This window comes from Notamacropus eugenii, chromosome 5, assembly GCF_028372415.1.
Source record: "Notamacropus eugenii isolate mMacEug1 chromosome 5, mMacEug1.pri_v2, whole genome shotgun sequence".
NCBI classification, from domain to species: Eukaryota; Metazoa; Chordata; class Mammalia; order Diprotodontia; family Macropodidae; genus Notamacropus; species Notamacropus eugenii.
The window spans coordinates 272735424-272872724 of record NC_092876.1 but is presented as its reverse complement, the minus strand read 5'-3'; the positions used below and the strand labels follow the sequence as shown (position 1 = coordinate 272872724).

General features: G+C 40.0%; 4 protein-coding genes, 1 long non-coding RNA gene and 1 pseudogene across 15 annotated transcripts; 3 read left to right on the top strand and 3 right to left on the bottom strand.

Annotated features, from left to right (window-relative positions):
* Positions 1–13964: 13964 nt before the first annotated feature.
* On the bottom strand, positions 13965–14845 carry LOC140509157 (olfactory receptor 10D3-like; annotated as a pseudogene).
* Positions 14846–34075: 19230 nt separating this feature from the next.
* Positions 34076–35017, bottom strand: LOC140506088 (olfactory receptor 10N1-like). The gene has a single exon (XM_072612866.1). The coding sequence runs from the start codon at positions 35006–35008 to the stop codon at positions 34076–34078; it is 933 nt and encodes a 310-aa protein (XP_072468967.1). The 5' UTR covers positions 35009–35017.
* Positions 35018–41466: 6449 nt separating this feature from the next.
* On the top strand, positions 41467–44146 carry LOC140506089 (von Willebrand factor A domain-containing protein 5A-like). The gene is made up of 2 exons (XM_072612867.1): positions 41467–42101; positions 42510–44146. The coding sequence occupies exons 1-2, from the start codon at positions 42018–42020 to the stop codon at positions 42756–42758; spliced, it is 333 nt and encodes a 110-aa protein (XP_072468968.1). The 5' UTR covers positions 41467–42017; the 3' UTR covers positions 42759–44146.
* Positions 44147–52113: 7967 nt separating this feature from the next.
* On the top strand, positions 52114–105805 carry LOC140506086 (von Willebrand factor A domain-containing protein 5A-like). 8 transcript variants are annotated; one of them, XM_072612855.1, is made up of 21 exons: positions 52114–52167; positions 52502–52660; positions 70603–70654; positions 70770–70972; positions 71372–71594; positions 71746–71921; positions 72230–72344; positions 73157–73323; positions 73589–73677; positions 73886–74030; positions 75046–75125; positions 75419–75533; positions 76168–76332; positions 76814–76914; positions 77131–77366; positions 84886–84966; positions 85088–85225; positions 99457–99624; positions 101816–101952; positions 102316–102442; positions 103361–105805. In XM_072612855.1, exons 1-21 carry the CDS (start codon positions 52129–52131, stop codon positions 103438–103440), a joined length of 2796 nt encoding a protein of 931 aa, XP_072468956.1. In that variant the 5' UTR covers positions 52114–52128; the 3' UTR covers positions 103441–105805. The 8 variants fall into 8 exon arrangements, with proteins under 8 accessions (XP_072468956.1, XP_072468958.1, XP_072468957.1 ...); XM_072612857.1 differs by lacking the exon at positions 99457–99624; XM_072612856.1 differs by lacking the exon at positions 85088–85225 and having other exon boundaries at positions 84886–85035.
* A 4450-nt stretch (positions 105806–110255) lies between these two features.
* LOC140506087 (von Willebrand factor A domain-containing protein 5A-like) lies at positions 110256–136993 on the top strand. 4 transcript variants are annotated; one of them, XR_011967768.1, is made up of 20 exons: positions 110256–110355; positions 113930–114010; positions 115451–115502; positions 115618–115820; positions 116217–116439; positions 116591–116766; positions 117074–117188; positions 118001–118164; positions 118422–118510; positions 118721–118865; positions 119899–119978; positions 120258–120372; positions 121008–121172; positions 121649–121749; positions 121965–122200; positions 122798–122919; positions 123521–123607; positions 134127–134263; positions 134636–134762; positions 135694–136993. XR_011967768.1 is itself a non-coding variant. In XM_072612865.1 (20 exons), the coding sequence occupies exons 3-20, from the start codon at positions 115460–115462 to the stop codon at positions 135771–135773; spliced, it is 2364 nt and encodes a 787-aa protein (XP_072468966.1). In that variant the 5' UTR covers positions 110256–110355; positions 113930–114010; positions 115451–115459; the 3' UTR covers positions 135774–136993. The 4 variants fall into 4 exon arrangements, 3 of the variants coding, with proteins under 3 accessions (XP_072468966.1, XP_072468964.1, XP_072468965.1); XM_072612865.1 differs by having other exon boundaries at positions 122798–122875; XM_072612863.1 differs by lacking the exon at positions 135694–136993 and adding an exon at positions 134914–135670 and having other exon boundaries at positions 122798–122875.
* Positions 113013–129003, bottom strand: LOC140506091 (uncharacterized). The gene is made up of 3 exons (XR_011967769.1): positions 126034–129003; positions 125281–125477; positions 113013–113500 (listed from the first exon to the last, which is right to left on the bottom strand). It is a non-coding gene; the product is annotated as an uncharacterized lncRNA (long non-coding RNA).
* Positions 136994–137301: the final 308 nt, after the last annotated feature.

Genomic DNA, 137301 nt, shown 5'->3' with positions numbered 1-137301 from the left:
TTCTAATGAGGCACTGGTTCTCAAAAGCTGTGATGTCCTCTGGTTCTAAAAAGTGTGTAAAGATTCTGAGATGAAGTTTTACTTTGGGGCTTACTCTTTGGAAGTGTTTGTTTGGCCAGATGAGACTCTGAAAAGCTACTAAGGATGCCCCTCACCCCCCACCAACCTTGAAAACCCAGATATTGGTGTTTCCTTCTCTGCTAACTATGTATGTATGCAATGGTCAGACAGTTGGATCTGTCAGTTGGTTTAAGATGTATGTATTGCTTATGTCAGACAGTTGGAAGACATGCCTGTTGTTCTGTATTTTTCTGTATTTTCTTTGAAGTTCAGGGTGTTGACTTTTTCCCCTGAATCAAGTGAATGATAGATGTGCTTTATTAAAGTGATTGTTGACCCCTCAAAAGTTACTTTCCTTTTAGAAAAGCAGATCTAAGAAGCTGTGATAGTAAACCCCCTTGTGTATGGCAGGATGCTTACTGATACAAACACCCAATCAAGAAATCTGACCCAAATCTCTACTGCTACAGTAGAACAAGTTCAGAAACTTGATTTTATTCCGTAATTCCTCACTCCCCGCTTTTAAAAACTATAACCATGTATTTGTCTCTTTTAAACTTGAGGGAAAGGAATCAAGAGAAATACCTAGCTAGCTCCAAATTGAAATTAGTGGGGAAAAAAATGGCTGTTGTTTGGCTGATCAGACGGAATACTCTCTGCATTGTGCAGTTGACCATAATCCCAAACAAATGATGATCACTGCTGAGTATAGAGATGGCTCCTGGGAGTAGAGATATGCTATTGGTGGGAAGAGGAGCCTGGGATATAGTAAGCAGGGACTTTGTGGAAACTTAGAGGCTTTGAGCCTGGGTGGTCTCCATCAGCTGTTTGAATCTTATAGGAATTCCCATAAGCATTTTTGTACCTGGGACCTCTTCTTAAAGTCTCTCTTACCAGAATCTGTTGCTTCTCCACTTAATTCCCACTTAATCACTGAGCAGAAAAGACAACAGAGAACTAACTTTTCCTACTCACTGCAGGGATTCTCTCCCAGAGTTCAGTAGCCCCAGGAATTGGAGTGGGAATTCCAGACCTGTATGGTGGTTGTAAACCATGAGACCTTCTCACTTAACAAATATTCACATGGTCAATAACACCTTCCCCTCAGCAATAGCATTGTAGATCCATGATGCAATTATTTAAGTAATGACAAAGGTGAGAATGAACATTTATTTCTTCTGGTTGAGAAAGTCTTTATGGCAGAGCTGTTTTGCCATGGCAAATCACAGCATAAAGAATGCATTATTATACTTTAAGTAGAAGAGTATTTCTGAACTCTCATAATTTGCAGGCCCCATACTGTCACTTTTAGCTTTTCTGGACATTGAACTCTGATTTCCACCCAAGGAATTCAGGAAGGCTGGAATACCTAGTCCACTTCAACTCTTAGTTTTAATCTTCCTTCCCAAAAGTTATGAGATTCTGGATATTTCTGTCCCCCTGATTTCTTCTCTGACTGATTCTACCAAATGGTCCTTCATTCTGCTTCAAGGAACTAGGAATCACCAAGTAATGTATTTTTGATAATGTGGAAAACCATCACCCCTTGCCATTTGTATAGCTAAGCGTTTCCATCTACTGTTTCTGATTTCCTTACCCTAGCACCCCAAATATGTAACATTTAGGATTAACAAAGCTTTAATAACAGATTCTAACAGTCCTTGAAGGAGGAGATTTGGGAATTATTTTCCTCCCCTCCCCCAGATACTACCAAGATTTTCCCTTCTTCCCTCCCCACCTCTCTGTCATCTCTCCTCTTCCTAATTAATCTTCAAATGTCTGTTATTTCCATTGTTTCACTATTCCCTATGGATGGGAGTTTGGAATGCATACCCCTCTCTAACCTTTAAGCCTATTCTCCTCCCTCCCCCCTCCAAAGATTGTTGGACTTTGGAGAATCTACTTTTCTCCAAATGGTCACTCATACAGCTTTGATGAGTTAGAATTTGCCAACAACAATCCTTCTGGTAATGCAGAGGACTGCTGGACCTTGGATATATGCTCAAAACCACTCAATATTTCAAACTTCCCTCCTGGTGAACCCTAAGGACCTGTGGGTTTTATCATCTACAGCTGACCCTTACTATATGTGTTTTCTAATAAAAAGGAGAAATCCTAGGGCACAGAGAAAATCTAAGATTTCTATTTCTAACTCCAGTATATGACACAGTTCTTGGCTCACAGTAAAGCTTAATAAATGCTTTTTTTATTCATTCATTCATTTGGTATATGGAGATTGCAATATTAAATACTGCTCTTTAAACTTGTGTATAAACTCATAATTGCCAAATATAATGGCTTTTTCTCAATTCTCATCCTAGACTTTTCTGCAAATTTTGATATTGTTGATGAGTATTTTTTCTAGATACTCTCTTCTCTCTACTCTATTGTTAAACCACTTTTTCTCATCCTAGAAGACTGACTACTTGTCAGTCTCCTCTGTAACATTTATATTCAAGTTATACTTACTAACAAACAGTAGGTATTTCTGAAGATTGTGACCTGGCCCTTTTTTTCTCCATGGATGATAAAACTTCATGGTTGTACCTTCTCATCAAACATTGGCATCTAATAGACTATGTGATTGTAAGGAGAAGAGACACACATGATATGAGAGTGACAAAGGCAATATATGGTGCAGAGTGCTGGACTGATCATAAACTTATCCTTTCCAAGCTAAATATTTGCATTTATCAAAAATGCTACCTCCAAGGCAAAATGACTACAAGAAGAATTAATGTCAATAAATTAGAGCTCTTCTCTGAGTGTGAACAGTTTGTTGCTAATTTGGAAGGAAAGTTAAGCCAACACACAGTTGGCAACAGTGGATCAGAAAAGGAGTGGGCAGCTCTCATAGCTTTGCTTTTGCAAAGCACAGTGCATAGCACTGCATTTGCTTATCTGGATCAGAATACTCATAAACACCAAGACTGGCTTCATGAAAATGATGAGGAAAATCAGAAGCTGCTAAATGAAAAATGAGAACTCTACAGGATTTACCAGTAGGAGAGTTCATTCCCCTTTAAGAAGGCAGCATTTGATTCCATCAAAAGCAAAGTACAAGCAAAGCTTAGAGAGATGCAGGTTTCCAGGCTCAGTAAGAAGACAGATGAGATTCAATTTTATGCTGATAGTAACAATCCAAAGTGCTTTTATGGTTCTCTGAAAACTATTTATGGACCAAAAACCTATGGTGCATCACAATGACTCAGTGCTGTTGGAGTCACATTGATTAGTGATAAGGCCATGACCCTAGAGAGGGGCTGAAATCTTCCACAGTGTTCTCAAGAGATTATCATCAATCAATGTAAAGGCCATTGACCATTTACCTTAGGTTGAAGTCAGCCCCTTCTTAGCAGAACTTCTTCCTGAAGAAGAGGTTTTGAAGGTCGTTAGGTTCCTTTCATGTGGCAAAGCACCTGGTGCTGATTATATTCCAGCTGAGATTTACAAAGTAGGGGAAACCACTGGTCTTAGAAAAGCTGACTGAAATTTTCCAGGTTATATGGCAAGAGGAGGTTATCCCCCAAGAGTTAAAGGAATGCCACCATTGTCTATCTCTTTAAAGGTAAAGGGAATAGATTGTCTTGAGACAATCACAGGAGGGTCTCTCTCTTAGTCATTGCTGGTAAGATTCTTGGTAGAGTCCTCCTTCATAGTCTGATCCTTCACATGGAAGATGATGATGTACCTGAAAGTAAGTATGGCTTCAGAAAGGGCTGAGGAATAGTCCATGTGGTGTTTGCTGCCTGACAACTCCAGGAGAAATGCCAGGAGCAGAACAGAGATCCATATACAACATTTGCAGATCTGACCAAGGCCTTTGACACTTAGTCATGAGAGCTTATGAAAAATGATGTCAAAATTTGATTGCCCAGAGAAGTTGATCAGCATTGTATTTCAATTTCATGATGGCAGGGCCCAGGTTCTCGATGGTGGACAATGCTCTCATGCCTTCCCAGTCACCAATGGAGTGAAATAGGGCTATGTGTTTGCTCCTATGCTTTTTAGCATGATGTTTTCAGCCATGCTGTCAAATGCTTTCAATGAGGATGAACATGGCATCAAGATCAATTGCTGTACTAAGGGAAAGTTCTTTAATTTCAAAAGACTGCAAGCCAATCCCAAAGTGGAAGAAGTGTTGGTGCATGATTTTCTGTTTTCAGATGATTGTACACTCAATGCAACCTCTGAAGTTGAGATGCAACAAAGTATGGATCAATTCTCTGCTGCCTGTGCTAATTTTGACCTAATAACTAACACCAAGAAAACACAGGTGCTCCAACAGTCACCATCACACCATCCATATGTGGAACCATAGGCTACAACAAATGGAGAAGTTTTGACTGCTGTGGATAAATTCACTTACCTTGGTAGTGTAGTTTTCAGGGATGTATTGACAATGAGGGTGACTCATGCATTGCCAAAGCTAACTTAGTGTCTGTGAGGCTCCTAAGAAAAGTTTGAGAGAGAGGAGGTATTAAACTGACTACCAAACTGAGGATTTATAGAGCTGTTGTGCTCCCCTCATTGTTGTATGCCTATAAAACATAGACAGTCTACCAGAGCCATGCCAAGAAACTGAATCTCTTCCATTTGAACTGTGTTAGTAAGATCCTGAGGATCATTTTGTAGGATAAGGTACAGACACTGAAGTCCTTGCTCAAGCTGAACTGCCAAGTATTCAAACTGTGCTTCAGAGAGCACAGCTTCAAGGGGCTGGTCATATTGTTTGAATGCAAAATATATGCTTGCCAAAAAGACTATTTTATGAAGAACTTGCATGGGGCAGGCAATCACGTGGTGGTCAGAAGAAGCAATACAAGGACACTCTCAAGGTCTCTTTCAAGAACTTTGTATTTGATTGTGGCCCATGACAGACACTGGCACAGGACTGCTCAGCATGGCGTGCCCACATCAGAAAGGGTGCTGTGCTCTATGAGCAAAGCAGAATTGAGGCAGTACAAAGGAAACCTAGGATGTGCAAATTTGGAGTATCCACCCCAAATGTTCACATGGACTATTTGTGCCCAATCTATGGCAGAGCATTCCAACCTTGTATTGATCTGATCAGCCACAGTCAGACACACTGAAACTTGAGTGTATGATGGTGATGTCATTTTGATCCTCTTCAAGGACAACAACCAACCAACCAACCTCTGACCAGCCCAGCCCTTCATTGTCTGTTACCTCTGGACTACCACAGGCTATTTCCCACCCGAAATCCCATCTAGTCCTCTTCACTGTTATCTCTGGGTCAGCCCAGACTATTGGCCTGTCTTTGATCCCAACCAAATCTTCCCATAATCTTTTTCTCTATAAAACAGTCAGCCTTTTCCCCAGCAAATGCACAGATTCTTAAAATGTCACCAGCTACTAATAAACACAACAAACCTTGTCTCTGCCTGAAAAAAGGCTTGAGTGGTTAACTTCTTTCAAGGCAGACTCTCACCCTTTGCCCTACCATTTCAGGGTTCTTAGCACCCCTAGACTGCAACAGAGACAATCTTTTTTGCTTTTGTATTCTCAGTACTTAGCAGGTAACTGTCATGCGTTAAGAATTTAATACTTGTTAACAAAAATTATGAGAATAAATATGTTATGGTATTTTTGAAGTTTTTCTAAATGCTTAAGTATAATTACAAATATCATGTGTTTCTGTAACTACTGGAAACAAAAGGTCCATCTAGGTGAAAGGGATAGCTAGTGGAACAGTTAATAATAGAGTGCTAGGCCTGAAGTCAAAAAGAGTCATCTTCCTGAGTTCAAATCTGGCCTCAGACACTTAGGAGCTATGTGACCCTGGGTAAGTCAATTAATCTTTTTTGCCTCAGTTTCATCTTCTCTACAATGGGCTGAAGAAGGAAATGGAAAATCATTTCAGTATCCAAATGGGATCACAAAGAATAAACATGACTAAAATGACTCAACAACATCAAGTTGAAAACCTATTTGATTTCATAATTGCAAATAGTGTGAAAATAAAAGTCATTAATAGAAATGAGCACTGCATTAAACTTTGCTACCACTGATCTATTTGGCAGAAAGAGAGGGGCAGAGAGAGAGTAAGAGAGAACCTTAAATGCCAACATAAGAAGTTTTGGACTTTACTCAATAGTTAGTAATAAGAAGTTGTAGAAATGACTAATATATATTTGTCATAAATTAAGAATTCCAGTTAGTATAATATCCCTCTTGGTTCTGAGTCAGCTAGTCAGTAATAATTATAGGGTTTTTATAGTCTTAAAGTTCCCAACTGTCACAAAATGCTAAAGGGATATGATTGCTAACAAATTTGCCACAACAACCTTCTCTCATTTAAGAGACTTCAGGTGAAAAGTATCATCCAACATAGAGAATACCATTCACAAGGGAAAGAAGAAAGCAGCTACAAGTAGGGACAGTCTCAGTGTGCTGCCTCCATACCAAAGAGCAGGGTCGAGGGAATTACATTGCACATGAAGATTCAGAAACCTTCATATACGACTATATATACATAGACAGATTTTATCTGTATGTACCTGTATCTGTCTACAAATACATATACACACACATGGAGAGAGACACAGAGAGAGAAACCAAGAAGCTGAGAAACCAAGAAACCAAGAGACCAAGCCTCTCTGATATCTCTGGGAATTGCCTAATTATCTGAAGGGGTCATGATTGGAAAAAGTTTAAGAAGTCCTAGCTATAGGACCAATGAAGGTATTTTCTAAATTACCTAATGGGGAGGTTGCAACGTGGAACAGAGAAGCACGAATATTAATTCTAATGTTACCATTCAGACAAGATAGTGAAAATGAGGATCTGGGGCTATCTTCAAGCTGTGTTTCACTGACTCACATCTTTCTAAAATAGGGGTCTCACCACATCATTGATGATTCAGTATATTCCAGTGTGTCTCTACTGTCTCCAGGGTCAAAGATGAAATCCTTTTTTTGACTTTCAAAACTTTTCATCTGTCCCCTTCCTACTTCCTAAATTTTAACACATTCCCTCTGAGATTATTTCCAATGTATCAAATACGTACCTTGGTTATACATTGTTGTTTGCATGTTGTCCCCCACCACCATCACCACCATTTCCCCTCTAAACGGTAAGCTCTTTGAGATCAGGGCCTGTCTTTTATCTTTATATCTCCCGTCCTTAGCATAGTGGCTGGCACATAGTTGGCACTTAATAAATGCTAGGTGACTGATTAACACTGTCAACGGTTTTTGAAAGAATCTGGAGAGAGTCAATGCAGGATTGTAGAAAGAAAAGTATTCATTTTTTTTTAATGATAAGAATGAAGTCTGCCAACTTAGTCCAGTGAACATGACTTTGATTCTTGGTTTACCATCTGAGAGATTATTCCCCAGAAAATCTGCCCCAATTTCAGGGTGATTTTGTATCCATTTTGTCCATAGTTTAAAAGTCCCCACCAATGTATTTACTTTCACTCTACATCAAGAAGAATAAATTCATTCAAAGAAATGATATTTAATGAACTAGTATAAGAAAACAGCAATACCCAGGTCCCACCAGTCCTGGCTTCTTCACCTTCAGGAGCACAGCAGTTTGGGAAGGGGTGGATGTATTTCCCCCTCTCTCCCCTTTGAGAGAATTTAATGGCAACTTAGGATGGAAGTATGTTGCAAAATGCTTGCATTTACTCAGGTGACCTGAGAAGAGAGTTTCTGAACTTAGACTTCCAACCATTCTTCCTTTTTATTTCAATTTGTGAGCACAGGTCAGAGAAAAGAAGTCTGATTATGTACTTTCCTACACCAAGAAATGACAAGAACAGAAACGATGATTGAATTCTTGAAGAAACAAACATATGGTGGAAGAAGAAATGTACTTTCCTACTTGGCCTAAAATGAAATTTCTTGGAATACATGAGTTTTGTGTTTTCCCTTCCAGGGAGTTTCAATTTCAGATTTGGAGTTGGAACCATCTATAGAGGGGATTTCTTGAGCAACATAACAATCAGGGAAAGCAAAAGAATGTCCATGTGGTCTCTGCAATGGAAAAGTAGAACTATGACACTTAGGAGGTGGGAGGAAGGGATGAAAGAGCTTAACTTTACCCCACCCCCCACAGTTACAGAGCTACTGTGAGTTATTTGGATAGTATAGGTCCCACGGAAAGGCAGTTTCCTATACAACAGCCACATAGCCTTTTGGGAAAATTGAGGAGACTAAACCACAAAGGGCAATGTAAATCTGGACAGTACTGCGTAGGAACTTGTCAGAAAGCTAGGAATTCATCACAATGATGAAGTGTTGTTCTGCTGGAAATCATGAGTTCAGATTTTTCTGAGATGATTTGTCATTAGTGTGTTACATATTTTCCATATCTGTTTATGAATTCCTTATGAGTCCTTTGCATTTTCTGTAGGTTGAAATAAATTTGTTAACTACTATGTGCATTTTTTACTTTGAATACTTATATGGGACTTGAGAATCCTATGATAATAGTTGTGGAAATCTAGACAAAAATTATACCAAACCTTTATTTTAGAGATTTTTCCAGAGTAAAATCTGAGTGGAAGCAATGAGTGATAGAAGCATTGATGAAACCCTAATAAAGCTGCCCCCAGCCCCAGTCATCCACCTTCTTTATAGGCCTCACTGAACAGCAGGCTCACTGCCCCTAGCTAACCAGTACCCTGGGATCCCATTCACATGTTTGAACAGGTGAGTTCTTGTACTCAACCACAATCACATCATCCATTTAGCCCAAGACAGCACCACAATACCTAAGTATCTATCTTGACCAGACAGGACCAGGAGAGCTAGCCAACTGCAGGGCAACATGGCCAGAATGTTTAACTACTGAACCATAGACCTCTACCCTATTACATAATCCTTTGACAAACCCTTCTTGCCTTTTTAATATTCATAATTTCTGTGATGTAATTGCATGTTGACCTTATAAAATCCACCTTGCTTTCTCTGAAGTTTCTGATTCTTCTTGGAACTTAGCCAGCTTCATGAGAGGTGTGAATCTCAATAAATGCCTATACGTGGATTAGAGGTAGTCTGATTGAATTCTTTGAGATGGTTCCACCACAAACACAATATGAAATTGCCACAGTTTTGGGGCATCCCTAGGATGGGCTCTAGCCTAAACCCCAACAGTTTTGGCATCCCTAGGTGGGCAGGGTTTAGACAGCAGCTTGACCCATTTGGGATCTATCTGCAAGACTGGGTCCAATCCATGTGAGACCACAATCTTGAGAGTCCATTCCCCTTGGGAGGGAGGCACTTAGGGGCCATGAGTTATACATTTCCCGTTATCATCCTATACTCCCCTCCTCCTTAGAAATAAACAGGTTCTTATTATATAGGATTCACATTAGATGTATGTATTCCCATTCTCAGTATGGAAAATACAGGAGACATACAAAGCTTTCTTCAAGGCTTCATAAAAGGCCTCTTCCTACATGAGTCCTATACTGATCTTCCTAGTAGAAAGTGCCATCCAAACCCTGATGTTAATTTGTATTTTCTTTTATAGATATTGCATTTGTTTCTCATCTGTATATAGATGATAGATGGATGGATGGATGGATAGTTAGATAGATAGATAGATAGATAGATAGATAGATAGATAGATAGATAGATAGATAGAATATAGGGTTCTTGAAGGCAAGTTTTTGGATTTTCAGGACCTAATACAATACCTGGCAAATAGTAGATTCTTTTTTTCCCCTTGGCAAGGCAATCAGGATTGTGTGACTTACCCAGGGTCATATAGCTAGTAAAGTGTCAAGTATCTAGAGGAGATTTGAACTCAGGTCCTCCTGACTCCAGGGAGGGTTCTCTATTCACTTTACCACTTAGATGCCCCAAAATAGTAGATTCTAAATAAGAACGAATAAGGTATTTAAACAAGCAATGGGAAAAGTGGGCATGCATTAAGTAGCATGCCTTGGAAATGCATATGTAGTCAACAAATGTAGTCAAAACATACGCATGAAAGGGAATAACAAAAAACACACATGACCAGACATGAGTATGTATGAGACTAAGAGTAAAGAATGAGACATACTTTTTTAGATATGACCAATGAAGTAAATTCTTTTGCTTGACTATGCATATTTGTTAAAAGGGGTTTTCGTTTTCCTTCTTTCTTTCAAGGTTAGGTGTGATCGAGAGGGAGAAAAGGTTTGAGTTTTGTAAATTTTTAAAAACTAGGACCAGTGAGTTGACATACATACACACACATACATACATATATATGCATGTATACATGCATGTTTACATACCCATATATATGTATACACACATATATACACACAAATATATACATACATATACAAATATATACACTAACATACACATACATGTACTTAGATATCTATGATCATATTCATATATAGACATATACATTCATATGCATCTATGCTAGACTGTACTGTACTTGTTTGTCCTCTGTTTGTCTGAGGGCAGATTAACATCTTCTTTCATGAGTTGAAATCTCTCCGTATTTTTCTAAGTCCACCAACTCATTATTTCCTACACCACAACACTATTCCAACCTTATACTGCCTAGTTATTTTAAATAGTCTAAAACAATATTGATTAATATGGCTGATATATAGTGTCATTACCCTCTTTTTCTCTTTAGATTGAATCTATTTTAGCTTTAACTTTGTCTGAGCTCTCAATTACTACTCCTGCTTTTCTTCCTAATAAATTCTACTCCTGATCTTTATTTTATGTTTCTATGTATCTCTTATTTCCTATCCCTCTTGACTCTTCTATTTTACTTCTACTTGCTACCTTGTCCTCCATTACTTGACCTACCCCCATAAGGTCCTTCCCTTGTCCTCTCCCTCCCACCCTTTCCCCTTATCTTCTTGTTTCTATCTGAATTTAGAAGACTTTTATAGCTATTCCAGATATATATTTTTCCCTCTTTATCCCATTCCCATTAATCTAGACACCCTTCTATATTCCCTCCCCCTTGTCCTATTCCCTCACGCTCTTATTTCTTTATGAATTTAGGTGACTTTTATTCCCTTCTCAATGTATATGTTGTTCTCTCTTTCACCCAGACCTGATGTGAGTAGGGTTCCTCCCTTATCCTCTTCCCCTTCCTATTCCTTTAGTCTTTTGTTTCTTTCTGAATTTAGAAGATTTTTACACTTTTCTAGATATATATGTATTGTTCCCTCTTTAGCCCATTCTTGAGGAAGATTCCAGAACTACCAGCCCTCCTCTGCCACCTAATTCCTCTGTGTCAGTTCTTCCTCCCACACCTCATTTGTGTAAGATAATTACTCTTTTTACCTTTGTCCTAAACAATTGTATTTTTTAGAATTATATCATACTCAGATCTATTTCAATCTTACTTTTGAACAACCCAATTACAGAAAAGAATCTAGATATACCTTTCACATTTCCTCATGTAAGAAGTAAAGTCTGTCCTTATTGAGTCCCTTTGTACTTTGTCTTTGATGTGTACCTGATATTTCTCTTGGATCTCATATGCCAATTTTCTATTAAGCTCAGGTGTTTTTGCAACAAAATCCTTAAAGTCTGGTAATTCATTGAATATACATTTTATTTTTCATTCAGAGTTATGCTTAACTTTGCTTGGTATGACATTTTTGTCCACAACCGCAGATCAGTTGTTCTTTGATATATAGTATTCCAGGACCTGTGTGTGGTCTTTTGGTATCATCACTGATAGGTTGGTCTTATGTGATTTTAATTGTGGCCCCACCATATCTGAACTGGTTTTTTCTTGTTGCTCATATTTTCTCCTTGAACTGGGTGTTTCAGAATTTGACTATGACATTCCTATAATTTTTCTTCATAAGATCTCTTTCAGGTGGTGATCAGTGGATTTTTTTTCTATTGTTTTTTCCTCTTCTTGTTCTAATGCTTCAGGATAACTTTATTTATATATTTCTTGTATTATATCAAAATTCTTCAAAATCTGAGCTTTCATAATCTGAAGAGAAGGATGGTGGTACTGGTGGTAGTGAACAAAACTTTGAATATAATATCAGAAAATGAGTTTAAATTCCTTGCTTGTTATCATAGCTAGGACATTAAACCTGTCAGGACTTCGGTTTTTTCATCTATGAAAAGATAATAATAATACTTGTACTACTTACGATAAATGGTTGTTGGATTAAAAGTACATTGTAAAGAACTCTGTAAACAACAATTATTCCCTGGCTGTTCAGTTGTTTCAGACTCTTTGTGACACCATTTGAGGTTTTCCTGTCAAAAATACTGGAGTGCTTTGCCATTTCCTTTTCCAGATCATTTTATAGATGAAAAAACCAAAGCAAAGAGGATTAAGTGACTTGCCCAGCTAGTAAGCATCTGTAATGTCAATGTGATACCCACAGCAGCTGCTATGATATTCATATCTCTATGGTTGGTTTGCAAAATATAACAAACTTTCCTCTTCCAAGACAAAATCAAAATATTTATTTGAAATATCCCTATTGAGATATCAGAAAGCAAGATTTAGTAAAGTACTTGTCACCAATCCAGGCAGCACTTGCATTTTTCTCCTTCATGCCTCCCCATGATCAAGTTCCCCCAGGCAAGTTCTTCCCTCAGCCTCTTCTTTCCCCAGTTTTCCCTCTCCTCATCTTTCCCTCTCTCTACTCAACTTTCTCTCTTTCTCCTCAACTTTCTCTCTCTGCCTGCTTCCCTCTCCACCCACACCTTTCCCTCCAAGCAATACAATATATACAGTTTCTAATCAAAGACTCAGCACTTGATTAGCTGAGAGCCCAGAAGTCTGGAAATCAGCACTTAATTGGGAAGGTGTAGGAATCTCTGTGGCCCAGAGCCTTATTGACTCTGCACCAGGGCTCCATGTGAGACCTATTAAGTGGGTGGGGAAGATCTTATATTCCATTAACATTTCAGTGTCTGAGACCAGAATTGAACTCAGGAAGATGAGCCTTCTTGACTCTAGGCCTGGTACTCTATCCACTGTGCCATCTAGCTGCTCATTGTCTGGTTAATACTGCTTTATTAAAAGGGATTTCATTAGTTTGTTATCCAGATTCAGAGCCAGAAGCAAAATTTTATATATGGCTTGACATTGTTCTATGAATGATCCAACTCCATTAGAAAAGAAATGTGTCTTTTATGAAATCAAGAAACATCTTGTACTAAACATCAGCCATAAATAACCTCATTTTCTGAAAGTAAACTATGTCTGACATCATCTGCTTCTCATGATGCACACAGACCTGAAGCAAGAATGTACTCACATGTCTCAAAAACTCCTTGTAGCTGAGCACTTGGTATTGACTCTCACCCCTATAATGGCAAGGTGAAAGGAAAACCACAGTACTGCTCAGTTATCCCTTAATGGACCATAATCAGAATATTTTTTGGTTACAGTAGGTATCCTAGCTTGGAGTCAGGAAGACATGGGTTTAAGTCCTGTCTGTAACTTAAGAAAAATACAGAATGTGTAATCTTGCAGGACTACCTTAACCTCTCTAGCACAAGCAACTTGCTAAGAATATGTTACATTTTAAGTTGCTGATCTACAATGTTGGAAGACATTTCCATATAGAAAGTTCTTCACACCAATGAAATAATGGAACTAAGCTTTCCTAAAGAAATATTCACATTTCAAAGAGAGAATATTTCCCTTAAGATGGTCATTTCTATGAGATTACAGTCTCTGCTGCCTTAATCACAGAGTCTTCCTAAGTTCCAAAAAGAATGTAAATCCTAAAATGGGATGGTTCTTCAGGAACTTCTTCATCCTACTACTTTTTCTCCCATGGGTCTCATTTCTGGCACACATACCATCCAAAAATCAAAAAATTGTGACAGAGAGAGAGCACAGACATGCCTAACATTTGCAGACAGGTTGCATAAAAAGATGGCAAAAGGGACTGACCAGGGAGACTGAGGCCTCCTTATTTAGACCTCTGCAATTAGTCCTGCCTCATGCAAAACTTTTTTCAAGGCTCTTTTCACTTCTTTGTTTCTCAGAGAATAGATTAAAGAGTTCAGCACAAGTGAGAAAATGTTATTCAAAATTTGAACCACAGCACCAAGCAAAAGTTTGGGTGTGAATGGAAAATAGATAATAATTGGTCCATAGCCACACATGATGGCAATGAGGTGAGCACTGCAGGTAGAGAAAACTTTGTTCCTATCTTCAACTGAATGGATTCTCAAAGTGGCCATCCAATGAAGGTACTGTAGAAAATCATAGTGAAAAAAACAATATTAAAGTCAGAATGCCACCCTCTGGACTACTGAGTTTTCAGCACAGGCCAGAGATATGACAGAGGAATGTCAGAAAAGTAATAGTCTACTTCATTGGGACCACAGTGAAGAAAGGTGAGTGATGCCAGTGTAGTGGCCTAGATACAACATACCAATGAGGTACATGTGGCTAGGACCACACAAAATCTGAGGTTCATAATTACTGTGTAATGCAGTAGATGACAGATGGAAACAAAACAGTCATAGGACATCACAAAGTATAGAGTGTCCTCAGTGAACCCTAAAACCTGATGGAATAAGGACTGGGAGGCATATTCCCTGTAAGAGATGGCTTGGCTATTTCCAGAGAGAAAGACCAGCAATTTGTGCTCAGTGCAGGAAAAAATATGTCAAAAATAGATGAGTCCCAAGAAGAAATACATAGGTGTGTGAAGGAGAGAGGAGAAGATGATTGTCAAGAGGAAGGAAGTTCCCAGGCAAAGTCTGAAGGTAGTTGATTAAGATAACAAAGAGCAAGGACTCCATCTACTCTGTGTGTGGATTCCCAGAAGAATAAACTCAGTCACCTGTGTGTGTTTTTTTTAATTGTCACAAGAGAGTCGGCCCTAGGGGAAGACAGAACAACAAAGAGTGATATAGATTATAGGGACAGACGTTTAATTTGGTTGGCACAATATATATTCATCTTTGCTTTATGTTGAAAAAGTCTTTTTTAAATATTAGAATTAGGAATACTGTTAAGCTCTTGAAGCAAACACTCCTTTCCCATCAGAGATTGTCATCTTCAACTAGCAGATATCAGGGTTGGAAAGCAAAATGGATATCTTACTTGGATAAAATAAACGCTGCTCAAAAGAAAAAGTTGAAAAGGAATGGAGTAACTGCCATTAGGAATATGAATACTAATCAATATACATCTAAAATTATTGAATAAAAATTGCCCACAATTAAAAAAGAAAAAGGCCCCAAATAAGCAGCTATCAGACATGAACTTATAAGCCTTGGATCTTTGCTACCAGAGTCAGCTAGTACTCTGAATTCACAGGCAAATCATCCCCAGCACTATGTGACAGGGGAGGTCATCCAGGGCCAGGTCTAGACATCTGCTAGGAGATTAAAAGGTTATATGGTATGAACACCTCTGTTAATACAATCCTGGCCAAGGGCCAGGGTTTAGTGTGTCTAGGGAATGCATATGTAGAGGAACATGCTTATACTAATTTGAAATTGAAGGCCACATCTTGAAATATAAAGAAGTGCCTTTCTTTGGAATGCAAAGCCATTCCATCTACCTCAAATAGCCCTCCTGGAGTACCTGAAAGGTAACTCCCAACTTCAAAATATCAAGCATTTCTAATAGATCTTTTGTCTGCTATTGATTCCAAGCATGATCTTTGTGATCACTACTTATAATTTTATATTCTATTAAGATTTACAAAACTCTTTTGCAAATTGATCTCACATAATTCTCAAAACACTGTGAAATACGTGCTACAAATTTTATCTCTGTTTTACATTTAAGAAAACTGAGTTTGAAAGAATTTAAATGACATACCCATAGTCACAGAGCTAAGTTTCAGATTCTAGATTTGAATCAAGGTCTAACTAATTGTAAGTTCATAAGTCTATCCACTGTATCACATAGCTTCAGAATCAGCCAACCTTTGTCACAGAAAAAAAAATAAAACTGAGTTGACTATTTCAGAGAAGGTGATTCAGGACTTGAATCTTGGTTTTTATGTGTGATCAGGTATTTGTTTCTTTATATGTCAGTGTTTTTGTCTGCATCCAGATAAAAACTCATGATTTCCCTGGGTCAGAGGGGCTCTGTTACACCTCTACAGATCCTAATAACCCAATACCTTTGTTTCCATTTAGTTCTTTCTCTGGAGATCCTTGTAGGAAGATGATGCTTAACTTTAGAGTCATTTAAAAGTGCCCCTCAATGATGGCTCCCCATTCTGTTCTCCATGGAATTATGGAGGTTTGGGGTGCTGGAGACCCCAAAATACCAAAATGCCCAGTACTGCTCAAATGAATTTGACACAAGCCTTCTTAAGGTCAAAGAAAAACAAAGTTTATTAAAGATTTGCCATACTGGGTTGACTCTTAAGGAGCCTAACCCTTTGTAACGCTTAGATTTACAAGCAGGCTAGACACAAACTCAACTAGACAGAGTTTAAGCTGGATTGAATCTGAGTGTCATCATGGAGGCGAGATGGAACTTATACAGAAAAAGATTGAGGGAAGAATCCACGTGTCACCAAGTAGTCTGGGGGCCCCAGGGATGGTCTTGATAGGGGAAGTCAGGCTGGAATGTAGATCAAGTCCAAGGAGGATTCTGATGGGAGTGGCCAGTGTCCAGACAATAGTACCCTGATAAGATGAAGGATCAAAGGCAGGGAGTACCTGGGCTGGGGGAACTGGATTTCAAGAGAATGCTGAATCAAATTAGGGGAATCCAAGGAGCCCCCCAAGGCCAGGCTCTTCAGAAAAATGGTACCCAAACCCTCTCAGTCCAAGGGACAAAGGTCTCTGCTTGGGCTCATACCCCATCAGAATCAGAAAGAGAGATCAAAATTGGGTGAATTTACATATCCAAGGGAAAATATGCTTGACTGGGACTGAGAAATATCTTTCTTCTTTTTATCAAGTTTCTCATAAAGGGAAGAGGGAGCTGTTTCCTTCCACAGCTCCTTCAGTTTTAGGTGCTGTATGGGACAAAAAGATCCTTACTCAAAATTTTAAATAAATGAAGAGGCTTCTCAATAAGAACAGAAAGAAAAGGATTTATTACAATTCTCGAGAAAGGGATGTCCTTCCACCAAGTCGGGGAATCTGATGGAAGGAGACAACTTACAGAAATTGAAGCACAATTTTATACCCTAATGCAGAGATTCCCACTTCCCCACTATCCCACCTCTGCATTGACTGGGAGACAGGCTCACAATCTAAGTGCAAAAAACTAGACAAAGCCCTGGAAATCTTGACCTATCCCAACACAATTTCCTCATCTGATATCTACCTTTACTGCTGATGTGGCTTTAGAAAGGAGGAGAGGAGAAGAAGTGGGAGCTGGTAGCATTGATATGGCAACAGTACAACAAACAAAGGGAAGATTTGAGTAACTTCCAAGTTCCAGCACTTTCACAAAGAAAGCTGGTAAGGGGGGTTGGAGAACCAAGTGACCATCCATAAGCCCTGGATACCTCAAACTCAGGTATCCAGGGAGAGAGACCTTATGGAAGAGAAATTTTATTTAGAAAATTCAACATTTCCCATATTTTTATTATGAAAAGTCTTCACAATCTCCTCATCTCTCTCAGTTCTGTGGAGCAAGAGGGTTCTGTAGCTGGCAACCTTGGCTTCTCCTCATCAGGCCAAGTCACCCACATTGAACCTCACAGAACTCTTTCCCTACCCATTGCAGTGACTTTTTCCTAGACTTTAGAGGACTGCAACTCATACAGGAATGGTGGTGGGGTTATAACTGGCCTTAATCTTCCTTTGTAATTTCATATTCAGATATATCACCAACTCAAGGAATCTGTAGAGCATGAGGAGCAAGTAGAAAAGAGACAACACAATGGTAGAGGTAAATCTCATGATATTTCTCTTGTAAATCAGGTTAAGGGATGACATAAGTTCATTAATTCTTTCTCTGAATGTGTTGATTCCCCCAGGGTCTTCTCCTCAGCACTATATGAATTGTAGATAGAATGATGAAATGAAAGGTCTCCAATATCTCCAAGGTAGAAAAGAGGTGAATATGAAAAGGGAATAACCTTGGGCTCAACTAGCCAATTCCAGATCAGTACTGCATTTTTAAAGCCACACAACCTTCTCCCTTAAGCAAATTAACTTGTTAATTACAATACCTTCCTCTCAACAACTCTGTAAAGTACCTAGCTTAAGTATTAGAGTAACCACAAGGGTGAACCTAAGACTGTCTTTCTTCATAATGAATAATTACTAGGTGGCAGAGCTGTGTTCTAGTGGCCAATACAAACTCCATCAGGAATGTCATCTTCAATAAAAGGAATAGAACTTCTAAAGTGTCAGAAATTGTGGCTTCTCTCTGCTCCTCCACTCCAAAACCCCAATTATTTTTAAAAATGCAAGTACAAAAAAAAAAAAAGGTTTTTAATCATTAGATGTAAGAGAGAGCTTTTCCCTCCACCCAAACCACCACTTGTCTAGATCTTTATTAAGATCTCTCCTTCCTTCCCCTTACTTTTTGCCATCAGAACTTTTAGCTTCTGCCTTGCAGGCTAAATGACAACCTCCCTATTCCCATCTACACAGGAGGGAGAACATAATGCTTGTCTTTCTCTAATTCTTAATCCTATTTTCCTTCTTTTCAAAGTCCCTGAGCCCTTGACCCTTTCACCATCCCTCCTAGTTCCTGACCACAGGTGGAAATGACCACTCACAATACTGTGTGTATGTTCATCCTTCATTGCTGAAGAAGACCATGCCATCAGAGAAATGATGACATGACTTGCACTTTTCTTTGTTTTGAGTGAGTGAGGGCTGTGCAGGTCACCAGCCTCACTTTTCCACCACAGCCATCTGAGTCCAGTGACAGATATTCATCAGGATGACTGGAGATGACCCAGGATGAGGCAATTGGGGTTAAGGGACTCGCCCAAGGTCACACAGCTAGTGAGTGTCAAGTGTCTGAGGTGAGATTTGAACTCATGTCCTCCTGACTCCTGCACTGGTGCTCTATCCACCTAGCTGCCTGGCACTCACAATACTAAGAGGGAGGTGTTAACCATATAATGCTGCCCTTAAATGACACTATCTGTCTCACAGAGCCTTACAATCTCTCCTGTCCTCTTCCAGACCCCACCCAAACCCCATGCATTACTATTCATTCTGCAAATTCATCCTATGGATCCCTGAGCTTTTCTATCTGTCCTGTTACCAATTCTTATCAACCTGTATGTCTTACTTTTCTAATTTGAATCCTTAATGCCTACCATAGGATATGTACTATTTCCTTCATTTGTTCATTTATTTATTCATTCACTATAAAACTAAGATCTTTAAGGGCAAACATCATGAGAATAAATGCAATACATAATTTTAAAAATGTCTTTCCTCAGTTTTTATGAATGGTCACAAATGCCATTTAACTACATTGAGATTTGAAACAAAGGTCTATCTAGTGGAAAATTTATCTAATTCTATAATAAAAGTGAATAGAAAAATATGAGTCATTGAACCAAAATGTGCATTATACCAAAATGTCTCTCAATTCATCTATTTGTCTAAAAATGCCAACCTCAAATGCCAGTCCAAGAAGTTTAGAGTTTATCTAATGGGCATTATTTAAAATTGTTCATATGACTAATATAAACTATATCTCTTAAAAAGTTAGGAGATTCTGATTGTGGGAAGTAAAGTCTGTTGTCCACATTCCTAGGTGATAGGGGTTGTGACCTAGCATGGACAGGTCAGAAATTAATGCCCAGGCCCAAGGAGTTGTGTGAGGTAGGGCCTATCAGAGAAGAGAACATGGAGTCATATGGCCAGGGGATGGTGGGAGATCCACAGTTCAGAAAACAGCATAAGAAACCCCATCTTCCTACACATGTTGTAACCTTGTAACCTTACTGGGGAGGCTACCTGTCCATTCAAGGGGAATGGACATAAAGCTTAATAAAAGACTTCCTGATCTCACAACAGGCATTATTCTGTATTTAAGGTGAGCATGTTTCTTCTCACTGTTGGGGGCTTCTTAAATGGGTTCACTTCTAACATGATGATAGAAGGGCATTCCCAGTTCTAGCTGAATTAGTGATGTTGACTAGAGTTTTATAGTCTTAAAGTTGCCAGTCTGGGTGAAAAGAAATTAAGGAAATATGATTGCTGACTGTCAATGCCCTTTGAAAGATTTTGGAGAATCAGAGAAATGGCAAAGCATTGGAGAAGAGCAAATGTTCATCTCTTTTTCTAGACTTGGAAGAGATGAAAATGGAACCTACAAATTATAGTTTACTGAATCTGACTCTGATTCCAGATGTAATAGTTTGAGGAGATGTTGATATTTAAGGAGAAATTCAGACACTAAGCATTAGGTAAAATGAACTGGAGAAGGAAATGGCAAATCATTGCAGTATCTTTGCCAAGAAAACCCCAAATGGGGTCATGGAGAGTCAGACATGACTGACAGGCCTCAACAACAACAACAATAAAGAATCAGAAGACTCTTATTCATGCTATTGAAGGGATGTGCACAGTTTAGTGACTTTGGGGGCAGAGTTCCAAATTGCTTTTAAGAATAACTAGACCACTATACAATTCCACAAAGCTTAACTTTGACCATCTTTCCATTCTCTTTCAATTTTTTTTCTTTTTGTCAACTCTGCCAACATCATGGGTCTGATGTCGATCCTGAGGGTTGATTTAATTTGTATTTCTTTAATTATTAGTGATTTGGAGCACTTTTTCATATGGTTGTTGATAACTTGTATGTCTTCCCTTGAATACTATCTATTCATATCCATTGTCCATTCTTCTTCTCTCCACCCACCACTCAAATTCAACTTGAATTTGTTCCTTATGTATCTTAGATATTGATCTTCATTGAGTAACTTGTTGCAAATATTATTTCTCTCCCCCTCCCTCCATAACTTATTTTCCTTCTAATTTTTATTGCATTTGGTTTTACATTAAAACCTTTCAAAATTTATTTGTAATCTAAATTGTCAACTTTTATGTTTTGGGATCCTTTCTATTGTCTGGTCTGTTCCCTGATCCATAGATTCAAAACTTAATTTCTTCCTTTCTATTTTGTTTATAATGTCACCTTTTATGCCTAAGGCATATACCCATTTGAAACTTATCTTAGCATGTGGTGTAGGGTGTTGGTTCATACCTAATTTCTGCCAGTCCCACATTCCCAAGATTTTTTGTCAAACAGTGAATCCTTACACCAGTAGCTAGGGTCTTTGGGTTTATTGAACACTATGCTATAGCATTCAGTTTGTTCTATATTGTATACTGGATCTGTTCCATTGATTGACCTCTTTTTCTAAAACAAATATTTCTAATAAACACTACTTCAGATAGTGACTCAAGGCATGGATTTTTACCAATCCCTATATCATGTAGAAAAATACTGACTTTGTATATCACTTTAAAATTTGCCAAGCACTCTGTATACAGCATCCCATTTGAACCTCCTGACAGTAGTGTAAAGTAAAGGTTCTTGTGGCTGTGTAGTCATTTCGGTGGTATCTGACACTTGGGGACCCCGTTTGGACTTTTCTTTGCAAAGATACTGGAGTAGTTTGTCATTTCCTCCTTCAGATTATTTTATAGGTGAGGAAACTGAGGTAAAGAAGGTTAAGTGACTTGCCTAGGGTCACACAGTTAGTATGTGTCTGAGGCCATATTTGAAGTAAGGTCTTCCTGACTCTATACCCAGTGTTCTTTCTACCCATTGTGCTACCTAGCTAAAGTAAGTGTTACAGGTTTTATTAACTCCATTTTACAGATAAAGACACTGAGGCTCAAAAATGTTAAGTAAGTATTGCATGATCACAGAGTTAGTAAGGACCAGAGGCCAAATGGGACCTAAGTCTTCCTAACTATAAGTCTAATCATCTATCCTCTAAGTTATTCTGCTTCTCCAGAAACAGCAAAACTCTTGTCACAGCAAAAGTTGAGCTAAACGTTTCATACAATGTTGTCCAAACTTTTTAGCCTTTCCTTTTTGCTCCTGTATGGCCAGGTAAAACCTGCTGAATTCTCTGGGTCCAAGAGTTGCAGTCAGCCATCTCCAGGCTCATAAATTTGCTTCATACCTGCTAATCTGAATTTTCTTATAGGAAGGTGGTCCCTAATCATTTGACAGCCCTATTCCACTGTATTTTCACTCTGCAAAGCAAATAGATGGCCAGAAAATTAGGAATTCCATAGTCAAGGGGAAGTTCATTTGAATGGGAATTAGGTTATCTTTCTTCCTTTTCTCTAATTTCGTGTAAAGGAAAGATGGGGGTGTTTCTATCCATGCCTCCTTCTGCTTTAGGTGCCATGAAGCAGGGCTAGTGCTTTGTAGCTAGAGTTCCTAAGTGCTATCCTGAGCAGGCAAAATCACTCAGATTTTGAACAATTGACTTTCCTTATGCATTACAGTGATTCTTTCCTTGATATCAGAAACCCCAGCACTCACACAAGAGTAATGGTAGAATTAAAACTGTTCTTAGTTTCCTTTTGGGTTCTCATATCCAAAAACATCACACACTGAGGGAATCTGTAGAGCAGGGGGAGCAATTAGACCTTGGGTATCTTGAGATTTTAGAAAAGAGAACACTTTGGTAGAGATGTCACACACACATACACATACATATACAGACATATATACATACACACACATACATATATATATATATATACTTATGTTTGTGTGTGTATATATTTATATTTCTTGACAAAACAGTCTCCAGAGTCTCACAGATTCACAAAATGCTTCTCTGAATGTGTTGGTTTCTCCACTCCAACCTCAGCAGTGGTATACACCATAGATACCATGAGAGAAAATCAAAAGTCCTTAACATCTTCAAGTTAAAACAGGTCAACAGGAAAAGAGTGTGACCTCAGACTTCACTGGGGAATTTCAGCTGTCTATTCTCTTTGTAAACCACAAGATTTTCTCATTAAAATACAATCCACCATGCTAATAATAATGATGGTGATGCTTTTCTTACAACAACTTTATAATATGCAAAATGCAAGTGTTCCAGTAATGCCTAAGGTAGGCCTGAGCTTGGTTTTCCTCCAGGCAAATTTTAATTCCATAAGGAATGCACTATTATACTTTCAATCAAAGGAATGGATACAATGAAATCTCATTTCATAGTTTCTATATTCCCACCTTCCTAAAATGAGTAATACTTTTTTGCCTCCCCCACAATCACCCTATAACCTTAACATGGAAAATTAACTGGCTTTCACTGCATAGGGATACAGCCATAAAGAGCCAGTATTATGGTAATAAATACAAGTGATTTTCAAAATGTTTCCTGAAGTCTTAAGTATAATTAAGTGTGACAAGTGATTTTATTACTTCTAAGGACAAACATCTTTCTGTTGGAACACTTATTTAATTTCATAGTGACAATGAATGGAAAAACATGAATAATTCTGAGTCATCACTTCTGGTAAGAATCTAAAAGAAGCTTTAACTGACAGGAAAAGGAGTTTATCTTTATTTAACACACAACCTGCTTCTACTAGATATGTGGTTGTGATAAATTTAAATAGCTTGTCATTAAGGTATGCAATTCAGATATCATCCAGCTCCTCATTGTTCTGAGTTATCAAGCCAATGGTGTTTACTAGCATTTTATAGACATAAGTTTTCCAGTTCTGGTCACCAAGAGTTAAGGAGACATGATTTTTGAGCTATGAACTTTGAAAGACTGCAGAGGATCTTCAGTGAATAAATAGTATAGGGATGTTAACTGGATTACCAGAAGAATATAAGCAAATAACCAAATGAAAAATTGCTCCAGAATCCTAATAATGCAAAATGAAAAGAGAAATGCAAATGAAAATAATTCCCATTTCTACCTCACACATCACATTGACAAAACAAAAAAAAATAAAATTGATAATTGTTGAAAGCAATATGGGAGGATGAGTAGTATATTGCTGGTAATTCTCTGAAGTAGTCCAACCCTTCTGGAAAGTAATTTGACATTCTACCCCAAATTCTCTACATTGAGAATAACCTTTGATTCAAAAATACTACTACTAGGCATTTATTCAGAAAAGACCAAAGACAGAGGGAAAGAACCTATATATATATGAAAAATATTTATTTCAGCCCTTTTCATTAAAGAGCTAGAAAAAAATTAGATACCAACTGAGGAATGGTTGAACAAATTGTGATATCTGAATGTAATAGAATATTATCACATTATAAGAAACAATGAAAGATGAATTTAGAGAGATCTGAGAAGGCTTGCATGAATTGGTCCAGGAGAATTAAGTATAATCAGGAGAACAATTTATACATTAGCTATATTTTAAAGGAAAAAAAAAGAATGACATAAAAATTTTGGTTAACCTGTCCTGACTCCGAAAGGCTTATGATTAAGAATACCTCTTGACTCTTGGCAAAGAGTGACAGACCATTAATGTAAAATAAGGCACACATTCCAGACATGATCAATATGTGAATTTGTTTTGCTTGATTGTAATTGCTCATTATAAGGGAAGAGTTTGTGTTTTATTGTTGGAAAATTGTGGGGGAACACCATAGGGTAGAAATGGCAATTCAGGGGAAAAAAGGACAAGAGCACAGACAAGTTGTTTTTAAAATACATAGAAGATAGAAGGTAGTTCAGAATGGGTTGCAGGCAAACAAGGCAGCATTGGTTCTACAATGATAAATTTAATATAGACTTTTTAAAAACTGCATTGATACATGTACAATTTCACATTCTTCTTTACTCCCTTCTCTCCCAACTCCTCCCCCACAGCTTCCTTGCCAGCACTCTTGGTGCCTGCATACACATTCCTCCCTGCTCCCTTCTTCCCCCACTTCTGGAACCATGAACTATGATCCAATGAACTCTGTCATTCTTTATCAGTGGAGTGCTTCTATTCTACCTACTCCTTTATTATTCCACTCAACATTCCTGCAATTTTCCAGACCAAAATACCTTTTTCTAGCTACTACTCCACTATGTACATGGTCTCCCCCATTAGAATTAAAGGGTCTCAGTGTGCGAGGATTTTTCCTGGTAGACTTAGAACTTCATTGCAATGCAAGGACTTTAAAAAATTCCTAATGGTCTTTTAAGGCAAAATGCCTTCCACATCCAGAGAAAGAACTATACAATTCAGTTGCGGATTGAACCAGATCATTTTCTTTTATAATAAGTTTTGGTTTGTTATGTGATTTCTCCCATTCATTTTAATTCTTCTATACAACATGACTATGGTGAAAATATATTTAATAGGAATGTATGTGTAGAACCTATATATAATTGTATGCCATCTCAGGGAGGGAGGAGGGAAGTGGGGGGGGGAAGAAAAAAATCTAGGTTGTATGGTAGTGATTGTGGAACACTGAAAATAAATTAAAAAAGAATTTAAGATTCTGTCATTGTTTTCAAATTTATATTCCCAGTGTTTGGCACATAATAAGGATTTAAGAATTTGATTCATTCATTCACTCATTCATTCATCTACAAGCAATTCTAATTTTCTATTCTTCATTGCAGATAAAAATGTTTGTGCTTGTTGATGTTTGTGAAATTCACAACCAAAAAAAGTATATATTTTTAATATAGACCCTCTTTGATTGGCTGCCTCCATCTTTAAAACTGGTGAAACCCACCTAGTCTCTCTTCTTACACTATTTTTTCAACTGCTATCCTTTTGGCTACACTCTTTCAAGACTCCTAACTGCTGCATTCAGCATGAATGCCATGAACTGAACTGGTGAGAGAGGAGGATCTTGCCTTCCCCTACTTGCCTCTCTTTTATCCCAAATCAGAGAAATGGGCCTAGGCATGTTTGTTTCTGTTCTGTGTTGTTAGTTCTCCTTAGTTGCAGGAACTAGAGAAGATTCTCATGAAACCCATAGGACCAGGAGTTTGAGCTACAGGAGCCAGGAAGACAGGTGGGGTAGTACTGCCCAGAGTGCCAGTGTGATTGAGAAGGCAGGGTACTTTTGGACTTGAGCCCCATAGAGGCTGTAATAGGAATCAAGGTATGAATTTAGTCCCCTTCCCCTCTCCTGAGACAGAAGTGGTACAAAGCATGGAGGGATTTGTGATGGGGTGTTTGCGAATTTGTGATTATATCTTTTGAAGTCAATGGTCCCTTTGTAAAAGATTCAGAGTTGCATTGAAAAGGAAGATTGTGGAGAATTAGAGAAGTACCACAGAACTGGAGAAGCACAAATGCTGATCCAATATTCAGGAAAGGGAGGATGATGAAGTCCACAAACTATACTACAATGAACTAGACTGATTCCCAGTTTGGTGTTTGGGGCCCTTCTTAAGTTCTGGCCCACCAGAATCAAGATACTTTGTGGGTGTACATGAGCTCAAACTATGTACTTCCAAGTTCTTACTGAGGTGTTAACTTTTACTAGTGAAAGGACACAATAAGTTCAGAGGAAAATCATATAATGAAAAATAAAACAAAAAACAGTAATAGCACGTTACTCCCAAATCTCTACGTTTTAACCTTTCCTTTACATTTTTTTCTGGAGTCCAGGGCGACCAAGGGACAGACTTTTTCTTTCCCCACATTCCCTTTCTACCTCCCTCTCCAAGCAGGGAGTGGCAATTTGTGGAAAATGACCAGGTGCATGTGTTTCCCTAGGTGACCTGCAAAGGAGTTTTTCAGCATCAACTCCCCAGTCTTCTTCAATGATACTAAGCTATCCCTTTCTGATTACCTTTCTAAACACAGATCAGAGACTAGCAACCTGATAGTTGATTTTTCCACCACAGGAGAGGCTTTCATTACTTCTTACCTGGACTTTCAATGGCTCCAAACTAGTGTAACTACATCTTGTCTCTCCTGTTCCAAACTGTCTGACACTACTTGGTTAATTTTCCTAGTGCAATGTACTGCTCTAATCATATTGCCTATTCCACTGCCTTCCTTCACAATACTTATATGTTTGTTGCTTGTTGAAAAAAGTCCACAATCCTTACCTTGCCCAGCTTGCCCACACCCCATCTATCCAAATTACACCTTAGTCATAGGACCATAGTATCATACAATGTAGAGCTAGCAGGAAATGGAGGTATTATCTAGACCAACTCACTTATTCTACAAATGAAGAAACCAAGGCCAGTAGAGAGTAAGTGACTTCCTGAGGTTATATGTAGAGGTTGTGTGTAACAGAGTCAGAATGTGACTTATTTCTCTTACCCCAAATTATTTAACTATTTTCCTCTTGAACATAACCAATGAACATAGATTGGAATACAAATTATGCCAATGAGGTTCATTTATACCAGTTACTGACATAATGACGAAGTGATAGGAAGCATCATAGGAGTACTAAGCTGAGGAAAATGGATTTGGGGGCGTCAGGAAATGGTGGTGAGGGGATATTTTCTTGTACTTTTAGACTTTGGGGTCTTCTTTCCCATCACAATGGAAGTTCCTTAAGTGTTAGTTCCCCCCAATTTTTTTCCCCATCCATTATGATAAACACCTGGATCCAAGCAGAACTCAATGAGTTGCTTCATTTGAGCAGCTGGCTCTACCTTCCAGACCTGCCTTCAATGAAGTGAACTTTCTATCCTATCTCCTAAAGCAGAGAGTAGTCCAAAGCTGCTGCTATCAGCTTTCCTATAGCCACATCAAGAAACTGAAACTAGTGGGATGGAGGAGGAGGAATGAGCTTTGAGAGGTTGAGAAGTACCTTTTCAACCTTTTATTATACAGTTGTTCCTTTTCTTGTATCTTACATTCTTACCAAACTAGACTAGTCACCATTTCCCAAACACAGCTATTTACATTTACTCACAGTATTCATTAATATAGAACATTTTTTACTTATTAAAGTTCTACCTATCTTTGAAAGGCCAGGTCTGTTTGTGCCCTCCAGTGAAATATGGAGGTCAGTGAGGAAAGGGTGCTGAATCAGCTTAAAGGATTAGCCTTCCTTAGTGTTAATTCATTACATCATTTCTTGGTTGGGCCTCTTGTTCTCTTGTCTTCTTGTTCTCTTGTCTTGTGTCTAGTCCTCTATCTCATTGGTCACATGACTTAGAAGTCCCTTTACACCAGAGGTTTTTAACATTTTTGTGCTATGGACCCTTTTGTTGAAGGCTGTGGAGACCTTCTTAGAATGTTTGTAAGCATATAAAATAAAATACATACTATCAAAAAGAAAACCAATTATATTGAAATATAGGCATCTATATCTATGTCTATATAGCTAGCTAGCTAGATACATTTTTTTTTACAAAGAACAAGTTCATAGATCCCAGGTTAAGAACTCATGCTTACACTGACTTGTAAATGTAACTGATTATTCTTTAAACATAGGTACACCACAAACTTTAATTGAATAATGACAATTTGTCCTCTTGAGTATGAGCTCAAGCAAGTTATACTGGTATATATCCATAATCCTGATTTCTAAGGAGGCTGGGACTGGTAAATTGCTTGAGTTTGGGAGTTCTGAACTATAGTAGGACTAAAACTTATCAGGTATCCTCACTAAGTTTGACACCAATGTGGTGAGCCCTCTAAGAGCGAGTTGAACAAACCCAGATTGCAAAAATGAAGCAGGTCAGTGCTTTCATATTAATCAGGAGTAGGATTGGGCCTATGAGCAGCCACTTGACTTCCAGGCTTGGTAAGATAGGGAGGCACAATTTCTTTCCTACTCTGCACAAAAAAATATGGAACTTGTGATGAAATGTATCTCTGGTAGAGAACTACTCTAGCTAAGTTCAAAGAGATTATCATTAGGCTGATCAAGAGTGACTGAAAATCATTTCAAACTGTAGAGAAGTTCTGATTACACCGATGGAGAGAATTCCAAAGCCAACAAAATCACAGATCCTAGAAATATTGAAGTTTAACAGTATTCTTAATATAGGAAGATTATGATATAAACCCACTGTCAGTGTATTTTCTTTGATCATGTTGTAGTGTTATTGGATGTGGGATAAGAAAACTTGGGTTCAGTAAGTAGGAGTAACTCTTCCATTTACTAGTGTAGCAGCAGTGAATTATTCACAGAGCCTATGGCTATGACTATGCTGGCATAATTCTTTATAGCCAAATATAACAGACTCTCCACATGGAAGAGAGAACCAAAATATTTATTTAAACACCAGAAAACTGAATCCCAACACCAGAAAGTCAAATCCATCACAGCAACAAAGAAATCTATTCACAATAACAATGCAGTAGGCACCACTATCCCCAAGCCTTCCCCCTGTTAGGGCCTTCCCACAAATGAACACTCATAGCTTGCTGCCTTGCTTCCTTTCCCTCTCTCAGCTCTAACTGCTGTGACCAAGTTCCTCTCAGCTCTGCTCCACACTTTCTTCTCCACCATTTCCTGCTTTACCTGTTCATCAAGCTCCTCCCACCATAAGCTTCATGTGATTCAGGCTTCCATGTGACTTAAGCATATTAATGGATGGGAAAGACATTCCCATCAAGCAAAAATACATTAACAATACAATTAGCTATGTGATCTGAGGTGACTCACTTCTCTGTAGACTGGTTTCTTCCCTTCCATCTCAAATAGCCTTTGAGTTACTTTTTCACTCAGGTTGACTAATTTAATTAATCCCCTTCCTTGTTCTTTTCTAGTATCCTTTGTGACTCATAGTGTACTTTAGTTACACAGCACGTTAGGGTTTAGGGGGCAAGTTTTACTACTTATTGGAGATCTCATAGGCATCTTGAATTCAACATATCTAAAACCAGAATTCACCATCTTCTCCCCCTGGCTAAAACTACCCATCTTTATTCCAAAGTCCCCCTTTCCTGTTGAGGTCACCACCATCCTTCCCATCACCCAAACTGACATTCTTAGAGTCATTCTCAGATCTTCACTCACCCTCACCCATATATTCATTCAATTGCTACATCTTGTTTATTGTACCTCCCTGGCATCTCTTGTAGATGTGCTCTTCTATTCACTCGTATAGTAACCATAGATGACTATAGAATATCATATAGGTATTACATTTTGCATGGACTATTGCACAAGTCTCCTATTTGGACTTTTGTTTTCTAGTCTTTCCCCTCTCTAATGTATCATTCACTTAGCTGTTGAAATTACCTTCCTAAAACCTAATCACCTAGCTTGCAGGGTTGTTGTGAGGATAATCAATTAAATTAAATAATATTTGTTTAAAAAATAAGGTGCTTAATACAGTGCCTGTGTAGTAGGTGCTATATAAATGATTATTACCCACTGTGTCCTGGGCAATCACCAGTCATCTTGACTTGTGTCTTGCCACTGGACTCACACGACTCTAGAGGAGAGAGGGAGGTTGAAAAGTCTAAAGGACTGCAGTAAATATTTATAGGTATCATTTACAGAAACAATTATCTCGGGGGTCCTCAATCCATTAATGAATGTTTGCTAGAGCTAGAAATGGTTGGAGAAGGGCAGAATAAGAATAGGGGTAGTTGGGTAGTACAGTAGATTGAGCCTTGGCCATGGAGTCAGGAGGACCTGAGTTCAAATTTGGCCTCAGAAACTTACTAGCTTTGTGACCCTGGCAAAGTTACTTAACTCCAATTGCCCTTGAAAAAAATGGTATTAAAACAGCTGACCTGGAAAATAGATCCAAGAGAGATAATATCAGAGTCACACAACTACCTGATAGCCATAATCCAAAGGAGGATCTGGACAGCGTCTTTCAAGAAGTTATCAAGGAAAGCTGCTGTAATGTCCTGGAATCAGAGGGCAAAATAGGCATTGAAAAAATCCACTGATCACCTCAGGAAAGAGATCCAAAAATAAAAACTCCAAGGAACATTATAGCCAAATTTCAGAACTATCAAGTCTAGGTAAAAGTAATACAAGTGGTCAGAAAGAAACAATTCAAATATTGGGAAACCACAATCACAATTACACAGAACTTGGCACCTGCAACATTAAATAGTGAAGATCATGGAATCTAATATTTTGGAAAGCAAAGGACCTAGGAATATAATCAAGAATCAGTTACCCAGGAAAATTAAGCATAATACATCAAGGCAAATAAAAAATAGTCAATCAATGAAATAGAAGGATTTCAAGATTTCATAAGAAGACCAAACTAAACCAAAAATTTGACTTTCAATATCAAGATTCAAGAGAAGCATAAACAGGTAAAAAGTTAAAAGAAAGCATAAGGGATTCAATGGAGCTAAACAATTTACATCCCAACACAGGAAGATGAGACTTGTAATTTGTAAAAATTGTACCACTAAGAGTATACCTAGAAGGAATATATATAGCCAGAGTATATGGTAAATAAGGTGAATTTGAGGGAATGACATATAAAAATTAAGGGATGAGAAAGAGGAGTACAATGGGTGAAGAAACAAGAGAGAGATAGAATAGGGTAAATTAATTTTCATGAAAAGGTCCAAAGGACCTATTACAGTGGAAGGGAAGATGGGAGGGTGGGGATCTCTTGAACCTTACTCTCATCTATATTGTCTCAAAGAGGGAATCATATACACAGTCAGTTGATTATTGACATTTATATTACCTGACAGGGAAGTAGAAGGGGAGGAGATCAAGTAAAGGGGCTGGGGAGGGGGAGAGAGAGACTGACAGAAGGGAGAGAAAATCAGAGGAGGCGGTAGACAGAGGCAAAGCACTGGTGAGCAGGTAAAGGATTAAAGGAGAGAGAGGACAGAACAGGAGGAAGGATAGGATGGAGGGAAATACACAGGTAGAAATCATAACTTTAATGTGAATGGGATGAACTCTCCAATAAAACTAAAGCAAATGATGAAGTGGATCAAAAACCAGAATCCTGCAACATATTGTTTCCAACAAATACACTTGAAGCAGAGAAACACAGATTAAAGATACAGGAGGACATAAAGGACTATTATGCTTCAGCTGAAATAAAAAAGCAGATCTCAAACAAAAAAAAGCAAAAATAGACCTAATTGAAAGAGATAAAGAAAGCATCATGGACAATGAAGAAATATCAATATTAATCAATATTAAATCAGTATCAATATTAAAAAATGCATATACTAAGTGGTATAGCATGCAAATTCTTAAAGAAGTCAGTGAGTCACAGGAAGAAATAGACAGCAACACTAAGCTAGTGGGGGACCTCAGCTGTCCCATCTCAAAACTGGCTAAGTCCAACCAAAAAAACAAAACAAGGAACTAAGGAGGTAAATAGATTTGTTAGAAAAGTTAGATATGACAGATCTTTGGTATGATTTAGACATAAAAGGTGACACCATAAAGAAAATTAGGAGATCAAGGATTAGTCTACCTGTCAGATATATGGGGAGGGGAAGAATTCATGAGCAAACAAGAGATAGAGAGCATTACAAAAGGTAAAATAGATAGCTTTTATTATATTAAATTAAAACACTTGTACAAATGAAACCAATGCAACCACGATGATAAGGAAACGAGAAAGACAGGAAATAAACTTTATAGTGCTTCTGATAAAGGCCTCATTTCTCGAATATGAAGGGAACTGAGTCAAATTTATAAGAATTCAAGACATTCCCAAATTGATTTTTATCAAAGGATATGAATAGCAGTTTTCAGATAAAGAAATCAAAGCTATTTATACACATGTGAAGAAGTGCTCTAAATCACTTTTGATTTGAGAAATGCAAATTAAAACATCTCTAACGTACCATCTCACACCTATCAGATTGGTTAATATGACAGAAAAGGTAAATGGTAAATGCTAAAGAAGATGTGGGAAAATTGGGACATTTTTGTCCTGTTGGTAGTTATAAACTGACTCAACCATTCCAAAGAGCAGTTTGGAAGTATGCCAAAAGAGCAACAAAACTATAGGTCATTTCCAGTTGTCCTGATCTATATCTGGCCAGATGTCTGTGGAGGAGAAAGTGAGGCATCCAATTCATTTGCAAGTCATGCCATTATCTTCCTGATGTCATGGTCCTCCTCAAGAACAAAGGACAAAGACAACAGCCCTTCAATTCACTGCTAGTTCTATACCCCAAAGAGATCGTAAAAAAGAGAAAAGGATCCACATGTGCAAATATATCTATAGCAACCTATTTTGTGGTGGCAAAATATTGGAAATTCAGGGGATGCCCACCAACTGAGAATGACTGAACAAGGTATGGTATATGAATATAACGGAATACTATTCTGCAATAAGAAATTATGAACAAGTAGATTTCAGGAAAACCTGGAAAGTGTTGTATGAATTGATGCAAAAAGAAATTGGCAAAACCAGGAATACATTTTACACAGTATCAGCTATGCATGGATCAGCTCCTCTCAGAAAGGCAATGATCCAAGGGAAGTATAAAAGACTCATGGAGGAAAAATACCATCCATATCCTGATAAAGAACTGATGTACTCTGAATGCAGATCAAAGCATATTTTTTTCACTTATTTTATTCTCTTGTGTTTTTTTTTCTTTTGATCTTCTTCCTTCACAATTGTAATATGGACATACTTTTTCCATGACAGTACACGTATAAGCTATATCAAACTGCCTAACATTTTCAGAAGAATGGAAGTAAAGAAGAGAGGAGAGAGTTAGGATGGAGGGAGAAACTTTGGAATTTGAAATCTTATAAAAATTGATAAAAAAATATTTTGACATTTAACTGGGGGAAAGGTTCCATTTAAAAACAATAAGAAATCTATATCTCCCTGTATTTTGAGTCTAGCCTTAAGCTAAGGAAGGGTCTTTGTCCTGGTGTATTGGGCAATGGAAGTATTGTTAAATAAATTGATATGCTTAGAAGATCAAATCTTTCTTTCCTAGGCATTTCATCACAATACTGATACACCGATGAAAGATATAAAACAAAACTAGTGTGTCTTTTGAGTTTTCAGACCTTCTCCAGCTTTTACCCCCCACCCCCATACCACAGTTTCCACATTCAAAGAGTATTATTTTTATCTAAGGTTCATCACAGGACAAAGAGGTCATGAAAGTATCCACACCTCAGATTTTAGAGGCAGAAAAATGTAGAAATGACAGAAAAATATATTCCTTTTATCATTTGATTTCTAAGATGGAACCCAAAAAGAAACCAAAAGATCAAACAAGATTTGAAGAGATAATTGTGAGAAGCAGACCTGGCCCATTAGCTACACCTCTCCAATGATTCCTGACCTGTATAACACATTTTTTAGGGCTCTCTTTACTTCCTTATTCCTCAAAGAATAGATTAAAGAGTTCAGCATAGGAGATACCAGGTTATTCAATATTTGAACCACAGCACCAAGCAAGGGGTTGGGTGTAGACTGTAGATAGATAATGATGACTGGTCCATAGGCACACAGGATTGCAGTGAGGTGGGCACTACAAGTGGAGAAGGCCTTGCGCCTTCCTTCAGTTGAACGAATTCTCAAAATGGCTATCCCAATGCGTGTATAGGAGACAAGAATAGTGAAAAATAATGTTAAAGCCAGAAGACCAACATTAGTGAAACCTACCCTCTGGGCCAGGGAACTGTCAGTACAGGCAAGGGGTAAGACAGCAGGAATGTCACAAAAGTAATAGCTCACTTCATTTGGGCCACAATAGGATAATGAAAAAGTGAATGTAGTCAAGATGGTGGCATCAGTGCAGCCCACCAACCAGGCACCCATAACCAGGACCACACAAAGTCTGGGGCTCATAATGACTGTATATCTCAGTGGGTGACAAATGGCAACAAAACGATCATAAGCCATTATAGAATAGAGAACACCCTCAGTACACCCCAAGAAATGGTAGAAGAAGAGCTGGGAGGCACAGCCCCTATAAGAGATAGCTTGGCTTTGCCCTGAGAGGTACCATAGCATTTTTGGAGAGGTCACTGAAGGGAAAAATATGTCAAAAATCGACAGAAGTCCCAAGAAGAAATACATGGGGGTGTGAAGGCGAGAGGAGGATAAGATGGCCAGCAGAATGAGTGAGTTCCCTACCAGGGTAAAGAGGTAGATGAAAAAGAAGATGATGAAGAGCACAGTCTCCAGACCCTCTGTGTGAGGGATTCCCAGCAGGATAAACTCAGTGAGCTCTGTGTGGTTCTGCATCTTCCCAGAAAAGTCAGTCCTGGAAGAAGACACCAAAGCCCAAAGTGTGAGTCAGAAACAAGAGAACTTTGATGATACAAATGCATGTGAGGCCAATAATCTATTGTTTTGGTCAATCCCATAATTTATGATTTTGTCAAAAGACACCAATAGACTAGGAAAGCAAACCTGCCCTCTCCAATTGAGAAAGAACACCCTCAGCTGTTTCATCAGCTCACTTTTATCTAGGACATTAGAGTTTATAAAACACTTTTCTCATAAACGATAATTGGAGATAAATAGTGCATATTACTCTCCTTGTTTTACAGATGAGGACATTAAGGCTCAGAGAGTTAGCATCACTTTGTTGAGTTCACCCAGATGGTTAGAGGCAGAGTTGGCACAAATTCAGGGCTTTTCCTGATAAGTCTAGGAATTTTTTTCTTTATCCCCTTCCCTCAGTGAATGTAAAGGGAAACATTAAATTGGAAACATTTTGGAAAGATGACAATATATTTAAAAAGAAACAAGTAGATACCTACAATTGATGTGAGAACAATAATTTTCTCTCAACAGTAACAGGGTGACCTACATTGACAAATGGGCAAACCCAAGGCAGCTTTCTTAAAGCTCTCTGAATAAAAACAAAAAGAATTTACAACATCAGCTATAAATACAAGCTTATTATATTAGGAACTACTTTACGTATAGTTATTCAATTGACTAGCATTTATCAAACACCTCGAGGGTACCAGACATTGTACAAGGTACTGGATATAAAATTTAGATGTCACAGACCCTCCTCTGAAGGTGTTTGCAGGGAGACAAGACACTAACCCAGATATCTATGAAACACAATAATGCATGAAAGGGGCATTGTATATCTGGGAAATATTTGTGAAGCTTGAGAATTGAAGGACTGAGAATAAATGCAATTGTTAAGGGAAAGAAAGTAAAAGATGAAGAAAAAAGGATTATGCATCTACTATGTACCTGGTACTGTCCTTAGCTCTTTGCATGAGATTAGAGTTCAAGGTATAATGAGACAGTCCAAGACAGATGGGAATCAACTTTGCTGGATGTTGGACAGCAAAGTCACTCTCTGAGAGTTATGTCCTTTGCCTCAAATGCAGTCTAAAAGAAACCAACAAATATCCACCCCTGTTGAAGGCATGTCCTGTCACCACCACCACAAAAAATTATTTATTTTTTTAACAGTTTTCAAGTAACTTAAGCAAGAAATTTAAAGAAGCAGGGATATTGCAGGAGTTAAATCATCAAAGATGGTGATTCAACAGGAATTAAATGACCTGAAAACTACTTGTCTTAGGCACTGATTGGAACAACCAAACTTAGAAAGGGGACTTGCATCACACATAAGTAGGTATAGATTTATTATTTTGACATGGTAAGATTTTGTTTAAATCGTTTTGAGTTTTGAGCAGTTGCGTATTTGAGACTCCATGGAGAGCAATGCAGAGGACTAAATGCTTACTTCTTGAAATGCAGCAGGAACAGCACCAGCTTTAATAAAGGCAGACTTTGCAGAAATGCTTTAAACAGGACTTCCTGAACTATGGGTATTTCTTACCTAAGCAGAGTCAACTTGTAAGACAAAGATTCTCTGTAGCCTAGGAGGATTTAAGTATAGTTTATTTCTCCCTCTACATTCCTTCATGTGGTGATCTCATCAGCTTCCATGGATTTAGTTGCCATCTCTATGCTGATGGTTCTCAGTTCTACCTAGCCTTTTCTCAGACCTCTTCAATGACCTCCAATCTCACATCTCCAACTTGCCTTGCAGACATCTTGAACTCTATATCCAATAGACATCATAAACTCAACAGGTGCAAAACCAAACTCATAATCTTTCTTCTCCCTACCCCCATTCCATATTACTGGAGAGGGCAACGCCATCCTCCTATTACCTCAGGCTCAAAACCTAGGAATCATCCTCAACTCCTCACTATCTCTCATTCCCCATATCAAAGCTGTGGCCAAGGCTTATCAATTTTACGTTTGCAGGATCTCCAAGATATGCTTTCTGTTCTCTTGACACTGCATCTTCAATGATGCAGGTCCTCTTCATCTTATACCTAGAGTCTAGATATCCTTCTAGGTCCTTGAGTGCAATCTCTTGACTGAGTCCAAGTTTTACAGAACCAATCCTTTTATTAAGGGGATTTGTTCTATCAAGTTTGAATTCAAAGGGCCACACTTGAACACTTAGATAGCCACATGTGACCTGTGGGTAGCAGATTCCCCACCCCAGAAGATGATTGCAATAACCTGCTGGTGAGTCTGACCACCTGAATTCTCTTCCCAATCCACTTACTTCAGCCACTAAAATTATTTTCTTAAAGTTCAAGACTGACTAAGTCATACTCCCCACTCAATAAATTCCAGTGACTCCCTATTGACTCCAGGACTAAATAGCAAATGCTTTATTTGTTGTTTCATATATATATATATATATATATATATATATATATATATATATACATATATATATGTAGATAGATAGATAGATAGATAGATATAGATATATAAATCTAGATAGATAGATAAATATAGATATAGATAGAAAAATAGATATAGATATATAGATATGTATGTATGTATGTACGTATATCTCGTAACCCCTGTCTTACTTGCTTAGTTTTCTATATAGCCTCTAGGATTAGATACAAATTGCTATCTTTGGCATTCAAAAGTCTTCACAATCCAGCTTCTTCCTACCTTTCCAGTCTTCCTACACCTTGCTCCTAAACATGGACTCTTCTATTCAGTGATACTGGTCTCCTAGCTATTGAAGGAAAAAGAAGTTCTCATCTCTCAGATCTGGGCATTTTCTCTGGCTGTCTGCCATGCCTGGAATGCTCTTCTGCCTCTGTTCCAACTACTGATATCCTTAGCCTCTAAATTCAACTACAATTCTTCTTTTACTGGAAGTCTCCCTCATCCACACTTTATTACAGTGCTTTCCCTCTGTTAATTATTTCCCATTCATCCTGCATGTATGTTGCTTTGTATATATTTCTTTGCATTTTATCTCCCCCATTACACTGTAAGATCATTGAGGGCAGGAATTCTCTTTTTGTTAAGCAAGAAAACTTTATAAAAGCTCATTGAAAGGAACTGCTAGCATTGGGGAGCTAAGACACGTTTTTGGAGGAGATGGCTTCTGATCTGAGACTTGAAGGATTTGTAGAATTTTCACAGAGGTAAGAAAAGACTTGCAGGTGGAAAAGATCATGAAAACAAGAATGGAATTTCTTCACTTATATAATGAGAGGTATAAGATCTCTTTCAACATTACTTTGTTCACTCTGTTTAGGGAATATGGAGTAATCTCTTTTGGCTGAAATGTAGGGTATGTGAAGGGAAACAGTAGATAGTGCAGGATAAAGAGAATAGGGCTAGACTACAAAAAGACTTTTAGATCAAACTGAGTTTTTGTACCATTCAGAGAAATTAAAATCCTTTGAAAATCATTTGATCAGAGCTATCCCTCAGGAAGGGCAACTAAGTGGGTGAGTGGACTGAATACTGGGCTTAGAATATGGAAAATTAATCTTCCTGAATTCAAAACCAGCCTCAGACATTCACTAGCTGTGCAAGTGAATGGACAAGGCCCTTAATTCCATTTTCCTCATTTAATCACCTGTAAAATGAGCTGGAGAAGAAAATGGCAAGCCACTCTAGTACAGCCAGGGAAACCTTAAATAGGATTGGGAAGAGTTGGACAGGACTTAACAATACCTAGGACAACAAACTACTTCAGAAAGGTTAATCTGTGTAGGATGGGGGTAGGGCTGGGTGTGAGGAACTGAAGGTAGGGATATCTTTAAGGAGATCATTCCTGGAAAGAAGGAAAAATGTTTGCAGAGGAAATGGGAAAGCAGAGACTGAGCTAAGAAAGCAGAGCAAAGCATTTGTAGGTTATTCAAACTTTAAGTTAACCTGCAGGATCAAGCTATTGAAAGCCCTGGATCTAAGAGGTTGAGCTACCATAGGTAGCTCCTACTGTACTCCTCTCTTGTCTTTGGCATTTCAGGAATGACCTTAGGGTGATCTCAAGGTGCACTCTCTTCTCCTAGGTCATCTGAACACATTTTCTTCTTCCCTGATGAGCCTAAGAAGGGTGGACCAAAAGGATTAAGAGAAGTCCAGGGCACTTACTCAGCCAAAAAGGATGACTGACCAGTCTGAAAAATAATGTTTCTCTTCAAGGGTAGATGCACCCCTTCAGCTTAGTCCTTGAGCTCATTTAGTTTCCGTGATGCAAGGCCTGGGCCCTAGTCAGGGACTCCAAATGTTCCTTTTTTCCATCATCATTCAAGGATAGGGTGACAATAACACTGAGGTTTGTTTCCCCATCCACAGCAGCCAATTCCTACCAAGCAGGAGGAGCTGCAATGTTTTCCATATTGCTGAAGGCTTAAATGGTGTTGGTCTCCCTCTGGGTTCCCATCCCCTGATATGTCCCCAGACACAGGGAGCCCTCACAAGAGAGGGACCAATTAATTAGATTTCAACTGTGTTGGGAATTTAGAAATGAGAAAACAATAGTAAGAAAACAGTAATCAAGGCAAACATCTCAGGAAAAGGAAGGGTCCTAAGGTTCCTAAACTTCATCCTAAATACAAAATTGTTGCTACTTATTAACCCTGTGATCCAGCACTTAGGCTTAGGATCTGGCACATAGTAGGATCATAATAAGTGTTTACTGCCTGGCTGCCGGATCTAAAAGGGCTGTATTGAAGGCAGCAGAGGTAGATCCCTATACTGCCTGAGCTATCTGCATATTAAGGAAACCCCAGACCAGAAATCCTCTGAGTCGTGAGACTATGTGCAAAGCATTGTACAGAACTGGGCCTGAACCAGGAAATACTTGAAGCAGCATGCAAAAGGATTTTGGGAGACCCATGAAAAATGTAGAGGATGTAAAGAGAGTAAAGATGTAATGAGTCCTTTGTCCAGGCCCTTCTACTAGCCACTTTGTGTTGTCATGTAACTTGACTGGTGGGTTGCACTGCACACTCCCTACTGCAGCAAACAAACCCCAGCCAATGTAACCAAGATTTGGATAGAAGAAGAAACTTAACAAAGAATGTTTTACCACGAGTATCTCTGTTAAAGGCCTCATTTCTAAAATATATAGAGAACTGAGTCTAATATAAAATAGGTAGTTTTCAGATGAAGAAATTCATGCTATCTATAATCATGAGAAAATGTTCCAAATCAGTATTGATTTGAGAAATGCAAATCAAAACAACTCTAAGATGCCGCATTACACTTATCAGATTGGCTAATATGGCAAAACAAGAAAATGATAAATGCTGGAGAAGATGTGGGTAAATTGGAATACTAATGCATTGTTGGTAGAGTTGTGAAGTGATCCAATCATTCTAGAAAGAAATTTGAAACTATACCCAAAGAACTTTAAAATTCTGCATACTTTTTGACCCAGCAATACCACTTCCAGGTTTGTATCCCAAAGAGATCATAAAAAGGGAAAAGGACCCACATGTATAAAAATATGTGTAGCAGCTCTTTTTGTGGTAGCCAAGAAATGGAAAATGAGGGGATGCCCATCAGTTGAGAAGTGGCTGAAAAAGTTGTGGCAAATGAATGTAATGGAAGATTGCCGTGAAGAGTTCAGAAAAACCTGGAAAGACGTATATGAACTGATGCTGAGTGAAGGGAGGAGAACTAGGAGAACATTGTACACAGTCACAATGTCCAGTGACTACCCTTGCTAGACTTATCTCTTCTTAGCAAGCAAGGATCTAAGACACCTCCAACAGACTCATGATGAAAAATGCTGACCACATCCAAAAAAAGAACTATGGAGTCTGAATGCAGATCATAGCATATGATTTGCTCTCTCTTCTTTTTTTGTTTCTTCTTTACCATAGTTTCTCCCATTGGTTCTAATTCTACTTTACAACATGACTAATGTGAAAATAGGTTCAATGTGAATGTATATGTGGAGCCTGTAACAAATTGCACACCATCTTGGGGTGGAGGAAGGGGAGAAATGGGGAGAAAGTTTGGAAATCAAAAAAATGTGGAAGTTAATGTTCAAAATTGAAAATATGTTTTTAAAAAAATTGTTACTAACTGCAAATATGGATGAATAAATAAAGGAAAAAGTATTTAGTTGTTTTTTTTTTTTTTAAAGAACATTCAAGAGTGCTGAAACATGGATTGAGCTGAAACTGGTAAGGAAAGTTAAGGATGACCAAAAAAAAAAAGGTGAATTTGGCTTCCTTCAGGATTTAGGTCACAGTTTATTAACTCTCCTTGGAAACAATGACAGCTGCTACCAATAAAAACAAACCCTTTTGTTGACTTGAGAGTTCACTGAATAAAGGTGGGACTGCCCACTTATGTCATCAATCATCCTCTTTCCCCTTCATGTACCTGTTCCAGGGCTAACGTCACCACTTCTCCTCTAGCCTTTGTGGGTCTCCCATGTGTAACAACTAGTACAGTTCTGTCAGTAAGTAAGGCTCACTGAGGTTAAGTAAATGGGTCACTGACTGAAGCTAGGGAAACTTGACTCTTGGCTTCTCAGATTGAATAGGGATATGTCTATTCTTTGATCGCAACTTTGGGCGCTTTCCAACTGGTGGATTGTTGCTGACAGACAATTTTGCGTCCAACAAAAACTCAAGTTGACAATGGTTTTGGAACATCTATGGATTACTTAAGATTTCATATTTCTTTGTTTTTATTTTAAAGAAGATTCCACCATGGAAAACACTTCTCACCCACTCCAAGCAGCCAAGTAAGTCTACCATGAGTACCAGCAAGGAAAAGAAAAAGGAGAGAGAACTCTACAGCCCTTCTGTGGAGTCTTTGGTGCTGAGAATTGAGGGCTGATGTGCATTTCCTTCCTCCAGTGCCCCTTAAGAGCATCTCAGTGGCTGTGTCTATCCGTGAGTTTGTGGCAGATGTGTCTGCAACCCTGGACTACAAGAATGAGGAAGCAGATCCTGTGGAAGCATTCTTTGTGTTCCCCATGGATGAAGACTCTGCTGTTTATAGCTTCCAGGCTTTGGTGGATGGGAAGAGTATAGTGGCAGAAATACAAGAGAAGCAGCAGGTAGTAGGGATGGCACCCCAGGTCTCTCCATTCCATTCTTCGTGTTCAGTCAGTATGTTTTCTTGTAGTCTCAGCTGGAAACACTGAATTGCTTTTGTCCTCAAAATAGTTGCTCAAGCAACTATTTTGCTCATAGTATTCTCTTTTGACAAATGAGGTGATTGACCCAGATGGTCTCCCAGGGGCTTTCTGATCCTAAATCTCTGTTTCTTGACTGACACCATTTGGAGAGAAGTCAGCCTGAGTGGCTCTTGCTTCTTCCCTTAACCTTGCTGTCTTTTTCTTTCAGACTGCCTCCCCTAAGCCCTTTCCTTATCTCCCCCTTCTGCCTCTCTCCCCCAAGACTTCTTTTCCTCTTCTCCTTGTTCCTAAGACAACCTCATTCCTGCTGTTCTTCTTGCCCCTCAGGCCCAGGAGAATTATGAAAATGCCATCTCCCAAGGCCAGCAAGCCTTCCTTCTGGAGCAGGATAGCAGCTCTGGTGACATCTTCAGCTGCAGTCTAGGAAATTTGCCCCTTGACCAGAAGGCTTCTGTCACTTTGAGCTATGTTCAGGAACTGTCCTTGAAGGAAGATGAGGCTGTTTGTTTTATCTTGCCAGACATCTTGAATCCACATTATTTCCTGCAAGGTGAGGAGGTTGACTTCCTCCAGTAACAAGGGGAAGGAAGAGTGTGGATGGAAGAACAATGGGGTTATCTGGTTCTGTCTAGATGCTATGGCCTAGGTGAGAAAAGGAAACTTAAGTCCTCCTGGGATTCTCACCGTGTGGCTCATTGCAGAGTCAACTGAGGCAAACAACATCATGTCTCAAATCCCTCAAGTTCCTGGCAAGAAGCTGCCCTGAATATTTACTGTTAGTGTCAATGTCTGCTCTCCAAATGGCATCAAGAAGGTTCAGTCCAGCTGTTCTCTGAGTCCCCTGAAGTATTTGAAAGATGACACATCGGTGGCCCAGGTTACTAAATAGGCAGGGAGCACATTTGCCTTGGTGGCCCACCTCCATAGCTCAGACCTCTCCTTTTTGTTTCCAGTTACTGTCCAATGTCCTGAACTCACCCATAAGATGATGATATTGTACCCATTCCCCTTTCTTCTAGACCTAGACATTTCTCCTTTCACACCAACTCCATCCCACCAGAGCATCACTGAATAATGGGAAGTTAACTCTCCAGCCCATTGTTCTCATCTGGGAATTCAGAAGAACCTCCTGGAATTTCCTTCTTGTTCTCCCATTGCTTCTGCTCTGCCTCATCCTCATTCAGATCTCCTTGGCTGAAGGGCATCAGTTTGATCTAGATGTTGAGATTCTAGTTTACTAGAAGTTGGTCAACAAATCCACTGTCTCTGTGGAGCTGACTCAGGCTGGTGCCAAACCAGGTGAGCCAATCTCAGGAGTTTGTTCACCTTGCTGAAGATCTACCTTCCAGGCGTGCTGACACTTGACAGAGAGGTGCTGGTATAATTGTGGGATGGTTTTAACTATGGAATGCAGTAGTGGTCTCAGGGATCCAAAGAGGGAAATTTACTGCTTTACTGAAAAAGAACAAGTAAGATTTCATTATTATATCAAATGTAGAAATGCTAAGGCTTAAAGAAAGAACAAAGGTATTATTCTGACTGTTGAATATTATACTGTGGTACTTTGACCTAATTTAAAATCAAAATTCAGTGTAGTTTCAGACCCAGAATCCCAGAATTGCAAGAGATAGCAAAGACCCTACTGTCTAATGCAGGATGTCTTTGTAGAAGCCGTTGTCTAACTATGGCTTACCTGTGTGTGCTTGCGTAGTTCATTTTGTTGGTAGGACCTTATATTTTATCCAACTTCAACTTAAGTTGATTAGATTAGGCACATGGTTCTAGATGGATGAAATCTTTTCAAAGTCTGTGATACAATGTATGTGTAGCCCAGTTGTGTACTCCAATATATTTCTTTAACATATTTCACATAATGTCAAGGGATTTAGAGGTACGATCGATGCTTGATGGTTTCTTGTCCTGCTTAGGCTTTCATTGGCAATTTTTTAAGTTGTCTTAAGTCCTTTTGCAACTACCTCAAAAATGCCAACCAAAATAAAAGCACAAGGGATAAAAATTAAGCCCTCTTCCCCCTCTCAGTGCCTTTTCCACATGATTTTGTTTTCTGGTGCCTCCAGTACTTACATACATACTCATACATACTCATACATATATATACACACACAAGCATACATACATACACACACACACACACACACACACACACACACACATATATATTTATTTATTTATTTTTTAAATTTATATATTTACCTCTCGGTATGTTCCCTAATGGGAGATCCAGCTATGATGGTGACCTTCTACCCTGAGATCCCTGAGTCTCCAGGAGGGAGCACTGGTGAATGTATCTTCCTCATGGACTGCTCAGGGAGCATGTCATCTGGAATGAATAGCAAAGAAAGTGAGTACCCAATTGCACATTAATAGTGCCAAGGTACGAATATTTGTTCCCTTTCACATATCCTTTTTTTTCAGGAATAAAAATGGAATTTAGGGGATTAAGTTAATCTTATAATGCAGTCACTATTTTCTTATGGTGCACTGAATTTGACTGCAACCATTTTAACGGTAATTCATTGGGACTGAAATCATGGAGGGGAGAACTGGTTGAGGCCTATATATCAGAAGGGTGGAAAATGGCAGTTTTAATTTTTTTAATGTCTTCTCTACCTTTCTTCTCACTCAGAAATCTCTGGTGCTGTTGTTCGAGTTTGTCCCTTGGCTATTTTTTCAATATCTATGGATTTGGATCATCCTTTGAGTCATTCTTTCCATGAGTCTCTGGCTGGAATCACAGAGCTGGGAAGGAGGATAGAGGGCAAAGGGGAAAATATTAAGAGAGATATTACAAATTGTGTAGTTACAGAATTTGTAGAATAAGACCTGTCTTTGGAGCTGAGGCTTATGAGAGGGGAAGGAGGCTTAAGTTCCTGACACTGCTGGAAAAGTCTCTCATAGAATTCTCTTGTATATATGTGTCTCAGAGAGAGTGTGGAGTACACACAGCAGTCCATGGAGGAGACTGTGAAGTGTAAAGGCTTTAGAAGCTAACCTAGGAGGGACTGAAATCTTAGAGCCACAGAAGAACGTTTATAGCAAATCATGCAGGCCAGGCTACCCTCCATATGTAAGCAACTGGGACTGGGACAAAGGGAGACAATAGTCTTGTTTAGTTGATGGATCCTCAGCATTAATCCTCTCTGAAGTCAGCAGTGATCAGATTTGTTTGGAGGCAGTTGGGATAAAGTGACTTGCCCAAAGTCACCCAGCTAGTAAGTGTCTGATGCTGGATTGGAACTCAGGTCCTGCTGACTCCAGAGCTGGAGCTCTATCCCTTGGGCCACCTAGCTGCCTCATGCTAAATCACTACAGACTGGGGAAATCTATAGAGTCTCCCCTTCCATAAGAAGAGTCTCATCCCTTGCACTAGGAATGAGATTTCTTGGCAATATAATAACAACTGAAAATTCAAATAGCAATTTATGATGCAAATGACACAAAGAAAAAATTATATTAATGATAGTGATACAATTTATGCTGTTTGATTGTTACAACAACATGGTGAGGTTGTTTGTACAGATATTACTGTCTCCACTTTACAGCTGGGCCAACTAAGGTTTTGGTTTGAGTGACTTGTTCATGGCCACAGTACTATTTAAGTGATAGAGATGGCCTCCAAGCCAAGTCTTTACTGATGGACAGTGAGTCCATCATTCTTTCTATTACACCCATTACCTCTCCAAATCTCTGCAGGGTTCCAGTGAAAGGTCCCACTCACAGAAGACCCAGACTATGCTTCTGGAGGCTCTGAATCCTCAGAGGTGCCCTGAATGAAGCACCTGTGTCACAGATCTTGAGATATTTTTAAAGTGCTTAGCACAGTGTCTGGCACATAGTAGGTTCTTCATAAATGTTTATTACCTTCTTCTTGCCACAACTCCATATCCCAGTTGTAACCACTTCTACAAATCTTTTTTCTTTTCTTTTCTTTTTTTTTAGTTTGTGGAATTTATTAATGGCAAAATCCCAAGAATGAAAAGGATTATAGAAAAGACCATGTAGGTGTCCTCAACTAACATATATCTGAAACATAAATCCCTTCCAGTATCTCTTTTTTAAAAATTGTATTTATTTACTGATTTTTAGATTTTGACATTCATTTCCACAAAATTTTGAGTCCAATTTTTCACCCCATCTCTCCCTTCCCCCCACCCCATAACACCTTGCATTCTGATTACCCCTTCTCTATGTGCCCTCCCTTCTCTCACACCCCACCCTTCTCTTACCTCATCTTATCTCTTTTCTTATACAGCAAGATAAATTTCTATACCCCATTACCTGTGTTTCTTGTTTCCAAGTTGTATCCAATAATAATTCTCAACGTTCGTTTCTAATAATTTGAATTCCAACTTCTCTCCTTCCCTCCCTCCCTCCCCATCCCCACTGAGAAAGTAAGCAATTCAATATAGGCCATATATGTGTCATTTTGCAAAAGACTTCCACAATAATCATGTTGTGTAATACTAACTACGTTGCCCTCTCATTGCCTATTCTAATTTCTTCTTCTTCTCTTATTCCTATAGCTAACATTTGTAGTAGACTGTTTCATAATAATGGGGATGATGTACATCCATGTGTCAACTCTGATTATTCTGGGAAGATTTCTAGCTTTTATCCCCATAACAGATAATTTTTGCTGATGGTTTTAGATGAACATTACTTATCATTATAGGAAAGCATTTCTATGCTTTCTAGTGTTTTTAATAGGAATTGTTATTGCATTTTGTCAAAAGCTTTTCCTTCATGTATTGAGATCATATAATTTCTCTTGATCTTGTGATTGATGCAGTCAATTATGCTGATAGTTTTCTTTATTGAACCAGCCCTGAGATATTCCTAGTATAAATCCCACCTGTCCATAGTGTATGATCCTTTGATACATTTTTGTAATCTCTTTGCTCATATTTTATTTCAGTTTGGTATTTATTAAATTTTTTGCACCAATATTCATTGGGGAAATCAATCTATAGTTTTCTTTTCTGTTTTCAGCCTTCCTTATTTAGGTTATCAGCACTATAATTTGGTAGGTCTCATTCTCTGCCTCTATTTCCAAATAGCTTATAGTTATTGGTATTAATTGTTCTTTTAAATGTTTGGTAGAATTCACTTATGAATAAATCTAATCCTGGGGTTTTTTTTTTCCTTAGGAAGTTCATTGATGACTTGTTTAATTTCTTTTTCTCCAATGGAGTTTTTTAAATATTCCATTTCCTCTTCTATTAATCTGGGCAACTTCTGTTTCTATAAATATTCATCCATTTCATTTACATTGTTAGATTAACTGGCAGAAAATTGGGCAAAATAGCACCTACTAATTATTTTAATTTCTGTTTCATTGGTGTTAAATTTGCCCCTTTCATTTTTGATATTGGTAGTTGTTTCTTCTTTCCTTTTTAAAGTAAAATTAACTTATAGTTTATCCATTATATTGTGTTCCCTCCCCACCCCATCCCCATAAAACCTGCTTTTAATCTTATTGTTACTTCAATGGTGTTCTTACTTTCAATTTTATTGATCTCTCAGTTTTCAGGATTTCCAATTTGGGGTTTAGTTGAGGATTTTTAATTTAATTTTAATTTTTAACCTAGTACAGGGTTTTTTTTTAAGTTTGCATGCCAAATTCATTGATGACTTCTTTCTCTATTTTATTGATGTAAGCAATTAGAGATATAAAATTTCTCCTAACTACTGCTTTGTCCTGCATCCTATAAATTTTGGCATGTTATCTCATTGCTATTCTCTTTAATGAAATTATTGATTGTTTCTATGTTTTCTTTGACCCACTTATTCTTCATGATTAGATTATTTAGTTTCCAATTAAGTTTTAATCTATTTTATTGAATGTAAATTTTATTGCATTATCATCTGAAAAGGATGCATTTAATATTTCTGACTTTCTGCATTTGGTTATGAGTTTTTTATGCCCTAATATGAGGTCAGTTTTTGTGTTGGTGTCATGTACTACTGACAAAAAGGTATATTTATTTCTATTCAATTTTCCCCAGAGATCTTTCATATCTAACATTTCCAGATTTCTGTTCAACTCCTTGACTTCTTTCTTGTGTTTTTTGCAGTTAGATTTATCTAGTTCTGAGAGAGGGAGGTTGAGGTCCCCCACTAGTATAGTTTTACTGTCTCTTTCCTCATGTAACTCATTGAATTTCTTAAGAAATTTAAATGCTATACCATTTGGTCCATATTTGTTTAGTACTGATACTACTTCATTGTTTTTCGTACCTTTGAGCATGCTTTAGTTTCCTTCCTTATCTCTTTTAATTAGATCTATTTTTGGTTCTGCTTTGTGTGAAATCATAATCACTATCCTTGCATTGTGTTGTTTTTTTACTTTAGCAGAATCATAATACGTTGTTTACAGCCCCTTACCTTTACTCTGTATATTTCTATTTCAAATGTTTTTCTCATAAACAACATATTGTAGGATGCTGGTTTTTAACCCATTCTGCTACCCATTTCTGTTCTATAAGTGAGTTCGTCTCATTCATATTTATAATGAGGATAACTAATTGTAAATTTCCCTCTATCCTGTTTCCCCTTGTTTATCCTTCTTCCTCTCTTCTCTTTTACCTTGTCCCTCCTCACAAGTGTTTTACTTCTAATCAATGCCTCCTCTAAACCATCTTCTCTTCTATCAACCCCTCTCCCTCATTATTTATGTTCATCATTTTTTTATTTCCCTAAAGGGTGAGACAGACTTCTATGTCCAACTGAATATGTTATTCCCTCTTTGAACCAAGTCTAATGAGAATAAGATTAAACTTTAACTGCCAGCCCCCATCTACCCCTTTATTCTAATAGCTCTTTCATGCCTCTTTTATATGAGATGATCTACCTCATCTGTCTCCCCCTGCCTTCTTATCCCAGTACAATCTTCTTTCTCCTCCCTCAATTTTGGGGTTTGTTTTGGATATCATCCCATCACAGTCATCTCAAATTCACATCCTTTCATCTATGTTTTCCTAATTGCCTTTATAGTGATAAAGTTCTAAGAATTAAAAATATCACCTTCTCATGTAGAAATATAAACAGTTTATCCTCATTGAATCTCTTATGTTTTCTCTTTCTTGTTTCTGTTTTACCTTTTAATGTTTTTCTTGAGTCCTGTATTTGAGGATCAGTTTTTTTATTAAGCTCTGGTCTTTTAATTAGAATTGCTTGAAACTCCTCTATTTCATTAAATAACCATTATTTCCCCTGGTGGAGTATATTCAGTTTTTCTGGATAGGTAATTCTTGTTTGTAATCATAACTACTTTGCCTTGAAATAGATCTTATTCCAAGCTTTCTGGTTCTTCTATGTTGAAACAGCTAAATCCTGTGTGATCCTAATTGTGCCTCTGTAATGGTAATTATGAGAGTTAAAGTTCTTCACCACGCATTGACGGGCCTGCCCATTAAAGGAAGCTTTATTAGGGGGGCCCACACCTTTTGTTAATTGTCTAATGAGGCACTGGTTCTCAAGGGTTATGATGCCTTCTGGCTCTGAAAAGTGTGTAAATACTCTGAGTTGAGGCTTTACTTTGAGGCTTAGTCATTGGAAGTGTTTGTTTGGCCAGACTAGACTGTGGGCAGCCACTAAGCAACATCCACCCACCCCCACCCCTAACCCCCTCACTTTGAAAAACCAAGTGTAGGTACTTCTCTCTCTGGTAGCTATGTACATATGGTCAGACAGTTGGATCTGTCTCTGTACCCTCAAGCACCCCAAGATGCATGGAAGGGGAGGCAGGGAGGGAGGGAGAGGGCTGCTATCACAGGCCAACACACAGAGCTTCCAAACTGTCTGATAGTAAGCAATATATACCTCCCAAATCAACAGACAGATGCAACTGCCTGACCACATATACAAAGTTACCAGAGATGGAAGCACCAGCATCTGGGTTTTCAAAGCCAGGGTCTCCTTAGCAGCTTCCCAAAGTCTCCTCTAGCCAAACAAAACACTTTCAGTTAGTAAAACCCAAAGGAAAACCTCACCCAAGGGCATCACAACCCTTGAGAACCAGTGCCTTATTAGAAAATTAACAAAAGGTGTGGATTTTCCTACAAATCTTCCAGGCCCATTAATGGGTGAGGAAGATCTTCTGTACTCACATTATTGAATCAGAGGCACTTGATTATACTGAAACAAAAAAAAAAATGCATTATTAATACAGTCTGTTGATCTGTGATGTATGTATTGCTTGCAGATAGACAGTTGGAAGCCCTGTCTGTTGATTATTATTTCTTTCTATTTTCTCTGAAGTTCAGGGTGCTGACTTTTTTCCCTGAACTAAGTGAATGATATACGTGTTCGATTAAAATGATTGTTGACCCCTCAAAAGTTGCTTTCCTTTTAGAAAAACAGATTTCAGAACCTGTAATAGCAAGCCATCATGGATGTGTCAGAGTGATTGCTTTTACAGCTTCCAGAATATTTGAATTGTTTCTTTTTGTCTGCTTACAGTATTTTCTCTTTGACCAGGGAGTTCTGGAATTTGGCCATGAAATTCCATGATATTGTATTTGGGAATCTCTGTCAGGTGGGGATCAGTGGTTTCTTGCCATTTCTCTTTTATCCACTGGTTCCAACATATCAGGGCAGTTTTCCTGGATAATTTCTGAAAATATGATATCCAGGCACTTTTTTTGAAATTGGCTTTGTCTGGCAATCCTACAATTCTTAAATTATCTCACCTGGATTTCCAGGTTAATTTTTTTTCTTCCAATGAGAAAGTTCACATTTTCTATGTTTTTATTCTTTTGTTTTATCATATTTTGATGTCTCATGGAGTCATCAGTTTCCTCAGGTACATTTCACATTTATATGGAATTATTTTTCTTAGGGAGATATTATCTTTTTTTTTTTAATTTGGCCAATATTTTTTTTTAAGGAGTTTTATTCTTTGGTAAATTTTTGTGTCACTTTTCCCACTTTTTGTGTTTCTTTTAACAAGGTGTTAACTCTGGTTTTGATGATTCTCTTGCAAGACTCATTTCTTTTCCCCATTTTCCTTCTTCTTTTCTAATTTGCTTTGAAAAATCCATTTTAATTTTGTAAAAATGTCTTGACATATAATTGGTGAAAATGCTATCCTAAAAATATCATTAAGGGAAAAATGAATAAAAATAAATTTTAATCTTTTTCATGAGTTCAATTTTGGGCTTTGGACCAATTTACATTTTTCTTTCAGGCTTTACCTATAAACATTTTTATATTGTTGTTCTTATCTGATCTGCCCTGATACCATAATAACTTTATATAGTCAAGTTCTATTTTTTTGGTCATTTTTCTACCTATTTTCTGACTTTCTACTTTTATGTGAGTGTTGAGCTCTACTATTATATTGTCCCATATCCCTTGTAGTGGGGCTCTGGGGCCTTGCTGCTTACTTTGTCTGGGCTTCAAGGCCTATCAGAAGATTTGCATGATATTTGGGGTACTGCTGGCAGTGTCTTGCTGCTGGTTGGTTCTTTGGGGAGGGCATCACTGTTGCTCAGCAGTAAGGGTGGGGCCTAACTGGTGTCCTGCACTGGGGGCAGGTACCTTCTTCTCTTGTTGGTCTGTGATTCCAGACTTGCGCTGGGGTCCCACCTACCTGAGGGATTGCTCTGGGGCTCAGCAAGGCCTTAAGGGAATTGTTTCAGGTGGTGGTTGCTGTCTGAGGCCCCTTTGATATGAAACCTCAGGGCTCTCAAAGTAAGGTTACTGTAAGGAGCACCTCCATTTTGCCTTGTTGATTTATCCTGATTTGTGTCTAATAGAACTTTACATTTTCCTTCAGCTGCCATAGGGGTGTGAGTGATGCTGAAGTTTGCTGTTTATTCTCCCAGACAAATCCCCTCCAGATTCTCCACTTCTGCACCTGATTTCCCTCCAAAAGGCAGATGGTTCCTGGGAACTGGATGAATCTGTGGCCTCAGTCCTGGGTATGAGTGTTCAGAGTGCATTGGCTGCATTGCCTGATCAGGTAAGATTCCAGAGAGAGCAGGGCTTAGGTTGCGTATTAGGGGGTAAAGCAAGAGAAAGGGAGCAAGGGAGTATGATGTACCTTTAGATGGAGTGATGGGAGCCATTGCCTATTAGATGTGATCTGTGACTGAGAGAGGTTGATGGAAATACTTTGTAGGCCTTAAAGGTAGATAGTTCCTCATGCTCAGTATACAGTTGTTCACTGAGGAGAGCAATAAGAGCAGAGAACTGGAAGGAGAAGTAGATAATCTATCTGGGATCAGTTCTTTCTATGGCCTTGGATGGGACAGGAACAATCCAAATGTTTGTCTGCCCTTTTCTGGGGTCCCCAGACCCTGGGGCCTTTGTTCTGTATATTCTCTAGAGTAAAGATGTCCCAAGGTGGGCCACTATCTTGGCTGTTGTGTGGATGCACAGCTGCAGTTTGGACCAGAGAGAAGAATGGGAACTCCTGGAAAGGAAGGCTGTGGCATGGATCAGGGCTCGATCTGGTAAGGATTCTACCTTGAGAACATTTCTCCTTGTAAATCAGGAGACTTACTGTTCCCTCAGGATACTGCCTCATTAACCTGACTGCAGTGGGAGATGAAAGAACTGATGGCTTGATTCCTTTGTGTTCCACTTTTTTGGTCTTTCAACCTAGAGAAAGGGCTCACAGGTATTGAGGGAGATAGAGAAGTTATGACAATAAGATTGGAAATGGCAATGGGAAAGGGTGGTGGAATATCAAGAATCTTGACTGAGTAGTCTTGGCTGTCTTCACATTCCTTCTGCTGCTAACCTCCTACTTTAGTCCCATTGATGCCCCCAGGATGAGCCTGAGTCTGATCTAACAGCTATTCACTCCTCTGGTTTCAAGAATATTGTGCCTCAGAAGTACTTGTGGGGTCAGGAAAAGTGAAAGCAGAATTTAAGTGATGAGAAAAGAGAAAGAGCATGACTTTTTGTGGGAATACAGTAGTGCCTTCAGTTAAATATAATAAATGCTTAGTGCATGTTTGCTGTAGCTAGAAATGGTTGGAGAGGGCAGAATGGGAGTAGAAGTAGCTAGGTGGATAGAATGCTGATGCTGGAGTGAGGAGGATCTGAATTCCAATCTGACCTCAGACACTTACTATCTGTGTGATCCTCAGCAAGTCTCTTAACTCTCTTTGCTTTAGTTCCTCATTTGTAAAGTGATCTGGAAAAGAAAATGGCAAATCACTCCAGTATTTTTGCCAAGAAAACCCTAAATGGGGTCATAGAGAATCTTATGGTACTGAAATAATATACATAGAACACGAAGAGGAGAAAGAATGAAGAAAGGAAGGAAGGATGAAAGAAAATAGGATACAGACTGGTGAAGTGAATTTACTTCTCTGCTTTTCCTGGTATTTGTTGTATCATCCATCTTCTTGTGTTTCCAGACTCTTCCCTGGGTGAATGCATCAAAGCTGCCAATGCTCTCCTGAAATCATCTGTGGATCCTGCGGTCTTTGGCCTTTGAGAACAGAAACCGAAGTGTTTATCTTTGGCTGCTGTTCTTTACCCTCTGTCCTGCTAAAACCTGTTCATGTGCATTCCTTTCTGATTATGCTCATTCCCCACAAGGATTGGTCCATCAGATTCCTCTTGATTCAACTCAAATATTTTTTAAGGGCCCTACTATGTGTTGTGCGTATGGGAAGATCTAACACTATGATGACAAAAATGGTAAGACTTCTCACAAGCAGTTTGCATTCTGTTATGGAAAGCAGCAAGTAAACAAATTAGCAAATTTGAAAATATATGCAAAATAAATAAAAATAATTTTATAGGAGGAGGGAAGAAAGGAGAATGAATCAAGAAAGAACTCTTTCAGTTCCACACACTTTTAAACTATATCATTCTTTGTGAGTTACCAGAACATCTGTCACTGCATCAAACCCTGCATCAAAAATCAAAGTTCAGGGCTGGGGAAGGCAGATGTTACTCTAGCTTTTCTCTTTACCCCCTTTACACTCTCAAGGCACATTAAAGAAAGAATGGTTTCCCCTGTTTTATAAATGAGTAAGTAGAGGAAAGGAGGTGCCTAGTTTGAAATGTCTTTTTGTCTATGTGCAGGTAGGGATTTGAGGAGAGAGTGAAAATTTAGATGGAGGAAGGACATGCATGTACCATAACATGTTACTGTATGAAAAAACTAGAATTATTTGCATTAGATGACTTCAAAAAATTCTTATAACACTTTATCTTGTACATTACCTAGACAAAGCTGGGAAGCAGGTAAGAACCCAACACAAAGGCAGCTAGAGGTGGAAGACAGGCATTAGGGTTAGCCGAACTCTGTGTGGGCTTTACATCCTCTACTTCTACAAGCACTGATGAGCTCCCAACTTCATCTATGGCAGCTCTTAGAGACGAACCTGTGCTCATGAAAGTAGAATTCTGTGACTATGAGCTGTGGGCCCTTGGCTTTTATGCCCTCTTCTCTGCTCAGCAACAATAGTGATAGAGAGATCTGGGATAGAAACAAGCATCTCCCTCTCTCTGAGATGAAGGAAAAGGCCTTCTCTGCAGGTTGCAATCTTATATCCTCACTTGCTTTGTCATAGGTGTGTAAGCCTTTCAGAAATCCTGTTATTTGCTGCAAATAATCTACTCCCCAGGATAAAATGACTTCCTTATTAGTACTATTTGTTTTATCTGGTATTTTCTTCTGCCTAGTCACAGTATTTGGTCCTTACACCCCTAAGCTGCTGTCCTGATTGCCTGCTTTTCCCAGTGGGCAAACTCCATCCCTCCTGCTCTTTTTCTCCATATGCATCCCACTTTCCCAACCTATAAGTAGGATTCCATCATTCAGACTCTAGCTCCAGTTCCCTTGGGATGGGGATGCCTGTGGCAGGACTTCCCAAGAATGTCTTGATAACCCTGTAATTCATAGCTTTGGTGGAAGAGAAAGCAATGGAATGATCTAAGATCCTTAAAAATCTGCCTAGTTATCTGGTATTGGTAGAACATCCTCAGCATGTTTAGTGGGAGATATACAATCCTGCCTTCATCTGTTCTAATCTTTCTCATTTTCTTATCATTTTTTTATGGAGACCAGGATGTCTTAAGAAATTAGATCTATGACCTTCCTCTAGGCCATAGACCTTGATGCTCAGGGACTGAGGGATTTTATAGATCCTTATGGAGTCCTTGGGAGGTTCCCTCAGAAGTGTGGAGACTTCTAATAACAGGTTAATCTTCAGAATTGTGTATGTTTGTAGAGGGAATTTCTCTTAACTTGCTAAGGTCAATGTTCAAGTCAACCACAACCACTTTTGTCAGGAGCCCTTTTACAGGTCATCAGCTACAGGCTGTCTCAGAAGGAGCTTTCCACAGGCCATCAAATATTAGTGATTGTTCAGTGATATCTTAGGGGATCAAACTAGCTGTGGTTTTAAAGCAAAGATCACTTACAAGAGGCAGTAGAGATTTCTAGTGGTGAGGAGATATTGCAAGTACAAGTCTTTAACACATGTTTTTAGAACAGACCCAGTTAATACAGCATAGAAAGATCTTATAAATCAAGTGCAATTAATATCATCAATATGTGTTTTATGACAACTCATCTTAAGAGCTTTAACATAACTAATTCAAATTTCATCCCATTCTGCTTAATTACCTAACAATTGTTCATACCCATTAAATCACAATGAGCTGAGTAAATACTGATTAAATCAAGAGGGATATCAAAATTATCTTTACGCTAATAACTTTCATAAGACTAAGTAATTTAATGTCAGTAGGGAAGCCCATTGTGTTCTGCTCAGGCTTGGGTAGTGACATGTTACTGTCTAGATAGCCCGAATCCAGGGAATGGTGTGATAAAAGAGGTATTTCCTTGGTCCAAAGGTAAAATGATGTTGGGGTGATGAAAGGATATGTAAATGGTGCATCCTAAGGCTAAGATGTGCTCAGTTCCAAACTGCAGCTTCCATAAATAGACTCATGCATACTGCCTGTTTTGAGAGAAATAAACATGGGTTCAGCATAATCCTGTTTGTTTTTCTTACACTGAACTCTGAAGTCTTACAGTCCTCACTATGCCCTGAGAAATGGCAGAAGAAAAGCTTGGGGGCACAACCACTATCAGAGATAGCTTGGCTTTGCCCTGAGAGATACCATAGCATTTTTGGCAAGGTCACCGAAGGGGAAAATATGTCAAAAACATAAAAAAAAGTCCCAAGAAGAAATAGATGAGGATGTGAAGGCATGAGAAGGCTAAGATGGCCACCAGAAGGAATGAGTTCCCTATCAGGGTAAAGAGGTAGATGAAGAAGATGACAAAGAGCTCAGTCTCCAGACCCAACATTCCCAGCAAGGTAAACTCAGCTCTCTGTGGTTCTTCATCTTCACAGGAAAGTCAGTCCTGGAAGAAGACACCAAATCCCAAAGTGTGAGTAAAGACATCATAGACAGAGGGGGAGTTGGATGAGCAGGACACATATACATGTGAGGTCAATAATCTGTGGTTTTGGTTAAAGAAAACAGCTTAAACCCATAATTTATGATTCTGTCAAAAGATGTCAATAGCCTAGGAAAGCAAACCTGTCCTCTTCCATTAAGAAAGACCACCCTCAGCTGTTTCATCAGCTCACATTTATGTGGCATGTTAGAGTTTACAGAACACTTTTCTCATAACGATATTTAGAGACAAATTGTGTGTATTACTCTCCTTGTTTTAAGGCTCAGAGAGTTGACATCACTTTGCTGAGTTCACTCAGCTGATTAGAGGCAGAGCTGGAACAAAGTCAGGGCCTTTGCTGACAAGTCTAGGGTGCTTTTTCTTTATTCCCTTCCCCCCACATTGAATACAAAGGGAAATATTAACTTGGAAAAATTTTGGACAAGTGTCAAAATATGTAAGAGGAAAAAAATGGACAAATGAATACTTACAAGTGATGTGGCGACAATAATTTTCTGTCAACTGTAATAGGGAGACCTATGGTTGGCAGATGGGCAAATCCAAGGCATGCCTCTTAAAGCTCTCTGAACAGAAACAATATGAAACAATAAAAATTCATTTAGTAGCCTCAGCCTCAGGAACTGCTGGACATATAGTTAATCATTCAATTGAGAAGCATTTATCAAACATCTAATATGCTAGGTACTAGATACAACATTTAGATAAGTCTTCTGAAGGCATTTACAGTTTGGTAGGGAGATAAGACAATAACGCAAACATCTATAAAACACAACAGTGCCTGAAAGGAGCACTGTACATCTTGGAGATATTTGAGAAGTTTGACAGTTGAAGGATTGGGAATGAATGAGATTGCTAAGGGAATGTTTATAAGGGAGAAGAAAAATGGGCTAAGGACAGAGAAAAGGACTAAAGACTGTGTCAATCATTTATCAAAGGTTTAGTTTGATGTCCAAAGAACAAATGAAATTGGTCTCTGCATTATGAGAGCCTTGTTCATGGGCAAATAGAAAGGGGTTCACCTTACCAAAGGTTTGGCCAAGGAACAAACAGAATCAAGCTATACATGGGTTATAATGCACGTATTTATTCTCATTTAGCCAGAGAATCATGCATTATATGGGATCAGAAAATAATTCTGAATTCAGAGGTAAACAAGCTGAAGGAGACCCTTTCTACACTTAGAGCAATTCCAACTTGGGATGCCTGTGTCAACCAAAATTTTAGCCTCATATGTTGTAATGGTAAGGGAATTTGATGATCTTTCCTACTCCATAATAGGCCCATGTGACCTGCTTTGAGCTTTGGCTTAACCCACAGCTTGAATCACATGGAACTGATGGTGGGAGGAGTTTGTTGTATGGGTGGAGCAGGAAGGGTAGTGCAGAAAGAGAGAGTGAGGCAGAGCTGAGAGAGAGCAGGCAGAACAGAGTAGCTAGCATAAGTGAGAGAGTGAATGATTTTGCCTAAGGGAGCTTGTTTGTGGGGAGGCCTGACAGAGGGAAGAGATGGCTGTGCTCCCTCCACTGATAATATATATAGATTTCTTTGTCACTATGATGAATTTGAATTTCTGGTATTTGAATAAATGTCTTGGTTTCATCTTTGAGGAAGAGAGTTTATATTTTGCGAATTTACCCTGGAAACACACTTGAATATCATAGTGGCTACTGTTGGTATCATATTTGCACTACATATGTGTTAACCATAACATGAGAAAGAAATTTCTTAATAGGATAGATTGTAAATACAATAAGATACGTGTCAATGTGTCAATTGAAATTGTAAATTCAGAATGTCTGTGTTTTCTCTATCATTAACATGACATAACATAAGAAAACATAAGAAAAGTCCCATTATTTAAGAAGTTGTCTAGCTCAAGGTACCTTATACTTGGTAGTGATAAACAGAAGGATGCTCCTGGTCAGCTTCATCTGGCCTTGTAGTTGCTGACACAGGAAGGGGCAAATTAGGTTAATTCAGAGAGCAAAGCCAAGCATGTCCAGTTATTCCAGAGCAGGTAAAGCATTATGGTAGGTTAATTTGAGCTCAGAGTAGGCCAACAATGTCTTTCTCCTGATTGGCCAATCCAGGTTTTAGACTTTTCATTTAGGTGATGGGGGCCTTAAAATAGTTCACAACTTCATTATCAGCTCTGCAGGTAAAGAAGAATGACCTCAAATGTCACAGGAATGAAAAATCCATTGAGTTCAATCATGGATAGTTCATATGAAGATTGAAGAGATCCATAATTAAGGAGGACTCCAATTATGGGTAAGAGAAGGAATAAGTATTTATTATGTACCTATTATGTGCCTGATACTTGGCACTTTGTATGAGATCAAAGTTCAGGGCACATTGAGAAAGTCTAAGATAGGTGGGAACAAACTATGCTGAATGTTGGACAGCAACAATGGATGTAGGACAGCAAAGTCACTCTGAGAGTGATATCCTTACCTGAAATGACATCTAAAAGAAACCAACAAATATATACCCCTGTTGTGGGCATGTCCTGGCACCACCACCACCAACAACAACAAAATGAATTAATTGGACAAGTTTTCAAGTTATTCAAGCAAGAAATTTAAAGAAGCAGGGATATTTCAGGAGATAAAATCATCAAAGATGTTGATTCAACAGGAATTAAATGATCTGGAAGGTACAAGTCTTAGGCACTTATTAGAAAAAGCAGACTTAGAAGAGGGACTTACAGCTGGGGTCTGAGATCACACAGAAATAAGTATAGCCTTATTACCTTGACATAGGAAGATTTTTTAAAATGGTTTTGAGTTTTGAGACTCCATAGAGAGCAATACAAAAGACTAAATTCTCAACTCTTGAAATGCAGCAGCAGCAGCAGCAGCTTTAATAAAGGCAGACTTTGTAGATATGCTTTAAATAGGACTTCCTCATCTACGGGTCTTTCTTACCTAAGCAGAGTCAACTTGTTAGATAAAAGATTCTCTGTAGCCTAGGAGGGTTTAAGTATAGTCTTTTTTCCTCTCCCTCTATATTCCTTCTCATGGTGATCTCATCAGCTGCCATCGATTTAATTGCTATCTCTGTGGTGATGATACTCAAATCCAGCTAGCCTTTCTTCAGACTTCTTTGCTTACCTCCACTCTCACATCTCCAATTTGCCTTTCAGACATTTTGAACTCTATGTTTCATACACATCTTAAATACATGAGTAAATCCAAACTCATCATCCTTCCTCTCCCCTGTCCCTTACCTTCCATATTACTATAGAGGGTAACACAAACCTCCTGTCCTCTCAGGTTCAAATCCTGTGAGTCTTCCTTCAAATCCTCATTCTCTTTCACTCTCCACATAGAAGCTGTGGCCAAGGCTTATCAATTTTACCTTTGCAACATCTCAAAAATATGCCTCCTATTCTCTGATACTCTGACCACTCTGATGGACGTCCTCATCACCTTATACCTAGACTATTGCAATAGCCTGCTAGTGAGTATACCTACCTGAATTCTCTCCCCATTCTACTCCTTCCTCCATTCAGTCACTACAGGGATTTTCTTAAAGCTCAGGTTAGACCATGTCACGTTCCTTACTCAATAAATTCCAGTATAAATAAATCAAACAATAAATAAATAAGGTCCCAGTTGGACCACAACCAAGATAGTGGCCCACCTTGGGACATCTTTAGACAACATACAGAACTGAAGGCCCTAGGGACCCCAGATGGGAGCAGAAAAATTTTGGGGTGGTTCCTGCCCCATACGAGACCGTAGAAAGGACTGATCCCCAATAGATTATCTATTTGCTATTCCAGTTCCTTGCACTTATTGCTCTCTAAGAAAACTCAAGATGCCCATTCCTGTGCCAGCAACTACAAGGACAGACGAAGCTGACCAGGAGTACTCTTCTATTTATGACTGCTGAGGACAAGACTCCTTGAACAGCAAACTGTCTTGCATAATGGCATTTTTCTTACCTTGGTATTTAAGGACACATATTATGTTATTTTATGTTATATTATGTCATGTTAATGATAGAAGAAATACAGGCATCTTGGAAATATAATTTCAATTGATACTTTGATACTTCTCTTGTGTCATGTATTTCCAAACTATCCTATTAAGAAACTTCCTTTCTTGTATTATAGTTCACACATATGGAGACTGAGTTTGGCTGACACAGGTATCCTGAGTCAGGAAGGAAGGGGGAATTGCTCTGACAATATAAGGTACCCTTTGTCTATTCTCCTTGTGCTCATATTCACAATGAACTGCCATGCATATCTCTCCATGCACGATCTGCCTGCTTTCAGAGACATAAACGTGCATGTGCATTGGAATTTTGTTTGTCCTTCTTACAGCAAACTCCATAATGCTTGATGGTATACATATACATATATATGGGTATGTATATGTATATGTATATATATGTGTGTTTATGTATATGTGTATGTATGCATATGTGTGTATATATATATATATAATACACCTATATATAAATAAGAGAGGTACCTAGTACCTCTCTTACTTTTCCACATTTTCTTTTTACATCTCATAGCCTCTAGCATCAAATACAAAATGCTATATTTGGCATTCAAAACTCTTCATAAACCAGCATCTTCCTACCTTTCTAGTCTTCTCACACTTTATCCTGAACATGGATTCTTCTATTCAGTGGTATTGTTCTCCTAGCTATTAAAGGAACAAGAAGCGCTCATATCTCACCTCTGGGCATTTTCTCTGGCTGTCCTCCGTGTCTGAAATGCTCTCCCTCCTCTGTTTCACCTATGGACCTCCCTAGCATTCTTCAAGTCTCAATTACAATCCTTCTTTTTACTGGAAGACTTCCTCATCTTCACTTTATTCCAGTGTTTTCCCTCTGTTAATTATTTCCCATTCATCCTACATACAGCTTGCTACATATATCTATATATGTAAATATTTGCATGTTATCTCCCCCATTAGAGTGTTAAAATCCTTGAGGGCAGATAGTCTCTTTTTGCCTCTTTTTGTATGTCTCGCACATAGCTCAGTGCCTGACACACAGTATTCACTTAATAAAAGTTTATTAATTACTTTTTGTAATGAACAATTATTGTTAATTGACAGTGAGAGATTTTTTAAAAAATTAAACAAAAGGCATCATACCTGACAGAAAGGTGCTTATCATCCAATGGGGGACACAGAATATATGCATAGAGAACCACCATACAAAACAGAGTGAGATAAAGGTATGAGATAGCAGCAAGAACTCTGTGTCTGGAGCCAGAGGATCTTGGTTCAAATCCTATTCCTAATCTATGGGATAAAAGACCCTTACTCAAAATTTTAAATAAACGAAGAGGCTTCTTGATAAGAACAGAAAATGATTTATTACAATTCTTGCGAGAAAGGGGCGTCCCTCTACCAGGATGGGGCAATCTGATGGAAGGAGGCAACTTACAGAAATTGAAGCACAATTTTATACCCTAACACAGAGAATTCCACTTCCCCACTATCCCATCTCTCCATTGGCTGGGAGGCAGGCTTACAATCTAAGCATGAAAAACTACACAAAGTCTGGGAAATCTTACCCTATCCCAACACAATTACCTCATTTAATACCTAACTGAACTGCTGATGTGGCTTTACAAAGGAGGGGAGGGAGAGCAGGGGGAGCTGGGAGTGTTGACGTGGCAACAGTATAACAGACAAAGGGGAGATTTGAGTAACTTCCAAGTTTCGACTACAATCCACAGCACTTTCACAAAGAAAGCTGGGAGCTGGTGGAGGGGGGCCAACTGACTTCTCACAAGCCTTGACTTCCTGAAACTCAGGTATTGAAGGAGAGAGGCCTTATAGAAAAGAAATTTTATTTAGAAACTATATTTTTATTTTGAAAAGTCTTCACAATGTAGTTATCTCACTCACTAATACTTACTAATATTTTACCTTGGGCAACTCTTTGAACCTTCTGGGTCTCAATTTTCCCATGTGTAAAATGAAAGTGCCTTAACAAAAGAACTGAGATCACTTACAACTCTGGATTTGTAATCCTTTTAAAGAAAGAAAGTTTTATAGGAACTCCTACAAAGTAACTTCTAGTACCAGGAAGCAAAGAAGGCTTCTGGGAGGAGATGGTTTCTGATCTGAGACTTGAAGGATGCATAGAATTTCCCTAGAGGTAAGAAAGTACTTTGAGGTGGAAAAAATTGTGAAAACAAGTCCTGGGAGTTTCTTCATTTGGATGATGAAAGGTATAAGATCTCTCTTAGCATTATCTTCTTGACTATGTTTAGGGAATGGGGAGTCATTACTTTTGGTTGGAATGTAGGCTTTGTGAAGGGAAATGGTAGATAAGGTTAGATAAAGAGCAGGGCGAGGCTACAAAAGGGCCTTTAGGCTAAACTGTGTTTTTGCAACATTCAGAGAAAGCAAAATATTTTGAAACTCATTTGATCAGAACTATATTTCAGGAAGGGCAACTAGGTGGGTGAGTGGATTGAGCACTGGCTTTAGAATTAGGAAGATGGATCTTCTAGAGCTTAAATCCAGCCTCAGACACTTAATAGCTGTGTGACCCTGGGGGAGTCTCTAAATTCCATTTGCCTTAGTTTCTCATCTGTAAAATGAGCTGAAGAAGCAAATGACCAACCACTCCTTTACTTCCAAGAAAACCCCAAATAGGGTTGAGAAGAGTCAGACTGGACTAAACAACAGCCAGGACAACAAACTACTTCAGAACGATTAATCTGTGTAGAATGGGGTAGGGTTGTGTGGGAGGAACTGGAGGCTGGGAAATTTTTAAGGAGATCATTTCTTGTAAGAAGAAAAGGTGTTTGCAGTGGAAATGGGAAAATAAGGACTGATTTGAGAAAGCAAATAGACTTGTAGTCTATTCAAACTTTAAGAAGTTTGGCCAGCAGGATGAAGATATTGAAAGCCTTGGATTCAAGAGGATGAGCTACCAGCAGCTCACAGTCCCTACTATGTTCCTCTCTTGTCTTTGGTATTTCAGTAATGACCTTGGGGTGATCTCCAAGGTATACTCTTCTCCTAGGTCATCAATTTTTTCTTCCCTGATGAGTCTAAGAAGTGAGGACCAAAAAGATAAAGGAAAGTCCATGGCACTTACTTGGCCAAAAAGGATGATTCATCAGGCTGAAAAATAATATTTCTCTTCAAGGGTGGATGTATTCCTTCAACTCAGTCTTCAAACTCACTTAGGTTCCATGGGACAAGGCCTGAGCCTTAGCCAGGGACTCCAAGTATTCCTTTTTTCTCATCATCATTCAGAGATAGAGTGACAATAATGTTGAGGTTTGTTCCCTCATCTACAGCAGTAAATTCCTACCAAGCAGGAGGAGCTGCAATGTCTTCCATACTGCTGAAGGCTTAAATGGTCTTGGTCTCCCTCTGGGCTCCTAATCTAATAGGGGCAACAACATGCAAAAACAACATATAAAAAGCAAGCTGTATGCAGTCTGGCCTCAAAGCCCTTTTGTAATCTAGCCCTGCTCTCTTTATCTAACCTTATAACCCCAGATGTAGGGAGCCCATTGAGTTGAAGGATTAATTAGATTTCAATTATGCAGTGCACTTAGAAATGAGAAAACAATAGTACAGTAAATAGCAATCAAGACAAACATCTATGGAAAGGAGGGGTCCTAAGGGTCCTGATCCTGATCCTAAATGTGAAATTGTTGCTACACGTTAACCCTGTGATCCAGCACCTGGCCTAACGTCTGGCACATAGTTAAGAAGAAATATGGGACCTGGACTCCAAAGAAGCAACCCAGCTCCTGAACCTTCCCACACATCCTCCCCTCTATACTCAATAATCCTTTCAAATGTCCTTTCCTTGTGGCCCTGACTCAGCCCAAGATTCAATTCTCTGTTACCTCTGACCCAGCCCAGCCTTCAAGTTTCTTTTTTGCTCTCAGACTCAGCCCAGCTTTCAATTCTCTGTTAACTCTGACCCAGCCCAGCCTTCTATTCTGTTACGGTAAAGGCCTGCTGGCAAGTATACATGTTGCATTTGAACAATGTGGCCCACCTATCTGAGTGGCACTCTCTAAAGCATAGTTTGAATACTTGGCAGTTCAGTTCAAGTAAGGACCTCATGTCTGGTACTTTATCCTGCCAGGAAATCTTCAGAATCTTCCTAAGACAGTTCAAATGGAAGCCATTCAGTTTCCTGGCATGGCGCTGATAGACTGTCCATGTTTCATAAGGCATAGAACAATGAGGTCAACACCACAGCTCTGTAGACCTTCAGTTTGGGAGTCAATACTTCTTCTCTCCTATACTTTTCTTTGGAGCCTCTCAAACACTGACCTAGGTCTGGCAATGTGTGTGTCAACCTCATTATCAATGTGTATCTCCCTGGAAAGTACACTACAAAGGTAAGTGGACAGACCCACAGCATTCAGAACTTCTCCATTTGTTGTAACCGATGGTTCCACGTAAGGATGGTGTGGTGGTGACTGATGGAGCACTTGTGTTTTCTTGGTGTTAGTTGTTAAGTCAAAATTAGCACAAGCAGCAGAGAATTGATCCATACTGTGTTGCATTTCAGCTTCAGTGGCTGCACTGAGGGCACAATCATCTGCAAACAGAAAATCATATACCAACACTCCCTCTTGGGTGTTGGCTTGTGGCTTTTTCAAATTGAAGAACTTACCATCTGTGTGGTAGTTGACCTTGATGCCCTATTCATCCTCACTGAAAGCATTTGAAAACATAGCTGAAAACACTGTTCTTTGTTTAAGGTGAACATATTTCTCACAGTTGGGGGCTCCTTTCTCACAAGGACAAGTAGTGCCCTTTGATGTGGGGTTTGCCAAGGCATCCTGTAGAAGGTGGGATTTTAGTTTGGACTTAATGTTTGAAAAATATATTAATTCATAAAAAATAGTGATTAGTAAGCTCACTTAATTTATCAAATTACATAATTTTATGGAAATAACTAATTTCAGAACAAAAACAGTGAGAAAGTGTCATTGTTTCACTTCACACACAGAGTCTAACATCTGGCTTAATAGAAGACATCTGGATTCTCATATATTAGCTTCTTCATTCAATCAATGATCATTTTTTGGTTGAAGTTTATGAAGAAAACCTGGCTTCACATAGTTTGGACAAGGGAATATTTTAATAGGCAAATAGCGTCATAGTATCATGAAATAGCAACCCTGGGGACCCTCTGAAAAGAATTTAGAGAACCCCAGGGGTACGCGGACCAAACTTTGAGAATCCCTGACTGAAGAGCTTTTGGTGAAGCCTTAAGAGCCATATGGTGAACGTTTGAATGTGGAATCATGAACTTGCAGACAATCCCTTGAATTCCTAGGACTTAGTTTGTAGTCAGTGCCTAGGGGAAGGCGGGGCTTTCTCGGAAACCTAAACAGATGCTTCTTTCACTTTTCGGGGAACCCAGCAAGTTGCCAGTACTGAGCAGGTAGGTATGGGCGCCCCCTCCCCAGAAGCTTGGGTCTTACCCCCTTTTCTCCCAGGTTATAGTACCTTAGCTAATGGTGTGCGGTTTCCCTCCAGCCCTCCCAGCCCCATCCCCTCCCTCTTTCACCCTCATAGCACCCCCAGCCTCATCCCCAGCCGCACCCGAACCCTCCCAGCAAGGGCGGCTGTTCTGGGTCAGACTCTGGGGCTCAGATGTCTCTGTCCCTCCAGGCGGTCCGGGCACGGGGCAGCTTATTTCCTTGTCTTCCTGATGGCTCGCTGCCTTCCCTATCCCATGCCCTCCACGCCTATGCAGCGGTGGGACATCCCCTCCTGCTCAGAGTTTCTTGCCACTTTGAAGTCTGGTCTTCCTGGGGGCTGCCCTGCAGGAGACATGTAAATAGTATGTGGCGGGTCCTGCTCCTGAATGCGAGGTCCCCTCTTCACTGGGTTTCCTCCTGCCTCCATGGCTGTGGGTCTCCCATAAAGAAGTGGTGTCTGCCCTACTGGGCACCGGCAGATCCAGGCCCTCAGGGATTTCTTATGTCAAGTAGGGAGGGTGTGGCACCAAGAGAAAAGAAGAAAGTCTCCAAATCTGGGCTTCGGTTTGGGAGCTTCGACTAGTCGGATGTTGACTACCTTGAAAACCCACTTTCTCCCCCTCGTCCCCTATTAAATGCCCTGCTTTCCACCTAAACTTGGGAGGAAGTCTTGTGCATTGGAAAGGACTCCGGACTTGGAAGCAAGATTCAGAAGGCCTAACTTTGAATTCTGTTTCTGAACCTTGGACAAATCACTTCCCATGTCTGTACCTCAGTTTCCTCTTTTAAATGAGAAGAGAGTACTTCTCATGGAAACTTCCCTCTCTGACATTCTGCCATTATGAAAATTTAAACCTTCTTGACCAGACCTCCTGTGGTTCACCCATTTTGTACAATCTTTTTTACCCCTCATTGCCTTCCTACTCTTTGCTTTGTTGCAGGGACAGAGTTTTTGTTCCAGCCAGATCTGTTAACACTGCAGGTTGTATTATCAAGAACTTCCCTCAGGGCAGCAGCCTGTTCTGACTGCTTTTTGCAGGCCCCACCCAACTTTAGCTGGGATTTTACCTGATTGTTCTTGATCACATTCTTGCAGAAACTTGGGGCTAGTTGTTTAGAGTTGACTTGGAAGGCTCATGTGTAGTAAATGTGGACTTCACACTGAGTTCTCAGGGTGAACCTATGTTCACTACTTTAAGGTGATAATTAGCAAACATTTATTAAATGCTTATTATGTGCCAAGACATCTAGGTGGCACAGTGGATAGAGTGCGAAGCCTGGAGTCAGGAAGACTCCTTAGTGAGTTCAAACTCATTCTCAGACACTTACTAGCTGTGTGATCCTGGGCAACGCACTTAACCCTGTCTGCCTTTCAGTTTCTCCTCTGTAAAAGGAGTTGGAAAAGGAAATGTCAAAGCACTTCAGTATCTTTGCTAAGAAAACCCCAAATGGAGTCAGGAACAATCAGATAGGAATGAATCTGAAGACCAACACAAAAAAGTCATGCTAGGCCTATGCAAATGCTGAGGTTACAAGGAAAAGCAAAAACAGCTTCTGCTCTCTAAGAGCTTATAGTCTGTGGGAAAAGAAAACATGAAAATAACTAGAAGCTATTTTTCAAAATATTATTAAATCCTAAGGAAAAAGTATGTTAAATATTAAAATATTTTAAAAATAGAAGTTAGGGCTGTGCATGAAGAACCAAAGAATTGTGCCCCAGGTTTTCAGAAGGGTAGGAACCCTTTCCATCAATTTTCACTTTCTTGGTTTCCTGGGAAAGTTTAACCAAGGTTAGCAGTGACTTCTTGGGACTGTTTTGACCTTATTGTGTTCACTGTATGTTCAGAGTTGTTTCTTAGCTATCTTTTTAGAATTTTTTTTTAAGTAAGCAAGGGCAACATTATTTCTTTCCATAAGATATTAGGATGCCAGTGGGAAGTCTTCCCTGTGGAGTGATACAGGTCAGGGATTGACCTGGCTCATCGTAGAGAAGCTGGGAGACTTCACTAAACATGACAACCCTCACTATACCCAATGGGATTGCTTATTTAGAATTATCAAGTCCTGAGATAAATCAAAGCTCTGAGTTGAGGAATAAAGCATTTTTAATTGAGAAACCAGGTTAGATTCCAAGGTAGGAAACCAGCCACTCTGGGAAGTGACCCAGCAGCCAACTCACTGGGAAAGGTTCTGTCAGCAGGGTGATGCCCATCCCTCAGAATACAGAGGAGACCAAGCTGGGTTGAAAGCAGAAACTTTTTCTTAGGAGGAAAATCAGACTGTAGGGCAATGGTTCCTGGCACAAAGGAGCTGATAGCCTAGAAGAGGCAGATTTATGCTTGAAAAGCACAAAAAAGAGGTTCATGGAAGGGCTGAGATAAAGAATAGTTTACCCCAAACTGGTGGACGTAGAAGCAGGATGCTTTGAAGGAAAAGTTGACCACAAGGCTGATTTGGTCCAGTTTTGGGGGAGGGATTTCAGCTCAGCAAGGTTAGCCAGTGAACACCAGTAAAGGAGTCTGGGAGGGAGCAAGGCTTTGACTCACTGCAGGCTCCTGATTAGCTTCTTTCAGCAAACAGGCTATTATCTGTGTCCAGTACATCTGCCTAGTGAGGTAACTCATAGAAAACAGACAGTAATCTCAGGGGCACTTCCACAGTTCTTATCCTTTGAGATGAGGGGGAAGAAGGTAGTATGAGGTTGGAAGGCCTTGTTAAGAGTCTCCAGTGGCCCTTGGCAAGGAAACCCTTTTCATTCTGGCTGTTTTACCCTTCATGCCATGAATCCCACTGGCAGGGTCAAGGATATTAGAAGCTGAACTCTAGTTTAGGCTAAGTTTCTATCCCAGATAAAATCTCTGGGTGGGGAGTTAGGGTGCAGTTTAGCCCAACCTAAACATGAGTAAATATCTTAAGAGTAGGAATGTAAAACCATTCTTGAAATTCTGACATTACTAGGATCATTAAGGGAGTGGCAGGTTACATTTGATATTAATAATTTTCTGTCATTATATTAACAAGTTTCTGTCAGAAGTTACTCTGATGAGAAAATCGAAGCTGGAGGTAGAAAGCAAAGTGGACAGAAGAGTTGGATTAAGACCCAGTGATAGTAGAAAAAGGTATGGTAAATACTGTCATCAAAGTATATTACAGAACACTGAAAGAGGACATCAGTGAGAACACTGAGACACATCACAAATGAGACTCAGATATTTCACTTCTCTAAACATCTACTAGAACCCTTTCCTTCTCCTTTGCCTTCCCCAACCAGAACAGCTAGTACCTTTTTTGACTTTCTTTAAAGATCATTTAATCTGTCAAAAAATAGAAAGACAAACATGGGAAGTCCATTTTGAACCTGATGCTCACCAACAAGGAACAACAGATTGTAGGGAGAGGGCATAGAAACTTCGATGGGGAAATAATCACTCGAACTTAGAATTTGTGATAGAGAAGTGGAGAGCCAGGCAGTTTGACCCAGATTCTAGATTTTGAAAGAAGAGTCCAAGGGGTGCAGAGACAGAAAAAGTTGAATTTCATGGCCCAGATTTCTACAGGTTTTCCAACGCAGTAGCAAACCTCTTAAATCTATTGAAGATTCCTTTTAGATTGTGAGGTCCCTAAAAGGAGGAACCATCTTTTTAAACTTGTATCACAATGATTTGTGCATAGTAAATGCTTAATAGATGCTTTGTCATATATTCAACCAACCATTGTTGATGACCTCCCAAGACTGTTCTCAAAAATCAAATTATTTAATGAATCCCATCAGGAAGATAAAGGGAAATAGCCTAAAGAAAATCCCCAATGACCACTTGGAGAAATTTACAAACAGCTTAGAATTTTTAAAAAATATTTGTAAAGGAGGTGAAAGCAAGATCAGGTAATGAAGAATGAATGCAAAAACATGCCTTTGTCATGTCAGAAAAACATAGTAGAGTGCTGAAACATGGATTGAGCTAAGACTGCTAAGGAAATCTAAGGCTGACCAAAAAAGAAGAAGAATCTGTCTTCCTTTAGGATTTGGGTCACAGCTTGGTAAGACTCAGAGGGGGAGTTCATCAATAACACACTCTCCTTGGAAACAACTACAGCCCCTGCAACAGAAACAAGCCCTTTTGTTGACTATATAGTTCCTCCCTGAATAAAAGTAGGGACTGCCCACTTTGGGCATCAGTCCTCCTCTGTCCCCTTACTTTACCTGTTCTGAGACTGAAGCCACCACTTCTCCTCTAGCCTTTGTGGATCTCCTACGTGTTCAGCTATTGCAATTCTATCAGTGGGTAAGGTTCACTGTGCCTAAGTGAGTGAGTCAGTGAGTGAGCCTAGGGGAACTTCACTCTTAGCCTCACAGATTGAATGGAGACATGTCTGTTCTCTCTGACCTCTTCTTTCCCTGTTTCCTGCCACCTTTGCCTACCTTCCAAATGGTGGATTGTTTCTTGCAGAGAATTCTGATTCAGTAAAAAGTTGAGTCAACAATGGTGTTGGAACAACATCTATGGATTACTTAAGAGTTCACTTTTCTTTGTTCTTATTTTAAATAGAGTTTCACCATGGAATACCCTTGTGGTCTTCTCACCCGCTCCAAGCAGCCAGGTAAGTCTACCATGAGTACCAGCAAGGAAAAGAAAAAGGAGAGAGAACTCTATAGCCCTTCTGTGGAGTCTTTGGTGCTGAGAATTGAGGGCTGATGTGCATTTCCTTCCTCCAGTGCCCCTTAAGAGCATCTCAGTGGCTGTGTCTATCCGTGAGTTTGTGGCAGATGTGTCTGCAACCCTGGACTACAAGAATGAGGAAGCAGATCCTGTGGAAGCATTCTTTGTGTTCCCCATGGATGAAGACTCTGCTGTTTATAGCTTCCAGGCTCTGGTGGATGGGAAGAATATAGTGGCAGAAATACAAGAGAAGCAGCAGGTAGTAGGGATGGCACCCCAGGTCTCTCCATTGCATTCTTTGTGTTCAGTCAGTATGTTTTATTGTAGTCTCAGCTGGAAACACTGAATTGCTTTTGTCCTCACTTGAGCAGCTGTTTTGCTCATAGTATTCTCTTCTGATAAATGAGGGGATTGACCTAGATGGTCCTCCAGGGGCTTTCTGATCCTAAATCTCTGTTTCTTGACTGACACCATTTGGAGAGAAGTCAGCCTGAGTGGCTCTTGCTTCTTCCCTTAACCTTGCTGTCTTTTTCTTTCAGACTGCCTCCCCTAAGCCCTTTCCTTATCTCCCCCTTCTGCCTCTCTCCCCCAAGACTTCTTTTCCTCTTCTCCTTCTTCCTAAGACAACCTCATTCCTGCTGTTCTTCTTGCCCCTCAGGCCCAGGAGAATTATGAAAATGCCATCTCCCAAGGCCAACAAGCCTTCCTTCTGGAGCAGGATAGCAGCTCTGGTGACATCTTCAGCTGCAGTGTAGGGAATTTGCCCCCTGGCCAGAAGGCTTCTGTCACTCTGAGCTATGTTCAGGAACTGTCCCTGGAGGCAGATGGGGCTGTTCGCTTTGTCTTGCCAGCCATCTTGAATCCCCGGTATCTCCTGCAAGGTGAGGAGTCTGACTTCCTCCAGTAACAAGGGGATGGCAGATTGTGGATGGACAAACAATGAGGACATCTGATTCTGCCTAGATCCTATGGCCTAGGTGAGAAAAGCAAACTTGATTCCTCCTGGGATCCTCACTGTGTGGCTCATTTCAGAGTCAGCTGAGGCAAACAACATCACCTCTCAAATTCCTCGGGTTCCTGGCAAGGAGCTGCCCTACACATTTAGTGTCAGTGCCAATGTCTGCTCTTCAAATGGCATTGAGAAGGTCGAGTCCAACTGTGCTCTGAGTCCCCTGCAGTATTTGGAAGATGACAAAACTGTTGCCCAGGTAACTAATAGGGTAGGGAGCACTTTTTCCTTGGCGCTCCTGCCCACTTCCATACCTCAAAGCCCCCTTTTTGTTTCCAGTTACTCTCCAATGTCCTGAACTCACATTTAGCATGGTGATATTGTACCCTCTCCACCTCCTTCTAGACCTAGACTTTTCTCCTTTCATAACAACTGCATCCCAGAGTATCACTGACCATCGGGGAGTTAACTGTCCAGCCCCTTGTTCTCATCTGGGAATGCAGAAGAAGCTCCTGGAATTTTCCTTGTTTTCTTAGCATTGCTGTGCTCTACCCCATCCTCATTCAGGTTGCTTTGGCTGAAGGACATCAGTTTGATCGAGATGTTGAGATTCTGGTTTACTACAGGGAGGTGAACACACCCAGTGTCTCTGTGGAGATGGCCCAGGCTGATGCCAAACCAGGTGAGCCAGTCTTCGGAGCTTGTTCATCATGCTGAGGATCTACCTCCCAGGCATGGTGACGCTTGGCAGAGAGGTGCTGATATAGTTGTGGGTTGGTTGTACCAATGATACTCAGTGGTGGTCTCAGGAATCCAAAGAGGCTGATTCATTAACTTACTACAAGAGAACAAGGAAGGATTTAATTATTATTCCAAATGTAAAAATTCTAAGGCTTAAAGAAAGAACAAAGGTATTGTTTTGACTGTGGAATATTATACTATGATACTTTGACCTAATTTAAAATCATAATGTAGTATATAGTCACAGTCTCAGAATCCCAGAATTGAAAGAGATAGCAAAGGTCCTACTGCCTAATGCACGTTCTTTCTGTAGAAGCTGTTGTCTAGCTGTGGCTTTCCTGCCATGTCCTTGCACAATCCTTTTTGTTGGAAGGACCTTATATTTTATCCATCTTCAATTAAAGGTGACTAGATTAGGTACATGGTTCCACCTGGATGAGATTTTTTGAATTCTCTGTTGTGATGTGTGACCAACCCCATTGTTTAGTATATAATGTCAAGAGATTTAGAGACAGTCCCTGCGTGTGATGGCTCCTTGTGCTATGCAGTTTTTCACGGGCAATTTTGTAAATTGTCTTAAGTCCTTTTGCAACTAGGACAAAAATACAAAATCAAAACAAGAACTCAAGGTGGTAATAATTGAACCTTCTCCCTCAATTAGCTTCTTTCCAACATCATTTTGTTTTCTAGTGGCCTGTGGTATGTATTTTGGTTTTTTAAATTTTATTTAATATTTTTTTAAACTCTGGGTAGGTTCCCTGATGGGAGATCCAGCTGTTATGGTGAGTTTCTACCCTAGCATCCCTGAGACTCAAGGAGACAGCACTAGTGAATTTATCTTCATCATGGACTGCTCAGGGAGCATGTCATCCCCAATGAATAGCAGAGAAGATGCCCAGTTGCGCATAGACAGTGCCAAGGTATCAGCTTTTCTTCCCTTTTATATCCCTATTGCCTAAACGTTTTTCCAGGAGTGAAAATGGAACTTATGGGATTTGATTAATCTTGTAAGTTACTGACTATTTGCTTGTGTTGGGCTGAATTGGAATGTGAACACTTTAAGTGTAACTCATTGGGACTGAAATCATGAAAGGGAAAACAGGGTGGGAACCAAGTATTTCAAGGATGGAAAAGAGCAGACTTCCTTTTTCTTTTAACATCTTCTCTACCTTTCCTCTTACTCAGGACACTTTGGTCTTACTGTTGAAGAGTTTGCCCCTTGGCTGTTTTTTCAATATCTATGGATTTGGATCATCCTTTGAGTCATTCTTTCCGTGAGTCTCTGGCTAGAGTCACAGAGCTGGAGAGGAGGATGGAGGGTAAAAGAAGAAGTTTAAAGGAAGATATTAAAAATACCATAGCTAGAGAATTTGTAGAACAAGACCTGTCTTTGGAACTGGGGCTTATGACAGGGGGAGGAGGCTTAAGTTCCTGACACTGCTGGAAAATGTCCCTCAAGGAAGTCTCATGTATGTGTCTCAGAGACAGTGTGGAGTACACGCAGCAGTCCATGGAGAAGGCTGTGCGGAGAGTACAGGCTTTGCAAGCTAACCTGGGAGGAACTGAAATCTTAGAGCCACTGAAGAACATTTATAGCAAATCCTGCAGGCCAGGCTATCCTCGGCAGGTGAGCAACTGGGACTGGGACAAAGGGAGACACTAGTCTTGTTGAATTGATGGGTCCTTAGCATTCATCCTATCTGAAGGCAGCAGTGATCAGGTTAATTTGGAGGCACCTGGGGTAAAATGACTTGCCCAGAGTCACCCAGGTAGTAACCGTCTGAAGCTGCATTAAGGCTTAAGTCCTCCTGACTCCAGGGCTGAAGCTCTAACCTTTGGGCCACCTAACTACCCCATATTACAGCACTGGTAAGGACAGACTCAGAAAGTCTAATAATCTCTCCTCCCATAAGAAGAGTCTCATCCCTTGCACTAGGAATGAGACTTACTGGGTATATAATAAGAACTGAAAATTCAAATAGCAATTTATGATGCAAATGACACAGAAGAAATTACATCAGTGATAAAGATCCAATATATGTTGTTTGATTATTAGAACAACATTGTGAGGTTGTTTGTACAGATATTATTGTCTCCACTTTACAGTTGGGCCAACTAAAGTTTTGGGTTGAGTGACTTGCTCATGGCCACAGGACTATTTAAGTGATAGAGATGGCCTCCAAGCCCAGTCTTTACTGGTGGACAGTGGGTCCATCATTCTTTCTATTACACCCATTACCTCCCCAAATCTCTGCAGGGTTCCAGTAAAAGGTCCCACTCACAGAAGACCCAGACTATGCTTTTGGAGGCTCTGAAACCTCTCAGGTGCCCTGAATGAATGTGTCACAGATAAGATATTTTTAAAGTGCTTAGCACAGTGTCTGGCAGATGGTAGGTTCTTCATAAATGCTTATTACTTTCTTCTTGCCACAAGCCTATATCCCAGTTCTAATCACATCTACATTTCTGCTGAGAAGTGGCCATCCAGCATCCCCTTATAGACCCACAATAATGTGAAACTGAATAGTGAAGTAGCCTGCTCTATGTTGGGACAGCTGCTGTAGTTTGGGTGAGGAGAGCCCTGGGCTGAGGCACCTGATGCGACGTTCACAGGATCTGTGCCTGCTTGTCTCCCTCTGCAGCTCTTCCTCTTCACAGATGGAGAGGTGTGTGATACATGGAAGGTCATTGCTGAAGTTCAACGTCACAGTCAGAATCATAGGTATGGTTTTCAGGATTTAGCCTGTGACACATAACTTGTTCCCTGTGGCTCTGGGCCTCAGTTTGTTCATCTGTAATACCTTCATATTATTTGATTTGGGCCAGCCAGCCTCAGGGGTTTCTTCCTGCCTAATATCTATGGTTCTGTGATGATGATCTGTAAATGGCTGGGTATGTGATCACTCATTAGGACTCCACCCCCTAAGACATCTGTCCTGTCATTCCCCACTGAAGCAGGGGTTAGGAACCCTTTCCTGAGACTTCCTTTGGCCAGCTTCTGTCTTCTCATTGCAGGTGTTTCTCTTTTGGAATTGGAGAAGGGGCTTCCACCAGCCTTATTAAAGGTGTAGCTCGGGCAGGTGGGGGCACTGCAGAATTCATCACAGGCATGGATAGAATGCAGCCCAAGGTGACCTGGTTTTCTGTTTTCCAAAAGCATCTGTTCTACACCGAGGCCCCACAAGAGCTCCCTGAGCAGGGATGTGTCCTTCTCCCCACACCCTGTGCTCTGATGATTTTTGTTTGGAGATGGTTGGAAAATGTGCCTGGTGGGTGAAGAGGGAACTTTCCCTTTCTACAGCCTTCCCAGCTGTAGACCTGAGAGCTCTTGAGTGTGGGGCAGTGGAGACCTTACTGTGTGTCATGAACCACAGGTTGTTCCCTGGGAAAGTCTCTGGTCATGACAGACAGATGCCTAAGGGACATGGGCATGAAGGCGAGGAAAGATATAAAGCCTGCCTGGGACCTTTCCTTGTGTCCTGGAGGTTCTGGCTCTACACCTTGGATTTACTTTTGCTGTTGATTGTAAAAATCCCACAATCCCAATTTTCCCATAAATGACAAAAAGAATTGGGGCACAGATTGCAGTGATATGTTCAGGAGTTTGGCAGAAGGTTGAAGCCAGGTTTCTCACATGACCAAGAGGGAGGAAATGTCTTTCAGCCCTTACTTATCTTCCATCAAGTTCCTCCCTTCCTATAAATCCTCCTTTTCTAGGGGTCTCTTCCAGCTCAAGTACTGCAGCTTCCATTGTGTTCCCCCAGGCCCTTAGGTCCCTCAAGCGGGCCCTGCAGCCAGTGGTACAGGATGTCTCCCTCACCTGGACTCTGCCCCCTGGGACAAACTGTGCCCTTCTCTCAGCAGCTCCTACTGTCATCTTCAGGGGTCAGAAGTTAATCATCTATGCACAGTTGAAAGGGGAAAATTCAGTAAGTCCCCCTCCCTACTTTTGGGTCCCATGGTTGTGGAACCAATGTCCAAACACGGTCCTGGGCTTTTCCTTTTCTGGCAATGGGTGGTTTATCTATTCATCTGGAAGATGGCATGTGGAAGGCAGGAACAAGTGCTCTAATTTCCTTTCCCTTCTGGTATACGTGGACCTTGATAATGTTTTTTCCTGAATATTATTCCACTCTGATCTGGTGCAGTATATGGGACAGAGGCATGCCTCTGGATTCCAAGGACATGGGTTCATTTATCACCTCAAATGACTATGACTTATGATCAGGGACAAGTCACTGAGCTCCTTTGGGCCTCTGTTCCCAGTTATGTAAAATGAGGGAGTCAGACTCTGTGTCTTCTGAGGTCACTGCAAGCTCTATGGCTATGATCTTATGCTTGTGATTTAGACCTCAAGACTCTCCTTAATGGGCAGTCTGCTCCCTGACCTCTTTCCTTATCTTCTTCTAGTCCAAACAGGCAGCAGGTGAAGTATGTCTTTGCTACACACTCCAAGGTGAAGGCTTCAGGAACACAGTGCCATTCTCCCTGGATGCCAAAGCAGATGACAAGTAAGAATCCTTGGTGCTTCCTCCCTCCTTTTTCATCTGCCTCTTTTTGAGGGTTCTCTTCCTCCCTTTCCCATTAATCTCTCTCCTGTGAACCCAGACATTTATTTTTTTTAATTGCCATTTGCTTTCCCCAGTTGTTGGGAATCATTAGGAATTAGGGGTTAGGACTGCCTTCCCAGGTGCCCATAGGTAGCACAGAAGATTGTGTTGTTTCAGACTGACCATTCATCGCCTGGCTGCCAAGTCCTTGATCCAGACCCTTGAGGGCAACTTACAGGATGCTGCAGAAGTGAAGAAAAGAGTGGTGGATGTTAGCCTTCAGTCGGGAGTTGTCTCTTCTCACACTGCCTACATTGCTATCAATAAGGAACTCAATCAGCCCATTCAGGGACCCCTAACTTGGAGGGACATTCCATTGGCGGGTCCTTATCACAGGGCCTTCAGAAGTGTGGGTAAGGTGGATCTGAGCCCCTTTACTTATATTCTAGAGATATAGAGATCATATGGTATTTTCTGCCCTTTTCATTTTTTCGAAATCCTCACTAGGATTTTGAAATGCGTTATTGAAGTAGCTTTTCTGCTGCAATGGGAGGGGACAAAGCATCTCTTGGGGGAGATAGAAAAATCATCTAAACGAAAAATAAAGGAGGTGTGGAGAAGAAATACTAAGAAACAAAAATCTTGGAGGTGTGAAAGTCATACTTGCTAATATTGAAGCCATTTTTTTTTCCTGTTTTCCTTAAGTTACTCTTGAGTAGATGGGTGGAAAATATTGTGTAGCTGGGTATTCACTCCCTAGAAAATATTGGGGACACATTGAACTGCTGGTGTGCAGGACCACTTTGACACCTTCAGAGATAGAAGTTCCTGGATAAGGATCTTATAGCTAGAGGTAGAGAATATGATAGGAGCAACACACCTTGTATAGTCTTCCTTCCTCTAAACTTCTTGCCTGACCCAGGGACTCTGAGGCTGTTCTGATCTTTTTTTTTTTTTAAATTATTTTTTAATGTTTAACAATCACTCCCATACAATTGAGATTTTATCCCCCCCACACCTACCCCCCACTACCCCCCTCCCTCCCCATGACTGCATACCGTTCTGTATAGGTTCTACATATACTTTCCTATTGAGTACATTTTCACTATAGTCATGCTATGTAGTCAGACTAAAATAAATGGAAGAAATCATATAACAAATCAAAACATGATACACAAAAACACACACATACACAAACATGATCTGCTACATTCTGCGAATGACTTCCATATTTCTTTCTCTGAGTGTGGAAGGCATTTTGCCTTAGAGAACCACAATTGGGATTTTATTATTGTTTTTTTTTAAGAAGTTCTTGCGTTATTACAAAATTCCAAGTCTACCAGAAAAACTCTCTCACACTGTGGTCGTTGCTGTGCACAAAGTTCTCCTGGTCCTGCTCCTTTCACTCAGCATCAGGTCATATAAGTCCTTCCAGGCCTCTCTGAAGTCTTCTTGTTCATCATTTCTTATGGCACAATAGTACTCCATTACATTCATATACCATAATTTATTCAGCCATTCCCCAATTGATGGACATCCCCTTGACTTCCAGTTTTTGGCAACTACAAAGAGTGCTGCTATAAATATTTTTGTACATGTGAGACCCTGTCCCATTTTTATGATCTCTTGGGGATACAGTCCTAGTCAAAGGGTATGCACATTTTTGTAGCCCTTTGGGCATAGTTCCAAATTGCTCTCCAGAATGGTTGGATGCGCTTGCAGCTCCACCAACAATGAATTAGTGTTCCAACTCTCCCACATCCTCTCCAGCATTTGTCTATTTCTTGTTCTGTCATGTTTGCCAATCTTATAGGTGTGATGTGGTACCTCAGAGTTGTTTTGATTTGCATCTCTCTAGTCAACAGTGATTTAGAGCATTTTTTCATATGATTATAGATATCTTTTAATTTCTTCCTCTGAAAATTGCCTGTTCATATCCTTTGATCATTTATCAATTGGGGAATGACTTGTATGATTATACATTTGAGTCAGTTCTCTATATATTCTAGATATGAGGCCTTTATCCCTGAGCTTAGCTGTAAAAATTCTTTCCCAATTTACTATATCCCTCCGGATTTTGGTTGCATTGGGTTTGGTTGTGCAAAAACTTCTCAGTTTAATGTAATCAAAATTATCCATTTTGCATTTCATAATGCTTTCTATCTCTCCTTTAGTAAAAAATTCTTCCCTTCTCCATAAATCTGATAAATACACTATTCCTTGCTTCTCCAGTTTATTCATGGTATCAATCTTTATACCTAAATCATGTACCCATTTGGACTTTATTCTTGTGTGCAGTGTCAGGTATGGGTCTATTCCTAATTTCCACCACACTGTTATCCAGTTTTCCCAGCAATTTTTGTCAGACAGTGAGTTCTTATCCCAGAAGCTGGGGTCCTTGGGTTTATCAGACAGAAGGTTGCTGTATTCCTTGCCTACTGCGTCTTGAGTGCCAAGTCTATTCCACTTGTCTACCTCTCTGTTTCTTAGCCAATACCAAGTGGTTTTGATAACTGCTGCTTTATAGTACAATTTGAGGTCTGGTAGTGCTAGGCCACCTTCCCAAGCATTTCTTTTCATTAGGCCCTCTGATATTCTGGACCTTTTGTTTTCCAAATGAATTTTGATATTATTTTATCCAGCTCTAGAAAATAATTGTCTGATAGTTTAATTGGTATGGCACTAAATAAGTAAATTAATTTAGGTAGAATTGTCATTTTTATTATATTAGCACGGCCTACCCATGAGCAACTAATGTTTTTCCACTTACTTAAATCTGACTTTATTTGTGCAAAAAGTGTCTTGTAATTGTGTTCATATAATCCCTGGGTTTGTTTTGGCAGGTAAACTCCTAAGTATTTTAGACTGTCTACCCTAGCTTCAAATGGGATTTCTCTTTCTATCTCTTGCTGTTGGACTTTGTTGCTAATATATAGGAATGCAGAAGATTTGTGTGGGTTTATTTTGTAACCTGCAACTTTGCCAAAGTTGTTTATTATTTCAAGTAATTTTTTACTTGAATCTCTGGGATTCTCTAAGTAAATCATCATATCATCTGCAAAGAGCGATAACTTAGTTTCTTCTTTGGCTATTCTTATTCCTTCAATATCTTTATCTTGTCTAATTGCTACAGCTAACATTTCTAGTACCATATTGAATAATAGTGGTGATAATGGACATCCTTGTTTCACCCCTGATCTTACTGGGAATGCATCTAGCTTATCCCCATTGCATATAATGCTTGCTGAAGGTTTTAGATAGATACTGCTTATTATTTTATGGAAAGTTCCCTTTATTCCTACATTCTCCAGTGTTTTTAGTAGGAATGGGTGTTGTATTTTGTCAAAAGCTTTTTCTGCATCTATTGAGATAATCATGTGGTTTTTGTTAGCTTTGTTGTTGATGTGATTGATAATGCTAATAGTTTTCCTAATATTGAACCAGCCCTGTAATCCTGGTATGAATCCTTCCTGATCATAATGTCTTAATCTCGTGATAAGATGCTGTATTCGTTTTGCTAAAATCTTATTTAAAATTTTTGCATCTATATTCATTAGGGAAATTGGTCTATAAATTTCTTTCTCTGTTTTGTCTCTTCCTCATTTGGGTATCAAAACCATATTTCTATCATAGAAAGAATTTTGGGAGGACTCCTTCTTCCCCAATTTTCAAAAATAGTCTATATAGTATTGGAATTAACTGTTCTTTAAATGTTTGATAGAATTCACTTGTGAATCCATCTGGCCCTGGAGATTTTTTCCTAGGGAGTTCATTGATGGCTTGTTCAATTTCTTTTTCTGAGATGGGGTTGTTTAGGTATTCAACTTCCTCTTCTGTTAATCTGGGAAATTTGTATTTTTTAAAATATTCATCCATCTCATTTAGATTATCGAATTTGTGGGCATAAAGTTGGGCAAAGTAGTTTCTAATTATTGTTTTAATTTCCTCCTCATTGGAGGTGAGTTCACCCCTTCCATTTTTAATATTAGTAATTTGATTTTCTTCTTTCTTTTTTTAATCAGATTGACCAAAGGTTTATCAATTTTATTAGTTTTTTCATAAAACCAACTATTGGTTTTATTTATCAATTCAATAGTTTTCCAAATTTCAATTTTATTAATCTCTCCTTTGGTTTTCAGTATTTCTAATTTGGTATTTACTTGGGGATTTTCAATTTGTTCTTTTTCTAGCTTTTTCAACTGCAAGCCCAAGTCATTGATCTCCTCTTTCTCTATTTTATTTATGTAAGCATTCAAAGATATAAAACTTCCCCTAATAACTGCTTTTGCAGTATCCCATAAGATTTGGTATGTTCTCTCACTATTGTCATTCTCTTGAATGAAATTGTTGATTGTCTCTATGATTTCTTCTTTAACCCAACCCTTCTTTAGGATTAGATTATTTAGTTTCCAATTGATTTTTGGTTTCTTTTTCCATGGCCTTTTATTACATGTAATTTTTAATGCATTATGAACTGAGAAGGATGCATTGATTATCTCTACCTTTCTGCACTGGATTGTGAGATTTTTATGGCCTAGTACATGGTCAATTTTTGTAAATGTTCCATATACCGCTGAGAAAAAGGTATATTCCTTTCTATTCCCATTCAATTTTCTCCAAAGATCTATCATATCTACCTTATCCAGAGTTTTATTTACCTCCTTAACCTCTTTCTTGTTTATTTTGAGGTTAGATTTATCAAGTTCAGAGAGGGGGAGGTTGAGGTCCCCCACTAGTATAGTTTTGCTGTCAATTTCTTCCTTCAACTCCCCCAACCTCTCCTCTAAGAATGTGGATGCTATACCACTTGGAGCATACATGTTTAGTAATGATATTGCTTCATTGTCTATGGTGCCTTTTAGCAGGATATAGTTTCCATCCTTATCCCTTTTGATTAGATCTATTTCTGCTTTTGCTTTGTCTGAGATTAGGATTGCTACTCCTGCCTTTCTTACATGAGCTGAAGCACAATATATTCTGCTCCATCCTTTGACCTTTATCCTATGTGTATTCCCCCCGTTTCAAATGTGTTTCTTGTAAGCAGCATATTGTTGGATTATGGCTTTTAATCCATTCTGCTATCCATCTCCGTTTTATGGAAGAATTCATTCCATTCACATTCACAGTTATGACTACAATCTGTGTATTTCCCTCCAACCTCTTTCCCACCATTTGTGCTTTTAGCTCTCCTGTCTCCCTTCCCCTCCTCAATAGTATTCACTTTTCACCCCCTCCTCCTGCAGCCTTCCCCTCCTTCTTTTAGCCCCCCTCCCTTTTACTCCCCTTTACTCTTATTGCTTCTTCCCTCCCTTTTAGTCTTCCTCCCCTTTCTTCCCCCTTCCCCTCCTACTACCTATAGAGCTAGTTAGGATTATCTACTTAAGATTATTGTTCCTTCCTTTAAACAAATCAGATGAGAGTACCTCTCAAACAATGCTCATCTCCCTCCCCTACTTCCCTCTACTGTAGTTTTGTACTTCTTCCTGTGATGTAATTTGCCATTTTCTGCTTCCTCCTTTTCACACCTCCTATTACAATCCCTTCTCATACTTAAATCATATTTTTGACATGACATCATTTACTTTATACCCGTTCCCTCTATGTATATCCCTTTTATCATAATAGCTGCACAGTTCTCAAGATTAACAAGTATCATCTTCCCTTACAGGGAGGTAAACAGTTTGCCCTAATTGAGTAGCAAGTTTTTGTTTTTGTTTTTTCCCCTCTCTTTACCTTTTTATGATTCTCTGGAGACCTGCATTTGAAGATCAAATTGTCTATTGAGTTCTGGTGTTTTGGTCAGGAAGCTCTGGAAATCCCTTATTTCGTTGAATGACTTTCTCCTTGCCTGAAATGTTATGCTGAACTTTGCTGGGTAGTTGATCCTTGGTTGAAGTCCCAACTCTTTTGCCTTATGGAATATTGGGTTCCAATTCTTTCGATCTTTTAATGTAGAAGCTGCAAGGTCCTGTGTGATCCTGACTGTATGTCCTTGATATTTGAATTGTTTCTTTCTGGCTGCTTGTAGTATTTTCTCCTTCACTCGATAGCTCTGGAATTTGGCAACGATATTTCTTGGGGTTTTGAGTTTGGGATCCCTTTTGGGAGGGGAACGGTGGATTCTTTCGATGACTGTTTTGCCCTCTGAGTCTAGTACTTCTGGGCAGTTTTCCTTGATGATTTCCTGGAAAATATTGTCCAGGCTCTTTTCTTCATCATGGGTTTCTGGCAGGCCAATAATTCTTAAATTTTCTCTCCTGGATCTATTTTCCAGGTCAGTTGTTTTTCCAATTAAATATTTTACATTTTCTTCTATCTTTTCATTCTTTAGATTTTGTTTGACTGATTCTTGCTGCCTCATTGAGTCATTAGTTTCTACTTGCCCAATTCTAATCTTCATCGTATTGTTTTCTTCAATTAACTTTTGCATCTCCTTTTCCATCTGACCAATTTTTCCCTTTAAGGAGCTATTTTCTCCATTTAATTTTTGTACTTCCTTTTCCATTCGACCAATTTTCCCAGTTAGGTTTTGTGTTTCCTTTTCCCTTTGATCAATTTTCCCAATTAGGTTTTGGGTTTCCTTTTCCGTTTGATTAACTCTTCCTTTTAGGGAATTATTTTCTCCAGTTAACTTTTGAACTTCCTTTTCCATTTGTTCAATTATCCTTTTCAAAGTGATGTTCTCATCAGTGAATTCTTTTTTTATAATTTTAAAATCATTGGCCAGGTTTTCTTCTATTTCCTTCTTCAGCTGTTCCAGGAAAGCTAGTTGTGCTTGCGAAAGGTTCATAGTCCCTTTTGAAGTTTCAGAAGGAAGTACAGTCTCAGCTCTGACCTCTTTGGTATTTGTGTTTTGGTCCTTATCCCCATAGAAAGATTCTATGGTTTTTTCTCCCTTCTGCTTTTTCCTATTCATGATGTTGGCTGAGTGTTGTAGCTTCTGGTTCTTTCAGTCAGAAGGTATAGAACTTTGTGTTGAGCTGATGTGTGAAAAAGCTAAAAGCAGATTTTTGTTTTTTGTTTCCCAGATCAACCCTGGGGTTAGCTTGTTAAGTGTGTGGTAGGGGTGGTCTGGTCACAGGAGATCTCCTCAGCTGTACTGAGGCAAAGGCAAGCTCTGGGGATGGTGATCCCAGCTTCCCTATTGTCTTCCCTTTTCCCCTGGAGGGCTGAGGCACGCCTAGATGCTAATGCGTGTTCCCACCCCTCCTGGGGCTCCTCTCCCAGCCCTGAGGCTTGCCTGGGTCTCAGTGTGAATTTTTTCTGCCCTGGGTCCTCTGTCCTTCTGGATCGCCTCCGCCACAGTAGGAAGAATCCCCCTTTGCTATTTTCCTAGCCTCTGGTGTTATGAGACAATTTGCCCCCTTCTGCTGTTCCCACTGATCCAGGATTTTTCTGGGGAAATATTTTATGGTTCTTTCACGGTCATCAGCGGGGAGCAGAGAGCATTTACTGATCACTCCGCCATCCTGGCTCCCGGAAGTTCAAGTAGGTGACTTATCGAAGTTTAGTCTTCAGGCTGAAGGTTTCAATGGCTGCTGCGCTGATATCTGGCGCTCAGCGGCTCTCACTGGCTCGGTTTGGCTGGTCTCCTGCTCCGCTGGTTCTGCCCGCCACTCTCAGGCTTCTCAGGTCCCTTCCACCCAAGTGTGCTGACCGCGCTGCGCTGTGTGCTGACCGCGCTGCGCTGTGCGCTGGGGGCTCACACCCGCAGAACAGATCCTTCCCGTGGACCTTCCAGTCTAACCTGGGCTCCGAATCCATCAAAGTCTGTCACCCACTGGATTCCGCACCTCCGAAGTTTGGTCAGATTCTCCTTTCAGAGGTATCCAGAGGAATTTGTCCAGGAGCTTAGGTGAGTCATTGCTTTCACTCCGCCATCTTGGCTCCGCCCCCTGTTCTAATCTTAATTCCTGTCCTGCTCGGTTTCAGGTGCTGTCCCATCTCTTCTTGCAGCTTGTGGTCCTCCACCTCCCCCGAACCTCTGCAGCTTTACACCGTGTTCTTATTCTGGTGAGATTGATGACTGGGATGATAGCTATGGCCCTGACTCAGACTCTTCTATGTTGATATCTTCCATAGGCAAGATTCCATTTTTTTCTTTTATTTGTGTTTTGGTCTTTTCCACCTGTAGGATCTATGGGACCAGGCCATTATCCCTTGAGAAAAGCCAAGTTTGCCATGAGTGTAAATTCAGGGGGGCATTCTTTGAAAATGGGATCACCCGTATTGAACCAAAGCATCATGATCCCAGAGGATTCCATGACTGGAGGTGAGGTGGACTCTGAACTCTGCTCTGTGTCATTACCCCTTTCTGTACTGCAAACCTGTTGTTCCAAATGATTATTGCTTCCAGGCTTTACTTTTGAAAAGTATTAGGCAAGGGAACGAAGTTGATTTGTTTCCATGTTGTCACTGTGGGCCTTGCCTGGCAGCCTTGTTCCCTTGTTACTTATGTCATCTCTTCACAAAGATATACTCTTCCTGGTGGCTAAGCATCAGCTCTTTCTTCTCTTTTCTCTGCTCCAGTCTCCAGCAGTCTTTCAGTAAAAGGAGAGGAATCTTGTTTATACAGGTTGGCACCAAACATCCCCATGCTTTTCCAGGATCTGCTATCTCAGATGTGTCTGGAGTGCTCCTTAGTATGTGATCTGTGAGGTTATAAGGAGTCACTGGAGTTTATTAAGAAGTGAAGTCACATCAAGTGAAGGTCTGCATTTTAGGAAAATCACTATTGCAGGTGTTTGGATGACGGATTGAAATGGGTTGAAACTTAAGTCAGAGAAGCCAGTGAGGAGGCAATGCAATAATCCTAGGGGGAATGAATAAGCTTGATAACCATGTAGGTGGATGGGAAGGAAAGAGAGTGCTATGAGAGGTAGATGTGATCAGCTTTGGCAACTGATCTGGCTATGTGAGGTAAATAAGAATCATTGAGTCTGATTGCAAGATTGTAAATCTGTTGATTGAAAGGATGGTTATGCCCTTAACAGAAATAAATTATGAAGAAGGATGTACTTGGGGAGGAATATAATGAGTTACTTTTGGGACATACTTAGTTTCAGATGCCTACAAGATAATTTGAGTTTCAAATGTGGAATAGGGATTTGATTATGTGAAATTGTAGCTCTAGGAGAGAGATGATGGCTAGAAACATTGTTGTGGGCAAAGGGAGATAATTACATCTTTGAGAGCTAATTATGTCACCTGTGTATAAAGAGAAAATAAAAGTCCTTGTGCAGAACCTTTGAGTATAACCACAGTTAGGGATTATCGTATGAGTGATGGTCCAGGAAGACTGAGAAGAGTGCGTAGGCTTCACCTCTAATTCTAATTCTTAGCTATCATAAGAAGACCTGGTATAAATGTTGTTGTACAAATAGGTTCTTCTCCTTTTTTTTCCCTTTTTACTCTCTTTGGTGTACAGACTAACAGTGGTATTGCTGGATCAAAGGTTATATGCAGTGTGGTTGCGCTTTGGGCTTATTTCCAAATTGCTCTCCAGAATTGTTGGATCAGTTTACAACTCCACCAACAATGCATTAGTGTCCCAGTTTTTCCATATCCCTTCCAGCATTCTCCATTTTCTTTTTATGTCATATTATCCATTCATTGGATGTGAGGTGGTACCTCTGTGTTGTTTTACTTTGCCATTCAGTAGTGGTTTGGAGCATTTTTTCATGTGACTACAGTTAGGTTTGATGTCTTTGTCTGAAAACCACCTATCTGTATCATTGGACCATTTATGAATGGGGGAATGTCTTTTATTCTTACACATTTAACTCAGTTCTTCATATATTTAAGAAATGAGACCTTTATTAAAAAGAAAAAACTAAGAAATGAGACCTTTATTAAAAAGAAAACACTTACTGTAATTTGCCCCCTCATCCTCTTCTTCCCAACCCCCTTACCTCCTTTCCTAATAGTTTGGATTGCACTGTTTTAGTCTGTGCAAAAAGATTTAATTTTTTATAATTGAAATGATCCATTTTACATTTTTAATGCTCTCTGTAACTTGTTTGGTCTTAAATTCTTCCGTTACTATATATATCTGTCAGGTAAACTCTTGCATGATCCCCTAATTTTCTTATGGTATCACCCTTTATGTATAAATCATGTACCCATTTTGAGTTTATCTTGGTATACAGTATGACATAATAGTGTCTATCAACTTTCTGCCATGCTGTTTTCCAGTTTTTCCAGCAGATTTTGTGAAATTGAGAGTATTTGTCCCAAAAGCTTGGATTTTGGGATTTATCTAACATTAGATTACTGTGGTTATTTGCTATTTTGTACTGTGTACCTGGTGACGACTGGTGATAGCTCAGGATGCAGTGGATGACCTTGGAGTCTTGGGTGTCTAACCAAGCTCTAAGTGCTCCACATTCTTTTGTCCAGCCTGCTAGAAGCAGCTGAGTCTCCTGATCAAGCCACATTCTCAGCAGGAGGAGCCAGCCTCCTTGCAGCCCACTTCCTCATTGAATATCCACCAATCAGTGTTGATTTTCACTTGTCCAGGGAGTTCCCTGTCAGAAGGTACTTGCCCGATTTAAGGTGTTTCTGAGTCTCTCTTGTCATCTTTGGTTATAGAGAGAGGCCCCTGAACATCAATTTATTGTTTGCCGGCTAGCCTAGTTAATAAATTGATTGATTACCCAGAAACTCTGTTTCTCAGGGTTTTTTCCATTCATCACACAAGTTAACAGATGTAAAAATACAATGAATTTCTAATTCAATTCAATGAGCATTTATTAAGGACTTGCTATGTACAAGACACTCTACTAGGTATCAAGTCTACATAGCAAAGAGAAAAACAATTTTTACCCCAAGGAGCTTATAGTCTGTGAGCCAAAAAACGTTATTAGATAGATTCAAGAGAGATGATCCCTGTCATGGTTTGAGAAAGCTTGGTGTGGAGAAATTTCTTAGATTTTTACTCCATTATTCTGGGCTGGAGATTGGGCTTAAAGGCTTTATGGCAACACTATATGCAGTTCTTTTAAACTTGAAATGATTTTTCAGATTTTTCCTACCCCCAAGTTACCCATAAAAGAAAATGTAGCTCATTTCTTCTCTCCAACAGACTAATTTTAGATGTAAATTTCTCTTGAAAACCTTTTCCAAAGTGAAACTGAAATTAAAAGTTATATCCTCTGAGATAAGAAGAAAAGTTTTCAGAAATGCACTTTGCAGCAAGAATGTCTTGGATGCCACACACTACTAACAAAATAGCTGAACATAGGGCAAAACTCTGCCATTTAGGGCTTTCAGAGAAAACAAAGATAGTTTGTACCATTTGTCCTGCTGAAAGAAAAGTAAAAAGTAATTTCACAACAGTCAATAAACCCTAATTCTGGCTTTGGGAAATGCTGACAGAGATGGAAAGATGTCTAGTCTAACTCCTTTACCTTATGGATGAGAAAATTAAGGTCTGGAAAGGTTAAGGTACCACAGGTAGCAATTAAACTGAGGTCTTGCTATTGTAGAGTCAGTACTTTTCCTACTATACCAAGCTGCCTACCTCAACCCATCCTGCAATTCTTCTTTAATTATTGCAGCCATTCTTAGAGGCAGCTGGGTGGCACAATGGATTGAGCATTAGGCCTGGAAGTCAGAGAGATCTTATCTGAAATCCAATCTCAGAAACCCACTACCTGTGGGACTCTAGGCAAATCACTTACCCTCAGTTTCTTCAGCTATAAAATGGGGATAATAACAGCACCTGCTTTGCAAAATTAATTGTGAGGCTCAAATAAGATAATGTTTGTAAAGCGATTGGCACATAGTAGGCATTATATAAATGCTTAATGCCTTTCCCTTACTCCTAAGCAACAAGCAAGAGTGACGTTCAAATGCCTGGCCCCACTATTTACCAAAAAACCCTATGTTAATGTAATCTGACTTCTACTCAAAGGATAGTTTTCCTGCAAGACAAGACAGTGGAATGGTATGGAATGTTATCCATACAAAAGATGTAACTCCCAATGGCTGGGACACTGTCTGTGTCAAATTCTTTCCTTTAAATCTTCTTCATTCAGATACCTGACCTCCATTCTGGTTGGTTTTCTCCTTCATTAGTTGAATCACACCCTAAACTCTTAAGGGAGGGCTTTGAGGTCAGGGACTCCCTTCCCCAGGGTAAGGACTCTCCCACACTGGACCCTATTCATAATCTAAACAGAAGTTAGATCTCCTAATTGGGTTGTGTCCTGCCCAAGATTGAAGAGCATGTTCCTGGAGAGCTAGGGGTAACCTCAATCAGTCATATTCTTCAGAGACTGACCTTAACAATGAGGAAATTGAGGAGAAAAGCCTGGATCCCAATTTATCAATTATTTATTACTATAATCGTGAAATAATGATTTTTCTCACTTGTTTAATCCATTCTTTCCCAGCTTTAATTTGTTCTTGAATACCCTCCCCCCCATATTTGGTCACTGGATTCAGATGGCTCTGGAGGAGAAATGAGGCTGGTGACCTTGCACAGCCCTCCCTCACTCAAAACTGTCAAGTGCAAGTCATGTCATCATTTCTCTGATGGCATGATCTTTTTCGGGAATGAAGGATGAACACAACACAAGTGCTCCACGTTGCCTGCTTTATCTGCCTTCATGGCCGTTGGAACAAATTGTTCCCATCCACCCATTCCACCCGAGGAAATCTTCACATATTTGAGGTAGACAACCCCCTAACTCACCAATGAGTTTGAGACCCCTTGATTACCCTCAACCTGGGTTGACCCATCTGCCACAATGGCTTACTGGGTGTAGCCACTGCTCAAGGTGCAGCTTCTTGGAGCCACAGGTGGAACAGGTAGACACTAAAGGTGGAAACAGCCCTGAAAAGGGCTTGGCAGGCATCGCACCAAAGGAACTGATCCTCCCTGAACAGACAGACCCTACACCCCTATTCATGCTTAAATTGGATTTAAGTGAGGCAAGGTTGCATGAAGTTGTGAGCCTCACTCTCTCCTCCAGAGTCATCTTATTCCAGTGGCAGGACAGATGACTTCACTGTGGTGACTCTGGAGGAGAGAGTCAGGCTGATGACTTGGTGCAACTCTGCCTCACTTAAATCCAATTTAAGCACGAATCAAAAGACATCACCTATGCCATTTCACTATTATCCCTTAATTTTATGAAGACCTAGAGACACTTATCATCAATGTGCCAAAAGAGGACAAGCTTATAATTATGGGTGACTTTAATGCTAGAGTGGGCTCAGAAAACCAGACTTGGCAGGGAGTCCTAGAGAGGAATGGAGTTGGAAACAGCAACAGCAGTGGTCATTTACTGCTGAAGACTTGTGCATTGCATGACCTCATCATGAGGGCTTATGGAAAATTATGTCAAAATTTGGTTGCCGGGAAAAATTCATCAATATTGTACATCAGTTTCATGATGGCATGTTTGCCCAGGTTCTGGAAAATGGACAATGCTCTTGTGCCTTCCCAGTCACTAATGGAGGGAAACAGGTGTGTGTGCTTGCTTCCATGCTTTTTTTAACATGATGTTTTCAGCCATGTTATCAGATGCTTTCAATGAGGATGAACATGGCATCAAGGTCAGCTACCGTACTGATGGTCAGTTCTTCAATTTGAAAAGGCTGCAAGCAAGACCAAAGTGGAGGGAGTGTTGGTGCATGATTTTCTGTTTGCAGATGATTGTGTACAATGCAGCCTCTGAAGCTGAGATGCAACAAAATTTTGGCCTAATATTTAACACCAAGAAAACATAAGTCCTCCACCAGCCACCACTCCACCATCCATTCGTGGAACCATCAGTTACAACAAATGGAGAAGTTTTGATTGCTGTGGATAAGTTCACTTACCTTGGTAGTATACTTTGCAGGGATGTACACATTGACACTGAGGATGATGCATGCATTGTCAGAGCTCGCTCAGTGTTTGGGAGGCTCCGAAGAAAAGTATGGGAGACAAGAGGTATTAGACTGACTACCAAAGTGAATGTTTACAGAACCATTGTGTTGACCTCGTTGTTGAAACATGGACAGTTTACCATTGCCATGCCAGGAAAGTGAATTGCTTCCATTTGAACTGTCTTAAGGTTCTGAGGATCACCTAGCAGCATAATGTACCAGACGCTGAAGTCCTTGCTGGAGCTGAATTGCCAAGTATTCAAACTGTGCTTCAGAGAGCACAACTCTGATGAGCTGTCCATGTTGTTTGAATGCAAAATGTGTGCTTGCCAAAAAGACTATTTTATGGAGAATTTGCTTGGGGCAGGCAATCACATGGTGATCAGAAAAAGTGATACAAGGACACTCAAGAACTTTGAATTTGACTGTGTAACATGGGAGACATTGGCACAAGACTCCTCAGCATGGCCTGCCCATATCAGAAAGAGTACTGTGCTCTTTGAGTAAAGTAGAATTGAGATAGCCCAAAGGAAATGTAGGATGCACAGATTTGGAGTATCTATCCCAAATGTTCCCATGGACTATCTGTGCCCAGCCTGTGGTAGAGCATTCCGAAATCATGTTGGTCTGATCAGCCACAGTTGGACACACTGAAATTTCACTTTATCATGGTGATATCATTTTGGTCCTCTTTGAAGATGAAGGACAACAACCAACTGTGTATCTAATCTATTTCACTGATCCACCACTCTGTTTATTAGCCAGTGCCAGATTGTTTTGATAATTACTGCTCCACTAACAAGAGTTTGAGATCTGGTACAGGTAGACTACCTTTGTTTACATTTTTTTTATTTGATTACCTTGATATTTTTGACATATTGTTCTTCCATGTGAATTCTATTTTTTCCTAGCTCTAAAAAATAGTTTTTTGGTAGTTGTATTTGTGTGACACTGAATAAGTAGATTAATTGAGGTAGAATTTTCATTTTTATTATGTTGGTTCAGCCTATCCATAAGCAATTAATATTTTTTCCAGTTGTTTAGATCTGACTTTGTTGATTTGAAACATGTTTGCTAATTTTATTCAGATCATTCCTGGGTTTTTCTTGGCAGGTAGATCTTAAAGTATTTTATATTGCCTAGTTATTTCATTTATCTTTTTAATTTAGTATTTTTCCCAATTACATGTAAACATGTAATTAACATTGGTTGTTAAAATTTTGATTTCCAAATTCTCTCCTTTCCTCCTCACCCCCTTAAATGAGAAGGCAAATAATTTCATTTAGGTATATATTAGTTATTTTCAATGAAAATTCTTTTTCTACATTTCTTGCTTCTGAGCTTTGTTGGTTCATTCCCATTACAGATAATGCTTGCTGATGGTTTTAGATAAATATTACTTATTATTAAAAAGTTGCATTCCCATGCATTATAGTGCTTTTAATAAGAATTGATTTTGTATTTTGTCACAGACTTTTTGAGATGATCATATGATTTCCTTTGTTCTTGTTATTAATATGATCAATTATACTGACAGTTTTCTTTAATGAATCAGCCTTGGTATATTCCTGGTGTCAACGTCACAGGTTCATAGTGTAGGATCCTTGTGATATTTTGCTATAATCTCATTGCTTGTATTTCATTTAAATTTAGTATTTATTCAGAATTTTTGCACTCACATTTGTTAGGGAACTTGATCTATAGTTTTCTTTTTCTGTTTTTTCTCTTCCTGGTATGGGTATCATAATTTAGTAGATTTCCTTCTCTACCTGTATTCCAAATTGTTTATATATTACTGGGATTAATTGTTCTTTTAAAAATTCAGTTGAATTCATTTGTAAATCCGTTTGACCCTGGGAAATTTTTTTTAATCTATTTATTTTTGGATTTCAACACTCGTTTCCACAAAATATTGAGATCCAATTTTTCTCCCCATTTCTCCTCTCTCCCCTTCCCATGAAACCTTGCATTCTGATTACCCCTTCCTGCAAGGTACCCTCCTTTCTATCACACCCCACCCTTCTCTTATCCCCATCTTCTCTCATTTCTTGTAGGGCAAGATAAATTTCTATACCCATTACCTGTGTTTCTTATTTCCCAGTTATATGCAATAATAATTCTCAACATTCATTTCTAATACTTTGAATTCCACCTTTTCTCTCTCCCCCCGTCCCTCCCCACCCATCCCCACTGAGAAGGCAAGCAACTCAGTATAGGCTATATGTGTGTTGTTTTACAAAAGACTTCCATAATAGTCATGTTGTGGAAGACAAACTATATTGCCCTACATCCTACCCTGTCCCCCCTTTTTTTTTCTATTTTTTTATTTGATCTTGTCCCTTTCCAAAAGCATTTGCTTCTAGTTACTCCCTTATCCCATTTGCCCTCCCTCCTATCATCCCCCTCACCTCACTTGTCCCCTTCTCCCCTGCTTTCCTGTAGTGTAAGATAGATTTTCATACCAGATTTAGTAAGCATGTTATTCCATCCTTAAGCAATATGTGAAGAGAGTAAGCATCACTTTCCCCCTCTCACCTCTTCCCTTTTCTCCTCCATTGAACAAAGTTTTTCTTATCTCTTTTATGAGTGATAGCCTGCCCCATTCCATTTCTCCCTTTCTCTTCCCAATATTTTCCTCTCTCTCCCATTAATTTTTTATTTTATTTTTTTATGGATATCATCTCTTCTGATTCAACTCAACCTCTACTCTCTATCTATGTGTGTGTGTGTGTGTGTGTGTGTGTGTGTGTGTGTGTGTGTGTGTATAATCCCTCCACCTACTCAAATACAGAGAAAAGTCTCAAGAGTTACAAATATTATCTTTCCATGTAGGAATGTAAACAGTTCAGCTTTAGAAAGTCTTTTATGATTTGTCTTTCCTGTTTGTCTTTTCATGCTTCTCTTGATTCTTGTGTTTGAAAGTGAAATTTTCCATTCAGTTCTGATCTTTTCATCATAAGTACTTGAAAGTCCTCTATATCACTGAATGAACATTTATTCCCTTGAAGTATTATACTCAGTTTTGCTGGGTAGATGATTCTTGGTTTTAATCCCAGTTCCTTTGACTTCTGGAATATCCTGTTCCAAGCCCTTTGATCCCTTAATGTAGAAGCTGTCAGATCCTGTGTTATCCTGATTGTATACACTTCCACAATACTTGAATTGTTTCTTTCTAGCTGCTTGCAATATTTTCTCCTTCACCTGGAAACTCTAAAATTTGGCCACAGTATTCCTAGGAGTTTCTCTTTTTGTTCTCTTTCAGGAGGTGATCAGTGGATTCTTTCAATATTTATTTTGTCCTTTGGTTCTAGAATATCAGGGCAGTTTTCCTTGATAATTTCTTGAAAGATAATGTCTAGGCTCTTTTTTTAATCATGGGTTTCAGGTAGTCCCATAATTTTTAAATCGTCTCTCCTGGATCTATTTTCGAGGTCAGTTGTTTTTCCAATGAGATGTTTCACATTATCTTCTATTTTTTTCAAACTTTTGGTTTTGTTTTCTAACGTCTTGGTTTATCTTATGGTCATTAGCTTCCCTGAGCTTGATTCTCTCTTTTAAGAAGCTATTTTGTTTAGTGAGCTTTTGAACCTCCTTTTTCATTTGGCTAAATCTGCTTTTTAAAGCCTCCTCCTCATTGTCTTTGTGGACCTCTTTTTCCAGTTGAGTTAGCCTATTTTTAAAGGTGTTATTTTCCTCAGCATTTTTTTTGGTTCTCCTTTAGCAAACTGCTGACATGTTTTTCAAGCCCTTCTATGACCTGAACCCATTTCATATTGTTTTTGGAGGTACTGGAGGCAGAAGCCTTGACTTCCTCTGACAGTATGCCTTGTTCTTCCTCATCTGAAAGGATGGAAGGAGACATCTATTCACCAAGAAATTCTACTTCCATGGTCTTATTTTTTTTTTCCTTTTGGGGGTATTTTCCCTGTCAGTTATTTGACTTCTGAATCTTTTATCAAGAGGAGGGTCCTAGTGCTCCTCCTCCTCCCCCCAGTACTTTGCTCAAGGCTGAGATTCAGATCAGCTGCTCAATTCCCCCAGGTGCTTTGAGTGGGGGGTGGGGCTGCCACTGAGGGCTGAGGTTCAGATCAGCAGCTCAATTCCCCCAGAGGCTTTAAACTGAGCTTCCTGGACAATGGACCCAGGCTGCTTCTGGGCCCACTGTAGCCACCCACTGCCCACTGCTGCTGCTGCTGCTAATGCCACCACCTGTGCCACCACATAGGGCTATTGCTGGAGGGACCCTGCTCCCCTCTTGCCCAGCTGAGAAGGCCCTCCCACACTGACCTTTGGATCTTTATTGCTTGTGGGTTGAGGGATCTAGAACTCTCCCTGCTGGGAATTCTGCCCTGGAGGTTTAGGTCCTGTTCCTCCCAGTGCCACGTGGCCAGAGCTGGGCTCTGCTCAGCTCAGCATCCAGTGTGATAGACCTTTCCTGTTGGCCTTCCAGGTTACCTTTGGCTGGAAACCTCTTTCACTCTGTTGTTCTGTGGCTTCTGCTTCTCTAGAATTTGTTGACAGTCATTTTATACCGGTATTTTGTGGGCTGTGGGAGCAGCACTAGTGTATATGCATCTTTCTACTCGGCCATCTTCGGGATATTTTTTCTTAGGAATTTCTTTGATAATGTGGCCAATTTTTTTTTCTTAAAAGGAGTTATTTAAGTATTCCATTTCCTCTTCTTTTAATCTAGGCAATTTATCTTTTTGTAAATATTCATCCATTTCCTTTAGATTGTCATTTTTATGGGTATAGTTGGGAAACATAGCTGCTACTGATTGTTTTAATTTCTGCTTCATTGCTGATAAATTTGCCCCTTTCATTTTTAATACTGGCAGTTCAGTTTTCTTCTTTCATTATTTAAATCAATTAAGCAATGGTTTATCTATTTACATTTTTCATAAAACCAGCTTCTAATTTTATTTATTAGATGAAAGGTGTTCTTTCAGTTTTATTAATCTCTCTTTCAGTTTTCAGGATTTTCAATTTGGAGTTTAACTGAGAAGTTTTGATTTGTTCATTTTTTTGTTTTTGTTTTTGTTTTTTTAATTTGTGAGCCCAGTTCATTGTCCTGTCCTTTTCTATTGTATTGGTGTAAAAATTTAGAGTTATAAAATTGAACCTAAGTATTACTTTGTCCTGCACCCCCTAAATTTTGGTGTGGTGTCTCATTGTTGCTATTCTATTTAATGAAATTATTGTTTCTATTATTTCTTCTTTAACCCACTTATTTTTTAGGATTATATTGTTTCATTTCCAATTAAGTTGGAATCAATCTTTCCATTTTACTGAATGTAATTTTTATTGCATTTTGATCTGAAAGGGGTGCATTCAATATTTCTGCTTTTCTGCATTTAGTTGTGAAGTTTTTATGTCCTAACACATGGTTAGTTTTTCTGGAGGTGCCATGTGCTGCTGAGAAAAGGACATTTCTTTCTATTCAGTTTTCTCCAGAGATCCATCATATCTAACTTTTCCAGAATTCTGTTCACTCCTTAACTTCTTTCTTGTTCATTTTGTGGTGAGAGGACATTGAGTTACTCCACTAGTATAGTTTTACCATCTATTTCCTCCTGTAACTCATTCACCTTCTTCAAAAATTTCGATGTTATACCATTTGTTGTATGTCTGTTTATTATGGATATCACTTCATTGTCTATGGTACCTTTCAGCATACTTTAGTTTCCTTCCTGATCTTTTTTAATTAGGTCTGTTTTTGTTTTGTCTAAAATTATAATTACTATCCCGTTTGTGTGGGTGTGTGTTTGGGTTTTTTTTGCTTCTGTTGAAGCATATTACATTCTGCTCCAGCCCCTTACCTTTACACTGTATGTCTCTGTTTCAAATGTGTTTCTTGTAAACATTATATTGTAGAATGCTGGTTTTTAGTCTATTCTATTATCCATTTCTCTTTTAAAGGTGAGTTCATCCCATTCATATTTATAGTCATAACTAACTATGTATTTCCCTCCACCCTATTTTCCCCTGTTTATCCACATTTATACCTTCTATCCTCTTTCCATTCACCCTGTCACTCCTCACAAGTGTTTTACTTCTAATCATTGCCTCCTCTAATACCCTCTCTCTTCTACATACCCCCTTCCCTCTTCTCATTCTTCCTCACTTTTTACTTCCCTAAAGGGTAAGATAGATTTCTGTATCCAAATGAGTATATTATTGTGTCTTTAAGCCAATTCTGATGAGAGTAAGGTTAAACTTTGCCTACTACCCCCTCCCATCATCACTTCTTAATAATAGCTCTTTCACACCTCTTTTATGTGAGATGATTTACACCATTCTATCTCCTGCTTCCCTCTTCTCCCAGTACTGTCATCTTTCTCACTCCTTAATTTTGTTTTTTTGATTTCATGCCATCACAGTCACCTTACTTTGGCATCCTCTGTCTGTGAATACTCCTAATTTCTCTTCTAGTGGTAAAGTTCTTAAGAGTTATAAATATCACCTTGCATGTAGGAATAGAAACAGTTTATCCTCAATGAATCTCTAACGTTTTCTTTTTCTTGTTTCTGTTTTACGTTTTTACATTTCTCTGGAGTCTTGTATTTAAGGAACAGTTTTTAAAATTTCGTTTTAGTTTTCAACATTCACTTCTTTCATATTTTGAGTTCTAAATTTTCTCCTCTTTCTTTCCCCCTTTCCCCAAGACAGCATGTGATGTGATATAGGTTATCTAAATACATTCATATTAAACATATTTTCACATTACTCATATTGGAAAGAAAGTTGTAACCAAAGGGAAAAACCATGAGAAAGAAGAAACACAAACGAAAAAAGATAGAGAAAAAAAGATTGTGTGTTTCAATCTGCATTCAGACTCTATCATTCTTTCTCTGGATGAGGGTAGCATTTTCCATCATGAGTCTTTTGGAATTTTCTTATAACCTTGGTTTGCTGAGAATAGTAAGTCTATCAAAGTTAGTCATCGCACAATGCTGCTGTTGTTGTGTATAATGTCCTACTGGTTCTGTTCACTTCACTCAGCATGAGTTCATGCAAGTCTTTTCAGGTTTTTATGCAGTCTGCCTGCTCATCATTTCTTAGGGAACAATACTATTCCATTACATTCATATACTAGAACTTGTTCAGCCATTCCCTCAATTTCCAATTCTTTGCCACCACAAAAAGAGCTGTTACAAATATTTTTGTTCATGTGGGTCCTTTCCCTTTTTTATCCTCTCTTTGGGATACAGAACTAGAAGTGGTGTTGCTGGGTCAAAGGGTATGTACACTTTTATAGCTCTTTGGGCATACTTCCAAGTTGCTTTCCAGAATGCTTGGATCAGTTCACAACTCCACCAACTCAACACTGCATTAGTATTCCAGTTTTCCCCCATCTTCTTCACTGTTTATCATTTTCCTGTTTTGTCATGCTAGCCAATCTGATAGGTGTGATGTGGCCCCTCAGAATTGTTTTGATTTGCATTTCTCTGATCAATAGTGGCTCAGAGCATTTTTTCATATAACCTAGACAGCTTTAATTTCTTCCTCTGAAAGCTGCCTGTTCATATCCTTTGACCATTTACCAATTGGAGAATGACTTGTATTATTGTCAATTTGACTCAGTTCTCTACATATTTTAGAGATGAGGCCTTTATCAGGAACACTGACTGTAAAAATTGTTTCTCAGCTTTCTGCTTCTCTTCTAATCTTGCTTTCCTTGACTTTGTGCAAGACCTTTTTAATTTGCTATCATCAAAATGATCCATTTTGCATTTCATAATGTTCTCTATCTCTTTTTTGATCATAAGTTCTTCTGTTCTCCATAGATCTGACAGGTGAACTATTCCTTACTCTCCTAATTTGCTTGTACCATCAGCCTTTGTATCTAAACTGTGTATCCATTTTTGACTTTATCTTGGTATATGGTGTAACATATTGATCTATGCTTAGTTTCTACCATCCTGTTTTCCAGTTTTCCCAGCCGTTTTTGTTAAATAGTGAGTTCTTATCCTATAAGCTAGAATCTTTGGGTTTCTCTAACAGGAAATTACAATAATCCAGGATGGCTGTGTTTTGTGTACATAACCTATTTAACTGATCTACCACTTTGTTTCTTAGCTAATACAAGTAGTTTTGATGATTGCTTCTTTATAACACAGTTTTAGATCTGGTATAGCTAGGCTCTCTTCACTTTTCATTAATTCCCTTGATATTCTAGACCTTTTCTTCTTCCAGATGAATTGTATTATTTTTTTGTTTTTGCAAAAATCAATTTTTTTAAAATTCAGCTTTGGTGTTTTAATTAGGAGTGCTTGAAAGTTCTCAATTTCATTAAATAAACATTTTCCTCCCTAAAGGAGTACACTCAGTTTGCTGGTTAGGTGATTCTTATAATCCTAACTCCTTTGCTTCCAGAATATCATATTTTAAGCCTTCTGGTTCTTTTATGTGTAAGCTGCTAAATCCTGTGTAATCCTGAATATGCCTCCACAGTATTTGAATTGTTTCTTTTTGGGGGTGGAGCCAAGATGGCAGAGTAGATAGACACACATACGCTAGCTCCGAACCCACTGCCCATAAAATATCTCTAAAAAAGAACTTCCCAACAAATTCTGGAGCAGCAGAAGCCACAGAACAATGGAGCACACGAGATTTCTGTTGCAGGGATCCTGAAAACCTCTCGCAAAAGGTCCTCGCGCTTCGGACCCGGAGCTGAGCACAGCCCTGCCTCGGCCACGTGGTGCCCAGGGCAGAGGCTCCGAGGAGGGGGCACATCCGAGCAGGCTTTAGGGATGGGATCGCCAGCGGCCACGTGGGTCCCTCCATGCACAGGTGACAAGGGTCGGTGAGAGGGTCTCTTTGGTGGGTCAAGAGGGGTGTGGGGTGCCCCCATAACTCAGGCCCCCTCGAGAGGCAGCAGGGGAGGTGGGAGCAGACAGGGGCTCCCCAAGCAGGCAGAAGCCAGGATCCATTGTTGAAGGTCTCTGCATAAACCCCCTGAGGGAACTGAGGCCTGTGCAGCAGCCCTGCCCCCACCTGAGCACCTGAACTTGATCTCACACTGAATAGCAGACCCGCCCCCGCCCAAAGCCCTGAGGCTGGGAAGCAGCATTTGAATCTCAGACCCCAAGGGCTGCCTGGGTGAATCTGGAGGCAAAGTGGATGTGAAGAGAATATTCAGAAGTCAAGTCACTGGCTGGGAAAATGCCCAGAAAAGGGGAAAAAAATAAGACTATAGAAGGCTACTTTCTTGGTGAACAGGTATTTCCTCCCTTCCTTTCTGATGAGGAAGAACAATGCTTACCATCAGGGAAAGACACAGAAGTCAAGGCTTCTGTATCTCTGCCCACTCAATGGGCTCCGGCCATGGAAGAGCTCAAAAAGTATTTTGAAAATCAAGTTAGAATGGTGGAGGAAAAACTGGGAAGGCAAATGAGAGACATGCAAGCAAAGCATGAAAAACAATTAGACACCCTGCTAAAGGAGACCCAAAAAATGCTGAAGAAAATAACACCTTGAAAAATAGGCTAACTGAATTGGCAAAAGAGGTTCAAAAAGCCAATGAGGAATTGTTTCTTTTTGTCAGCTTGCAGTATTTTCTCTTTGACCTAGGAGCTCTGTAATTTGGCTATGACATTCCTTGTAGTTTTCATTTTGAGATCTCTTTCAAGTGGTGATCAATAGATTCTTGCCATTTCTGTTTTATCCTTTTGTTCCAATATATCAGGAGAGTTTGCCTTGATAATTTCTTAAACTATGAGATCCAGGCACTTTCTTTAATCTTGTCTTTCTGGCAGTTCAATAATTCTTAAATTATCTCTCTCAGTTTCCAGGTTGATTTTTTTTTTAAATGAGAAAATAGATTTTCTGTTCTTCAAATTGTTTTAATTATGTTTTATCAAGTCTTGATTTCTCATGGGCATCTTTTGCTTCCTCCTGACCAAATCTCACTTTTAAGGAATTATTTTCTTCACTCAGCTTTTATACATTTTTTTCCCCATTTGGTCAATTTTGTTTTTTAAAGAGGTATTTTTTTTGTTGAATTTTTCTGTATCTTTTTCCATTTATTGTGTTTCTTTACCCAAGCTATTGGCCCTTTTTTTAATGGTCCTCATGCATTTCTTTTCCCAATTTTTCTTCCATTTCTCTAATTTACTTTTAAAAGTCCATTTTTAAATCATGTAAAAATGAATTCTAAAAATGTTAAGACATATAATTGGGGAAAAAAGTAAAATACTATTTCAAAAAATTATTATTTGGGGGGAAAATAAATAAAACTCTTTTTTAGTCTCTTCCATGAGCCCTTTGGGTGACTGTGACCAATTTACATTTTTCTTTGAGGCTTCAGATTTAGTCATTTTGACACTTTTCTGTGACTTGCATCCTCCCTATCATCATAGTCTTTTTATATAATCAGATTTTGTTTTGTTTTGTTTTGTTTTTGTGGGTTTTTTTGTTCATTTTTTGTACCTGTTTTGTGACTTTGTACTTGTAAGTGAGTGTTGGGCTCTGTTCCTACACTGTCCTGTCTGCTGTGCCCAGGCTCTGGGGCCTTGCTACTGGCTTTCCCTGGGTCCCAGGGCCTAGGTGCTGACCTGCACTAGTTAGGAGGGCCTCCCTGCTGGCTTGCACTGTGGGTGGGGTCTTGCTGTTGCCCAACTGGAGGTAGGGGGGTCACTGTCATGAATGGGGACAGAACTAGTTGGTGGCATGTACTGGGGACCAAGTCTTACTCTCCTTTTCATCTGGGAATCCTAGTTTGCACTAAGGCAGGGTCATGCAAGTGGATTGCCCAGGGGCTTGGCAAGGCCTCTTTGGAATTTGGGGGGCATTTACTGTCTGAAGTCTCTTGGATGTAAAGCCTGGGGTTCTCAAATTAGGATTATTGCAAGCAGCTCTCTCCATTTTACCCTCCTACCTAATATAGCCTGCTTTGTGTCTAGTAAGTCTTAACAGAATGACATTTTCCCTCAGCTACCATGGGGGTGTGAGTGATGCTGAAGTTTGTTGTTTATTCCTCCAGACAAATCCCCTCCAGATTCTCCACTTCTGCAGCTGATTTCCCTCCAGAAGGCAGATGGTTCCTGGGAATTGGATGAATCTCTGGCCTCAGTCCTGGGTATGAATGTTCAGAGTGCATTGGCTGCATTGCCTGATCAGGTAAGATTCCAGAGAGAGCAGGGCTTAGGTTGAGTATTAGGGGGTAAAGCAAGAGAAAGGGAGCAAGGGAGTATGATGTACCTTTAGATGGAGTGATGGGAGCCATTGCCCATTAGATGTAGTCTGTGACTGAGAGGGTGATGGAAATACTTTCTAGGCCTTAAAGGTAGATAGCTCCTCATGCTCAGTAACATTTGTTCATTCAGGAGAGCAGTAAGGGCAGGGAACTGGAAGGAGAAGTAGATAATCTATCTGCGGTCAGTTTTTTCTATGGTCTTGGATGGGACAGGAACCATCCAAAGGTGTATTTGCCCCTTTCTGGGGTCCCCTGACCCTGGGGCCTTTATTCTGTATATTCTCTAGAGTAAAGATGTCCCAAGGTGGGCCACTATCTTGGCTGTGCTATGGATGCACAGCTGCAGTTGTGACCAGAAAGAAGAATGGGAACTCCTGGAAAGGAAGGCTGTGGCATGGATCAGGGCTCGATCTGGTAAGGATTCTACCTTGAGAACATTTTTCCTCATAAATCAGGAGACTTACTGTTCCCTCAGGATACTGCCTCATTAACCTGACTCTGGTGGGAGATGAAAGGATTGATGACCTGATTCCTTTGTGTTCCACTTTTCTGGTCTTTCCACCCAGAGAAAGGACTCACAGGTAGTGAGAGACATAGAGGAGACATAACAATAAGATTGGAAATGGCAATGGGAAAGGGTGGTGGGATATCAAGAACACTTGACAGAGCAGTCTTGGCTGTCTTCACATTCCTTCTGCCAGGCTGCTAGCATCCCTCCTGCTTTAGTCCCATGGATGCCCCTTGAGGCTGGTCTGACAGCTATTCACTCCTCTGGTTGCAAGAATGTTGTACCTCAGAAGTGTTTGTGAAGTCAGAAAAAATGAAAAGGGAAGTTAAGGGATGAGAAAAGAGAAAGAGCATGACTCTTGGTGGGAATATAGTATTGCCTTCTGTTAAACGTAATAAATGCTTACTGCTTGTTTGCTGTAGCTAGAAATGGTTGCAGAGGGCAGAATGGGAGTAGAAGTAGCTAGGTAGTACAGTGGATAGAATGCTGATGCTGGAGTCAGGAGGATCTGAATTCCAATCTGGCCTCAGATGCTTACTGTCTGTGTGACCTTCAGCAAGTCCCTTAACCCTGTTGCCTCAGTTTCCTCATCTGTAAAATGATCTGGAGAAGGAAATGGCAAACCACTCCGTTATCTTTGCCAAGAAAACCCCAAGTGGGGGGGGGGGGGTCACAAAGAGTTGTACACTATTGAAATGATACAACTACAAGAAGAGGAGAAAGAATGAATGAAGGAAGGAGGGATGAAAGGGAATAGACTTCAAACAGTTACTCCTCTGCTTTTCCTGGTATTTGTTGTATTATCCATCTTCTTGTGTTTCCAGACTCCTCCCTGGGTGAATGCATCAAAGCTGCCAATGCTCTCCTGAAATCATCTGTGGATCCTGCTGTCTTTGGCCTTTGAGAACAGAAATTGAAGTGTTTATCTTTGGCTGCTGCTCTTTACCCTCTGTCCTGCTAAAACCTGTTCATGTGCATTCCTTTCTGATTATGCTCATTTCCATGAGGACTGGTCCATCAGATTTCCTTTAGGTTTAAGTCAAATAATTTTTAAGGTCCCTACTATGTGTTGTGCATATGGGAGGATCTAACACTATCTTGACAAAAATGAGAAGTGTTCTCACAAGAAGCTTGCATTCTACTGGGGAAACCAAGTACACAAATTAGAAAATTTGAAAATAAGTACCAAATAATTAAAAATAATCTGATGGGGGGAGGGGAGAAAGGAGGAAGAATCTAGAAAGAACTTTTTCAGTTCTGCAAACACTTAAACCAGATCATTCTTTGTCATTAAAATCCATGATGTTCAGGGCTGGGGAAGGCAGATGTTACTCTAGCTTTTCCCCTTCCTCCCTTTAGATTATCTCAAGGCATATTAAAGTAAGAATGTTTTCCCCTGGTTTATAACTGGGTAATGAGAGGGAGGGGAGTGTCTACTTTGAAGTATCTTTTTTTTTTTTTTTGTCTGTGTGCAGTTAGGGATTTCACTTTTGAGGAGAGAGTGAAAATGCAGATGGAGATAGAGCATGCATGTACCATCACATGTTATTGTATAACAAAACTAGAATTATTTGTATTAGATGACTTGACAAAAATTCTTATAACACTTTATCTTGTACACTACCAAGACAAAGCTGGGAAGTAGGTAAGGACCCAAAACAAAGGGAGCTAGAGGAGGATGGTGGGCATTAGATTTAGCCTAGCTCTGTGCCTCGGGGATCACTTGGGGATACCTAAACTGCACTCTACCATTCTCATCCTGTCTGTATGGGCTTTATATCCTCTAGTGCTACAAGCACTGATGAGCTCCCCATGCCACCTATGGCAACTCTTAAGAGACATAGAGACTAACCTGTGCTCATGGAGGTGGAATTCTGTGAGTATGGGCTGTGGACCCTTGGCTTTTATGCCCTGTTCTCTACTGAGCAACAGTAGTGATAGAAAGATCTGGGATAGAAACAAGCATCTCCCTCTGTCTGAGATGAAGGAAAAGGCCTTCTCTGCATGTTACAATCTTATGTCCTCCCTTGCTTTGTCATAGGTGTGTAAGCCTTTCAGAAATCCTATTATTTGCTGCAAATATTCTACTACCAAGCATAAAATGACTTGCCTAGTAGTACTGCTTGTTTTATCTGGTATTTTCTTCTGCCTAGTCACAGTATCTTAGTCCTTCCACCCCTAAGCTGCAGTCCTGATTGCCCGCTTTCCCAGTGGGCAAACTCTGTCCCTTCTCTTTTTCTTCATAGGTGCCCAACTGTCCCAACTCATAAGTGGGACTCCATCATTCAGCCTGTAGCCCTAGTTCCCTTGGGTTGTGGCAGCACTTCCCCAGAATGTCTAGACAAGCCTGCAATTCATGGTATTGGTAGAGGAGGAAGGGCAATGCAACGTTCTAAGATCCTTACAAATCTGCCTAGTCATCTGGTATTGGGAGAACATACTGTCTGTTTAGTGGAAGACACACAACCCTGACTCCACCTGTTCTCCCTTTCTCATTTACTTTTCATTTTTTAGGGAGACAAAGGGGCCCTAATAAATTATATTCAAGACCTTGCTTTAGGCCAAGGACCTTGATGCTCAGGGGCTGACAGATTTTATAGACTGGGGAGTACCTGGGAGGTTCCCTCAGAATTGTGGAGACTCCTAATATAACAGGCTAATCTTCAGAAGTGTGTGTCTCTGTGGGGGAATTTCTCCTAATTGGCTAAAAGCAATGCCCAAGTCAACCACAACCACTTTGTTCAGCAAGCCTTTCACAGACCATCAGCTACAGGCCAGCCATCTTAGCAGGGACTTTCCACAGGTCATCAAACATTAGTGATTGGCCAGTAGTATCCTAGGGCATGACACAAGTTGTGTTTTTAAAGCAAAGGTCATTTAGGAGACTCAGCAGTGATGGGATATTGCAAATACAAGTCCTTAACATTTGTTAATATATCGTTTTAGAACACACCCAGCTAATATAGTATAGAAAGATCTTATAAATCAAATACAATTAATATAATCAGTATGTGCTTAATTAATCCTAACTCATCTTAACAGAATTAGCTAACATACCTAATTCAAACTTCATCCTACTCTGCTTAATTCACTAACTCACTGATATCCCTTAAATCACAATGAACTGAGTAAATACTGATTAAATCAAGCAGGGATATCAAAATTATCTTTACACTAAAAACTTTCTCCAGAGGAAGTAATGTAATCTAAGGCAAGGAAGTCCATACATGCTGCCTGCTTTGAGAGAAATAAATATGGATACAACCTTACCCTGTTTGTCCTTCTTAGACTGAACTCTGAAGGTTTACAACCCTCAAGATGCCCCCAAGAAATGGTAGAAGAGCTGGGAGGCGCAGCCCCTAGAAGAGATAACTTGACTTTGCCCTGGGAGGTACCATAGCATTATTGGAAACATCACTGAAGGGGAAATATGTCAAAAACCAATAAAAGTTCCAGGAAGAAATAGATGGAGGTGTAAAGTCAAGAGAAGGAAAAAATGACCATAAGAATGACTGAGTCCCCTACCAGGGTAAAGAAGTAGGTGAAGAATTAGCACTGTATCCCAGGTAGATCATAAAAATGGGAAAAGGACCCTCATACATAAATGTATTTATAGCAGCTCTTTCTGTGGTGGCCACGAATTGGAAATTGAGGGGATGTCCATCAATTGGAGAATGGCTGAACAAGTTGTGGTATATGAATGTGGTGGAATACTATTGTGTTGTAAGAAGGGATGAGCATCTGAACTTCAGGAAAACCTGGAAAGACTTATATGAACTGATGCTGAGTGAAGTGAACAGACCCAAGAAAACAACTTGGATTGTACATAGTAACAACCACTTTGTGTGATCACCAGCTTTATTAGATTTAGCTCTTAGCATTGCAAGGCTCTAAGACAACCTCAAAAGGCTCATGATGAAAAATGCTTTCCACATCCAGAGAAAGAACTATGGAGTCTGATTGCAGAGTGAAGCAGACTATTTGCTCCCTTTCTGTTTTCTTTCTTCTTTCTCATGGTTCATTCCATTGATTCTAAATCATCTTTACAACATGACTGATATAAAAATATATTTAATATGGATGTATAAGTAGAGCCAATATCAGATGGTGCAAGGTCTTGGGGATGGGGATGGGATGGGAAGGATAGGTCTTTCTCAGGTGATGGAGGGCTCAAAGTGGTTCACAACTGCATTATCAGCTCTGCAGGTAAAGAATGATCTCAGGTGTCACAGGAATGAAAAATTCATTTGCGGGTCAATCATGAGAGAGCTTGTATGAAGATTTAAGGGATGTATAATTAAGGAGAGGTCTAATAGTAGGGGTCATTATGGATGGAAGAAGGAATAAGTATTAATCACCTACCATGTTCCTGGTACTGCACTTGGCTCTTTGTATGAGCTCAGAGTTCTAGGTACACTGAGAAAGTCTAGGATAGGTAAGAAAACTTTGCTGGATGCTGGAAAGCAATAGTGGATATTGGACAGCAAAGTCATTCTCCAAAAGTGATGCCTTGCCTGAAATGAAATCTAAAAGAAAGTAACAAATATCCACCCCTGCCTGGGGACACGTCTTGACACCACCAACGCAACTCCCATTACAACCACCACATCGAAAATGATTTATTTGACCAGTTTTCAAGCAAGAAGTTTTAAAAAGTTTATCTTTTTATTACAATTATTTTTATTTTTATCAATTAATTTTTAGTTTTCAATATTTGCTTCCACAAAATTAGGTAAGAAAGACCCAGAGTTCAGGAAGTCCTATTTAAAGCATATCTGCAAATTCTGCCTTTATTAAAGCTGTAGAGTGTAAGATTCTTGAGGCCAGGGACCCTCTTTTTGTATCTCTTAACATCTCTGCCCAAAGCACAGTGCATGGCACACTGTAGTCACTTAATAAAGTGTATTGATTAATTACTTTTGTTATACATTATGACAGTGAGAGATATTTTTAATGAAAAAAGACCTGGTACCTGACCTAAAGATGCTTATCATCCAATAGGGGAGATAGGACACATGCTTTAAGAACCTCCATACAAAGTAGAATAAGATAAGGCTATAAGATAGCAGAAAGAATCCTTGCTCTGGAGCCACAGGATCTTGGTTGAAATCTTGCTTCTGTTACTTACCAATATTTTCACCTTGGGCAAGTCTCTTCATCTCCTGGGTTTCGATGATCTCAACTTCAAAATGAGAGGGCCTTTCTAGATGGACTGGGTTTACCTTCAACTCTAGATTGTAATCCTATTAAAGAAAGACAGCTTTACAAAAGCTCACTGAAAGGAAGACCCAGCATTGGGAAGCTGATGGCTTTCTGGAGGAGATGGCATCTGATCTGAGACTTGCAGGATGAGGATGAGTAGAATTTCCACAGAGGTAAGGAAGGACTTTGAGGTGGAGAATATGATCAAAAGTCCTAGAGGTTTCTTCATTTGTATAATGAAAGGCATAAGTTCTCTTAGCATTATCTTGGTTTGTTGTTGTCTTTCCTTCTTGAGGAGGATCAAAATGACATCACTCTACTTGAGTCAAGTTTCAATGGGTCCAGCTGTGACTGGTCAGATCAATACTAGTTTGGAATGCTCTACCACAGGTTGGGCACCAATAGCCTGTGTGAACATTTGGGGTAGATACTCTACATGTGCACATCCTGCATTTTCTTGGAGCTGTTTCAGTTCTGCTTTGCTTACAGAGCACAGCACCTTCTCTGATGATGGCATGCCATGCTGAGAGGTCCTATGCCAGTCACACAATCAATTCCAAAGTTCATAAGAGAGACCTTGAGAGTGTCCTGTATTGAGTATGTTTAGGGAATGTGGAGTCATCCCTTTTGGTTGGAATGTAAGCTTTGTGAAAGGAAACGGTATATAGGGTTAGGAAAAAGAGTAGGGCTAGACTACAAAAGGGCTTTTAGGCCAAACTGTGTTTCTGCACCATTCAGAGAAAGTAAAATGTTTTGAAACTCATTTGATCAGTGCTGTACCTCAGGAAGGGCAACTAGGTGGGTGAGTGGACTGAGCACTGGGCTTAGAATAAGGAAGATGAATCTTCCTGAGTTCAAATCCATCCTCAGACACTCATTAGCTGCTTGATCCTAGACAAGTTTGCCTCGGTTCCTCACCTGTAAAATGAGGTGGAGAAAGAAATGGCAAACCACCCTAGTACTGCCAAGAAAACCCCAAATAGGGTTGGGAAGATTTGGACAGGATTTAACAACAACTAGGACAGTAAAGTACTTCAGAAAGGTTAATCTGTTTAGGATTGGGGTAGGGTTGGGTGGGAGGAACTGGAGGCAGTGAGATTTTTAAGGAGACTATTTCTGGAAGAAAGGAAAGGGGTTGGTGGAGAAAATGGGAAAGTAGGGACTGATTGGAGAAAGCAGAGCTAAGCACTTGGAGTCAATTCAAACTTCAACAAGTTTGACCAGCAGGATCAAGCTATTGAAAGCTCTGGCTCCAAGAGGATGGGCTACCATAGCATCTCACAGTCCCTACTGTGTGCCTCTCTTGTCTTTGGCATTTCAGTAATGGCCTTGGGGTGATCTCAAGATGCACTCTCTCTCCTAGGTCAACTGAACACAAATTCCTCTTACCTAATGAGCCTAAGAAGTGAGGACTAAAAGGAATAAGGAATTTTGGGGTACTTACTTGGCCAAAGAGGATAACTGAGCAGGCTAAAAAATAATATTTCTCTTCAAGGATGGATGTACCCCTTTAACTCAGACCTCAAACTCATTTAGGTTCCATGGGGCAAGGCCTGGGCCCTAGCCAGGGACTTCAAATATTCCTTTTTTCACATCATCATACAGGAATAGGGTAATAATACTATTGAGGTCTGTTTCCCCATCCACAGCAGTAAATTCCTGCCAAGCAGAAGGAGCTGCAATGTCTTCCATACTGCTGAAGGCTGAAATGGTCTTGGTTTCCCTCTGGGTTCCCATCCTCTGAAATGTCTCCAGACATAGGGAGCCCACTGAGCAGAGGAATGGCTGGGATGCTTGGATGCTTGTGCTTGGACCCCAGTTCGAAGTTCCCATTTCTCCCTAGCCTCAAAACACTATCCCTGACAGTTTTCTCCCCAGCCCAAGGACACCATGCCTAGCAATAAGTCATGAGTGGGCCTCAGTAAGACAAAGTATCTTTTCCTGTTACAATAACCAGCTGACCTCTGTAGAATTCCCCTTGTCAAAAGAAGATTGTCTTGAACCAGCAGAATTGTCATGTATTGCTTCCCACAGTTACGGTATACAATTCAAGGTCAAGCTATAGACATCAGCTCTAAAAGGTTTCTTGCTACAGATATAACAGACCACAAATATATCCCTTGTGACCTCCCCCCCATTCCTCTTCACCCCCATTTTAGAGTAGTCACCAAGGTTGTATGTTTAATAAACTTTGTTTTTCTTTGACTTTAAGAAGTCTTGAGTAGAATTCATTGGAGCAGGACCCAGTGTGTCGGTATTTGGGGTACCTAGCACCCCTAAACCTCAGCAGTTAGACAAGAGAAATATTTTAATAGGCAAATAATGTCTTAGTATCACGCAAATAGCAACCCTGACGACCCCCTGAAAAAGAATGTAGAGAACCCCAGGGGTACACTGACCACACTTTGAGAATCCCTGACTGAAGAGCTTTTGGTGAAGCCTTAAGAGCCTTGTGGTGAACGTTTGAGTGCGGAGTAATGAATTTGCAGACAGTCCCTTGAATGTTGCTCACACAGTTTATAGTCAGTGCCTAGGGGAGGGCGGGGCTTTCTCGGAAACCTAAACAGTTGTATCTTTCACTTTGAGGGGAAACTAGCCAGTTGCCAGTGCTGACCAGGTAGGTATGGGCGCCCCCTCCCCAGAAGCTTGGATCTTACCCCCTAGTACTTAGCTAATGATGTGCGTGGGTTTCCCTCCAGCCCTCCCAGCCCCATCCCCACTCCCTCTCTCACCCTCATCCCCAGCCGCACCCGAACCCTCCCAGCAAGGGCGGCTGTTCTGGGTCCGACTCTGGGGCTCACATGTCTCTGTCCCTCCAGGCGGTCCGGGCACGGGGCAGCTTATTTGCTGGTCTTCCTGATGGCTCGCTGCCTTCCGTATCCCATGCCCTCCACGCCTATGCAGCGCTGGGACATTCCCTCCTGCTCAGAGTTTCTTGCCACTTTGAAGTCCGGTCTTCCTGGGGGCTTCCTGCGGGAGACATGTAAATAGTATGTGGAGGGTCCTGCTCCTGAATCCAAGGTCCCCTCTTCACTGGGTTTCCTCTTGCGTCCATGGCTACGGGTCTCCCATAAAGAAGTGGCGTCTGCACACCTGGGTACCGGCAGATCCAGGCCCTCAGGGATTTCTTATGCCAAGTAGGGAGGCTGTGGCGCTAAGAGGGAAGGAGAAAATCTCTAAATCTGGGCTTCGGTTTGTGGGCTTAGACTAGTGCGACCTTTGAAAACCTGTCTTCTCCCCCGGTCCCGCTATTAAATGCCTTAAAGACCTCCTAAGGTTGAGAGGAAGGGTTGTGCTTTGGAAAGAACTCCGGACTTGAATCTAAGATTCAGAAGACCTGAATCTGAATTCTGTTTCTGAACCTTGGACAAATCATTTCCCCGTTTCGTGGCTTTAGCTGTACTAGTTATGGAACCTTCCAGCGCTTTGGACCTTTATGAGAACTTTGGCCTTGTTGCCCAGGCCTCCTGTAGTTCACTCATTTTGTACAATTTCCTGCCCTGTCCCTTCCTGTTCTTTACTTAGAGCTGTGGAAGGGCAGAGTTTTTGTTCCAGCCAGATCTACTAATGCTGCAGGTTCTATTACCCTGAGCCTTGCCCCCTGTTCTGACAGCACTTTGCGGGCCCCACCCAGCCTTAGCTAGGATTTGCCTGATTGTTCCTGATCACATTCTTGCAGAAACTTGGGACTGGATGTTGAGAGTTGACTTGGAGGTGATAATCATTTAATATCATTTCTGGATTTTAATAAGGGGCAGAGCCTGAATTAACCAGAAGAAGAGGCTGGACCTAACAGCTTCTTTGTTTTCTGAGTAAAGTCAGAGAATACCTCTTCCTAGGTCAACAAGGTCAGATGGGGCTGACTTAAGAGCACTCTTTTGGAGACCCTTAACCCAAGACACTATCTTGAATAAAGGGATTTTTTCCGGTATCTTAATAGTTTGTAGACATATACTATGTTATGGCATAGAAAACACAGATATCTTGGGTTGTAATTTCAATTGACACTCTGTCAACTCTCATATTGTATTTGCCACCTCTTCACTTAAGAAAATTCCTTTCTCATGGTATAGTTAAACACATATAGACATCATAAATCTGAGGGACACAGATGTTCTTGGATTGTCCTAAAACAGACTTAAGCCTGGTCATTCTTGTAACAGTCAGAACTTATGGCTCCTTGTACAAATTTTCTAGCTTAGACTAGCCCAAAGGGATAAAACTATATGCATTAACATATCCCCTAGCCTGTTTGCTTCCTTTAATCAAATTTTGAGGTGAACTAGGTGTCATATGGCATAAATAAGGACTTCTGCACAGCTGAATTCTCTGGGTGAGTCTAGGTTTTACTGCTTTAAGGTGATAATTAGCAAGCATTTCTTAAACACCATGTGCCAAGACCTCTAGGTGCTACAGTGGATAGAATGCCAAGCCTGGAGTTAGAAAGACTCCTCTTCTGTGAGTTCAAACCCATCCCCAGACACTTAATTAGCTGTGTGATCCTGGGCAAGTCACTTGCCTCTCAGTTCTTCCTTTTTAAAATGAAGTGGTGAAGGAAATGTTAAAGCACTTCAGAACCTTTGCCAGGAAAACCCCAAAAGGGGTCAGGGACAGTCAGACAGGAATGAACCTGAACAAGAAAAAAGATATGGTAGGCAATACGCAAATGCTGATTACAAGGAAAAGCAAAAACAACTTCTGCTCTCAAAGAGCTCATATGCTGTGGGAAAAGAAACCATGAAAATAACTTAATATTTATTAAAATATTACTAAATACTAAATAAAAACTTGTTAAATGTTAAATACTTTAAAAAAAAGAGAAGTTAAGGCTGAGCATGGAGGGCCAAGGAACTGCTACAGGTCTTCAGAAGGGTAGGACCCATTCCCATCAATTTTCACTTTCTTGGTATCATGGAGAAGTTTAGCCAAGGTTAACGATGACTTCTTGTGGCTGTTTTGACCTTTTAGTATTCACTGAATGTTCAGAGTTGTGTCTTAGCTAACTTTTTAGAATTTTTTTTAAGTAGGTAAGGGCACCACTATTTCTTTTCATAAAATATTAGGGTGCCAGTGGGAAGTCTCCTTGTCATCCCCAGAGAGTCCGCTGTGGAGTGATACAGGTCAGAGACTGACCTGGCTCATGGTAGAGAAGAAGCTGGGAGAAGACTTCCCTAAACATGACAACCATCACTATACCCAATAGGATTGCTTGTTTAGAATTGTCAGGTCTTGATATAAATCAAAGCTATGAGTTGAGGAATAAATCATCTTTACTTGAGAAACCAGGTTAGATTCCAGGGTAGAAAACCTGTCGCCCTGGCAGCCAACTCACTGAGAAAGGTTCTGTCAGCAGGGTGAAGCCCACCCATCAAAATGCAGAAGAGACCAAGCTGGGTTGAAAGCAGAAACATTTTATTAGGAGGAAAAACAGACTCTAGTGCAGTGGTTCCTAGTACAAAGGAGCCCATAGCCTAGCAGAGGCAGGGGAGATTTATGCTTGAAAAGCGCAAAAAGGATGTTCATGAGGGGCTAGGAAAAAGAATAGACAATCTTTCCCATAAACAGGAGGACATAGAAGCACATGCTTTGAAGGTAAAGTTGACCACAAGGCTGCTTTGGACCGGTTTTGGGGGAGGGATTTCAGCTCAGCAAGGTTATCCAGTGAACACCAGCAAAGGAGTCTGGGAATGAGCAAAACTTTGGCTCACTGCTGATTGGCTTCTTTCAGCAAACAGGCTTTTATCTGTGTCCAGTGCATCTGCCTGGTAAGGTAAATCATAAAAAACAGACACATTAATCTCAGGGGCACTTCCATAGTTTCTTATCATTTGAGATAAGGGGAAGGAGGTGGTATGAGGTTGCAAGGTCCTAACAAAGGAGTCTACAGTGGCCCCTGGCAAGGAAACCCACTTCATTCTGGCTGTTTTGCTCTTCATGCCATGAATCCCACTGGAAGGGGGCAAGGACATTAGAAGCTGAACTCCAGCTTAGGCTAAGTTCCTTTCCACGATAAAATCTGTGGGTGGGGAGTTAGGGTACAATTCAGCCCAGCCTAATCGTGAATAAATCTCTTAAGAGCAGGAATTTAAAAACATTACTGAAATTCTGAAATTACTAAGATCATTAAGGGAATGGCAGGTAATATTTGGTGTTAATAATTTTCTGTCATAATGTTAACAATTTTCTGTCAGAAGATACTCTGATGAGAAGATCCAAGAACTAAAGCAAGGTCAGCAGAAGAGTTGGATAAAGACCAGTGACAGAAGAAAAAGGTATGGTAAATACTGTCATCAAAGTATATTGCAGACCACTGAAAGAGGACATCAGTAAGGACACTGACACACATCACAAATTTTACTCAGACATTTCAGTTCTCTAAACATCTACTAGAACCCTTTTTTTCTTCCTCATCTTCTCCAACCAGAACAGCTAATACTTTTCTGACTTCAATGATAATATCCTCCTTCAAAAATTGAAAGAAACCAACTAGGGAAAGTCCATTGTGAATTTGATGCTCACCAATAAGGAAGAACTGATTGTGAGTGGAGGGGACAGAAACTTTGGTGGGGAAGTCATCACTGCAGCTTAGAATGTGTGACAGAGAAGTAGAGAGCCAGGCAGAGTTTGACACAGGCTCTAGATTTTAAGAGCAGACTTCAAGGGGTACAGACACAGAAAATGTCGAATTTCATGACCCAGATTTCTACAGGTTTTCCAAAGCAGTAGCAAACCTCCTAAATATATTGAAGATTCCCTTTAGACGCTGAGGTTCTTAAAAACAGGAACATCTTGGTTTCTAAACTTGTTTCACAGTGTTTTGCACCCAGTAAGGGCTTCACAAATGCTTTGTCATTCATTCAACCAACCATTGTTGAATACCTCCCAAGACTGCTCTCAAAAATGAAATTCTTCAGTGACTCCCTTCAGGAAGACAAAGGGGAATAATAAATAGCCTAAAGAAAACCCCCTATGACCACTTGGAGAACTTTACAAAAAACTTAGAATTTTTTTTTTTAATAGTCGTAAAAATGGTGAAAGCAAGATCAGGTAATGAAAAATGAATGGAAAAGCATGCCTTTGTCATGTAAGAAAAACATACTAGACTACTGAAATATGGATTGAGCTAAGACTGCTAAGGAAATCTAAGGATGACCAAAAAAGAAGAAGAATCTGGCTTCCTTTAGGATTTGGGTCACAGCTTGGTAAGACTCAGAGAGGAGAGTTCAACAATAACACACTCTCCTTGGAAACAACTACAGCCCCTACCAACAGAAACAAGCCCATTTGTTGACTATATAGTTCCTCCCTGAATAAAGTAGGGACTGCCCACTTTGGGCATCAATCCTCCTCTGTCCCCTTACTTTACCTGTGCTGGAACTGAAGCCACCACTTCTCCTCTAGCCTTTCTGCATCTCCTACATGTTCAGCTATTGCAATTCTATCAGTAGGTAAGGCTCACTGTGCCTAAGTGAGTGAGTTAGTGAGTGAGCCTAGGGGAACTTGAATCTTGGCCTCACAGATTGAATGGAGACATGTCTATTCTGTCTGACCTCTTCTTTCCCTGTTTCCTGCCACCTTTGCCTGCCTTCCACCTGGTGGATTGTTTCTTGCAGAGAATTCTGATTCAATAAAAAACTGAGTCAGCAATGGTGTTGGAACAACATCTATGGATTACTTAAGAGTTCACTTTTCTTTGTTCTTATTTTAAATAGAGTTTCACCATGGAATACCCTTGTGGTCTTCTCACTCACTCCAAGCAGCCAGGTAAGTCTACCATGAGTACCAGCAAGGAAAAGAAAAAGGAGAGAGAACTCTATAGCCCTTCTGTGGAGTCTTTGGTGCTGAGAATTGAGGGCTGATGTGCATTTCCTTCCTCCAGTGCCCCTTAAGAGCATCTCAGTGGCTGTGTCTATCCGTGAGTTTGTGGCAGATGTGTCTGCAACCCTGGACTACAAGAATGAGGAAGCAGATCCTGTGGAAGCATTCTTTGTGTTCCCCATGGATGAAGACTCTGCTGTTTATAGCTTCCAGGCTCTGGTGGATGGGAAGAGTATAGTGGCAGAAATACAAGAGAAGCAGCAGGTAGTAGGGATGGTACCTCAGGCCTTTCCATTACATTCTTTCTGTTCAGTCAGTATGTTTTATTTGTAGTCTGAGCTGGAAACACTGAATTGCTTTTGTCCTCACTTGAGCAGCTATTTTGCTCATACTATTCTCTTCTGACAAATGAGGGGGTTGACCTAGATGGTCCTCCAGGGGCTTTCTGACCCTAAATCTCTGTTTCTTGACAGACACCATTTGGAGAGAAGTCAGCCTGAGTGGCTCTTGCTTCTCCCCCTGACCTTGCTGTCTTTTTCTTTCAGACTGCTTCCCCTAAGCCCTTTCCTTATCTCCCCTTCTGCCTCTCTCCTCCAAGACTTCTTTTCCTCTACTTGTTCCTAAGACATCCTCATTCCTGCTGTTCTTCTTGCCCCTCAGGCCCAGGAGAATTATGAAAAAGCCATCTCCCAAGGCCAACAAGCCTTCCTTCTGGAGCAGGATAGTAGCTCTGGTGACATCTTCAGCTGCAGTGTAGGAAATTTGCCCCCTGGCCAGAAAGCTTCTGTCACTCTGAGCTATGTTCAGGAACTGTCCCTGGAGGCAGATGGGGCTGTTCGCTTTGTCTTGCCAGCCATCTTGAATCCCCGGTATCTCCTGCAAGGTGAGGAGTCTGACTTCCTCTAGTAACAAAGGGATGGCAGAGTGTGGATGGAAGAACAAAGGGGATATCTGATTCTGCCTAGATCCTATGGCCTAGGTGAGAAAAGCAAACTTAATTCCTTCTGGGATCCTCACTGTGTGGCTCATTTCAGAGTCAGCTGAGGCAAACAACATCACCTCTTCAATTCCTCGGGTTCCTGGGAAGGAGCTGCCCTACACATTTAGTGTCAGTGCCAATGTCTGCTCTTCAAATGGCATTGAGAAGGTCGAGTCTAACTGTGTTCTGAGTCCCCTGCAGTATTTGGAAGATGACAAAACTGTTGCCCAGGTAACTAACTAGGAGGGGAGCACTATTGCCTTGGTTCCCCTCCTGACTTCCATACTTCAAAGCCCTGCTTTCTGTTTCCAGTTACTCTCCAATGTCCTGAACTCACATTTAACATGGTGATATTGTACACTCTCCATCTTCTTCTAGACCTTGACTTTTCTCCTTTCACATCAACTCCATCCCAAAGCATCTGACCAATGAGAAATTAACTCTGCAGCCCCTGGTTCTCATCGGGGAGTTCAGAAGAAGCTCCTGGAATTTTCCTTCTTTTCTTAGCATTGTTCTACTCTGCCCCATCCTCATTCAGGTTTCCTTGGCTGAAGGGCATCAGTTTGATCGAGATGTTGAGATTCTGGTTTACTACAGGGAAGTGAACACACCCAGTGTCTCTGTGGAGCTGGCCCAGGCTGATGCCAAACCAGGTGAGCCAATCTCAGGAGCTTGCTCACCATGCTGAGGATCTGCCCCCTAGGCATTCTGACATTCGTCAGAGAGGTACTGATAGACTTGTGAAATGGTTGTACTAATGATATGCAGTGGTGGTCTCACAAATCCCAAGAGGGTGATTCATTACCTTACTGAAAGAGAACAAGGAAGGATTTCATTATAATACCAAATATAGTATTGCTAAGGCTTAAAGAAAGAACAAAGTTACTGTCCTGACTGTTCAATATTGTGCTATCATCTTGTGACTTAATTTAAAGTCATAATTTCTTGTAGTCTCAGACCCAGAATCCCAGAATTGGAAGAAATAACATGGACCCTACTGTCTAAAGCAGGTTCTTTGTATAGAAGCTGTTGTCTAGCCATGGCTTCCCTTTTTGTTGGTAGGACCTTATATGTTATCCATCTTCAATTTATGGTGATTAGATTGGGCACATGGTTCTAGTTGGATGAACTCTTTTGGGATTCTCTCAAGTGATGTGTGACCCACCCAATTGTTTAGGTCAGTATATGTCTCTGAGGTACTTCACATGATGTCAAAGGATGTAGAAGTACCCTGTGCATGAGATGGTTCCTTGTCCTGTACAGATTGTCATTGGCAATTTTGTAAGTTGTCTTAAGTCCATTTGCAACTAGAACACAAATGCAAACCAAAAATAAGAGCTGAAGGTGTGATAATTAAACCTTCTACCTCACTCAGCTTCTTTCCCACATCATTTTGTTTTCTGGTGACATGTGGTATATATTTTGGTTATTTATTTTATTTCATATATTTTTAACCTCTGGGTAGGTTCCCTGATGGGAGATCCAGCTGTGATGGTGAGCTTCTACCCTGCCATCCCCAAGTCTCAGGGAAAGAACACTGCTGAGTTTATCTTCCTCGTGGACTGCTCAGGGAGCATGTCTTCCCGCATGAGTAGCACAGGTTTCCAGTTGCGCATAGATAGTGCCAAGGTACCAGCTTTTTTTCTCTTTTATGAGCCTCTTGCATACAGTTTTTTTCAGGAGTGAGAATGGAACTTGTGAGATTAAATTAATCTGGTAATGATTATTTCCTTATGTTGGGCTGAATTTGAAAGTGACCCCTTTAAGTGTAACTCACTGGGACTGGAATCATGGAGGGGAGAACAGGGTGAGACCCAAGTAGCACAAGAATGGAAAATGGCAGACTTCATTTTTTTTAATAATGTCTTCTCTCTCTTTCCTCTCAGGAAACTTTGGTCCTGCTGTTGAAGAGTTTGCCCCTTGGTTGTTTTTTCAATATCTATGGATTTGGATCATCCTTTGAGTCATTCTTTCTGTGAGTCTCTGGCTAGAGTCACAGAGCTGGGGAGAAGGATGGAGGGTAAAAGGGGAAGTTTTAGGGGAGATATTACAAATAGCATAGCTATGGAATTTGTGGTATAAGACCTGTCTTTGGAGCTGGGGCTTATGAGAAGGAGAGGAGGCTTAAATTCTTGACACTACTGGAAAATATCTCTCATGGAACTCTGATGTGTATGTGTCTCAGAGAGAGTGTGGAGTACACGCAGCAGTCCATGGAGGAGGCTGTGCGGAGAGTAAAGGCTTTGCAAGCTAACCTGGGAGGAACTGAAATCTTAGAGCCACTGAAGAACATTTATAGCAAATCCTGCAGGCCAGGCTATCCTCGGCAGGTGAGCAATGGGACTGGGACAAAGGGAGCCACCAGTCTTGTTTAGTTGGTGGGTCCTCCGCATTAATCCTGGCTGAAGTCAGCAGTGACCAAGTTCATTTGGAGGCAGTTGGGGTCACGTGACTTGCTAGTAAGTGTCTGAGGCTGGATTGGAACTCAGATCCTGCTGTCTCCAGGGCAGGTGCTGTATCTCTTGGGCCACCTAGCTGCCTCATGTTAAGTCCCTAGTAAGAACAGACTTGGGAGATCTAACAGAGTTTCCCCTCTCATAGAAGGATCTCATCCCTTGCCCTAGGAATGAGTCCTATTAGCTATACAATGACAACTGAAAATTCATTTTGCAATTTGTGATGTGCATGACATAAATGAGAAATTATATAAATGATAATCGTATTATTTATGTCATTTGATTCTTACAACAATTGTGAGGTTAGTCCTACAGATGTTATTGTCTCCACTTTACAGCTGGACCAACTAAGGTTTGGAGTTGAGTGACTTGCTCATGGCTATAGAACTAGTTAAGTGATAGAGACGGCTTTGAAGCCAGGCCTTTACTGATGGACTGTGAGTCCATCCTTCTTTCTATTACACTCACTGTCTCTTCAAATTATTGCAGAGTTCCAATGAAAGGTCTCGCTCACAGAAGACCCTGACTCAGCAGTTTAGGATGCTCTGAAAACTCCCAGTTTAGGAGGCTCTGAAACCTCTCAGGTGCCCTGAATGAACTACCTACATCACAGTTGCTGAGACTTTTTAAATGCTCAGCACAGTGGCTGGCACATAGCAGGTGCTTCATAAATACTTATTACCTTCTTCCTGCCACAACCCCATATCCCAGCTCTAATGGCATCTATACTGCTGCTGGCAAGTGGCCATCCAACCTCCCCTTATAGACACACAGTAATGTGGAGCTGAACAGTGAGGTAACCTGCTCTGTGGTGGGACAGGTGCTGTAGTTTGGGTCAGGAGAGCCCTGGGCTGAGGCACCTGATGTGGCTTTGACAGGATCTGTGCCTGCTTGTCTCCCTCTGCAGCTCTTCCTCTTCACAGATGGGGAGGTGTGTGATACATGGAAGGTCATTGCTGAAGTTCAACGTCACAGTCAGAATCATAGGTATGGTTTTCAGGATTCAGCCTGTGACACATACTTGCTCCTTGTGGCTCTGGGCCTCAGTTTCTTCATCTGTAATATGAAGGATTTGGACCAGCCAGCCTCAGGGGTTTCCTCCTGCCCACTATGATTCTGTGATGATGATCTGTAGATGGCTGGGTATGTTATCCCTCACCAGGAGTCCACCCCCTAAGGCATTTGTCCTCTCATTCCCCACTGAAGCAGGGGTTAGGAACCCTTTACTACGACTTCCATTAGCCAACTTCTGTCTTCTCATTGCAGGTGTTTCTCTTTTGGAATTGGAGAAGGGGCTTCCACCAGCCTTATTAAAGGTGTAGCTCGGGCAGGTGGGGGCACTGCAGAATTCATCACAGGCATGGACAGAATGCAACTCAAGGTGACCTGGTTTTCTGTTTTCCAAATGCATCTGTTCTACCCTGAGGCCCCACAAGAGCTCCCTGATCAGGGATATGTCCTTGTCCCCACACCCTGTGCTCTGATGATTTTTGTTTGGAGGTGGTTGGGAAGTCTGCCTGGTGGGTGAAGAGGGAACTTTCCCTTTCTACAGCCTTCCCAGCTGTAGACCTGAGAGTTCTTGAGTGTGGGGCACGGGATACCCCTGTGTGTCAAAGGGTGTTGAGGATGTTCCCTGGGAAAGTCTCTGGTCAAGACAGACAGATGCTTAAGAAACATGAACATTAAGGGAATGAAGGGTAAAGTCTGCCTGGGACCTTTCCTTGTTTCCCTGGATTTTCAGCTTCTACAACTTGGCTTTACTTTTTTTGTAATGGCAAAATTCCCACTCTCCCAATTTTCCTGTAAATGACAAAAGGAACTGGGGCCCAGATTGCAGTGATGTGTTCAGGAGTTTGGAAGAGTGTTGAAGCCAGGTTTCTCACATGACCAAGGAGGAGGAAATGTCTTTCAGCCCTTACTTAGCATCTCCCATCAAGTTCCTCCCTTCCTGTAAACCCTCCTTTTCCAGGGGTCTCTTCCAGCTCAAGCACTGCAGCTTCCATTGTGTTCCCCCAGGCCCTCAGGTCTCTCAAGCAGGCCCTGCAGCCAGTGGTACAGGATGTCTCCTTCACCTGGACTCTGCCCCTTGGGATGGAGCCTTCCTTGCTCTCCCCAGCTCCTATGGTCATCTTCAGGGGTCACAGGTTAATCATCTATGTCCGGTTGAAAGGGACAAATGCAGTAAGTCCCCCTCCCTACTTTTGGGCCCCATGGTTGTAATAGCCAATATCCAAACACTACCTTCGGCTTTTCCTTTTCTGTCAGTAGGTAGTTGATGGGCTCATCTAGAGGATGGCACATGGAAGGCAGGAACAAGTTCTCTAATTTCCTTTCCCTTCTGGTATACGTGGACCTTGATAATATTTTTTCCTGAATATGATTCCACTCTGATCTGGTGCAGTATATGGGACAGAGGCATGGCTCTGGGTTCCAAGGACATGGGTTCATTTATCACCTCAAATGACTTATGATCAGGAACAAGTCACTGAGCTCCTTTGGGCCTCTGTTCCCAGTTATGTAAAATGAGGGAGTCAGACTGCGTGTCTTCTGAGGTCACTGCAAGCTCTATAGCTATGATCTTATGCTTGTGATTTAGACCTCAAGACTGCCCTTAATGGGCAGTCTACTCCCTGACCTCTTTTCTTATCCTCTTCTAGTCCAAACAGGCAGCAGGTGAAGTATGTCTTTGCTACACACTCCAAGGTGAAGATTTCAGGAACACAGTGCCATTCTCCCTGGACCCTAAGGCAGATGACAAGTAAGAATGCTTGGTGATTCCTCCCTCCTTTTTCATCTGCCTGTTTTTGAGGGTTCTCTTCCTCCCTTTCCCATTAATCTCTCTCCTGTGGACCCAAACATCTATTTTTTTTATTGCCATTTGCTTTCCCCAGTTATTGGTAATCATTAGGAATTAGGGGTTAGGACTGCCTTGCCAGGTGCCCATAGGTAGCACAGATGATTGTCTTGTTCCAGACTGACCATTCATCGCCTGGCTGCCAAGTCCTTGATCCAGACCCTTGAAGGAAACTTACAGGATGCTGCAGAAGTGAAGAAAAGAGTGGTGGATGTTAGCCTTCAGTCGGGAGTTGTCTCTTCTCACACTGCCTACATTGCTATCAATAAGGAGCTCAATCAGCCCATTCAGGGACCCCTAACTTGGAGGGACATTCCATTGGCTGGTCCTTATCAGAGGGCCTTCAGAAGTGTAGGTAAGGTGGATCTGAGCCCCTTTACTTATATTCTAGAGATAAAACAGGAATATTGGTGTTTTGTATTTTGTATTTTGTGTTTTGTATTTTGATGTTTTTGTTTTTGTTTCTGGAAATTATGACTGGAATTTTCAGATGCTTTATTGGAGTAGCTTTTCTGCTGTAATGGGAAGGGAGGAAGCATCTCTTGGGGGAGATGGAAAAATCACAGAGAGAAAAGAAATAAAGGGGACTGGATAGAAGTATTAAGAAGCTGAAATCTTAGAGGGCAAGAAAGCCATGCCTGCTGAAATTATGGCCATTATTTGCCTATGTCCTTTAAACTACAGATATGTAGCTGAGTACACAATGTTGTGTAGCTGGGTATTACCTACCAAGAAGATATTGGGGACACACTCAACTGTTGTTATAGGGGATCACTTTGACACTTACAGAGACAGAAGCTCCTAGGGTAGGATCTTATCACTAGAGAAAGAGGTTATGCCAGGGGCCTCACACATTGAAGAATAACTTTCCTTCCTCTGGACTTTCTCACAGTATCTGACCCACAGATACTGAGGTTATTTTGATCTTAATTCCTGTCATGCTGGGTTTCAGGTCATTCTGCATCTCCTGCTTGCCTGTCAAACCTTGTCATATTCAACGGCCCTGTTAATGAGTTCTTCTCTGATTATGGTAACTGTCTGACTCAGACATTTCAATGATACCACCTAATAGAAGTAAGATTCCATTTTTTTTCTTTTATTTTGTATTTTTGCCTATTCCACCTGTAGGATTTTTCAAAAATATCTGCTGTATCTTCTAAGGTTACCTGCTCAGTATAAAGAGAAAATAGAAGTCCTCAGGAAGAACCTTTGAGTATAACCACAGTTAGGGATTGTGGTATGAATAATGGTCAAGGGAAGGAAATTAGGAAGTGTGGGTCAGATGTATAATGGTGTCACAAAAATGGCTAAAATTATCACCACTTTAGTCCTGTATCCCTTAAACTGCAGTTCTGTAGATGGGTTCAAAATATTTGTAGATGAGTATTACCTACCAGGAAAATTTTGGATGTTGAATAGCTGGTGTAAGGGACCACTTTGATACCTCCAGAGACAGAAGCTCCTGGGGGAGGATTTTTATGGCTAGAGAGAGGGTATGCCAGGTACCACACACCTTGAAGAATAGTCTTCCTTCCTCTAGATTTCCTGCCTGACCCTGGGATACTTAGAAGGTTGTTCTGATTTTAACTCCTATCCTGCTGGGTTTCAGGTACTTTTGTAACTCCTTTGCCCATTTCATTTTCATATGCTGCGTCTCTGACATCCAACACCTTAGAAGATGGTTGTGCTTTATCCGAGCCTGAAGATTTGGATGATTGTGATAGTTGTGGATTTTACGGTTCCACAATGATGTCTACCAGAGGTAACATTACATTTTCTCTCTTATTTTGTATTTTGGACTATTCCACCTGTAAGATTTTTCTAAAGTGCCTGCTCTTGCTTAACAAAAAAGAAGACTGCCATGTTTGCTAATTCAGCCCAACCTTCTTTTAAAATGGCATCACTCCAAGGTAGCCCAAGCATCATATTTAGAGAGGATTCCATGGCTAGAGGTGAAGGGAACTCTGGACTCTGCTTTAGATCATTGCCCCTTTGTGTTTTTAGATCATTACCTCTTTTACAAATGATTATTGCTTTGAGGCTTGACTCTGAAAAGTATTAGGCAAAGGAAGAAAGTTGACTTTTTTCATATTGTCATTGTGGGCCTTGCTTGACTGCCATGTACCCTAGTAACTCATATCATTTCTTCACAAAGGTATATTCTTCCTGGTGGCTAAGCATCAGCTCTTTCTTCTTCTTTTTTCTGTGCTCTAGTCTTCACCAGACTTTCAGTAAGAGCAGAGGAATCTTCTTTATGCAGGTTGGCACTGAACAGCTCCATCCTTTTCCGGGATGTGCTATCAGAGATGTGTCTGGAGTGCTCCTTAGTATGTGATCTGTGAGGTTATAAGGAGTCACTGGAATTTGTCAAGATGGGAAGTCACATGGTTAGGTCTACATTTTATAAACATCACTTTTGCAGATGTCTAGATGATAGATTGGTGTGGGGAGAGACTTAAGGCAGAGAGGACAGTGAAGAGGCAATACAATAATCCTAAGGATGGTGAATTAGGTTCATGATCATGTAGGTGGATGGAAAAGGAAGAGAGTGCTATGAGAGGTAGACATTATTGGACAACTGATCTGGCTGTGTGGGATGAATAAGAGGAATCGAGGATGACTCCAAGTTCATTAATCTGTCGACTGAGAGGATGGCTATGCCTTTAACAGAAACAAATTATGAAGAAGTTTGAATTTGGGGAGGAAGATAATAACTTATTTTGTGGACGTGTTGACTTTGAGATGCCTACAGTATCGTGAGTTTAAAATGTTGAATAGGCATTTGCTTATGTGAGACTGTAACTCTAGGAGGGAGATGTGGGCTAAAAATATAGAGTTAGGCATTATCTGCATGGAGATAATTAAATTTATTGGAGCTGGTTATGTTACCTACTCAGTATAAGGAGAAAATAGAAGTCCTCAGGAAGAATCTTTGAGTATAACCACAGTTACGGATTGTGGTATGAATAATGGTCAAGGGAAGGAAATTAAGAAGTGTGGGTCAGATGGAGAATAGTGTCACAAAAATGCTAAAATTATCACCATCTTATTCCTGTATCCCTTAAAGTACAGTTATGTTGAAGAGTATGTATTCAAGAAACTAAGAACATCTTCATTGTTAATTTCTGAAGATAGGTTGAGAAGGATTAGGATTGAGAAAAGTCTATCTGATTTGGAAGTTAAAAGACCATTGACAATTTAGGAGAGAACATTCTGAGTTTAGTAATAAGACTGGCAAGCAAGAAAGATATTGAGAGGTGAGATAATTGAGGAAGTAGAGGCAGAGAGCGTAAATAGCTTTTCATTTATATTTCCAAGCAATCATCTGGAAATCCCAGTCTTGATCTCAGTCTCGATCTGTTTTTCACTTCCCATCTCTACTTTTTCCTCCTGCATTCATCATGTAGCAGTGATTTAAAATCAAACAAAGCATACCTGTGGTCTTAAGATCTTGACTTTCTTGCTCAGTTTTTCATGATCTTCAGGAATGTCTTCTAGGTTTGTCCTGGTGACATTCTTTTCCCCTGTAGGATCAGGAAGAGTGAATAGTGGTTTTCGGTGAGATAACCTCAGGAGGTTCTCCTGTCATGTACTTGAATAAGAAAGCTTTCTTTTGTTATGGAGAAATGGATCTAGAGGATAAAACCAGAAGCCATAGTTAGAAGGTGGAAAGTCACAAGAAAAAGTTTGACATAAATAAAAAAACCTTATAAACTAGAATTATGCAATAGAAAGAGGGGCTGCTTAGAGGTAGTGAGTTCACCTTTGCAGGTGGTATCTAAGGAAAAGCGGAAGGGATGGTGTAGTGGGGATTCATGTAGGGTCATTTGGAATTTGACCAGAGAACAATTGTGGTTCCTCAAAATTCTGAAATTTTGTGATTCTCTGAGAAGGCTGAGTTAGTCAGGAAGTCATCAGCCATTTTTGCCTCGTATTTTTGACTATTTAGCAAATGGTCTTTCCAGTGAATCTACTTCAGCATTCTTCTGAAGGCTAAACATGTGCTTTACTAAAAGGACTGAGCTCCCAGCATCACTTCCTTGGGAAGCTCATCAGACTTATTCCATAGCTCCACATATTCTGCCTCTTCACTTTCTTCTCTACATTGAACTTGCCAACTTAACACAGGTGAGGACTCTCCTGTTCTTTATAACCTCCCAGTCCCCTGAAACATAAAGCTTTTCTTACCTTTCAAAATTCATGACATAGTAATATACTGAAGAATTTTGCTAGTAGTTAAAATTAAGGTCAGTTGCCTATAATAGGAAGACATCACTCTCTTCTCTTTTCTGGAAAATAAGGGGAAAAAATGAGGGCTCTTCCATTCTTTTGCTATTTAAAAAAATTATTAGGATAATTTGTTTTTATATCACTTTTGTTTCTAAATCATCCTCTTCCCCCATCCTTTATATTGTAACAAAAGACAGCCAGTCAACACATTAGCTGTGTCTGACAGTATGTCAGCATTTTTCCAAATCCATAATACCTCCAGCTTTGCACAGAAAGGAGCTTCCATTCCTTTCGAGAATATATCATTTGCACTGATAAACTGGGATAGTCAAGAGGCATTCCCCCAGAATTTCTTTTCATTCTTTCTTTTTTTTAACCAAGTTCTGTTAGTAAGTTAATTTTTAAATAAATAAGTGGATGTTGATAGGTAGGAAATATTAAAAAAGATAAGGCACAGAAATAAAGCATTTTGAGATTTCAGCAAGATTTATATAAACAGTTACTCCATAGAGGATTAAAATTAAATTGTCCTGTTTATTTTTCTTAGTACTTCAAACAAAAGATACATTTTTGAAGAATCTTCCATTTTAATTTTGGACACATAGGGCCCACTATAATTTGTAGTCATTTATACTCATTAAATTTGTAGTCATTAATATTGTTTTCTTTTTTTAAAAAAGAGACTATACAGACCTTGATTGTGTGGAAAATATTTAGTTTCAGCAGAACCAGGAGATCTTTGTGCACAGCAAGGACCACAGTGTGCGAGAGTTTTTTCTGGTAGACTTGGAATTTTGTAATAACGCAAAAACTTCTTATAAAAAAAAAAAATCCCAATGGTGGTTTTCTAAGGCAAAATGCCTTCCACACTCAGAGAAAGAAATATGGAAGTCATTCACAGAATGTAGCAGATCATGTTTGTGTATGTGTATGTGTTTGTGTATCATGTTTTGATTTGTAATATGATTTCTTCCATTTATTTTAGTCCGACTACATAGCATGACTATAGTGAAAATGTACTCAATAGGAAAGTATATGTAGAACCTATACAGTATTGTATGCAGTCGTGGGGAGGGAGGGGGGTAGTAGGGGGTAGGTGTGGGGGGGATAAAATCTCAATTGTATGGCAGTGATTGTTAAACATTAAAAAAAAGAAAGAAAAGAAAAAATAAGATATATCTATAAAAGCAAAATAAAAAAATAAAAAAAATTAAAAAAAATATTTAGTTTCACAGAACTGAATTCTGAAACTGTATAAAATGGTTAACGTTGAAGAGAAGTCTCAATAAGCTTACTTGGTAAGAAATATTCTTAAAGATGAATTATGTAATAAATTTGAATCTTGATATATATTCTTGTTTTTTCAAAGCTTTCTTCTTACCTCCTTACTTTCTAGTTGCAATTTATCAATACATCTAATTATCCAGAATAGAAGGAAGGCTTAGGGGTAGGAGTTTGCCAGTCAGAAATCAGCCAAAGTCCAGACAGAATACATAGACATCATTAGAGACTTCCTGAGATCACAGTACAGTAGGATGAACCTACTCTTAAAGGTTTCTTTCTGATTCAAATGTTAATCTAGCTCTTCAGTTATTTAATGCATGAATATGTATTACTGGAACTGCCAGATAGGTAAAGATAGATGGTATATTCTCACAGGGTATTGAAAAAGTCCTCTTGCTCTCCATATGTGCTCCTCTACCATTCTTATTAGTAGTTTTCATGGTCAAGCCTTTTCATTGTGCTTGGGGTGCTTTTCCCCTAGTTATTTCTTTCTTTAAAAAATATCCCATTTTGTTTTTCTTCCAATTACGTGTAAGAACAATTTTAATCATTTTCAAAAAACTTTTTGAGTTCCAAATTTTAATCTTCCCTTTCTCCCTGCTCCCTCTCCAGATAGTAAGCAAACTGATGTAAGTTATAAGTGTGAAATCATGTAAAACATTTCCATATTAGCCATTTTGTGGAAGAAGCCTTGCAGGAAGAAAGGAAAAGAAGGAAGGAAAAGAAAGAAAGGAAATCAAGAAAAGAAAGGAAGGAAGAAAGGAAAAGAAAGGAAGGAATGAGGGAAAAGAAAGAGGGAAGGAAGGAAGGAAGAAAGGAAGGAAGAAAGGGAAGGAAGGAAAAGAAAGAAAGGAAAGAGAAAGGAAGAGAGGAAGGAAAAGAAAGGAAAGAAAGGAAAGAATGAAGGAAAGAAAGAGGGGAAAGGAAGAAATGAAGGAATGATGGAAGAAAAAGAAAGAAAGAAAAGAAGGGAAAGGAAGAAAGGAAGGAATGATGGAAGGAAAAGAAAGAAAAGAAAGGAAAGAAGGAAGGAAGCGAAGGAAGGAAGGAAAAGAAAGGAAGGAAGGAAGAAAAAGAAAGAAAGGAAGGAAGGAAGAAAAGAAGGAAAGAAAGAAAGAAGGGAAGAAAGAAAGAAGGGAAGGAAGGAAGGAAAAGAAAGAAAGGAAAGAGAAAGGAACAGAGGAAGGAAAAGAAAGAAAGGAAAGGAAGGAAGGAATAAAAAGAAAGAAAAGGAAGGAAGGAAAGGAAAGAAAAAAAGAGAAATTAAGAAAGGATGGAAAAGAAAGAAAGGGCAGAAAGAAGGAAGGAATGAAGGAAAAGAAAGAGGAAAGGAAAGAAGGGAGGAAGGAAAAGAAAGAAAGGGAGGAAAAAGGAAGGAAGGAAGGAAAAGAAAGAAAAGATGGAAGGAAGGAAGGAAAAGAGGGACAGGAAAGAAAGGAGGAAGAAAAAGAAGGAAGGAAGAAAGAGAGGAAGGAGCAAAGAGAAAAATAGTATGCTTCAGTCAGCATCAGATTTTTCTCTGGAAGTTGACAGCATTTTTGATCATGAGTCATCATCATATTGCTGAGAATAGCCAAATCATTCAAAGTTCTTCATTGTACAATATTGCTGTTACTATGTGCAATATTTTCGTGGTTCTGCTCACTTCACTTTATATCGATTCATATAAGTTTTCTGGTTTTTCCTGAAGTCAACTTGCTTATTATTTCCTTTTTTTTTAAAATTAATTTATTTATTTAACGTTTAACATTCTTTTTCACAGAATTTTGGGTTCCAAATTTTCTCCCCCCTTGTCCCCTCCCCCCACCCCAAAACACCGAGCAATCCAATTGCCCCCATCACCAATCTGCTCTCTCCTCTATCATCCCTCTCTACCCTTGTCTCCATCCTCTCCTCTGTCCTGTAGGGCCAAATAACTTTCTATACCCCTTTACCTGTATTTCTTATTTCCTAGTGGCAAGAACAGTACTTGACAGTTGTTCCTAAAACTTTGAGTTCCAACTTCTTTTCTTCCCTCCCTCCCCACCCCCTCCCTTTGGAAGGCAAGCAATTCAATATAGGCCAAATCTGTGTAGTTTTGCCAATGACTTCCATAATAGTCGTGTTGTATAAGACTAACTATATTTCCCTCCATCCTATCCTGCCCCCCATTACTTCTATTCTCTCTTTTGATCCTGTCCCTCCCCATGAGTGTTGACCTCAAATTGCTCCCTCCTCCCCATGTCCTCCCTACCATCATCCCCCCCACCCTGTTTCTCCCCTTATACCCCACTTTCCTGTATTGTAAGATAGGTTTTCATACCAAAATGAGTGTGCATTTTATTCCTTCCTTTAGTGGAATGTGATGAGAGTAAACTTCATGTTTTTCTCTCACCTCTCCTCTTTTTCCCTAAATTAAAAAAGTCTTTTGCTTGCCTCTTTTATGAGAGATACTTTGCCACATTCCATTTCTCCCTTTCTCCTCCCATATATTTCTCTCTCACTGCTTGATTTCATTTTTTTAAGATATGATCCCATCCTCTTCAATTCACTCTGTGCACTCTGTCTCTATGTGTGTGTGTGTGTGTGCATGTGTGTGTGTGTAATCCCACCCAGTACCCAGATACTGAATAGTTTCAAGAGTTACAAATATTGTCTTTCCATGTAGGAATGTAAACAGTTCAACTTTTATAAGTCCCTTATGACTTCTCTTTGCTGTTTACCTTTTCATGCTTCTCTTCATTCTTTTGTTTGAAAGTCAGATTTTCTTTTCAGGTCTGGTCTTTTCATCAAGAATGCTTGAAAGTCTTCTTTTTCATTGAAAGACCAATTTTTCCCCTGAAGTATTATACTCAGTTTTGCTGGGTAGGTGATTCTTGGTTTTAGTCCTAGTTCCTTTGACTTCTGGAATATCCTATTCCACACCCTTCGATCACTTAATGTAGAAGCTGCTAGATCTTGTGTTATCCTGATTGTATTTCCACAGTACTTGAATTGTTTCTTTCTAGCTGCTTGCAATATTTTCTCCTTGACCTGGGAACTCTGGAATTTGGCCACAATGTTCCTAGGAATTTCTCTTTTTGGATCTTTTTCAGGTGGTGATCGGTGGATTCTTTCAATATTTATTTTGCCCTCTGGTTCTAGAATATTAGGGCAGTTTTCCTTGATAATTTCATGAAAGATGATGTCTAGGCTCTTTTTTTGATCAAGGCTTTCATAATTTTTAAATTGTCTCTCCTGTATCTATTTTCCAGGTCAGTTGTTTTTCCAATGAGGTATTTCACATTATCTTCCATTTTTTTCATTCTTTTGGTTTTGTTTTGTGATTTCTTGGTTTCTCATAAAGTCATTAGCCTCCATCTGTTCCATTCTAATTTTGAAAGAATGATTTTCTTCAGTGAGCTTTTGAATCTCCTTTTCCATTTGGCTAATTCTGCTTTTGATAGCATTCTTCTCCTAATTGGCTTTTTGAACCTCTTTTGCCAAATGAGTTAGCTTATTTTTCAGGGTGTTATTTTCTTCAGCATTTTTTTGGATCTCCTTTAGCAGGGTGCTGACCTGCTGTTCATGCTTTGCTTGCCTGTCTCTCATTGCTCTTCCCAGTTTTTCCTCCACCTCTGTAACTTGATTTTCAACATTTTTTGAGCTCTTTTTGAGCTCTTCCATGGTCTGACCCCATTGAGTGGGCTGGGATACAGAAGCCTTGACTTCTGTGTCTTTCCATGATGGTGAGCATTGTTCTTCCTCATCAGAAAGGGAGGGGGGAGCTACCTGTTCATCAAGAAAGTAACCTTCTATAGTCTTGGTTTTTTTTCCCTTTTCTGGGCATTTTCCCAGCCAGTGACTTGACTTCTGAATATCTTCTTCACACCCACTTTGCCTCCATATCCACCCAGCCAGCACTTGGGGTCTGAGATTCAAATGCTGCTCCCCAGCCTCAGGGCTTTTGGTGGGGGCAGGGCTGCTATTCAGTGTGAGAGCAAGTTCAGGTGCTCAGGTGGGGGCAAGGCTGCCTCCAGGGCTCAGTTCCCTCAGGGGATTTATGCAGAGACCTTCAACAATGGATCCGAGCTCCTGCCTGCTTGGGGAGCCCCTGTCTGCTCCCACCTCCACTGCTGTCTCCCGAGGGGGCCTGAGTTTTGGGGGCACCCCACTCCCCTCTCGACCTGCCAAAGAGACCCTCTCACCAACCCTTGTCACCTGTGGGTGGAGGGACCCACATGGCTGCTGGAGATTCTGTCCCTGAAGCCTGCTCGGATCCTCTCCTCTGGGCGGCGCCGGGCGGCCAACGCAGTCCTGGGCTCTGCTCTGCATCCGCAGTGCAAAGAACCTTTTCCGAGAGGTTTTCAGGCTCTCTGGAACAGAAATCTCATCCGCTCCAATGTTCTGTGGCTTCTGCTGCTCCAGAATTTATTGGCAGTTCTTTTTTACAGATATTTTATGGGCTGTGGGTTCAGAGCTAGCGTATGTGTTGTGTTTTTACTCCGCCATCTTGTCTCCGCCTCCCAGAAGCTGCTTATTATTTCTTATAGCACAATAACATTCCATTATAATCATATACCAGAACTTGTTCAGGCATTTCCCAATTGATAGACAATCCCGCAATTTCTAATCTGTTGTCATCCTGAAAAGAGATGCTATAAACATTTTTGTACAAATAGGTTCTTTCCCCTCTTTTTCTTTTCAGTCTCTTTGAGATACAGACCTAACAGTGGCATAGCTGGATCAAAGGGTACGCACAGTTTGAATGCCCTTTGAGCATACATCAAAATTGCTCTGCAGAATGGTTTGATCAGTTTACAACTCCACCATTTGTGTATTAGTATTCCAGTTTTCACACATCCCCTTCGACATTTATCATTTTCCTTTTTTGCCATGTTATCCAACCATTGGATGTGAGGTGTATAAGATTTCAGAGTTGTTTTAATTTGCAATTTTCTACTCAATAGTGATTTAGAGCATTTTTTCATAAGACTAGACATAACTTTGATTTCTTTGTGTGAAAATCATCTTTTCATATCTTTGGACCATTTCTCAATTGGGGGATGTCTTGTATTCTTATAAGTTTGACTCAGTTTTTCTTATATACTTGAAAAATGAGGCATTTATCAGAGAAACTAGCTATAATTTCTCCCTCTCCCCAGGTATCTGCTTTCCTTATAATCTTTTGTTGCATTAGTTTTGTCTGTGCAAAAACTTTTTGATTTTATGTAATCAAAATTATCCATTTTACATCTGATAATGCTCTCCAGATCTTGTTTGGTCTTAATTTTTTCTGTTACCCATGCATCTGACAGAAAAACTATTACACGCTTTCCTGATTTTCTAATGGTATCGCCCTTTATGTGTAACTTGTGTACCCGTTTTAACCTTATCTTGGTATACAGTATCAAATTGCTCTATGCCAATTTTCTGCCATACTGTTTTCTAGTTTTCCCAACAGATTTTGTCAAATTGGAAGTTTTTGTCACAAAAATCTGGATTTTTGCCATTTCTATTTTATCCTCTGTTTCTAATATATCAGGGCAGTTTTCCTTGATAATCTCTTGAAATGTGATGTCCAGGACATTTTTGATCATGGTCTTCTTGTAGTTCAGTAATTCTTAAATTATTTCTCCCAGATATCTAGGTCATTTGATAAGAAATTTCACATTTTCTTTTTTTTTCTATTCTTTTAATTATGTTTTATCGTATCTTGATGTTTCATGGAATCTTTTGCTTTCTCATGTCCAATTCTAAATTTTTAAGGAATTATTTTCTTCAGTGAACTTTTGTGTCTTTTTTTTTTCCCCATTTTGGCTAATTCTATTTTTTTAAGGAGTTATTTTTTGGTGAATTCTTGTATATCTTTTTCCTTTTTTTTGGTTTTTTTTTACCAAGGTGCTCATCTCTTTTCCCAGTTTTTCTTCTGCTTCTCTAATTTTATTTTAAAAATATATTTTAAATCTTTTAAAAATGAATGCTAAAAATATCTACATATAATTGAGAAAAAAGTAAAATATTATTTAAAATAGTATCATTAGAAAAGAAATAAATAAAATTCTCTTTAAGCTCTTCTGTAAGTACATTTTTGGGGCTCAGACCAATTTACATTTTTCCTTGAGGCTTCACATGTATTCATTTTGACACTATTATTGTCATCTAAGTTTGTGCCTTGAATCCTCCCTGTCACCACAGTAACTTTATACAGTTGAATTTTTTTGTTTTTTCTCATTTTTTTCTGCCTGTTTTGTGACTTTGTGACTTTGTACTTGTATGTGAGTATTTGGCTCTGCTCCCACACTGTCCTATGCCTCTTGTACCCAGGCTCTGGGGCCTTGCTACTGGCTTTCATTGGGCCTCAGGTCCTAGATGCTGTCTTGCACTGGTTAGGAGAGTCTCCCTGCTGGCTTGAACTATGGGTGGGCTCTTGCTGCTGCCTGGCTAGGGGTGGTAGGATGTAAATACTGGTCAGGAATGGGGGCAGGATTAGCTGGTGGCCTCTACTGGGGACCAAGCCTTGTTGTCCTTTTGGTCTGGCAACCCTTGCTTGTACTAGTGTAGGGCCTCCCAGGTGGATTGCCCTGGGGGTCAGCAAGGCCTTGGGGGAATTTGGGGGCACTTGCTGTCTGAAGCCCCTTGGATATGAAACATAGGGGCTCTCAAAATATCATTAGGGCAAGGAGCTTTCTCCATTTTACCCTCCTAACATGTGCTGTTTCTCTCTAGTAGGTCTTAACAGAATGACATTTTCCCTCAGCTGCTGTGGGGGTGTGAGTGACACTGAAGTTTACTGTTTATTCCCCCAGACACATCCCCTCCAGAGTCTGCACTTGTACAGCTGATTTCCCTTCAGAAGGCAAATGGTTCCTGGGAACTGGATGAAGCTCTGGCCTCAGTCCTGGGTGTGAGTGTTCAGAGTGCATTGGCTTCATTTCCTGATCAGGTAAGATTCCAGAGAGAGCAGGGGGTAGGATGGAGTGTGTATTATGGGGAAAAGCAAGAGAGAGGGAGCAAGGAAGAACAATCTACTTTGGAACAGAGTGATGAGAGCCGTTGCCCATTAGATGTGGTCTGTGACTAAGAGAGGTTGATGGAAATACTTTCTAGACCTTAAAGGTAGATAGCTCCTCATGCTCAGCAAACATTTGTTCATTCAGGAGAGCAGTAAGGGCAGGGAACTGGAAGGAGAAGTAGATAATCTATCTGGGGTCAGTTCTTTCTATGGCCTTGGATGGGACAGGAACCATCCAAAGGTTTGTCTGCCCCTTTCTGGGGTCCCCCGACCCTGAGACCTCTGGTTCTGTATGTTCTCTAGAGTAAAGATGTCCCAAGGTGGGCCACTATCTTGGCTGTTGTGTGGATGCACAGCTGCAGTTGGGACCAGAGAGAAGAATGGGAACTTCTGGAAAGGAAGGCTGTGGCATGGATCCAGGCTCGATCAGGTAAGGATCTGCCTTGAGAACCTTTCTCCTTGTAAATCAGGAGATTTACTTTTCCCTCAGGATACTGCCTGATTAATCTGTCTGGGGTGGGAGATGGAAGGATTGATGGTCTGATTCCTTTTTGTTCTACTTTTTTGGTCTTTCAACCCAGAGGAAGAACTCACACGTAGTGAGGGACATGGAGGAGACATGAGAAGAAGGTTGGAAATGCCCATGGGAAAGGGTGATGGGATATCAAGAACTTTTGACAGAGTAGTCTTGGCTGTCTTCACATTCCTTCTGCCAGGCTGCTAGCATCCCTCCTACTTTAGTCCAATGGATGCCCCCAGGATGAGCCCGAGGCTGATGTAACAGCTATTCACTCCTCTGGGTTTCAAGAATATCGTACCTCCAAAGTGTTCGTGAAGCTAGAAAAAGCGAAAAGGGAATTTAAGGGATGAGAAAAGAGAAGGAGCATGACTCTTGGTGTGAAGATAGTACTGCCTTGTGTTAAACATAATAAATGTTTAAAGCATGTTTGCTGTAGCTAGAAATGGGAAGGGAAAGGCAGAATAGGAGTAGAAGTAGCTCAGTAGTACAGTGGATAGAATACTGATGCTAGAGTCAGGAGGATCTGAATTCCAATCTGGCCTCAGATGCGTACTAGCTGTGTGACCCTCAGCAAGTCCCTTAACCCTGTTGCCTCAGTTTCTTCATCTGTAAAATGATCTGGAGAAGGAAATGACAAACCACTCCAGTATCTTTGCCAAGAAAACCCCAAGTGGGGTCAGAGAGAGTTGTACACTATTGAAATGATACAACCACAAGAAGAGGAGAAAGAATGAATAAAATAAAGAGGGATGAAAGGAAATAGGATACAGACTAGTGAAGTGAATTTACTTCTCTGCTTTTCCTGGCATTTGTTGTATTATCCATCATCTTGTGTTTCCAGACTCCTCCCTGGGTGAATGCATCAAAGCTGCCAATGCTTTCCTGAAATCATCTGTGGATCCTGCTGTCTTTGGCCTGTGAGAGTAGAAATGGAAGCATTTATCTTTGGCTGCTGCTCTTTGCCCTTATGCTGCTAAAAACCTGTTGATGTGCCTTCCTTTTTGATCATAATCATTCCTCATAGGGGTCGGTCCATTGCAATTCAAGTGTTTATCAAAGACCCTACTATGTCTTGGACATGAGCTAACAGCTAATACTATGAAGACAAAAGTGATAGTCTTCTCACAAGCAGCTTGCATTCTTCTGAAGAAAGCAGCAAGTATACAAATTAGCAAATCCGAACATACACACAAAATAAATAAAAACAATTCTTTTTGGGGGAAAGTGGAGAAATAGGCAGAAGAAGTAACAACTGGAAGAATCAAGAAAGGCCTGTTTGGGTCCACAAACACTTTTATACTAGACCATTCTTTGTGGTTACCAGGATCTGTCACTGCATAAAATCCATGAAGTTCAGGACTGGGGAAGGTAGATGCTGCTCTCGCTTTTCCCCTTCCCCCAAGCAGAGTATCTCAAGGCACATGAAAGAAAGAGTGCTTCCCCTCTATTTCATAAATGAGCAACAGAAGGAGGGAGGTGCTAGTTTGAAGTATCTTTTACTCTATGTGTAGGTAGGGATTTCACTTTAAAGGAATGAAAATTGAGATAAAGGCAGGACATGCATCTATTATGACATGTTATTGTATAACAGAACTAGAATTATTTGCTTTAGATGACTTTAAAAAATTCTTGTAAGACTTTATCTTGCGTACTACTTGGACAAAGATGGTAAACAGGTAAGGACCCCAAACAAAGGCAGCTAGGGGTGAAAAGTTTAACATAATTAGGTTTAACTTGGGGCATGGGCTTGGGAAGAGATATCTGAACTGTTCTGGACCATTCTGATATTGTCTGTGTGGGCTTTATATCCTCTGCTTACAAGCACTGATGAGCTCCCCATGCCACCTATGGCATCTGTTAGAGACATAGAGACTAACTTGTGCTCATGGAGGTGGAATTCTATGACTGTGGGCTGCGGGCCCTTGGCTTTTATGCCCTGTTCTCTGCTTGACAACAATCGTAGTAGAGAGATCTGGGATAGAAACAAGCATCTGCCTCTCTCTGAGATGAAGGAAAAGGACTTCTCTGCATGTTACAATCTTATATCCTCACTTGCTTTGTCATGGGTATGTAAGCTTTTGATAAATCCTTTTATTTGCTGCAAATATTCTATTACCCAGAATAAAATGACTTGCCTATTAGTGCTGTTTGTTTTAGCTGGTATTTTCTTCTGCCTAGTCATAGTATCCTGGTTCTTACATCCCTAAGTTGCTGTCCTGATTGCCTGCTTTCCCAGTGGGCAAACACCATCCCTTCTGCTCTTTTTCTCCATATGTGCCCAACTGTCCCATATCATAAGCAGGACCCTATAATTCAGCCTGTCACCCCAGTTCCCTTGGGTTGGAGATACCTGTGGCAGGATTTCCCAGGAATGTCTAGATAAGCCTGCAATTCATGGCATTGGTGGAGGAGAAAGAGCAAAGGAATGATCTAGCATCCTTAAAAATCT

Bases quoted from the DNA above. Each gene is read 5' to 3' on its own strand.
- LOC140506088 (XM_072612866.1), bottom strand. From the start codon at position 35,008: ATGCAGAACCACACAGAGCTCACTGAGTTTATCCTGCTGGGAATCCCT.
- LOC140506089 (XM_072612867.1), top strand. From the start codon at position 42,018: ATGGATGAAGACTCTGCTGTTTATAGCTTCCAGGCTTTGGTGGATGGG. The intron at 42,102-42,509 runs GTAGTAGGGATG...CTTGCCCCTCAG, and splicing joins AAATACAAGAGAAGCAGCAG to GCCCAGGAGAATTATGAAAA.
- LOC140506086 (XM_072612855.1), top strand. From the start codon at position 52,129: ATGAGTGTTCAGAGTGCATTGGCTGCATTGCCTGATCAG. The intron at 70,655-70,769 runs GTAAGTCTACCA...TCCTTCCTCCAG, and splicing joins CACCCGCTCCAAGCAGCCAG to TGCCCCTTAAGAGCATCTCA. The intron at 76,333-76,813 runs GTAAGTCCCCCT...ATCTTCTTCTAG, and splicing joins AGTTGAAAGGGGAAAATTCA to TCCAAACAGGCAGCAGGTGA.
- LOC140506087 (XM_072612863.1), top strand. From the start codon at position 115,460: ATGGAATACCCTTGTGGTCTTCTCACTCACTCCAAGCAGCCAG. The intron at 115,503-115,617 runs GTAAGTCTACCA...TCCTTCCTCCAG, and splicing joins CACTCACTCCAAGCAGCCAG to TGCCCCTTAAGAGCATCTCA. The intron at 134,264-134,635 runs GTAAGATTCCAG...TATGTTCTCTAG, and splicing joins TGGCTTCATTTCCTGATCAG to AGTAAAGATGTCCCAAGGTG.